The 143,853-nt window shown below is 45.3% G+C and overlaps 6 protein-coding genes across 6 annotated transcripts; 4 read left to right on the plus strand and 2 right to left on the minus strand.

Annotated features, from left to right (window-relative positions):
- Positions 1-19,040: 19,040 nt before the first annotated feature.
- On the minus strand, positions 19,041-30,554 carry arl10 (ADP-ribosylation factor-like 10). The gene is given in 7 exon segments (XM_053441183.1): positions 19,041-19,121; positions 19,123-19,215; positions 20,832-21,007; positions 25,881-25,914; positions 25,916-26,014; positions 26,016-26,069; positions 30,417-30,554. Coding segments are annotated over 7 exon segments (675 nt in total).
- A 3,518-nt stretch (positions 30,555-34,072) lies between these two features.
- wwc1 (WW and C2 domain containing 1) lies at positions 34,073-63,336 on the plus strand. Its single transcript, XM_053441184.1, has 22 exons — positions 34,073-34,501; positions 43,293-43,402; positions 43,528-43,731; positions 44,122-44,198; positions 44,549-44,628; positions 47,857-47,986; positions 49,608-49,754; positions 50,002-50,072; positions 50,151-50,396; positions 51,943-52,032; positions 52,700-53,373; positions 55,580-55,691; positions 55,812-55,982; positions 56,223-56,415; positions 56,654-56,794; positions 57,090-57,139; positions 57,567-57,774; positions 57,923-58,093; positions 58,183-58,275; positions 58,490-58,720; positions 58,812-58,930; positions 59,527-63,336. The coding sequence occupies exons 1-22, from the start codon at positions 34,383-34,385 to the stop codon at positions 59,591-59,593; spliced, it is 3,504 nt and encodes a 1,167-aa protein (XP_053297159.1). The 5' UTR covers positions 34,073-34,382; the 3' UTR covers positions 59,594-63,336.
- A 441-nt stretch (positions 63,337-63,777) lies between these two features.
- Positions 63,778-76,493, plus strand: rars1 (arginyl-tRNA synthetase 1). The gene is made up of 15 exons (XM_053441185.1): positions 63,778-63,975; positions 65,180-65,314; positions 65,432-65,620; positions 65,847-65,955; positions 66,147-66,247; positions 66,430-66,551; positions 67,020-67,140; positions 67,282-67,411; positions 67,525-67,629; positions 68,800-68,978; positions 69,239-69,348; positions 70,890-70,995; positions 74,581-74,753; positions 74,835-75,082; positions 76,196-76,493. The coding sequence occupies exons 1-15, from the start codon at positions 63,931-63,933 to the stop codon at positions 76,303-76,305; spliced, it is 1,983 nt and encodes a 660-aa protein (XP_053297160.1). The 5' UTR covers positions 63,778-63,930; the 3' UTR covers positions 76,306-76,493.
- A 1,666-nt stretch (positions 76,494-78,159) lies between these two features.
- si:dkeyp-23e4.3 (rho GTPase-activating protein 7) lies at positions 78,160-94,580 on the minus strand. Its single transcript, XM_053441187.1, is given in 18 exon segments — positions 78,160-78,853; positions 79,288-79,461; positions 79,551-79,774; positions 79,884-80,063; positions 80,139-80,253; positions 80,416-80,623; positions 81,234-81,432; positions 81,541-81,700; positions 83,202-83,381; positions 83,474-83,826; positions 84,611-85,009; positions 85,531-85,714; positions 85,788-85,979; positions 85,981-86,303; positions 86,840-86,903; positions 87,658-87,739; positions 87,830-87,901; positions 94,369-94,580. Coding segments are annotated over 18 exon segments (3,231 nt in total). The 5' UTR covers positions 94,382-94,580; the 3' UTR covers positions 78,160-78,744.
- A 34,137-nt stretch (positions 94,581-128,717) lies between these two features.
- Positions 128,718-129,814, plus strand: LOC128457306 (uncharacterized). Its single transcript, XM_053441947.1, has 3 exons — positions 128,718-129,071; positions 129,447-129,744; positions 129,791-129,814. The coding sequence occupies exons 1-3, from the start codon at positions 128,788-128,790 to the stop codon at positions 129,812-129,814; spliced, it is 606 nt and encodes a 201-aa protein (XP_053297922.1). The 5' UTR covers positions 128,718-128,787.
- Positions 129,802-131,631, plus strand: LOC128456821 (piggyBac transposable element-derived protein 4-like). The gene is made up of 2 exons (XM_053441188.1): positions 129,802-130,664; positions 130,780-131,631. The coding sequence occupies exons 1-2, from the start codon at positions 129,817-129,819 to the stop codon at positions 131,210-131,212; spliced, it is 1,281 nt and encodes a 426-aa protein (XP_053297163.1). The 5' UTR covers positions 129,802-129,816; the 3' UTR covers positions 131,213-131,631.
- Positions 131,632-143,853: the final 12,222 nt, after the last annotated feature.

Here is a 143,853-nt window from a genome sequence, read left to right on the forward strand (position 1 = left end):
TCTCCTTAATGCATGTATGTTGTACATCTGCCGCGTTGTAAAGGCGGCGGCGTGGATCTCAAATCCAGGAAAGCCCATTAAGTTTGCATTAAAGCTGCCGATGGCCCCGTGTGTGCGGACGCAGCTCGTTCCTGTCGGAGCAGAATGTGTGCGAGGAGAGAGAGAGAAGGTCATCAGCCAACAGAGCAACAACAACAGAGCTCATTACTATTCATTGAAACTGTTGTGTAAATAGAAAAAATAAAACGGGCTTGTGTGACGACGCTGCCGAGAGCTAATGAAGAAGCTGCGAGTGACGAGGAAACAAACAATGGAGCCGCCGCGCTTATGAGTTTTCCATATTCCTGCAGGTGCTGACGTTGACCTATGGCATCAATCTGCCTCCATCAAATCATCTGGTGGAAACTGTGTGGAGCATAAACAGCAACGATTACACGTCTGTGGTCCGTGTTCCTGCTCAGATTAACTGAGGGACGTGTTTGTTATGACCTCTAAATTACACATGGAGTCGTTTCTGGAGACAGTTCACATCAACATAAATTATACTTGGAATTAATTCAGTGAAAAATCCTTTCTGGGAAAACAAAACGTTTAAAGTCCTGACATCATCGTCCTTTAAACATCTGACAGGAAACTGAACATATACATATAAATTAAAAGCTCAAGAATTACATCTTGAAGCAGCCGTCACACGATTAAAGCTTCTGAATAACGTTGTCGTCTCCTTGTTCATATTTGCGGTTCCCGAGGTATTTTGTTTTTTCTTCTCGTTATTAAAGCTACAGTCAGAGATTCTGGAAAATCCAGAGGAGGCAACACTTTGACAATATGCATCACCCACACCCCCCCCCCCAGATCGGCCCTCTCGTCAAATCAACACCTCCGACAATAAGATACAAAAGTGTTTCAGAGGCAAATGATCAGCCCTTACCTAATGAGAATTACACCTCAGTTTATCTAAAGCTGGATTATAAACTGTAAATAGATTTAGCTCCAAAACACATAAACCTCCACATCTGGAGACAAAAGGCTGCAGCTCGGAGCTCACAGCCACTTGCTGCTATTCACAGAGACGACCTGCAGAGCGCACACACATCCTGTCAGACAGGAAGTAGGAAGTGTCCGGTTTTGTTGACTTCCTGGTCCACTTCCAGACCAGTGAACAGTTCACATATCAAAATGGAACACTGACCATCAAACACCAGTTTGTCTCCAATCAGGGCGGAGCCAGGGGGGACAAGGTGAACTGAAATCTGATTGGCCCCTGAAGGACCTGTCAGTGATATTTAAAAAAGATTTACTTATTAAATATAGCAACACAAACACAATGATTAGTAAAGAGATTTTATTTTAATAACGTTCTGGGAGGCTGGGGGGGGGGGCGATCCTGGATGACATTAGGGGAGAGGCAGGGTAACGGCAATGAAGTCCATTCACATTCAAGTCAATATAGAGTCGCTGATTAACCTAACGTGCATGTGTTTGGACTGAGGACATCTTCTCTCTGAGACTCTGAAGCTTCATGTTTGTTCCATGGTTTCATCTGATCTGGTAGTTCTGGTTCCACTTTGTAATTTAGGGACTAAAGAATTTTGTCAGATGTACGTACATCCTGTGGTCATCACCTACGTACTTGACTCTGATTGGTTTGTAGACGGTAGACGATCATCAGCTTCTTCTTCTTCTTCTTCTTCTTCTTCTTTTGTTTAATTCTGTGTCTACTTCCTGTGATTGGTCTAAATTACAAACTCTCCAACAAAGTGTTTTCACTGCAAACCGACAGAACCTGGTTCAGTTTGATCCAGACCCAGAACTCCTCTTCTGCTCTGAGGAACCGTTCACACCTGATGTTCAGGTTCACACTGAACTGAAGAGTCTGAAGCTCTGAACCAAACCAGGTGTGAAACTAAACCAATGAGAAACTATCTGTGAGCAAAAGACTGTTTAGTTATTGGATGAAAAACGTTTCACTTTGTAGTTGTTTTATTTCCTGCTTCTATCTCAGTTTGACAAATGACTTGTGACAGATTCCCTCTGTTTGAATAACTAACATGAGAGAGAGAGAGAGAGAGAGCGCTAGAGAGAGAGAGAGAGAGGGTTAGAGAGAGAGAGAGAGAGAGAGAGAGAGAGAGAGAGAGAGAGAGAGAGAGAGAGAGAGAGAGAGAGAGAGAGAGAGAGAGAGAGAGAGGACAGATGATTCTTGGTCATTGAAATACAAAGGACAGGAAATGATTGAAAAGTTCAAAGCAACTTCTATGATAGAGTGTTAGAGAGAGAGAGAGATCACTGCAGACTCCTATGATCTTTGGAATCCTTTATTTGGAGTGCACTCTCCTATGATCAGGAAATCAACATGTCTACTCCATGTGACGGTTCTGCACTTCATTCACTTGCTAACCATTACAAACAAGAATAAGAACTTCTATTCTCAAGCAAGATGACAACATGGAACAGGCTACCAAGAACCTACCAGGACCATCTGCTCCAAAGCAGAGGTGAGATTTCCATCATTAGGAGTAAGAACTTCCTTGGTGTAGAGATATCACCTCATATTAAAAAGCTTCAGCAGGACCTTCAGCGTATGGAGGCAAAATACGAAGTAGAAAAAGCAGAGAAGGAGATGCTGCAGATAATACTTAAACCGATTACCATCGGCTACAAATATCTTCCCTACATTGAAGAGATGTTGGAGAAATCCCAATTTAAAGAGAAGGCAGAGATTTTACAGCTTGTAGTGTCTCAACAGAGGACCATTATTGACGAGAAGAATCAAACAATTCTGTATCTCAACAAAAAGATCACAGAGTTAGAGGATCGCAACAAACAGCTGAAGCAATCAGCCTCCTTTCCTTCTCCGCCCGCCAAGACCCACCCACTGGACTTTGACCAGGAAAAGGTCTCAGATCATGAGATGGACTCAGAGAGCACTGATTCGTCGGTTGATGACTCTGAATCATTGTACTTTAAACCTGATGTGTTAGGAGAGGAATCAGAGGTCTCTGAGGAGGAACCAGAGGATTCAGGAGAGGATTCAGAGGTCTCAAATGAGGAACCAGAGGATTCAGAGATCTCTGATGAGGAACCAGAGGTCTCAGGAGAGGATTCAGAGGTCTCAAATGAGGAACCAGAGGATTCAGAGGTCTCGGATGAGGAAGTGGAGCTCTCACTTGAGGAATCAGAGGTCTCGGATGAGGAATCAGAGGTCTCAGATGAGGAATCAGAGGATTCAGGAGAGGATTCAGAGGTCTCAGATGAGGATTCAGAGGTCTCAGGAGAGGATTCAGAGGTCTCGGATGAGGAACCAGAGGAATCAGAGGTCTCGGATGAGGAATCAGAGGATTCAGGAGAGGATTCAGAGGTCTCAGATGAGGAACAAGAGGTCTCAGATGAGGAACCAGAGGATTCAGATGAGGAATCTGAGGTCTCAGATGAGGAATCTGACTCAGGAGAGGAATCAGAGGTCTCGGATGAGGAATCTGACTCAGGAGAGGAACAAGAAGTCTCAGTTGAGGTAAAACCTGAGACAAAAAAGAAGAAAAAAGGCTGGAAAAGATTTCTACATCTCCTTCTACAATTCCTCAAACCGTGGAAGTGGATGAAGAGAAAAATTTGAGCTCAAGTCAGAAGAAGCCTTTGAGGGGGATGAGACGAGTTCCATCTTCAAGCATCTCCAGCCGCTTCCACCGCCTCTTGGAGGACCTTGACCTGTCTGACATGATGCCTGCCAGCGGAGGCAAGAGCTGAGGAGCTGTTTGCTTTATTTTTTATTTTTACGAGCAGAGCAAACGATTAATTTTTGCCAGCAGAGGTCGGTTATTGAAAACTGTATTTAAACGAAACAGAAAACATCAGAGAAACTACAGCCAGCGTGTCGACGTGAATCACAAACAGAGACTGAGACACTGAAGATTTGCCTCGTTTCTCAGAACTGAACAACTGTTTGCTTGTTTACACTCGGACTCTGACATGAGACAGATGTTTTACTAGGAGGCTGCAGGAGAAGATCCAGATTCATCTCCTCTGGAACATTTCAGGGAAACGTCCGGGCTCCAGCTCAGGTCTGAAAACAGCTTGAAAGAAGGAGAGTGAAGATGAAACTGGAACATTTTCCTCAGACTGGAAACAGTAAAGACATGAATCTTGTCCCACAGCTTCTGATGTCTAAACGAGGATCATCTAAAGCAGGGGTCTTCAACGTTTTTCAGGCTAAGGACCCCAAACTGGTGGAGAGATGGAGCAGTGACCCCATACTATATATATTCTATAAAATTGTGTTTTATATTAAACTGGGCCTAGTGCCATATATAAACATAGCTATCCTGCTCTTGTGCATTCAATACTAAACTATTCAAATATTACACGGGTTCATATGTTCATGTTTTAATTAAAACATGTGCGAGGTACAGGGTGGCCATGCCACTGCCATTTATAAACATACATTTTGCATACAACACTGAGCTATTAAATTAATTCACAGATTCATGTTTTTATTTTAAACATACATGTAGAAGAGACAGTGAATCCTCAAGCCATCTGTGGACGGCTCACATACTCCCACATTAGTGAGATGTGGGACCCTGATGGGTAGCACCAGTGTTTACGGAGTAACGCGGTACCAAGTAACGCGTTACTGTAATTCCACTACTTTTAGCGGTAACGAGCATGTAACGAAGTATTTTTTAAATCAAGTAACGCAGTTACAATTACTGAAATTTAAATGAGTTCGTTACTCGCGTTACTTTCTTTTGTGAAAAATGAACACTTGCCGTGACTGGTGATGAGTCACGGCTCTTTATTTAAACATCAAATCTAGGCGCCGTAGAAAACACCGTAAAACTAGAAGACAACAAGTAAACAAACATTTACAAAAATACAAATACAACCGTTAAAACACCTTAAAATCAGCTAAACAAACAAAGAACCGCGGTAGGCAAGTTTGACAGGTTAACGTGACAGCGACTCCCGTTCCGCGGTACATGTAGCAAAGGGACTTAAACCAGCTTCGTACCTCATTCCGCTCGGCGAGGGGCGTTAAACGAGGATAAACCGTCTGTAAGGTAGGAAAACCGTACAGCTGACGTCCTGTCGTTTCCTGCTGTTACCGTCATGAAGACGCAGCTGTACGGCAGGTGTTTCTGTCTCAGGTGTTTATGTCTCACGGTCGGAGCGGAAGCGAGAGATTAGGTGTGTCTATTAAATCTGTCCGCTCCGTGAGAGCTCGAATCAATCAATGAGCATTAAACCACATCATGGCCGGTGCGGATAGAATTAGCTTTCTCTCCTGGAAGTATGGACATTACTTTTCGCTCGTCGAGATTAAAGACAAAAATGTAGTGGTGAGTTGTAAATTATGTGCAGGTGGAAATAAGCTATCCACATCTAAGAATAGCAATTCAAATCTTATGAAGCAGCTGTTGAAACAACACGCTTCGACAAAGCTAGTAGCTAAAGACCCCAGCCCTACGGATGCTGAAGGCGCCACTGCATGCAAACAACCAAGGCTAGACTTTACACGGACTGCAGTGCAGCCGATAAGCCAGGCAGAGCTGAATAAATTAATTTCTAGGTATGTTGTCGATGACATGCATCCTCTGTCAACTGTCGAGTCAGTTGCCTTCAGGCAACTAATAAGCAAAATTCCAGTGATAAATGGAGGCTCAGGGTCCAGGCAAATGTGCAGGAAGACGTTTTCCAGCTATTTAGACAGAGAATATGAGAAAATGCAGGTCGAGCTAAAAAAACCATTTGAGGATTTACAACATGTCTCTACCACAGCAGACATCTGGACTGCTTACAATAAAAGCTTCCTAGGTGTAACTGCTAGTGATGGGAAGTTCAGATCTTTTTACCGTGTCGGTTCTTTGAATCTCGTTCAGTAAAATGAACGAATCTCTTTTTGAGTCATTCGTCCGTTTCAAGGGGGGGGGTGCAAACGATCCAAAGACTCGTACCCGGCAGATGAACGAATCGTTCAACTCCCGACCGTGTGTTTGGATCAATGATCGGGTTCATCTGCCCACAGAGTCTTCGGCCGACGTGTCGGCCACACAGAGCGAGCTCATCTCGCCGGTGATCGCGGTGCCTCATCCCGGCACCTCCATACCGCTGCACGTCCACCCGGACATGAACGGGAATCTACGGAGCTGCTGATCCGCACGCTGCCAGCACATCCAGCTGGCTCGCCGCATCCGCGGACACAGAGCTTAATCTGCTGCTGATCCACTGACTATAACAACGCCGCATTCAAATAAAAATGTGGGAAAGAATATTGTACAGTATCTAATATTGTGTTGGTCATATTTAAATCATTCATTATTTTTTTTGGGGGGGGAAAGAGAGGATAAAATAAAAGAATCGCATATTAAATCTTAATCGTTCAGCCCTATTCACAAGTCATAATGACTGGTTTTGTTATTTTCACTTGACATTTACACTTACAGTTTAGTGCAGTGTAATTATTTCACGTGATAATTAAATGCCAGTGTGACAATAAATGACAATTTAAAACCATACAAACTGTCATGTTTTACTGTATATAATAGAGGAGGTTTTCTTAAAAAATATATGATCTGCCACACAAAAGCTGTCAGTCATGGCTGCTTTTTAACAGCGGTCCCGCGATAGGGAATGAGGTAACTGTTTCCTCTTCTGAGCCTATGGAGGTCACGTAGAAAATGATCCAAAGACTCGTACCCGGCAGTTGAACGAATCGTTCACCTCCCGACCGTGTCTTCAGATCAGTGATTCGTTCTTCTGCCAACAGAGTCTTCAGATCAGTGATTCGTTCATCTGCCGGATACGAGTCTTTGGATCCTTTTTCACGTGACCTGCATCAGCCTATGGAACAGTCCCGATGCGCGGCCACGAGAAAATGAACGAATCTCTCTTTGAGAGGACTCGTTACTCCCGAGTCCTTGTAAGGATTCGTTCAAAACGAACGAATCGTTCACGACCGACACATCACTAGTAACTGCACACTGGATTAATCCGAACAACATGCTACGTGGGAAATCAGCCCTGGCATGCCAGAGATTCAAGGGCCGACATACGTATGACATTATTGCAACAGAAATAGACAACATCCACTCATCCTATGGCCTATCTTTCAAAGTGACAGCAACGGCTACTGACAATGACTCTAATTTTGTCAAGGCGTTTCAAATGTACCAGCCACCTGAGTCAGACACTGAAGATCATTTGGAGGAGGATGAGGCCACTTTTACAAACATTGGGGATGTGCTAGATAATGTTGTCGATGTCAATGACGTGGTTTTACCCCCCCGCATCACAGATGCGCATCGCACACATTGAACCTCATCTCATGCACTGATGTCGATAAGTGGCTAATGTCAAAGATGGAAACGAAATCTATCTTCAGAAATGCTATCACAAAATGCGCAGGGCTGTGGAACAAGGCAAGTCGGTCAACGGTGGCTTCGGAGAATGTCAACGATGTTATTGCTAAGAAGCTGCTTGTACCTTGCACCACCAGGTGGAATTCGTTCTATGATGCGGTAGCTCGAATTTCTGATATACCTGTGGCCGAATTGAATTCAATATCCTCCCAACTTCAGATGAAATGCATCAGTGAAAGGGAACATCAGGTCCTTAAAGAGTATTGTGTTGTGATGAAGCCACTCACTCTGGCTCTTGACATTCTGCAAGGAGAGGACAATTGTTTTTACGGAACACTCTTGCCGACTCTGGAGACATTGATGTCTAGGACTCTGGAATTAAAAAAACATCTTGCAATCCTTGATGGCCTACCAGAGGCAATTGTTCAGGTAAGAGCTGCTATTTTATTTTGCATTTATATTTATCCAATCAATGGCTCAGTTGCATTTATTTGTGTCTAGATAATGTGACGTATTTATAAGTGCAGGTCAATGTAATAGTGACTGCTCTGTAGTCAGATTTATGCTATATGCCAAATATGCATATTGTAAAAAACACTTGTTTTTAAGACTTGTTTTGATACTCTTGTTATGTCTTTTGTGTCATGTATTTCAGGCAATCAAAACAAGATTTGCACGTGTTCTTCAGGATAATGATGCTCTACTGGCTGCTGCAACCCTACCCAAGTTCAAGTTACGTTGGCTGCGTGACCAGGAGAGGAAGGACCTGGTAAAAGCAAGTCTAGTAGCAGAATGCAGAAAATATGTCCCAGAGCAGGATGAGCACCCAGGGGAAACCCCAACAACACAGCGCCGGCCATCTACCAAAGAGGATGATTTCTTTAGCTTTGATGAGAGTGAGCAGGATGCCTATGTCTCTGTTAAAAATGAAGTAGCTGATTACTTTTAATCAGTAGCCACAGGGATGGACGCTCTGAACCAGTTTCCCATAATAAAGAAAGTATCACTTAAATATAATGCAGCCACTCCATCCAGTGCCCCGGTGGAAAGACTCTTTAGCCTTGGGAACCTGATTCTCTCTCCTAAGAGGAATAGGCTCTCAGACCAAAAGTTTGAGAAGCTTCTCCTCTTGAGGTACAACAAGTGGTTTGAGAGCTAGCTAACCACTTGTTGTACCTTGTCAGGGTTCCCACGGAACCCTGACATTTTCCAGGTTTGGAAAAGTCATGGAAACTGAGCAAAAGTGAACACTTCCATGGAAATTGAAACAGTTATCCTGGAAGATTGTATTGGATGATGTGTAAAATAGTAATAAAATGAAACTATTGAGCACAGAATTAAGATAAGTTTATAAAAACCCTTTACATGTGAACAGCTCTTACTGTAGATAGAAATGGATGATCCCATGTTGTAGAACATGCTCTTGGCATCCTATCTGGTGTATTGGATGTTGGAATTTGATGAGGCAACCTGGGGATATGGACTTTAAAAGTATAGTTTCGGATTGGTGGACTTCGGGAATAATAACCGAGAAACATTACTCGCGATCTCAATAGAAGGGTCAAATACATGCATTTCCAAGCCAACACGGGAGCCTTGACATCTACAGTGAAACTTCTTATGCAAGTTCATCCTCAAATGTAAGAAGCTGTGTTTCAACTGTGTGATAAACCTGGGTTTATCAACGTTAGTTAGTGACCTGTGCAATCTTGCTAGCTAGCAAGCTGCAACTTGCTGGCTTCAGCTTACACTAGAATTGTTGACGTAATTTTTACCTTGCTTTTAAAATACTAGAACTATGTTCGATCCCCATATGTATTTCACTCACTGACTTTACCTAAAACCGTGTTATTCACCACATTTAGGGGAGTTTGTTTTGAATTTGGATTCATTAATGATGGTTAACAAGCACATGCAGTGCAATCTTGCTAGCCAACATTCAGCTTGCTAACTAACTAGCTAGTGTTGGCTAGCTTGCGTTGCTAGCTAACTACCAATACATTTTCACATTAGGCTGTGACATTACTTCTATGCTAGTTGACATGACCAGTCTAGTCTTGATCAATTTTGTAACATTCATTCTTATATCTACTTTTAGCTATTTTGTGATTTTTACTCCATTTATTATACATTCCCAGGAAACAAGTACACTTCTAACATCCACCACCAGTTGTAAAGCCCAAAAAAACAAGGTTAGCAAATAATACATAAAGTTTCTTTTTCAATATGTAGCAGGATGGGCCTTTAATTAGTGCTGCAGTACCGGCCCATCACGGTTGGTTGCGCTGTCTATAAAGGTGAGTGGTTGTGCACTGGGAGCCCTCTTGCCTTGGAGCTCCAGACTGCCCCGCCTCCTGTTATCACCGCACCTGGCCACCTCACCTGGTCGCCTTTTGTTAGCTGGGTCGTGCAGCTCGCCGTTGTTTGGTATGTAGTAGTTGTTTGCGTCTGTGTACCTTCTAAACTTTGCACAAGTCCTCAACACTGGCTTCCATCCCTCAGACAGTTCCGGGTCTTCCTTCTCCCGTATCGGCCCCAATTGTAGGGCATGCGAGTGTTTTCCTCCTCTGCCGGTTGCAGCGGGGAGCGATCAGCTGATCGATCGAGTTGCACGTAATTGTGCTGCTCGATGCAAGCGATCCCCTTCCTCCCCTTTGATGTTCATTCAACTCCTGACGGTATGTGGATAAGATGACGCTAACTCAAGTTACCACAGTTGTTGTTCAGCTTCTAGAACAAATGTATTTTTCTATGGCAGGGTTGACGTGTGTGTGGGCGGTTTCTGCCAGCACGTTTTCCCCCCCCCTCTTCACGCTGCTGTTGGCCGGCTGCTGTTTTGCCCACTGGCTTATATAGCCAACACATCCATCCTACTCTGCATCTCCTACTGTGCTGTACCTACCATCGAGTATGGTGACTGCTGCCTCATCCTCAGTCTCATCTTAATCTATTCAGTTAACCGACTTCTAACTGATCTTATTGATGATATTATTTGTGTTTTGTGGTTTGCTTTGCATGTTTTTGGTTTAATTCGTTTTCTTAGTTATTTTGGTTTGGCTTAATTGCTTTACCTATTTATTTGGATTTATCAGTTTGGATAAATCTCCATTACTTTTGATTTAATTTCTTTGTTAGTTTTCTTTTGTTTGCATTTATTGAGTTTATTTGCCCTCCCTTATTTGTATTTTGTGTTGTGTGTGTGTGTGTGTTCGCTTTAGTGTGGTTGGGTGAACATATTTTATTGCGAAGTCATGTTTAAAGATTGTATATATTAATTAAAAGGAATTGAAATTGTATGTTGGACCCAGTCTCAAGCTTTCATTAGTAATGAACTTGTGTGCTTTAACTTTAAGGTTAATCTAACTCTCCAGGTGAAATTCCTGGGGTGGCGTTGCTGGCAATTTGTCACTAGTTCAACTAAAACTTCATCGTATTGAAGCCTCGAACGTCGAATGCCACAAATATATGGTTATACACACACCCATGCACACATCCATACAAACTGCAGTTTCTCAAATTAAAGGGCAATATTCAGTTCCCAATCTCTTTTACAGAATATTTCCAGCCATGATGAACAAAACAAATGAAAAAAAATCCTCCCAGGCCTTGAATACAGTCTTTCAACAACTTAAAAAAGTGCTTCGAGCCGAAGGCACTGAAAAAAATAATGTTCAAGTGTTTCAGCTTGATAAAGAGGGTACACCCCTCCCCCAGCTCCGGATCAAGGTGCACTCTGTAACTGTTTGTAGCTTTCGCCCCGTGCACCACCCTCCACTGGAGGTCTGCTGTCCGTCTTTCCATGGGCATCTTGCACCTGGACCTGGTTTTACATCACTGTACAATGCATTTACTTTTAATTAGCCTAATTGGATGAGGTGTAAAGCCTCTCAGACCCAATGTCCAGGCATAAGGCATAAACATGAGTCTTATTTTATTAAAATATCGCATCTTGTGTGATTCGTTCTTGATGGTGCCAGTACAACTTTATCAGCTGCTAAAGAAATGCAGGAAGAAACTGTGTTTTACATGTATCAGCATTCTTTAATTCAGGTGTAACTATACATTTAAAATTGTATTTGTATAGCCCACATTCAACACAATCACAAATTGTTTCATAGATCGTAACAAGATGCAACATCCGTTGTCCTCAACCCTCAACAAAACTACACAAAAATATGCATATAATCATATACATAAGATAAAACGTCTGATACAGATGAAGGGAGCATCAATGACAGATTCATTGTCATTAATGGTAGAATATGTGAGTAGACATATTGTAGGAGAAGCAGTCTGGTTGTGATCATAGTGCACATTAGCTGCAACCATTATACACCAAAAATATTATTAATATTTTAAAAATATATAATAACCAAGATAAGAGTCACTAAATGCAGCTTTAACATTTCCCAGCCTTTCGGCCACAAAGACAGAGGCCGATGAACCTCCTCCAAAATGTCTTCTTCTTCTTCTTCTTCTTCTGAGGCAGCTCTTGGGAGCTGAGCTGTGAAGAGCTCGAGTCCTCCTCCTGCTCTCCTGTGCTCTGCCTGCGCTGCTGCTCTAATAATTCTCTAAGCTGCTGGATTTTTGAGCGCAAGGCAACATTTGACTTGGTCTCTGACCTCAGTTGAGCTTGAGCTTCTGAGAAGCTTTTCTGAAGTGACGCCCGCTCTATCTGAAGACTCAGCAGAGTCTTCTGCATCTCAGAGACCTGGATCATGAGAGTGACCATGTTGGCCTTGTAATCTGCCACCGACTCCTGGAGCAGCTGATTGGCTTCTTCCTGTTTCTGATGCTGATATAACTCTGGAGCGGCTGTTTCACAGTTATCTGACCTGAAAGGGGAATCAGAGGAATGTGTCCTCTCATACTCGGCTTCATCCTGTCTTCTCATTTCATTCATTTTCTCCAGTTCCTCAGTGAGTTCCTCGGTACATGACCAGTCCCTGACCATCTGTGGGGGGTTCTCCTCCTCTGTTATCCTCTCACGCTCTCCAATGAGCTCCGGACTTGGATTTTCCCGATTCAGCTGCGTGATTTCTTCTGTTGCCTGCGAGGCCACGACATGTCGGTCAATCACCTTCATCGTCTCCAGCTCTTCAAGGAGCATCTGGTCTTCATTTTTCAGAAAACTATTCATTTGTTTGATGTCTTCTGCTTCCTTCACTGCCTCCCTGCACTGGTCCTGAGACAGTTTGGACCTCTCCTCCATACATGTCAGTTCTTTACTGGACTTCCCTGCTTCATGCTTGTGTGAGACTTCCTCCTGGTGGCTCTCCGGGGATTCTGTTGGCTCCAGCACCGGTTGCTCTTGGCTTGTAGCCGGCAGACAGACTGGGAAGCAGGCGTCTGAGGTGTCTCTTAGCTTGGACGCATTCCGCTTCAAAATGCATTCACCGTACATTATTAACATCTGTTTAATCTTCTCCAGCTCTTTTCTTAATTTCTCTTCATTCTCTTTCTCCCTCAGTTCATCGATGGTTTGCAGAAGACTTCTCAGCTGCTGGTTCTCACACTTGTCATCGTTCTTGTTTGTCATGATTATCTTTTTTTCCTCAGTCGACTGCACTGTTAAGATATGAGCTTCAGGTGATTGCTCTGAATATGTTTAACTGTTTCTACTTCTTTGCGACACACCACTCGGTAATAAGAACCACTTCAAGGTTCCTATTACCACCACCATTTCTATCACTCATCTGATACAAAGAAGAGGAATTTCTATGATTGTACAGATGCTTTGATGTCAGATTGTCTCTGATGTAATGGCGTCTTTGATGTATTTACTGTAGTGCAGAGGCGGAGCCAGGAACAGGACACAAAGGAAGGCATTTGTCACAAAGGGAAATAAGAGATCCAGCAGGGGGCGGTAGTGCCCCTCGACGTTGGCTGCCACCTGCAAATAAACCAAACTAAGAATAAAATTAGATTAGATTAGATTCAATTTTATTACCATTGCACAGTACAAGTACATATACAGCGAAATGCGGTTTAGCATCTAACCAGCAGAGCAAAAAAAATGGCAGTTAAAGTGCAGAGATGGAATATGTAAATAAATATGAAGTACAGTTAGAAATATACATGGAATATACATGGAAATATAAATGGAATATGAACAGTATTAAGAGGTAAGGTATGATATAAGAATGATGAATACACTAAGAGCAGGATAAATATATAAAAATATGAATACACTATAGGTGGAATAATACAGTAGGAATAAGTTAAGTGCAAATGTACAAATGTTCAGTGGATGTGCAAATTCACCATACGTTATTAACATCTGTTAATAATAAGACAGTGGATGGACATTATGAGACATTCACTTTCAATAAACATCTGATTTGATTTTTGCACATGGTGGCCTGGAGGGAATTACCTGACATTTCACTTGGACTCATTGATGAGCTGATTAGAATTTGAAGTTGTTGTATCTTGGACGTACATCGTCCCAATCTTCTCCGAACTTTACATGTCTGACAAGAGTCCCGGCCTGACAACATCTACACAGACATCTGGTACTACAAACACAGTGCCCCCTGGTGGCGACAGGACATTTCAAATTAAACTTGAATGCACCTCTCCTGGTCTATTGACCACCTCAGTGGGACAGTCTACTCTTCTTCTCACCAGCTTGTCCATTGGCCGTTGACCCTTTCAGCCATCGTAAACCTAGGGGAAGCAGTTTGTGTTGATATGAGATGAAAACTTACTCAATGGCCAAAACTGCTGTTTCCTCTGGCATTTTAAGTTTTCTTTCCTTTAACAATATTATCCGGCACACAGTTTTAAAGTTGAACCTTAAGAGTTTTAACATCCGATGCCGACCAGCAGCGATTGAACTGTACTAGCAAATTCCCTCATTTGGTCTTGACATGCAGCCTTCGATTGAAACACAGCTGTGGAATAAAGATAGGAAAAAATAACATACCACATCCTCTGTGTTTCTCAGGACCCACACCCTTTCCAAATGTTGCTCCACCTTGAGCCTCTAGGGTTTTACTTCAGTCAGACGATGGGATTTCATCTCGGTGTAATAATCCTCTACAGTCGCACTCGCTGTCATCGGCTCGTGATGAACGTAAATCTCATCAACTAGCTCAGCTCTGAGGGAACAAACACAAACAACCACAGAGAAACACATCTTTATTTCCCAGCAGAAGGCTCTCCTGGTTTGTGAGAGGTCGGCACAGGCTTCCTCCAACACCTAGTTGACCGGTCTGGTAGACCTGATGCAGCTGCTCCCTCTCATCTTTATCAGAAGGTCCAGTTTGGTGCAGCCGGCTCATCTGAGGTTGGGTCTTAGGCTGGGTTAGGGTTAGGGCAGACTGCAGTATTTCAGAACTCATAAATGGTGTTAAAACAGTGGTTCTGAAAATCCAGGTGTGATGAAAAAACAGCAGAAAAGTAAACAGGAAAAGAACAGTAGTCATTGAAGGAGAAAACACCACGTGATGACGTCAGTTTAGCATGCTCCTCGTCTTTCTCATGGTTTTTCCCTTCGCATCTTTCCTCAATGTTGTTAAGTGTTTTTTTAAACGGTATCTTTTCCTTTCATCCAACTGTTCAAAGCCCACCTGTCTCTTTAATACAGCCACAGATCTAATTAGTTTGTCAGTGTCCTCAAAATACTCATCTGCTTTAATAGCCCTGCCGTAGGTTTCATCGAGGAAACTGTTTATCTCCTCCAGCGTATAGAGAGAGGTTCTCCTGGCTGGGGTCCCAACAGAAGATACACTCTCTATATCGGACTCATCCTCCATGTCTCCACATGCAGCCTGACTGCCTGACTGACCCTGTCCCTCACTGGTGTTATCAATGCTTTCTGTGGCATCTGAGGGAACTGCCTCCTCAACGTGTTTTACTGTCTGTGACAATTCTGCAGCTGCAGACTGGGAGGATTCTTTTACTTCCTCAGTCACACGTGATTTCTTTGTCGGACCCTGCATCTCAGAAGTCTCACCTCCAGGTTGTGTATCTTCCCCCCCACTCACGGTATCCTCACCACTCAAAACTCTGAGTGGACTGTGCCACTTCAGTGCGAGGAGCGTCCACCGATGTGGTGGGAACGGACTCCTCCGCCTCGGCGCTATGCGCAGCCGCCGTATCGGCGCTGGGCGCTGCCGCCTCTTCGCGAGCGGCAGCGGAAGCCGGTCCGCTGCCGCTGCCGTCACCTGCCGCTTCCTCTGATCGCTGCTTATGCGGGCATGAGGAACGTATGTGCCTGACATCCCCGCATTCAAAGCACTTGATGCTCCCGGAGCTGGCGTACACCATGTAGTGGCCGTCCCCGTGCTTCACTCTGAAGGAGACCTCCAGAGTGTTGGTGGGGGACTCCAGGAACATGAATACCTGCCGCCTCAGGGACTGCACATGTTTCAATTTAATATCCTTACAGCCCAAACTTAACATCCTGAATATTGACATACACCAAACACATAATACATACTCATATTGATACACCACATATATTCCTTAAACCATACTCATAGTCAACACTTTATATCACACATCCCAGCTCCCTGATTCAGTTCGCACAGAGACAGTGAGTAGACCTTGGCCCACAATCTCTCCCAGATAGCACACTAACGCAGCTGCACTGATACAGCAACATTATCACCTCTGGTAACCACGACAACGGAGTGCACGTACGACATCTTCATCACGCGTCATTCCAAGAGGAGGAGGCACTGTCCCGTCTAGATGCAGCGGCCTCCATCTAGTTTTGACCAATCCAAGACGAACCCCAGTCACGCCCAATATAACAATATATAATCTATGTGCGCACTCTGTTTAAGCGTCTTTTTTCCTGTGCAGCCTCCTGCGTAGAACTAGAGACCCATGCATGTTCAATTGCTGGACACCGCGTTTTCCTGACCTGTGACCTCTGAATAAACTTGCTTAATTTCAACTTGAGAACGACGACTCCTCTCCTTTGATTTCCACCCGCAACATGAACCCGCTTGAAAACTTACCGAACCTGCTCAGCTCGGCTCTTAATAAATCATTAGAAATAAAAGGCGGAACTCCGGATACCGTGATCCGTGTTGCGGGGACCGACAGCGGGTTCACCCGCACGAAGCTGTCCCTAATCAACAGGCCACTCTCAATTAATTGGTGCACCTGGCGTTCCTCTTTCAAAAAAACCACCACCGCTCTGCTCATTCTTGAGGCGAAAAGTAAATTATCGTGTCCTACCGCTTCGCCCACAGCCAGCAGGACCTCCTCCACCCTAATGTCCTCTCCCGGCGGGACTATCCGCACTCCCTGCCGGATAGACGGAGGAGGCGTCCCCGGGGACGCCATTCCTCCAGAGACGCCGACACAACCAGCGGTCTCTCGGTAGTAATCAAAAACAATATTAACGAGAAAGGAAAACCTTCTTCTTCATAAAACGGAAGCGATGAGAAAAGTATAAAAAAATACAGAAATACTCATAAACAGGCTAAACACAGTTTGAATCTCCGCGCCACTCACGCGTCCACCACCACCACTCACTCACACCGGAAACGGAAGGAGAGGAGAGGACAGGATGAGATAGGAGAGGAGTGGAAGAGAGAACAAATATCAATCCCAGTGCTCATGTGTCTCAAAGTTCCCGTTCAATAAATTGTTGTTCATCTACAGATTGTTGCATTATTTCATGCATTGATATATCAATAAGACATGATCTCTAAGCATTTACAATGTAGACTTGACTGGCACATCTTTTAAATCAAGTTAGTAGTCAGGTGTCCTAGGGGGTTGTGTTTGTGAGGGGAGGGGGGCGCGGAAAGCTTCAGGGGCCTATAGATCATTACTTAATATGGTACCTGGAAAATCAGGAGGTAGCATGGAATTTTTTTTCAAGGCAAGCGTGGGAACCCTGTCAGAGCAAAGAAAGATGGAGTCAGGATTCCTCATGTGTTCATCTCATTGTGTAACAGGAACACACCACAGCTGACGTGATGACCAGTTTTCTACAGAACTTTATCTTCACTGTCCCGTCGCCTCAGTTGGACCTGAACCTGCTGCAGTGACCCTGTGACCTGTTAATCATCTCCAGCCTCGTTCCACTGAACAGGAAGTTCCTGCTCAGTCGCTGGTTTGACCTGGAAACTTCATCAGGAGAGAATTTAACCACTGAGACGACTGAAGGTTCAGTTTGTGAGGTTACGACTGTTTCTGCTGTTCTAGAATCTTCCACTGGACAAACACACGGAGCCAGGAGACGTTGACTTGAACGTTTTTAATGTGACAGTGTAACGTGAAATCTCAGATTTTAAAAACTAGTCGAAATCGATTTCGAACGTTCCTTCTGATCAATCATCTCAGGTTTATTTTATGACTCCAGATTGTAAATAGCTTGAGGATCAAACTCCATTTACTTTCAACGACTATTTAAAGATGAGTCTCCACTTTCTCTCTTTAAAAAACGAAGCCAAAACATCTCCCAGAAATTCAGTCTGTGATTTCATATCGCTGTGATTAGACAGAAATCATCTTTGACAAATTGTTGTACATAAATTATTTAACGTCTACTTCATTTTAGTTTGTCCCAGCTGCTACCAGGGGGCGATCAAGATGGTCTGGCTTCACTTTTGAGAAGCTGTCATGGCGTCCATCTTTATTTACAGTTCACGTTCTGAACTCATCAGTGAAAAAGAAAACCTCCTGATGCAGAAACTATGCAGATTATTATTGTAAGAAAACACATTGAGACTTAATTTAATGGAAACGGCAGCTTCACATTTAAAAGAGAACAAACATGCATGAATTCATATGCAACAGTTTCCTTTACATAACTGATCCACTGGAAACCCGGCTCCACTTCTGCAACACGACATCAGAAGGAATAAATGTTCATCACAGAGTTTTGATTCACAAACATCTGAAGTGATCTAAGTCCAGTTCATCTGAAGAAGATTTAAAAACCACTGATACATTCAGAGACGTGATGGATTCTACATTCTGCTCTGTGACTGAACCGTGGGCAAACAATTAAAAACTTGTGAAATCCACATTGTGCTGTGAGAACATGTTAAAGTCATGGAAGTGTTGAAAGAAAGAAAATATCAGTTAAATCCCTCAGATCTCAGAAAAGCCTCCGTGTGGAATCAGATGATTCACGGAGCTGCTGCAGCTTCGAGCCCCGGGGACTCGGACCTGGAGACCCGACAGGTTCTGATCTGCTCTGACGTCTCATTCAGAGAAACTGGGAACCAAGAAAAATCTGTTTATTCTGCATCGACCATCTTTTCTATAGAGGCTGAAATAAACCTGTTGACATTAAGACAAACTGAAGATCTGAGTCACTGAAACGTCTCAATCTGCGTCACAGAGCTGAGAATAAACCCTCGTCCTCCTCTTCCTCCTCTTCCTCGCTGACGAGGACGAGTCGGGAGAAAACGAGCTGACGCAGTTTGAGGAGAAGCAGGAGGAGGTTCATCTTCACCTCCTCTGCTTCAGAAACCTTCATCATTACCTCCTTTACCTCAAATATAGAGCTTATATGAGGAGGAGGAGGAAGAGGAGGTTCATCTTCACCTCCTCTGCTTCAGAAACCTTCATCATTACCTCCTCCTTTACCTTAAATATAGAGCTTATATGAGGAAGAGGAGGAGGAAGATGTCCTGAAACCGTCACTTTGCTTTCATCCCTCCATCTCCTCCTCTTCTGCTCTGTGTGTGTGTGTGGGGGGGGGGGGGATTAGACGAGCTGGAGCAGGAGGTCCTGGAAGGTGTCCCGGCTGCAGCAGGAGTTCCTCAGGGCCTCGTCTGAGTCCAGCTGGGGCGGCCAGGAGGACGAGCTTCCTGTCCTCGGTCACGGAGCCCAGAGACAAGGCGTCGTGCAGCTCCGACACATCGATGGCATCGGGCTTATCCTGCGGGGAGCATGAACCAAACTCAGTTTGACAAGAAACAACATTAGACTGTTTTTTATTAAGTATTTATACGTCTGACATTAGTAAAATCCATCTCCTGTACGAGTCTCTACCCAAACTTCTGTTTAACGTACAAGGTTTTGTGTTAAATGTTAACAACTGTTCGTAGAAAGGTTGTTGGTCATTCTGCCTTTAACCAAACTCGTGCTCGATGTTCAAGTGAAGTGAGAACGTCAACATGGACTCAACGTCCAGTAAGTAGAATCCCCCCCCCCCCCCCCCCCCCCCATGCCTCCCTCCTGCTCGCGTCCCCCTCGTGTCCTCGTGTCCTCGTCTCCAGCAGCTTCTCCTGAAACCTCCTCTGTGCTGTTTGAACGAGGCTGAGAACAAAGTGCTGCCGGGGGGGGGGGGGGGGGGGGGGGTTCCCTCCTCCAGCTGGAGACCCTGTCTGCTTCATTCACCTGCGACGTGTGAGCAGCACAACCACGGTTTGGGTTTGAGTTTATTAAAGATATTTGATATTGCAGATCCATGGATTTCCAGACCTTGGCTGTTTACCCAGAGAAACATGAATCAAGGGAAAGACGTCAACCAGAAACAAACTGATGGATTCACGTCATCATCCAGTTTGAAGTTCTGTTCTTCATCGAGTGTTTTTCATTTCAGCTCCTGGGACTTGAGTCTGTTGATTTATTATTTTATACTTAAACCACTCAGGAGAAGACACTCGTCACAAACTAATGAACGAACTGATTCTGGTTCAGCTGCCGTTTGGAACATCGGACGAAAACTAAACTAGATGTTGTATTTAAAGAAACGTTTCAAAGTAGATAATTATCATCTTTAATGACTGTGAACCATGCTCTTACTATATGTTCTTATTATATGTTCATAATACATGTTCTATATGTGGACATTTACATGCAGCTAAATCAATGTTTAGTATTGGTTGAGGTTCAAATAGACCTCACAGTAACATATTTCATTTTGATGTTATGGTTTCTGAACCTGAAAAATAACCAAGGTTTAAAAATGCACACGTGTCTTTCATCTCTGTGGAGCAGCCTGCTCATTATTTCTCCAGATGAAAGAGGAGCAGAGAGTTCACTTGGTGCCTGTGGAGGTGTTTAGATGTTTGAACCAGAGTGAGGTACACAGTGCACCTGTTTCTGCAGCTCCTGTGAACACAAGCTCAAACCTCCTCATTCATCCCTTGTTCTGAAGTGACCCTCAGGTCTGAGATCAGATCTGCAGCATCAGTCAGAGGCTCCTGCTTCCTTCGTAGGTTCATGTTTAATTCTGAGGAAACGATGGATCGTCTCTGCTGAATAAATAAAGAGAGAGAGACTCGTCCCTGCTGTCACTGACGCATCGAGCAGCATGGGTTCTGTTCCCTTTTCTATTTCCCCCGGGTTCATCTCCTCCACGTCCAAACACCTGAACCACAGGATCTTGTAGACGTTCTATTCTATTGTGCAGCTCTTGGTGTTAAAACTGCTTTTCTTTGTTACATCACTGAAACTGACTGATTGGTTCGTTTCCCTGTGACGTTTCAATTCGTCTGAGGTCTGAACAGAAACCAAAGAGAATCTAAAGAAACACATGAAGTCGTTTACCTGCTTGTTTCCCAGGATGACCACGGGCAGCTGAGGCTCCGCCTTCAGGAGGAGGTGCAGTTCAGCCTTCGCCAGTGGGAGGCGCCTCCGGTCGGACGAGTCCACCACATACACCAGAACGTGAGTCTTCCTCAGGTACTCGGACCAGTACCGCCGCAGGTCCTCCCCCCCGCCGACTGCAGCAGAGAACATTGGTCAGTTTGTGATTCACCTCCTTCACTGGTGAATGCAATATTTCAGGAACCAGGAAACTTCGAGTCCAAAGTATGATTTGGCCTCGAGGACGAACTCATTTGAATTGGGAGGTTAAAGGTCAAAGTTTCATTGTGACCCCACACGTGTGTTTTTGGTCATAACTCAGGAATTCTCACATGTTGCTTAATAGAAAACACCTGAAATGTCACAGTGACGTCGTTCTATCTTCTGCTTTTCAATCAAGCTGATATAAATGTAGAACTGTGTTAAATCTCTTTTAATCCAAATGTTCTGATTCCATAAAGTTTGTAGAAAATGAAAGAACTCAAATAATCATGTTATTAAGTGTTATTATGACACTGCACTGGATTTAACTGGGCAGCTCCATAATTGGACGAGGTTCTATTGACAAAGCAGCAAGTGTGTTCAAGGATAAATATATAAGATGGACACAAACAGGTTGAGCACAGACAAACAGACGCTTGTCCTCGACGGATCCAGTCTCTCGGGGACATTCCAGACGTGTCCTTTGTGTCCTTCGGGTTCCAGGAAGAGAAGATGAATTAATGAGCTGCTGCTGTTCCTGCTTCAAACATATTGGCCACAGATTAATTTGTGATGTGCAGCAGAATGAGTTAAATCACTAATCTCCTTTCCACTGGGGGGGGGGGGGGGGGGGGGGGGGGGGGGAATAGGTGAAGCCGGCACTTAGCCAGTATTTATAACCACGTCTCCGCTGGAGGAAATTGGTCTGGTTCATTTTCTCCGTCTTGTTGCCTCCAGATATGAAACTAAATAAAACTGTGAACCATTTTTCTTGGATGTCATTTCTTCTCAGAGGCTTGTGTTTTTATTTTTGGATGAATAGATTTAGTATCCGAGTGTTTTCTCTTATTTTAGATTTTCTTCTCGTTTTCAAACATTTTTCTTTTCTCTTATCAGTTCTTCTTCTCTTGTTGTCAGATGCTTTAGAATCGATGGCGGCTCCCCCTGACGCTCTACTGACGCTCTACTGACGCTCTACTGATCTCTGACTGACGATGACTGATCTCTGACTGACACTTTGACAGGAAGTGAGTTTTGCTTCAGTCTCAACAAACTGTCACATCCACATGACGGATGTGAAACAAGCTTCAGTGGAAAGAAACTTTCACTTCCCACATCCTGCTGTGCAGAGGAGCCGACCTCCAGCTGTGACGCCCGGCGGCCACACGAGGCGCCGCTGAGCAGCCGCTCTGGCTTCAGCACAGACTTAATGGAAAGTGTTGCTAAGTAACTGGGCAGTGATGCAGCAGTGAGCACCGGTTACCGTGATGTGGCACAGGGGGCAGAGCGGTACGAGCAGTCAGATCTCAGCAGGACACTCGTCACACTTATTAAATACACAACAGACACACACACAACAGACACTCAGTCATATGTGTGTGAGTGTTACTACTCTCCTCTAAGTCAGTTGTACTGGTTTCAGAATCACGTCCAGGGTGAAGGAGATGAACTGTTTGTCAGAAGTGAGTGATGCTCTACTGAGTGATGCTCTACTGAGTGATGCTCTACTGAGTGATGCTCTACTGAGTGATGCTCTACAGAGTGATGCTCTACTGAATGATGCTCTACAGAGTGATGCTCTACAGAGTGATGCTCTACTGAGTGATGCTCTACTGAGTGATGCTCTTCTGAGTGATGCTCTACTGAGTGATGCTCTACTGAGTGATGCTCTACTGAGTGATGCTCTACAGAGTGATGCTCTACTGAATGATGCTCTACAGAGTGATGCTCTACAGAGTGATGCTCTACTGAGTGATGCTCTACTGAGTGATGCTCTTCTGAGTGATGCTCTACAGAGTGATGCTCTACTGAGTGATGCTCTACTGAATGATGCTCTACAGAGTGATGCTCTACTGAGTGATGCTCTACTGAGTGATGCTCTTCTGAGTGATGCTCTACAGAGTGATGCTCTACTGAGTGATGCTCTACTGAATGATGCTCTACAGAGTGTTGCTCTACAGAGTGATGCTCTACTGAGTGATGCTCTACTGAGTGATGCTCTACTGAGTGATGCTCTACTGAGTGATGCTCTACTGAGTGATGCTCTACTGAGTGATGCTCTACAGAGTGATGCTCTACTGAATGATGCTCTACAGAGTGATGCTCTACTGAATGATGCTCTACAGAGTAATGCTCTACAGAGTGATGCTCTTCTGAGTGATGCTCTACAGAGTGATGCTCTACTGAGTGATGCTCTACTGAATGATGCTCTACAGAGTAATGCTCTACTGAGTGATGCTCTACAGAGGGATGCCCTACTGAATGATGTTCTACTAAATGATGCTCTACAGAGCAATGCTCTACTGAATGATGCTCTACAGAGTAATGCTCTACTGAGTGATGCTCTACTGAGTGATGCTCTACTGAGTGATGCTCTACAGAGTAATGCTGTACTGAATGATGCTCTACAGAGTGATGCTCTACTGAGTAATGCTCTACTGAATGATGCTCTACAGAGTAATGCTCTACTGAATGATGCTCTACAGAGTGATGCTCTACTGAGTAATGCTCTACTGAATGATGCTCTACAGAGTGATGCTCTACTGAATGATGCTCTACAGAGTAATGCTCTACTGAATGATGCTCTACAGAGTGATGCTCTACTGAATGATGCTCTACAGAGTAATGCTCTACAGAGTGATGCTCTTCTGAGTGATGCTCTACAGAGTAATGCTCTACTGAGTGATGCTCTACTGAGTGATGCTCTACAGAGTGATGCTCTACAGAGGGATGCCCCTACTGAGTGTTGCTCTACAGAGTGATGCTCTACTGAGTGATGCTCTGCTGGATGATGCTCTACAGAGTTGATGCTCTACAGAGTGATGCTCTACAGAGTGATGCTCTACTGAGTGATGCTCTACAGAGTGATGCTCTGCTGGATGATGCTCTACTAAATGATGCTCTACTGAGTGATGCTCTACAGAGTGATGCTCTACTGAGTGATGCTCTACTAAATGATGCTCTACTGAGTGATGCTCTACAGAGTAATGCTCTACGGAATGATGCTCTACAGAGTAATGCTCTACTGAGTGATGCTCTACTGAGTGATGCTCTACAGAGTGATGCTCTACTGAGTGTTGCTCTACAGAGTGATGCTCTACTGAGTGATGCTCTACTGAGTGATGCTCTGCCGTGACGTCCCTGTGGTGCTCAGGCTGTCTTTGGAGGTGTGATTGGTGGACGGGGCGTCACCAGGGACACTGAGGTGGAGCAGGTTCACGTGATGAACAAAATTAGTAACGTGGGGGGGGGGGGGGATTTATAGTTTATTTTAGTCAAATTAAAGCAGCAGCGATCTGACTGTACTGTTTGATCTGAGTAGATTCAGATCTGGTGTCACTGGTGGAACCTTCACACGGACACAGAGACGATCTGGACCCTGAGGCCGAGGCAGTGATGGACGCAGCCTTCAGGGAAGAGACGGAGGAAAACAACTGACAACCACAAGCAGGTTCGAATCACAGACTTCACGTTCATGTTGGCAGCGAGTTTCCGAACTCAAGAGAAGACCCACGTTTAGATTAAATTACCCAAGATGGCTGAACCGGCTCAGTTAATGAAATGTTTATGTGCAAATCAGACGCAGTCAAAACATAAACAAGTGCTGAGGTCATAACGAGCCCGACACCTGATCCCGATTCAGGCCCCTGCACAGCCCAACGTGACTGAACATGAATATCAATCCACATCTTTCCACGCTCTAAATAATTTAAACGACCAAACGGAGAAGATGGATTTTAGAGACCTCACTGAAAGTAGTTGAGCCCAGTTTTGTTTCTCTGTTCAGAAACTATAACTCAGAACCAGGGACGATCTGAACGCTGACTGTCTTTGCACCGTTGTCTCCAGATATTGAATAGTTTCCAGTCGAGCTGGTTTCTGACAGGAATTTTTAAATTTGCAGAACTTTAACCTTCACAAAAAAACTGAAAATAAACCCTCATATGTCTCTATTAAATGGGAGACTCCTCGGTGGGCTGAGGATCATTCTCTTAGTGGTGATGAGGAGTTCACTGTGGATCATCAGCAGATGTTCCCTGAGATGGAAGTGTGTGTGTTCCCTGTTGGAAAGAAACATCAGGAACAAACGTCTCCTGTTCAGGAAACACACAGATTACTGAACACGGCTGCTTTTACAGTACACACAGTACTGTACACACTCTACAGTACACACAGTACTATACACACTCTACTGTACACACTGTACTGTACACTAATGTGTATCTGAAGCTATTCTTACGTCTGCAGTTGACATAGTAAGTTTATTTGATTGGAAAACCTCAGCAGACGAGACTGATTGATTCTGGTTTGGGGTCAGTTGGGAGGAGCGCCGCCTTTCGACCACGTTCTCCCCCCTCAGTGATCGAGTGGTCATAAGTTTATTAATATCACAGTCCAGAATGTACAGTCTGGAGCTATTTACAGGAATTTCCAACAATCTGCATCTTTAAAATTATTCATGCTCTGGTTGTTTAGCATCAGTGTTTATTTCAACAAACGCCCAACTGGGTCATAGATTTAAAAAAAAATTGAATTTACAATCTCACTGCAGTTTGTTCAAGTGTTTCTGATCAATGTGGTTTGAATCAGTTATTTGATGATATGAAAACAGTTTGATACGTCATGATTGACAGCTGAGACGTGTTTGGGCGGAACCTCGATACCACGGCTCAGATTTAGATTTAATCTGTTCTGAACAGAGGCGTAAACCTTCCGTCCGTTTCATCATTTCTTTCTATCTGATAAATCATAAATGTTTGGATTTGGAATCATGCCACTGTTGGATTGTGGGAGATAAAAGGCTCTTACTCTCCAGGAAGTCCAGCTGGCAGGCGGGGGCATTGAAGGCTCATGAAGTTGAAGCCGCGGGTGGGCTCCGGCAGCGCCCCCTCCTGGCCGCCGGGGGGCCCGGGGGTCAGCCCCTGCAGCATGCTGCTCTTCCCCAGCGCCGTCCAGACCGAGCACCAGGACCTGACGCTTCCCGCGCTCCTCCACCTCCTGCAGGAGGAGCACAGATGAAATGTGGAGTTGTGTCAAAAATTAAACACAGAACTTATTTACTTAAAGCAACACGATATGACAGCGCCCCCTGCAGCCACACAGGTTCCTTCAGTTCAGCTTCACTCTTCAGCTGCAGCTGGTTGTGTCTGTGACTCTCAGTCAGTTGTTCTCTCAGGAGATGGAACCCACTCAGCAGAGTCACAGACGCTCAGGGAGAGAAGGAGGAAACTCACACATCAGACTCACTCTCATCAACTGATGATTAAAGGTCAAGACGTTGTTGTGTTTCCTTTCAGACACTGAGTCTCTGCTTCAGACAAAATGAGACGTTTTGAGATTGAACCTTCAGGCTCTGGGACACTGATCAGAAAACGCTTCCATCTATTCTGAGTTAGTGAATAATGAAGATCCTCATTTGTCTCTTCTGTAATTAAGCAAATGAGCCAGAATCAGCTCCTTGTTGTGACGCCTGCAGACTGGCTCCTCCCCATGAGTCACACCGAGGGCGTCGGCCTGCTGGGACTTTGACCCTGAGACTGAGAGACACCTCGTTGTGTTCAGGAATATGAATCAGCGTCTTCAAACCTCTGGAGGAGAAACAACACAGAGCAGCTGAATGATCAGGTCTGCTCTCATCACTGTGGATCTGAGAGAGTCTGCACAGACGTGAGCTCAATGTTCCACTGAGCCGACGAGTGTCTGTGTTAAGACTCGGTTTGAACATGAGAGTGTCAAGAAAAAGAGTCACATCTCAAACACACCGAGGTCGGCCTTCATCACCAAAAGCCCTGGAAGCTCCTCGTCTTCGTCCTGTAGAGAGCACTGACTCAGACATTCGTTCTCTCATCCAGAAGCTCCAGAACATGTGAGGAACATGTGAGGAACATGTGAAGAACATGTGAGGAACATGTCTTCAGGTCTGAAAACAGCCGTCTGTTTGCAGCTGGATACAAACCCTCCAGCTCTTGCTCTTCACCCGTGAGACAGCGGGAGGACAATGTCCTTCTGGGACTCTGCAAATGTCCCAGAGAAGGAGGACGTCCTCAGCTCCAAGTCACAGGAGGTCGGTCCTTATTCATACCGCGTGCAGAGAGACGGGGGGGGGGGGGGGGGGCTTCCTGGAGGTTATTTAGCAATTCATATCAGCCCTTTCAGAGCCCAGACAGATTTAGCTTCCCTATTAATAATCTCTCACTTACCTCTGCTTTGCTGAAACACGATTGAGCCTGAACGACGGGTTTCTCATAATTATTCACAATCATACCTTCAGAATCGACTCTCGTTTGATTCCTCAGGTGAAGCTACAGCTGTGATGGAGGCCAGAGGATGAATGTAAGATGTTTGGGTGATGAACTCAATCTGGTCTGACGTGTTTCTGTCAGTAGTCAGTGACGGGTGTAGCTCAGTTAGCGCAGCAGCAGATCCAGTGAAGGTGGAATCAGAGGACTTCAGGCTGTCTCCACTCGTCTGATTGGAGGTTTCTGACTCCAGGATCCCACCGGAGACGTGACTCTGAATCTGTGTCTCCTCACAGATTCTTCTCTTTAAGTCAAACCCGAGCTCTGGTCTTTCATCAGGATCTTTTCTGTTAGATGTCACTCTGACTCCGGCCCGTTCACACACACATTCCTCTCATGAGGAAACAGGGATGGTGTATTGATTCCATCAGTTTCCTTCCGCTCCACAGGGAGGGAGAGACAAGTCGAGCTCCGCTGCCTCTGCAACCCCCCCCCCGGATCAGGGATTTAACGTCTTGCTCAAGGACACTCCGGCGAGGCAGATGCTCGAGGGTTCACCAAACAGAGGAGTTCAAACCAGCTCCACTGCAGAGATGAAGAAGAGACGTATTTAATTCATGACAAAGAGAAGAGAAGGGAACTCGTGTCCCAGGAGTTCTGTGAGATTCTTTTTCTCTCTTTGCTTCTTCTTCATTTAGTGAATTTATATTCGTTTAAACGACGTTCAGACTGTGAGCAGGTATTTATTGTAATGAAAGTGGGGGTGGAGCTCGATGCAGCGGCTCCACCATCACGACTGCACAGACCCTGACTCCACATGAGGTCATCACCTGAGATGCTTTGGCTTCATCTCAGGAGGAAGTGGAGACACGTCGTCCATCTTGATTCACAGATATGGATTCTGTGGTTTCTTGGTGAAATGAAAGAATAAAGGTCACAGATGTTCAACTGCACATTGGACTCGTGGATGTTCCTCTGGGCCGGTTGAGTTTAAGTTTAAGTTTCCAGGAACCAGGACTCTGAAGCTGAAGGTTCTGTCTCATCAGGTGAATCTTCTGCTGTTTCACTGATTGATTGACAGAACATCACGCTGCACGTCTGCTTCCTGTCGGGATCAAAACATTTACACTCTGACATCATGTCCCTCCACGGACACACTGTGATAAATCCTCCTGAGCCTGTTAGCGCCTGCCGCTGATTCAATCCAGGAAACCAGATTAGAGACGAGCAGAGAGATTTCATTAAAGATGCGTCTGCAGGGATGAAGCATCGTTTTATTTAGTCTCTGGTTCTTTGCTCCTGCCCCCCCCCACCAGCTGATGACAGACTGAAACACTCGTCTGTTCCTTTCAGACGCTCCGTCCTCATCTTTGTCTGATTCATTCATCTGAAGCTCGTGTTATGATGGATTCTCATGATTTCACTAATAAACTGATAAATTAAAAAAGACCAGCAGCAAATCAGACGCACCGGACTACTCAGCATTTTGCTTTTGATTAATTGATCATGAAATTAGTTGCAGCCTCATTTTCCATCAATAGACTGAACATCTAATGAATCCTCTTAGTTCTGTCTGTCTGAAAGGAAGCTGACCTCTGACCCCTGACCCCTGACCTCTGACCTCTGCTGGATTCACTGGACGATTTCTTCTCAACAAGATAAAGTTTCCATCAGAGGTCGACGACATGTGTGAACTCGACCAGGACGCAAACTCAAATCCATAATTTTTTACATCTTCATCCTCGAACTCGTCACCATCCTCCTCATCATCACGTTCACCTTATTCATCATCAACACTATATATATCCGACTGCTAATGATGCATTCTCCTCTTCTTCTTCATCATCTTTATCTTCACAGTCAATTAGGAAGCAATGATTTATTCATCATCATCATCATCATCACACCAATGATAAATGAGTTATTCATCATCAGCAGCAGCAGCAGGCTCCTCTTACTCTTCATCATCCTCATTATTAACATCTCTTTGATCAGTGTTACTCTTCATCATCACATCATTGACACATTAGATATTCATCATTAACAACAGCAGCAGCAGTCGCCTCGTACTCTTCATCTAATGAGTAATCAAAAACCATCTTCATCCAGGAATCATCTTCATCACCTTAATCCTCTTCATCAGCTCAGCTAGTGTTCAGAATCCTAAATTCATTCATTCATTAATCCATTCATTCATTCATTCATTCTTTCACGTGCAGTAACAGACTCTGGAGCAGCTTCCAGCCCAAGTCAGTTCATAAAATAAGACCTAAGTGATGGTTCTGTAGTCAGACTATATAATATAATATAATATAATACAATATTATAATATATAATATATAATATAGTGATGCTGTCTAACCTCAGTGATGGCTGTATAGTCCCTGTGATGACTCCATATCTTCCTCCTGTAGGAGTAGTTGATCATATAATATTATATATTAATATAATATAATATAATATTTAATATAGTGATGTTGTCTAACCTCAGTGATGGCTGTATAGTCCCTGTGATGACTCCATATCTTCCTCCTGTAGAAGTAGTTGATCATATAATAATATATATTAATATAATATAATATAATATTTAATATAGTGAAGATGTCTAACCTCAGTGATGGCTGTATAGTCCCTGTGATGACTCCATATCTTCCTCCTGTAGGAGTAGTTGATCATATAATAATATATATTAATATAATATAATATAATATTTAATATAGTGATGATGTCTAACCTCAGTGATGGCTGTATAGTCCCTGTGATGACTCCATATCTTCCTCCTGTAGAAGTAGTTGATCATATAATAATATATATTAATATAATATAATATAATATTTAATATAGTGATGATGTCTAACCTCAGTGATGGCTGTATAGTCCCTGTGATGACTCCATATCTTCCTCCTGTAGAAGTAGTTGATCATATAATAATATATATTAATATAATATAATATAATATATAATATAGTGATGCTGTCTAACCTCAGTGATGGCTGTATAGTCCCTGTGATGACTCCATATCTTCCTCCTGTAGGAGTAGTTGATCATATAATAATATATATTAATATAATATAATATAATATTTAATATAGTGATGCTGTCTAACCTCAGTGATGGCTGTATAGTCCCTGTGATGACTCCATATCTTCCTCCTGTAGAAGTAGTTGAGCGCGATGAAGAGCGCGGACCCGAGCGCGGCCACGGCGGCGGTGAGGGCGATGGAGATGTTCCGCAGGAGAACCATGTGTGGAGGGGACGGCGCGGAGCAGGTGCCCGGGCAGGGAGCAGGGTTCCGGGCTGCGGAGGGACGGTCTCACCGGCGGTACCTGGGGGGTCGCAGCCGCTTCCTGGTGCCTCCGCTGCGGCTTCACGTGAGACCGAGTCCGCGTGTTGTTGTTCCACCGGAGGGGAGGCGTTCACTGCCGCTCGGAAACTGCAGCACCGCCGAGGAGATGCGGCTCGCTCCCCCTCAGGGTCAACATCTGGGACTGATAATCGATTAACCGGTTGAGAGGAAAATAAGTCAGCGAGTCTTTAGATAATCGATTAATCACATTAGTGTTGTTTTCAACTTCAGTTCTTTCCAGGAAATCAGATGAAAACGTAATCATTTTCTTTTCATAAACATTTTAAATGAAATATAAATATCGATCATCTTGTGCTTTTATTTGGTGTTTTTCACCATATTATTTATATTGTCTATGGACAATAGTCTATAAACAATCAGAAATTCCATCCCATAGTAACAATGTATCAATAGTTACTGTAGTTACCGTGGACACTAACTTGAGACAAAATCATAAGATTCAAAATGGCTGACACAGGAGACACATAATGTTTCAGGTGTATCTGTGAAGACATTTTATTTACAAGTCAAATAATAAACTTGATATTAGTACTGATCAAATTATAAGGAAGACACTTCTATTGCTACTATTGATAATAATATTGATGATAATGAGGGTTTTTTCATGTAAATTAGTTTTTATACCTGAAAAACATCTGACCATGTCTGAAGGACTTGTCGATCTCGTTACAGTAGTACTGTAACGAGACTAATATAATATAACATAAAATAAATTAGTAGTAGTATTAGTATTAGTCATAGAGATGGTGGAGGAGGTAATACTAGTAATACTAGTAATAGCAGTGATGAGTTGTTCATCCATTTCGTCAAGAGAAGATATGAAGGTGAATGGCTCCCTCCAGAGTTCACTCCCTGACATTAATGACTGATACATTATTATTATTATATTATATATCATTGAGCTGTAGATGAACACTGGTGTTTTGAATGTGCACATTAAACAGCTGATAACAGACAGAGACACAGTGTTTGATCAGATCAGAGAGAAACTGCACTGACATGTAATTCAAACTTTGTGTAACGAGTCATTTATTTTGTGATGTCATCATTTGATCACCATGTTTTTCACAGAGTTACAGATTCTTACTATGTCAGAGAATATTTAAATAAACGTGACAAAAAATCATCATTAGAATTCCACCTGTTACAGAACCAGCAAATCGTTAACACATTGACCACAAGAGGCCGCTGTGAGCTTAATGTTTCCATTACAGAAAACTGTGGAGATCTTTGAACTCTACTGTACTCTACTGTAATATAATGTGATATAATGTACTGTACTCTACTCTAGGAGTCAGTATCGCCTCTCAAACATTTCTTTATCTGTGTAATTTAAATGGAAATGATTCTTCATTGCCACACAACTCAGCTAGTTGATCCTCCCTATCTTCCCTTTCCCTCTCCCTCTCCCTCTCCTCTCTCACTCTTCCCTCTCCCTCTCCCTCTCCCTCTCCCTCTCCCTCTTCTCTCTCCCTCTTCCCTCTCCCTCTTCTCTCTCTCTCTCCCTCTCCTCTCTCACTCTTCCCTCTTCCTCTCCCTCTTCTCTCTCCCTCTTCCCTCTTCCCTCTTCCCTCTTCCCTCTTCCCTCTTCCCTCTTCCTCTTCTCTCTCTCTCTCCCTCTCCTCTCTCTCTCTCCCTCTCCTCTCTCACTCTTCCCTCTTCCTCTCCCTCTTCTCTCTCCCTCTTCCCTCTTCCCTCTTCCCTCTTCCCTCTTCCTCTCCCTCTCCCTCTTCTCTCTCTCTCTCCCTCTCCTCTCTCACTCTTCTCTCTCCCTCTCACTCTCCTCTTCCCACTTCCCTCTCCCTCTCCCTCTTCTCTCTCTCTCTCCCTCTCCTCTCTCACTCTCCCTCTCCCTCTCTCTCTCCCTCTCCTCTCTCACTCTTCCCTCTTCCTCTCCCTTTTCTCTCTCCCTCTTCCCTCTTCCCTCTTCCTCTCCCTCTCCCTCTTCTCTCTCTCTCTCCCTCTCCTCTCTCACTCTTCTCTCTCCCTCTCCCTCTCCTTTTCCCTCTTCCCTCTTCCCTCTTCTCTCTCCCTATTCTCTCTCCCTCTTCTCTCTCCATCTCCTCTCTCCCTCTCCTCTTCCCTCTTCCTCTCCCTCTTCTCTCTCCATCTCCTCTCTCCCTCTCCTCTTCCTCTCCCTCTTCTCTCTCCTCTCTCCCTCTTCCCTCTTCCTCTCCCTCTACCTCTTCTCTCTCCCTCTTCTCTCTCCATCTCCTCTCTCCCTCTCCTCTTCCCTCTCCCTCTCCCTCTTCTCTCTCCATCTCCTCTCTCCCTCTCCTCTTCCTCCCCTCTTCTCTCTCCTACTCCTCTTCCCTCTCCTCTTCCCTCTCTTTCACCATTTTTCTCTGTTCATCCCAACAGATGTCATCCACATTGAGTCGGTTTTTTTCTCTCCAGTCTTCAGAGCTTTCTCTATAATGTTAAAGGTCTTGACTATGTAAAAAGAGCCTTGAGATAACAATATTATGATTTGGCGCCTTCAAAATAAAATTGATTTGAATTGAATAAACACATAAGAAGAAAAATAATCAAAACACATGAGGTCACCACTCAATGATTTCTAAATAAAGGTTGTATAATCAAATCAATGTTGATTTCAAAACCATAACAGTCTTAAAATCATATATACTAATAGATTTAGTTGGTATTAGTTATAGAATAATTAAATAACTTTTAAGTATAACATGTATTTATAACTATTACTTACAACATATTGTACAACCCCTGGCCTGGTGCTTATAGTTTTGTATATATTTAAGTTTTGTTTAGCTATTTTTATATATTTTATCATTATTAACATGAATACTTGCAGGAACACAGCACAGTTAAGTCATTGGGATTTTAAACTTGTTTAATTTTGGGTTTTATTCTAACCGGAAGTCCAACTGTGCAGTTGTCAACAAACGTTTAATTGTGAAAAGCCAGCCGGAAGCGTGTCGGGGTGTGAGATGTGATTGACGGTGGACCGGCCGAAGTGATCGGGACCGTGAAGACTTCATCGCCGCTCCGCGTCCCTCCTCCCCGGGTACTTCTGCACGGATCACCGCGCAACTTCTCACACGACTTCCCCGCACACTTTAGCGGTGTTTTACCGGCAGAGGATCGGCCCGGAGCCTCCGTGTGTTCGGCGGGGATCGGCGGTGTTCGTTGCCCCGCGGCTGGAGGCTAGCATCGGTTACCGCTGCTAAACATGGTGGCCTGTAGGCAGGGGGACGGAGGCGCGAGCCCGGGCTGCGAGCTGCTGTAGACGGGGAGCTGTCTGGAAACACACCGGGAGCCGCACCGCACATCCCGCGGGGTTCACACCGGAGCTCCGAGGACTTTTTGAAAAGGACGCGGGGAAGTTTGAGTGCTGAAGCCGACGCGCGGAGCAGCAGCAGCGGCGGCGGCAGCAGCACCGGCCGCGCGCCGTGGACCGTGGATAATCTCCCGCAGAGGAAAAGTTTCCCTCCCGGTTTGGAGACGAGTTCCAGAAACATGCGCCAAGCTGCGGAGCCGGAAACAGCACGAGCGGGTCGGAGGAGCGCGTGAAGAACTTCTCCCCCCTGCGGGACATTCTCCGGAGTACCATGGATCGCGGTTCCTTCCTCACGCAGACCTGGAGCTTCGGGAGGAGGCGCTGATGAAGAGGAGGATGAAGGTGATGGTTTCTCGCGGGTAGGATTCCGAGCACAGAGCGGGTCATTACATGGAGACTCGCCTGACATGCCCAGGAAGGAGTTGCCACTACCTGAGGGTTGGGAGGAGGCCAGAGACTTCGATGGAAAGGTCTACTACATCGACCACATCAACCACTGCACGAGCTGGATCGACCCCAGAGACAGGTAGCGTGACCTTTGACCCCCCGCAGGTCACCTTCAACACACACGTGACCCCTGCACAGCATCACAATGGGTCCTCATCACATCACTCACTGATTTATTTTAATTAATTGTTTTGACTGCTCGTTATCGTAGAGATGTGCTGATATGTTTTTATTACAATTACCAGTTCCTTTACCTGGAGTTAACGTATTGACCGATGCTGAGTAGTGATACCACGTGTGTCTTACCGATACTGGATCTAATAACTTCCCTTTGCTAATTGATCGATAATGAATACCAAGCTTATTTATCCCTTCTCAATATTCTTTACGATATCTGGACTTTGCAAACCCTCCGATACGAGTTCCGATACCATTTTTACTTCATGATACCAATTCCGTTATCTGGAGTATCGTCCGAGACAAGTACCGATACCATTTGTCCCTGTACAGATTCCGATAGCATGACTTTGTGTATCGGCAGACACCGAGCGTCTGTGCTGTATGCTAGCTGTACGAGGTTGTGATCATTAATGTCGTATTTCCTCGCTTACGTCAGTTTTGGAGCCAATCGGCTGTCGTCTGACGAGCTGTCACGTGATTGGTTGATTGGGTTCATGAGTGAGATCTTGATTCCACGGCTTCACAGACTCAAGTGTGTGGGAATTTTGGTTTTTGAACAAGAGGAAGTTGGAAACGAGTTGTTTTTAGTCTTTATTCAGACTCTTTAGTTTGTATCAGAACCCCCCCCCCCCCCCCTCCCCCATTGAAGAGAAGTCTCCAGTTCAGTTTCTCCACTGGTTTTCAGATCCCTGACTCCTGTATATAGTTTTTACTCTAATGATTTTTAACAGGTTGTTCGTCCACTGAGTTAAACAGAGGAGCCGTCTCCTCTTTCAAGGCTAATGAGACATCACTTCTGAGCCGAGCGCTCTGAGAGGGGACGTGTTGTCCGCCCCCCCCCCAGTCCCCACCCACACACACACATCTCAGACATATTCAGTAAATTCACTAAAGGACAAAGACTCGGCTTCAAGGTCAAATAAGAGGAATTTGTGCAGGAGAGTTTTCTGCCTCTGCTCTCAGTGAGGTTTCCTCCCATCACGACGCAGCTCTTCATCACTCTTCATCCCTCTTCATCACTCTTCATCACTCTTCATCACTGAACCTGTGCTTCACGCAGCCAGTCTCACACTCTGCATCGTGACTGAAGAGACCATGTGTCTCGTCCCTGATGAGAAAGCTACAGGTGCCTGAGCTGCATCTGGTTTCTTACATGTAAAGATCTGAAGACTTGAATATCTGTGAGATCTGGAGAATTAGTTTCCTTGTGTAATAACGAGTCAGAGGCAGATTGATTTATCAGCTTATAAAATCGACCATTTCAGTGCCTATGTTTGACGATATGATAACTCGTGTTTCACTTCACCTACGAGGGCTGCGTCTACCTGAACTTGACTCTGATTGGTTAGTAGACGGCGTGTGTGTTGTGTTGAGGTGTTGTCAATTTGGCTGTTGTGTTAACTTACGTTTTTGAACTAAGAGCATGGAAATAATGTGTGTTTTCGTTAGAATATCTGTAATATTAATATATATAGTGTAACGACCAGTAAAGTGAACATCCTCGTGGTTCAGTCTTTATATCGTTGGAGGACTTCTTCTTCTTCTTCTTCTTCTTCTTCTTCCTCCTCCTCTTCTACTGTTTGATTCTGTCTCTACCTCCTGTGATTGGTCCAGAACTCCTCTTCAGGTTGAACTAGATTCTGGTCTGCTGCTCTGGACCATGTCTGAGGAACCTTTTTCAACTCGCTCAAACAAAGATTATAAAATATATAATATTAATTTAAAAATAGTCATTACTCCAGATAGTTTATCTTAAGTTAAAGCAGTTAAAATATCAAATCAAGTCACATATTTTATTTGTATAACTCATATTCACAGTTCAGCTGCAGGCCCGTCCTGCTCATCAGGTCTGGAGGTGTGAGTTACCTCTCTCTTTACACCCCCCCCCCCCCTCTTATAGAAATACATGAGTGTAATAGGCTTAGAGTACCAAGCATGCGGCGCTGCTCAACACAGACCCACTTGTACCAAAACACTGTGTTAATGGGGAGGCCAGATTTTCACAGAGACTCGTTTTTCATCTTCACCAGTTACTTAAGACCCCTCGGACTTTGACACCAAATCCTTTTAATGGCTTATGTCTGGAATTCAGAGGCTCAGGCTGGTTTTCCTCCTGTGAGTCAGTAACGCTCTCTTTTCTCATTCACTTCTCTTTGTCACTGTGTTTTGCATGAAGTTGTACAGACGACGAAGAAGCAGCTTTAATCCGTAATAAAAAGTTTTGTCTTAATTAGTGACAAAGGTCAAATATCTTAACACAAACAAAAAGAATGAATCATCTTTTCTTTAGCTTCGGGTTTATTTTTCAGAGGTTAAGTTTAGGTTAAAGGATTTTGTTTCATGTTTTCAAGTTTTTTATTTTTGCTGAGAGTTTTTATCTTTTTCTCCTTAAATATCGAAAAACCTGCAGTTGTATCCACTTTGTCCAAGTGCTCATTAAATTAAAGAAGAATAGATAAGAAGAGATAAGATTGAAAATTCACAGTGAACGAGTCTGACCCGGAAAATCTCCTGCTGCTTCTTCAGATGTGAAACACAAACTCCAGAAAATGTCTACACATCTCTGCTGATGATATTAAAAATTAACTTTAAAAAGGTTTATCCTTCAGTCATTATCACATTTAATGTATTAAATGTGAGAAAGAAGTAGGAACCACCAAACAATGAGCTTGTAAAGTTTCTCAGAGAATTATCTGAGTTTTAAACTTGATGTAGGTGTTTCAGGTCGTGTGGATTGGATGAGAATTTAGAGGATTTTGTTGATATAAAGCAGATTAAGTCTGCTGTACACTATGATCTTATTATATCACAGGATTTTAACGCTTGTTAATGGACATAGCATTCAAGTGTCAGTTGCTGGTTCTCATCTCTCTCTGTGAAGTGAAGCCACGGTTTGGTTGGATTCCTCGTCTCGGCAGCGTCTCCTTCTCGATGGAGGTTTCCAGCTCCGTCACATCAGTTCTCTGGACTCGTTATGCAACTGTCAGAGTAACTCACTGACATCGATAACAGGAAGTGATAAACATCTGGGATGCAAATGATTTGTAGGGTTTGCATACTTTTTAACTTGTCAATTTCCATACCTAAATATCTTTAGTGACAGTACTTAAGATTTCTGAAGCAGTTAATCTGACTAAATCAGCTCCTCACTGGAATTTTGAGTTCTCTGCCACAGAATGTCCTGTATCACGATTGATCATGTGACCCTCAGCCTGTAATTTGGCTTGTCCGTTTCCACACAGGTCTAAAAGATGGCGAGTGGAATTAAGACCTTCTCCTCTTAGTTAAATTCCTTGTGTTGTTTAACACTCGAAGGGAGAAAACCTTTCCAAACAAACACACAACACATTCCTGAAACACACACGACGTGAAGGACCGAGCGGCGCACACACTCTGCAGCCAAAGGCCCGATTCATCTGAAATCCCTTTCACCGCCTGCCAAGGTGCACGAGGTCGAAGTGCAGCATGAGGCCCTGCAGACTGTTAACCAGCATCTGAGCAGAGGCACAGCTGCAGTGTAGTTTTTAAAATACGTAACCAGCAACGGTAGAAACACTGAGACAGGAACCAGTTCTGAGACCAGCACAGTTTGTAAACCAGCAGTTTTCAGTCCTGAATGAACAAGTGATGCTGAAATTCAAAAGTCTACAGATTGGTTCTTTTAATTTAACCCTTTTGTGTTTTGAATTGTGATTGTTCTAGTAAAGACACAACAATTCAGAGGAAGTGTAGAAGCGAGCGGTGGTTTTCACTTACACCATTTACACCTGGAGTGAAAGGTTCAGGTTCTTTATTTTAATGTTCAGGAAACATCTATCTCTGTCGATCGCTGCAGCTCCTCTCTTCAGCCTCTGTCTCAAACACAACGTTTCAGCTCCTGTCTCTTTAAGACACCCTCCCCCCCCCCACCCCTCTCCTGATGAAGCCCAGTTTGCTCTGATTGGTCGGTTAATCCGCTCTGTTGTGATTGGTCAACTGCTTCCAGAGCGAGTAGGAAATGTTGGTTTCTGGTCTCTGAGGGGGCGTGTCAGAACAGCCACTGGTCATATTGTGCGTGACCACTAGAGGTGTCCATCTTCACTAGCCTCACCATTCCATTCCATAAAGATTCAGAAGTCAACGACTCTCGATGTCTCATATCCACAATTTTCAATATTACTGCACACGGGATCCTTTTTGTTTGAATATCTGTAATATTATATTTAGTGTAACGACCAGTTTAATGAACATCCTCGTTAACCTGATGAATTCATGTTTATGTTCCTGGACAAACAGGAAGTCGCTTTTTCTCGAACAATGAAGTTAAAACACAGCGTTGACTCATAATGTTTTTCTTCTGTCTGTGTGTGTCTGTGTGTGTGTGTGTGTGTGTCTCTGTGTGTGTGTTCCTGCTCATCTCTGTCCCTCCTCAAAAACAAACTGATAATCACACGTATTAGTTATTAATCGATGAAGTCAGATCATGTCTCTGGATCGCTCTGTCCCTTTCACCCTGATGTCCTCCCTCTGCGTCATGTCTCTGTCTTTGCATCGTCCACATCCTGTGCTTCTAAGAATCCAAATCTCTCGTGTCCACGCAGATGAAGAAACCGATTTCTTTCCTTTAAGTTCTTTGCCGATGACGCTTCATCGTTTCCTTTAGTTTCCTCCCGGCTGATATTTCAAGTGATTCCGTTTGTTTGGGATTAACGTGTCAGCAAAATCAATTCCTCCTTGCTAGGCCTAAAAAACCAAACATGCATTTTACTTGTATTGTTCTCTGAGGGTTCGATAAGCGTCTCAGGTTCAGAGCCTCGGACGTTTGGACTCGATTGCGTACGACAGGAAAGTTCCGTGTGAAACAGAAGAAAGAAAAAGATTCATGGAGCCGTCAGCTCTGAATTAACTGCTGCAGTCATGTGAAAAATCTCTCATTATTGTCGGACTGTTCGGAATGAAGAAAGACAGCCAGCCTTATTTTGACACTGATAGCTTTGTGTGTCTGTGTGTGTGTGTGTGTGTGTGTGTACGTTTGTGTGTTCTTTTTCCTGCCCGGGGCCGTCAGAGGAACAGTCGCACGTATCCAATGTTCTGTGTTTGAATAGCTGAAGTACCTGCTGCTGTACAGGACGTCCAGCTTCACTCTGACTTCAGCTCTGCCACTCTATTTCTCTGACAACTTCACAGAAGATAACGACCCTTTCTTTAGATTATCAGGAAGTTTAGATTGTGAATCGTAAACTCACACTTAACCCTGAGAAAACAGATTCCTGCAGCTCGTTATGTGCGATGGAAACCAGTTGATAACGTCTGGTGATGTCAGAGAGCGGAGAGAGAGAGAAATATCTGAAAGTGAAACGAGGTTCAAATAACTTAGAGTTAATAAATACTACGTTTCTAATCCTTTGGTTCAATATGTTTTATGTTTATTTAGAAGAATCTGATGAGAAAACATCAATTTATGACACAACCTCAGTTCTTTACTCATTATGGTTTATTGACGGACAACATTTTGTATTAGATCATAAAGATTGTAGAGAAGAAATGCAAACGTTGAGACTGGAGAAACATTCCTGTTCTCTAATTCCTCCTCTGCTCTAATGAAGCGTTCCTCCAGAGTGACGCTCTGGCTCCAGAGTGACGCTCTGTCTCCAGAGAGAGAAATCCGGCCTCTGGTGAATTCCTCAGTGATATCGTGGCTCCGCCCTCAGCGACGCGTTGACTCATCAGGTGAAAGGAATGTTCTCTGTCAGACTACACACCGTCACCATGACAAAGACGCACAACTGCTGTCGCTTATTCAGATTAATATTCTTCTTTTTAGGTTTATTGATTATTCCTGGAGCACGTGATCGTTCTGCTGTTGGACTTTGAGTCTGAACCCTCGTTACTCCAGTGGAGGAATGTCTGTGCTGCTCTGAGCGAGTGTTGCTCTGACTCAACACTCAGCGATGCAGCTCGACTCCCTGTGTGTGTGTGTTTGCTCTCTGCCGCACACTTTGTCAGTTTGCATTAGAGCAGGAGCTGTTTACCTCCGTGTGTAGAACCTGCGGAGGAGTGCGTGAGTCAGTGTGTGCGTGTGACTGTGTGAGTCTGTGTGTGTTTTCGCACTCTGTTTCGGCTCATGTCCGGGGTGGGGGGGGTTCAAAAGGCTGACGTGAAAACCAGAATTAATATCCCAGAAATCAGTTTTTTGACCACTTTGATGCCAAAACATCAGAAGAATTCAGCGTTTTTTTTTTCCCTGGCAGAGTTTTAGTCTCAGATAAGCTTCTTAAAAACCACGCAGAGCATCATGTGACATTAAACCTCTGGACTGGAGCACAGAACATACCAACCAGCAGCCAGGAGGGATTTGATCATTTCTTTCTTTAGAGAAACTGAAGATTAAACACGTTTTCAATAGATTGATGATAATCATTTAATCAGGTGACGATTCTGTCTGAAGTTAATTATTTTAATCACTTAACTTCTAAACATGAAACATCAAAAAACTACATTGAAAGAAAAGATAAAAGGTTTGGAAGAGATGAGGCTCCTCCTCCATGTTGTCAGATGGGACATGGACCAAACTAAAGAATAGAATTAGACGTTAAGTAAATAAATGCTTCTCAAAGATGGTTTCTGTCATTTTAGTTTGAAGTGTTCGTAACGTTGTTCAAGTTTTAATTTAAAAGTTTCATTTAAACATGAAGTAAATGGTCTAAGATTTAATTTAACCGTGGTTATAAGCAAATATAAATGTTTCCCGATGTGTTAACAGCTACAGTATAACTCCTGTGATTCCCCCCCCCCCAGGCTGATAATGAATGACAACATAGTAAATCCCTAATTCAATTCTCACACAAGGATAATCATATTGGATTCATGTTTAGAACTCGTAGATTTACAGATAAATCCAGAGCGGTTCATCCGTTTGATTCAAAGAAGCCCAGGAGGTTTTCACTTGATGAACCGTTGATTCACTCCTGACACATTGAGCAGCAGTGGAGGAGCAGTGGATGAGGAGGAGGAGCAGTGGAGGAGCAGTGGAGGAGCAGTGGAGGAGCAGTGGAGGAGGAGCAGCAGAGGAGCAGGGAGACTCTCCTCTGCTGCCTCCGGTGTTTCGCGGCTGCAGAGGCACAAACACCGAGCAGCCACTCGCTGCCGAGCTCCTTTTTCAGCTGATGAATAATGAAAGGGGCCCAGAGAAGATCCCCTCCGCTCGGATCTAAATTTAGCTCTGGAGGACGGGGAGCTTTCTGCCAAACGCTGATCCCGGAGGAAAAAAAGGGCCGGCCGTCCGCATCCCATTATTTGATTCCTCTCTCCTCTCACCCGCTAAATCCTGTCCTCTGATCGCCGGGCCGAGGGGAGTCGCTGACCTCAACTCACCGGTTTCCCTCCCAGTGAAGCACCAGCTGGCAGCAGCGGCCCGGCCTCCATTTCACCGTCAGTCGCTCAATGGCCACTTGAGCGTCACGGCCTCAGAGCTCAAAGGGCCTGCGATGGCCGACGGGGCCCCGGCCCTCTGAGAGCAGGGAGCCTGATGCTACAGGTGCTAACGACTAGAACCCAGAACGATACGGATATAAGGGCCTGAAGCTGTTTTCAGACATGAACTGATAACATGTTGTGTAGTTAGTGTTTGTGAAGCAACAACAGGAACATGTGGGGAACATCCAGGCGAGGGGTGGAGCCTGTAGAGGAGCAGGGGCGGAGCCTGTAGAGCAGCAGGAGGCGGGACATGACGTATAAACTCTGCTGAGGAAAGATCAGTGTTTTAGAGACATTTCACCAGGAGGCTGCAGGAGAAGATCCAGAACATGTCCAGAGACACTGACTCACACATTTGTTCTCACACACAGAACCTGGAGAACATGTGAGGAACATGTGAGGAACACGTCAGGAACACGTCTGTGGTTCAGTTCATGTCTGAAAGCAGCATAAAATCAAGTCGCTATCAAGAAAACTGATCATTTCTGCCTTGTTTATTCAATTAAACAAAAGTTTTGATATCTGTAGACATAAAACAGAAACGTATGTGCCTGGCTGACACTGGCCCTCATGTCTGGTTGAACTCGGGTGCATCAGAATGTGAAGGTGGTTGATCTGAGCTGCTGTGAGGTGGAGGGTTGCCCCAGAAACCTCCAGGCGATGTGTCTGTGCTGCCTGTGGAATGCCTCGGGTCTGTTTCCTCCTATTGTGACCGACAAGAGAGACCCCCCCCCCCCCCCCCCCCCTCCTCCGAGGTGAACAGAGGACTCACTGAAACACCAGACGACCCACCCCCAGCCCCGACACACACACACACACACACACACACACTAACACACCCCTCCTCCTCCTCCTGAGACAGCTCTCAGACAACAGTCTGTATAAATCCATCTTTTACTCAATTCACTAACTTGTTACTGAGTGTGGTTTCATGTTTGGCTTCATGAGAAGAAAGAGTCTCTATAATAATAACAAGTTTTGTGTTATAGCTACATGATTATTTAATGTTTCTTTAACTTCTCAAACTAAATATGTGGAGATGTTAATTCATGGTTTTCTCTCATGTGATTGGACGCAGGTTTTCTCTCCTGACCTTCCTTATTAAATCGTCCACATCGTGATCAGGAGCTGTTTGAACCACTTAGTCACAAACTGTGGTGATAACTGACATTCAGCTGTCAATCACGATGGAGAGGAATCTGATTCTGAATCTGTCCCTGGTTCTGTTTCCTCAGGCAGACGAAGCCTCTGACGTTTGCCGACTGTATCGGAGATGAGCTGCCGATCGGCTGGGAGGAGGCGTACGACCCCCAAGTCGGAGCTTACTATGTCGACCACAACTCCAGTGAGTTCACGTCTTTATGAAATCCAAACAACAGCAGAAACTCCCCCTCTTCCTCCTCTTCTTCTTCCTCCTCCTCTTCTTCTTCATCCTCCTCTCATCCTCCTCTCCCCCTCCCGTCCTTCCAGAGAAGACCCAGCTGGAGGACCCGCGGGCCCAGTGGCAGCGGGAGCAGGAGGCCATGCTGCGGGACTACCTGGCCGTGGCCCGGGACGCCCTCAGCGCCCAGAAGGAGATCTACCAGGTGAAGGAGCAGAGGCTGCGGCTGGCGCAGCAGGAGTACCGGCAGCTGAACGACGCCTGGAGGGACAAGACCACGTCTCAGACCAGCTGTGAGTACCAGGCCGAGGGAGGAAGCTCCAGCTCTGACGGCTACAGGAGCAAAGTGTAACCATGAGATCAAACACACACATACAAGTTAATGAGAGCACAGGTTTCAGTAACACACTCGTGAATCCACTCCACGCAAAGATACAGTTCATTTATACATATTCATAATAGAGATGCAGGTTTCTGGATGGAATAAGAATCAGGATTTTAGAAGTGAGATCAAGATTTCCCCTCATGATGTTTTTTTAAATCAACACAAACTCACTTTGACCTTTGAGGAAGTGAAACCATCTCTTCATCCATGATCCTTCTGGAACAGCTGCGTCCGGAGAAGAGAACTTATAACGAATGTGATTTTATAACAGTTTGTTTTCTTCATATTTCCTCTGCAGTGAATTCAAGATCATCGTCTTCCAGCAAGTACGACCCCGACATCCTGAAAGCAGAAATAGCCACATCTAAAAGTCGGGTAAGAGCCTCCTCGTGTGCCTCCTGTTGGCTGATCCCAGATCTGTTAAACACACAGTTACTGTCTGACCTCAGGCCTGAAGATCAGTTTTTATATTCATCAGTGTTGATCTGTATTAACAGCGTCTGACAGTTCTGAACCTGAGAACTTCATCATTTTAATACTTTCTCCTTTCAGACGAATTACAAGATGCAACTTTAGCAAATGTAGGATTTAATCAGCAAGAAGTTTTGTTAATCGCCTCACACACAGTTTTTTCCCGAGGTTTATTAATAATAAAAACATCACCAGCCTTCCTCTTTAAATGGTTCCACGTCCTGACAGTCTCCCTCCTCTTCGTCGTGTCTCAGGTGAACAAGCTGAAGCGGGACCTGGCCTGTATGAAGCAGGAGCTGCAGTTCAAAGAACAAGGCTTCGAGACCCTCAGAGGGTAAGTACACACACACACACACACACACACACACACACACTATCCTGTGGCTGTCTGTGGATCGTAGGTGCAGGCTCCTCCACCTTCAGCTTCCTGCTCAAGGGCGAGTTAACAGATGTAGTCGTGACTCTGAGCGTCCGTCCTCACGCTGAGCTCGACCACCGGCTCTCCTGATGTTCAGAGTCTGACTTGAATAACAAACGTGAGTGTGACCTTCCCTCAGACTTTGGATTCACAAACACCTTCCACTGAAGTTTCCTGCTGAGAAGCTGTGAGGAGAAATTCATCGGCCTCCTCAGGAAGGCTTCTGTCATAAATTAATATTTATTTACTTTAGAATTAGCTTTTTAAATTGGCGGCTCAGAACGTCAGAGAAAGTAATAATTATTATTATTATTATTTATACAAATACTAGCGTGAACAGGGAAGTTCAAAGCAACAAGCCATGAATATTCTAAATGAACACAAATCCTCAAACTGGTTAAATGTGATGGATCTGGCAGCAGGTGATAGAATCCTCAGGAGCGTGAGCCGGCCTCACTGTACGCTGTGTTGGGATTTCACAACCGAGCCTCGGTCACGTGTCCACACAGACCTCACATCCGCAGGAGAGTGAATGATTTATTTTTCAGCTCGAATCACCAGCATGACACATGTTTGAAGGAATCTCTGCCTGCTTCTTATCTCCATTCTTCCTGATCAGTCGCCTGTGACAGGATCACTGAGGCATCGTGGGAATAACTGTTTGGTGGAGATGAAGGAGTTAAGACCTCCTGATGAACGCAGCTCAGAACTTACGTCACTCGTGGATCTGAGCGAGCAGTAAACCGCCGCTTATCGCCGCAGTTGTTGCCGGAGCATTATCACACATTCCATTAGATCATTAAACACTAACACCTCCATAAACGCAGCAGCAGCAGCTCAGGAATGTGGATGTGATAGGAAACACCCAGTCCACCTGACCTCCAGTGGCTCTGCACCTCAGCTGACTGGAGGCCGCTCCGGGCCTCAGGAGGAGGCCGGCGGTGGTTCTGGTTTTGAATTTGTGCCGATGGGCCGACGCAGAGTCGAGCAGGAATGTCCGGTGTGTTTGTCCTCCCTCGCTCGGCCCAGCCAGGGTGTCAGGAGGATTAAAGAGTAGCTGAGGCAGAGCGGTTGGACCACATTCCTCTGCGACTTTCCTCTCCTGTTACAGTCACCAGATGCCGAACGAAAGCCAATCACTGTTTGCAGAAACACGAATCGGCCCCGGCTGGAATGTGTCTGTGCACACGGCTCCTGATAAGATTTCACAAAATACCGGAGCAGAGGAGTGAGATGTTTTCTGATTTCACGGACCAGGAGCAGTGTGCGGCTCGGTCTGGTTTCTATTGTTCAGACCAGAGAACCACTGACGGGGCCCGATGTCGATATCAGGGAGTAGAACAATCCCTGATACTGAAATATCAACTGATTAATATACTTCTTAAAAGTTGTTAATGACTCCTAAGATGATCAAGCTCTTATGATAACACATCAATCTTTTCTTCATTGTTTAATCTGTTATATAGAAGTCAAACATCAAACATAAGTACTGTGAAATACTATCTATCTACTTCGGCTCTTCAATAAATGTCTCAGGCGCTACCTGTGTATCCTACACTTCCCACAATGCAGTGTCCACATACTTCATTCATATGACACTTGAGCAACCCCAGAGGTCAAAGGTCTCCGTGCATCTCCAGATTCAGTCACTAAGTTTGTTTTTGTTTTCTGAAGCAGGAGAATCTGCTGCTGCTTCTCAAGATGAAACATAAACACTGAATCTGCAGTGAATTCACTTTCCTCTGATTCAAAACAAACCGTGTTAAATGTTTATTTCCACTTTCATTCGTCCGACAGGCGTTGATCAGATTCTCTGACGTGTTCAGTGTTTCTCTGATTGTTGTACATCATTATCATACCATTTATTAAAACATTAATAACAAGGTTCATGTTTGAGTCTCGGAGACGATCGCTCCTTCGTCTGATACCGACAAGTCCCTCCCTCCCTCCCTCGCTCGCTTCCTCATTCTCTCTCTCTCTCCCTTGTTTCCTCTCTCTCTGTCCCTCCCCCTCTTCCCTCTCTGAAGAATGTGGAAGGACCTGTTATTCAGACACATGCATGACTTGTCCATGACAGAGTTGACTCAGTCGCTGCTGCCGCTGCCTCTTGTTCTCCCGGCTCGTCCCAGGATCTGATCTTTACCTTCAAGTCACTGAACAAACACCTGGTTGTGTTCTCGACTCATCATGTTCAGCTGAGGCAGCAACACAAAGTCCAACCTGTGTTTTTACACTTTACTCCTTTTACACGGAATCACCTGAGCAACGATTCTATCAAATCCTCTTTTATAGAAATGACCTGTTACAAGAACAGGAGGGAAAATAACATTATTTTCTTCTTCCTGATTCATGATGCATTCATGTGCTCCTCAGATAATCAACCTTACCTGTATCTTAATGTTGTTTTAAGTTGGATTGGAGAAACAACATATAAACACAACTGATCCAGGTCACTCTTCATGAACCTCAAATCATATTACAAATTAGACGCTGGATTTTTTTTTATTAATAGTCAGTATTAATGGTTTGTAACATACATTTTTGTTCGTCATGTTACATTACGTCCAAAAATATTGTTCCAAATTTTTTCCAACTTTTCGAGTAGATGCTCCAACTTGATGTTTACGTGAATTTGCAGCAAATAGTTTTTGTGATTATTTAACTTTAATCAATTGAGTGTTTGATGTTCTTGTAAATTTGTAATTTATTGTCAAATTTGTTGGGATCATTTAATATTTGCATCTGCAAACAGGAATGAAACATGCAGCTTCTGTTGAGTCCCATAAAGTTCAAACCTCCGACACTGTTTCAATACAGATAATCTCATGATTTAATCGTCCTCATTCAAATATTTATTTATAAAATAAGGGAAATAACCCTTCCTGCTGCTCGACAGTTTTCAGTCTGTGACGAACAGTAACTCAGAAAGTTGGAAACTGTTCGTGAGGAGAGACGACGTGTGGTCGTTGACTTCATCAGCAAAAAGCTGCTGTTACAGAGTTTGTGTTTGTTTATCACCAACTGACACTGACACAGCTCCCTGTGTAAACATCGTCTCATTTACACTGCACCGTCATGTGACTTAAACATTTTGATGAGATGCTGTTGTCTCCCCCCCCCCCCCCCCCCCCCCCGTTCCTCCAGGATCGACCAGAAGGTTTCGAACTTCCCGTACGGCTTCAAGCTGCAGGAGGCGCAGGCCATCCTGAGCGAGGTGCGCTCCATCCGAGACGCCATCAGCTCCGGAGAGAAGGAGAAACAGGAACTCATGCAGGTACAATAAGAAGACTCATCCTAAATAAAATATATAAAAGGTTTAGGTTTTATTAAAGTATGGAAGATGTGTCCTGCAGGTTGGTGTGGAGCTTCTCGTCCTGCGCTCGTTTCCTCTTCACTTTTATTAGTCGGGTGAAAAGCGCTGAAACCCGCAGGAGGATAAACGATCTGCTGACTCTGCAGCACTCGACAGTAAAGAGCAGAGAAAAGCAGTGACTCCTCTTCGTGAAGGAGGGAATAAAATAAAGGCTTTATAAGAAGGAGGAGGAGAAGGAGTATAAACAAGTGAAGGAGGCGAAGGCGTCAGACGACTCTCAGGAGAATCTGTTCTCCGGTTAAAACACTTTACATTTTTACTGCCGAGAGGAAAACCAGCCAGACGCTCTGAAGCAGATGTAGTGATGGAGACGAGGCTGCAGGAGGCAGGTGGAGTTTAACTGTCACACCTCAGTCGCCTCTGATGACAGCCTGGGGGGGGGGGGGGGGGGGGGGGGAGAGGAGGAGTTGTCCTGAATGCAAGAATCATGTGGCCGGAGCAGGATCCTTGAAAACATCAGCAGAACACAAGATGCACAGCAGAGCTCTTTTCAACCTGTGAAACAAACAGGTTTAATGTTCTTTATGAAATGAGCTCTTCAACAAAGCTGCAGGATCCAGAAACTCATCGGTTTGATTCTGGAGGAAAAGGAGAATCTGTGTATCTGTTAAAAACACACTGAGATAAAGATGCACACAAAAACCTTGATGAAACAAATAATAAGTATTATCAATCTAATCTGTCCTGATGTGTAAAAGGTGTTTTTCACCTAGTTCTCTCTCCTCCTCGGCCTCTGTCCTCGACTGTGTGTTACTGTGTGTTACTGTGTGTTACTGTGTGTTACTGTGTGTGTCTGTGTGTGACAGTGTTCCTGGGTGAACTCGTCCTCCACGGCTGCACAGGTTATTAAAGATGCATGATGGGACGTGGACGATGAACTTGTCTCTGCAGAGACGAACATGAAATCTGTTCGTTGTTTTGCTTCTGATGCATCAACTGTTGTTTATTGTTTCTGGTTATTTATTAGAACATAATCAAAGTTCTATCTTCTGCATCTGCTCGACATATTAAACAGATAATGTGAAGCATTTAAATACCAGATATATTCATTCATATTCTAATTATATTACACACCAGTCATAAATCCTCTCCCTCATATACAGTAAATCCATAGAGATGTAAATCACCAGATTTATGAGAGAAACCTGCAGATTCTTCTCGTGTCAGTGGAAGGAGAATGTTTTCAATAAAACATAATCTGCTCCGTGCACTCGTCTCCCCCCCCCCCCCTGTACCATGTGCAGCTGACAGCTCAGTGTGTGTCTTCATGTTTGTGTGTATTTATAATGTCAGTGTGTGTTTATGTCACAAATTCTCCTTTTCGTCTCTTATTGGACAGATTCAGTTCTGGTTTCTGTTCAGAACCTGAAAAGTTTGAGTTCAGTTCAGTTGGATCTTTGACCTGAGCAGCTCCCAGTGAGCTCAGATTGATCGACTGGTGTCTGTGGTGTCTGTGGTGTCTGTGGTGTCTCCGCACATCAACTCACTTCCACTGTGTCTCTTCTTCTTTGTGTTCATACAGAAACTGGCGGTGCTGAAGGACGGTTTCCAGCTGGACTCTGGGTCGCAGCCCGACCTGTGGGGCAGCAGTCCCTCGCTCGCCAACTCCTCCCTGTCCATCCCGCGGCTCTACTCGGAGGCCGGCTCTCAGACCGACATCCCTGCAGAGGTGAGTGAGGAGCGTCCGGAAAGAACCCGACTCAGTTTGAACCTTCACAGGGCAGCGGGGACATCACAGCAAAGACAGGAAGGCTGCTGCATTTTAGCTTCTTAATCCTTTTAGCTTCTAATTTGATGTATTGTACATCTTCCCTGTTTATTCAGATTCTGAGAACTCGTTTCCTCTGCAGACTTTTCATTGTAACGTGTCAGTGAGTTTATGTGTTTTAACATTTACCCCGTGTTGTTTGTTTTAGTTCCTCAGCAGCAGCAACAAACTGGCGGAGAAGGTTCGTCTGAGTCTGAAGTACGAGGAGGCCAAGAGAAGGTAGGCGTCACTTTGACAGTGAGGAGTGAGTGTGTCTCCGGGCTTCACGCTCACCAGCCTTCTCCTCGTCTCACACAGGATCGCCACCATCGAGGTGCAGATCGCCAAACTGGACAGCGAGGCGTGGCCGGGGCTGCTGGACCCCGAGCGAGACCGGCTCATCCTCATCAACGAGAAGGAGGAGCTGCTGAAGGAGCTGCAGTACGTCCGGCCCCGCCAGCGGCTGCAGCCCAACGACGCCGAGAAGCTGGAGTCCGAGAAGAAACGCCTGGAGAGAGACCTGCAGGCCGCCAGGGACAACCAGAGCAAGGCCCTGACCGAGAGGTGAGGGGCGGCTGGGCCACAGGATTCATGTACACTGTCCTCGTCTGGTTCTCAGTCCAGGTTTGAGTTCTTCAGTCTCACGCTCCAGAGTCACATCCACGATCGGCCTGAGAGTCATAACCTCTGCTGTTGATAGAAATCAGACCCTCAGCTGATGAGTTAATATCCAGATGAACATAAAGTCAACTCCTGCTAAATGAACTGAAGACCTGCCTCTGTAGAACTGCTTTATTGATTTAAATAGTCATTTTCATATAAAAAATTATAAAATGTTCTCTACTCTCCTAAATCGTTCATCCTCCTTTCTCCTTCCCTAAAAGTCATCAAACCAGAACCAGCCCCCCCCCCCCCTCCTCCTCCTCCTCCTCCTCCCCCCCCCTCCTCCTCCTCCTCCTCCTCCTCCTCCTCTAACAGGACCCTGGTTGTTCTGACTTCAGGTCAGACTTCACCTGAGCTCAGTTGCTCTTTGTCCCGTCTCCTGATCCTGAAACCCGACACGCCCCCGGGCCGGGTCACAAAGAGAAGCCCTGTAGTCCAGTGTTCTCCTGCTGACACCAGAAATATGTGACCACACTGAAAACGTCCTGTTCACGAACCTCGAGTCCGTCTTTTAATTCTTTCCTCACACCCACTCAGATGCTTTCAGGTGTTCTGACCAATCAGAGGCTCCGCTGTGAATAGTGCAAGGTCATGATGAGACTGACGCACGTGGAACTCATGCAACTAAACTAACAAAACACACACACACACACACACACACACACACACACACACATTCCTCAACAGGTGGTTAGATAATTAGGTTTTATGAGCCTTTGAAAGCGTCACAGATTTTTCTTGGAAAATCAGATGTAAAAAGTTTTAGTCGTTCTCATAAACGTGATTTATTCACATTTGGCAGAATGTAATATTCATCGCTTCATGTCAACAATTAATATAAAAAGCTAATTAAGAGGAAAAACAAACAGGATCAAATGAAGTTGGTTCTATTTGACTCAAAGATGAACTGAATATAATTAAATATTTTTTTATTCTGCTCAACATAAATGACCTGGAACTGGACTCGTTGGTGAATCTGTTAAACCATCAAGCAAAAGAATCCAGAGTTAATCAAATGATGAAATGTCACAGAATGAAAAACCTTCTGGACAGTTTGGAATGTTTGTAGAAACTTTGAGCAGATTTCAGTTTCTTCACGTCTTTGTCTCGGGGCTGAGAAGCGTGCACGAGCTTAACAGAGGAATAATTACGTGACAGGAAACACGCACACTCACAAACTCTCACACACACACTTACTTGCACTCTGTGACCTGATCTCCTCTTTGTTCCTCTCAAACCGTGGATCATATTATCAGCTGTTAATGGACCGGTTTCCTCCGAACAAAGCTCCAACAAACCGGTGACACCTGAACGCACCGCGGCGGCTGCTCTCACCTCCACGTTCACAGAGATGAAGAGTTTTTCTCTGAATCTTCCTGAACAGCAGAGCAACGGACTGAAGATGCTCTGTTATCAAATTAAGGTTTTTTACTTTCTGTCGTTTCAGGCTGCGACTTCACTGCAAGAGAAACAAACTGGTCCGGGAGCTGGAGGAGATGGTTCGACTGGCCACGTCACTTCACACTCAGCTGAAAAGGTCTGTTCTTAGGATTCCTCTCTGTTAAAGCTATGTGGTATTAGCTGTTAAATGGCTTCACCTCTTTAAAGTGAAGTGCAGACGTGTCTCCAGGACCTCCTGCTGCTCTGAACCTCTGAATGTTCCCCACATGTTCCTGTTCATCTCCAGAAGAACCCAGAACGTTCATGTGTAGAAGAAACGTCTCAGTGTTAAATGAACTCTTCGTTGATCAGCTCTTTAATTGAACAGACTTCAGTCACACACCCTCAGAGGTTTGACTTCATTCTGTGTGATAACAGATGATGAGAAGAGCTTTGAAGTTGAGGGCAGATTTTAACCTTTAACCTTTAACGACCGACCATTTGTTGAACATGAAACGTGTTTTGTTCTCGTCGACTGGTTCCATCCCTCAGTGAATCTCGTTTCATCTAAATCCTGCTCAGATGATCCTCAGGAGGTTTTATGATATTTTCAGATGATGCAAACCAGCAGTAAGAATCGTGCTCTGCTGGTTTCCAGGTTCAAACTCAAAGACATTATCTCTGTGTGTCTGTAAGAAACCAGCTGCTGAGTCTGATCCACTTCACACTGTGACTCATCCACACACCATCACCTCCTGATGGATGTTGAACTGTGTGTGAAGCTGCTTCAGGTTCTCACTCTGGTGTCTCTCTCTCTCCTCCAGCCTCTCGGCCAGCACCTTGTCCTGTTCCTCCGGCAGCAGTCGAGGATCCTTGACGTCGAGCCGCGGTTCCCTCGCCACCACCTCCAGCCTGGGCTCCACCTCCTCGCTCAGCTTCACCGACATCTACCTGGAGCAGCCCGAGCTGGCCGACCCGGACTTCCAGAACAAGCTGGACAGCCTCCTGCAGGAGGGCGGCCAGGGCGGCTACCGCCCCTCCAGCTCCATCACCACCATCCACGAGCACGAGGTGGTGACGGGCTGCGGGGGCAGGGACGCTGGGACGCCCGAGGACAAAACGGGAGGGGGGGGAGGAGCCACGAGAAGCCCAGCTGGAGGGGGCGCAGGGGGCGGAGGAGCGGAGCCGGGCTCCACCAGGATCCAGGCCCTCAGACTCTCAGAGACTCCTCGCTCCATGAGCTCTTTATCGCCTCGCTCGTCCCTCTCCTCGCTCTCTCCGCCTTGCTCCCCGCTGGTCACAGACACTAGCTTCCTGTCCGGTGAGACGTTTACAGGCCAGACGGGTCCCGGTGGACTAGGCCTGGACCTGGAGCTCCACAGTCGGCTCACGGAGCTGGAGCTCAGCCTGGACGCTCAGGAGCAGCGACAGGACGAGAGCTCGGGGGGGCGGGAGGAGAAGCAGAACGTCACCACCTCGCTCAGCGGGGACGTCAAAGGTGAACAGGAAGTTGTAGACCTGCATCCTGTGTTGTCTTTTCAACCAGTGCCTCACTGTAGAAATAGTCCTCATGGAGAACGTAGATAAAGGTCTCATGCTGCAGCCGGCCACCAGGAGGCGCTCCAGGTGATGGGCTTCACTTTGGGAGCTGTCAGGTCGTCCATCTTTGTTTAACATCTACGGTCCGAGTCAGGACCAAAGCAGCAATTAGGTTTATAAGGTTCAAGTTTCCAAACTTTTTAATGAGCAGATCCAAAGAAAACTCATCACAGTATGATGAAGATAAATTATGACCCATATAAAACTAAATAATACCATAAAATGTGACTCATCATTAAACCAGCAGGCGACTTTCTACTGTCGCAGCTCGACGGCAGTAAAACTATTTTTGCTCAGTAGCTGGGAGGGGGGGGGGGGGGGAGTGAGGAGGGGGTAACGGCTCAGAAGAGGTCTCCAGTTAATAACATGAGAACAATGATGAACTATCTGCAGTTTAATGAGCAGAGAGGAGGGGGGTGTACGAGGTGATGTAACAGCTTCATCTCTCAACGATACAACTTTATTGGAAAGCAGGACACCAGGAATTGTGTGTGTGTGTGTGTGTGTGTGTGTGTGTGTGTGTGTGTGTGTGTGTGTGTGTGTGTGTGTGTGTGTGTGTGTGTGTGTGTGTGTGTGTGTGTGTGTGTGTGTGTGTGTGTGTGAGAGAGTGTGTGTGTGTGTGTGAGAAATTGAATAGGGTGAGTGAAACCTGATGGCAGAGAGGAGGTGAAGGTTCGAGAGGTGTTGGGTTACAGCTGGATCCCCTGTGAGTGTGTGTCTGTGTGTGTTTCTGTCACACACCTGAAAACAGATGTCACATGACAATTCAAGTACCCTGGTCATGTGATGTAAACAGGAAGTAGAGTATCTCCTCTGCAGTTGGTTGATTAGTAACAGAAGAAACTACAAACGAGGAGCAGTGATGGTGACGAAGTGGAAGTGTGAGACTGACAGGAAGTGTCACTGACAGGAAGTGTCACTGACAGGAAGTGTCACTGACAGGAAGTGAGACCGACAGGAAGTGTCACTGACAGGAAGTGTCACTGACAGGAAGTGAGACTGACAGGAAGTGTCACTGACAGGAAGTGAGACTGACAGGAAGTGTCACTGACAGGAAGTGTCACTGACAGGAAGTGTCACTGACAGGAAGTGAGACAGACAGGAAGTGAGACAGACAGGAAGTGTCACTGACAGGAAGTGAGACAGACAGGAAGTGAGACAGACAGGAAGTGAGACAGACAGGAAGTGTCACTGACAGGAAGTGAGACAGACAGGAAGTGTCACTGACAGGAAGTGAGACAGACAGGAAGTGTCACTGACAGGAAGTGTCACTGACAGGAAGAGTCACTGACAGGAAATGAGACTGACAGGAAGTGTTAGCGACGCTTTGTGTTTACCGCTGGCAGTAGTCATGTGACTTATGAGAACCAATCAGGTAGAGAATGTGTCATCGTTTACAGAAGTTTCTGTTCAGACTCAAACACAAACTCAAGAGTTTTAGAAACTGGAACGAGACCAGGTCACACCAGTCTCTGATTCAGAGGCTGGAGAAACGGTGTAACCATGATGCAACAGTGATCTTCTGAAACTGGAATGTGTCAGTGTTATGGATCTGTGTGAGGTTTTATATCATAAGGTAAAGTCATTGTGTGCTTCTGAAGTGTGAGGACTTCCTGTGTCACGGTGAAAACGTTTGTGTGATCAACACGTGGGAAAGATGATGAATCAGCGTTTTCTCAGGCAGCGACAGAGTGAAAATGAAAGTGGTGGTTTGTTGTGACCTGTGTAAGAACTGAGGATGAACCTTGTGGAGGCTCAGGTGAAGTCTGGAGCTGAACGTGACTCCTCCTCGCAGCTGCAGGTGAAAGGAGGAGGAGGAGGAGGAGGTGTCTGGTTTCCAGCTCTCTGCTCTCCACATGTTCCTCCCTCCCTTCACAGACAGGGAGCAGTCACTGTGCACAGTTCAGTGTGTGTCCTGGTCCGGTTCTGACGGGTCCAGACAAAGATCTCATCTGTTTCAGGTCCAGTTTGTTCATGTTGGTCCGGATCTCTGCTACGTTCTCGTGTTTATTAGAAAAATAAAGAGAATCAGCAGATGTGTAGAGAAACTTCTCTTTATTTATCACTCACACGCATCTTAACGGTTGTTTCTGTCTGATTTTCAGACTTGGCTCCTCAGCTGAGGGGGACGGGGCCCAAGATGGTGGGCGTGTCCTCGGCGGTGTCTGACGAGTCGGTGGCCGGTGACAGCGGCGTGTACGAACCGTCAGAGCGCAAGTACGACCACCAACACTCACACAGTTTCCTTTTAGACATAGATTTGATTGAACCTTGTAATAATAATATAATATTCCTGATATACGTGTGTGTGTCTGTGTGTGTGTGTGCTCCCTCCAGGCCGGGCCTCCCTGCCGACCTCCTCCTCGGCTCCTTCGAGGAGCGTTTGGCGCCCGACTGCTCTCAGGTGCAGCTCGGCTTCCGCTACGAGTCCAGGGACCAGCGCTTCACCGTGTCCGTCATGCAGCTGTCCAACTGCAGCGCCCTCTGTCTGCCGGCTGACCAGAAAATGTAAGAACTCTTGTTTGTGTTTACTTTAAATGTGTAGAAGAAAACAAACGTAACAATGTTCTCAGATCAGAAACAAGACGAGACGCAGATGAACTACGCGGCAGCAGAGACCTGCTGGTGTGTCTGAGACGAGCAGAGTTTACTTCTCAGGCTGGTTTGACGGTGACAGTTCACTGAGGTTAACGAACAACAGAACCTCTTCCTGTTGGCGTCACGTGACCACGTGTTTCTCTTCCTCAGGTATGTGCGTGTGGCGGTGCTGCCCTGCGTGGAAACCTCCCGCTGCCTGTTCAGAACCCGCGGCTCCTCGTCCCAGGACGCCGTGGAGATCAATGAGGTGTTCGGCATGCAGATATCCCATGGTGCACTGCGCCAGAAAACCCTGAGGGTGGACGTGTGCACCACCAGCAGGTCGGGCCACGAGGAGTGTCTGGTGAGTAGTGAACAGATCAGCTTCTCTCAAACTATCTAACTAACGTGTAAAGATATCAAATATCAAAGTTCTCGAACGGTTCGAACCAAAGAACACAATGTTCCAGTCGTTGAGCAGATTCTCTTCTTCCTCCCAGTTTGTCTCCAGCCTCTCGACCATCACACAGATAGTCAATGTGTGTTTTCAGCTGCTGGGACTTGTCGTGTCTAACCTCCGTCCTTCTGGCCTCTTCCTCCAGGCCGGCGCTCAGATCAGTTTGGCTGATGTCAGCTGTTCGGATGAGAGACGCACAAAGTGGTACAACCTGCTGAGCCGCGCCTACATGCCCGACATCAACAAGGAGGACGAGGAGAGCCGAGCAGCCGGCGGCTCAGACCGGGTAATGACGGGGGAGGAGAGGCTGCCTCCTGGTGGACACTGGAGCTTTGACTTCATGAGAGACAATTATAATTCAGTACAAGTTTCAAAAAGGATTTTAGAATATTTATAATTGAGGCCAGTTTATCAACTCCCTAAACAAAAGAATGTGTTTAATCTATTGCAAGTATTCTCTGTGTCCTGTGTTGTTTAAAGATAATTAAATAAAAACCTGCTTTTAAAAACATTATGTTGCATTAAACAGGAAGAACATTTTACAAGTTTTTAGACTCAACACAGATTTCAATGTGTTTCAGACGCGTGTTTCCAGCAGCGACACGGTCGGAGCTTCTGAGGACGACGAGTGGTGAGTGTCTGTTCAAGTTCAAGTTTTCACTTCTGTCAGCAGGACGACAGATTCCCACTGAACTTGGCGGAGGATGTTTTTTATAGTTTTTTTAATCATGTGGTGTAAATCCAAATACAAAACCATTTGAGAAGTAGCACCAGAAACCAGTTCTGCCGATGTTGTTGCTGAAAAAACATTTACAGTTTATCTTTTTCATTTAACCACAAAAACTGAAAGAAACACTCAAATGTTAAATATGGTCGAAACACAAGTGATTGCACAATATCGGCCGAAATAAAGTAAAGGAACTGAAACTATAAATAATGGTTTCTTTCAGCTTTTCACAGCTCTTCATACAAACACATTGAATCTGAACAGAAACATGAATCTGTTCTTCATCCTGTCCTCGTCTTCCTCATCTTCTAACTGTGGGTAATATCTTTAGGCACGGTGACACGCTGGAGGCCGACCTGTTCGATGATGAAGAAGGAAATGGTGTGGGGGGAGTTGGGCCTCTGGAGGAGGAAGAGTTATATCCCGACAGCAGCCAATGGGAAGCAGAAGAAGAGGAAGAGGGGGAGGAGGAAGAGGAAGAGGAGGCAACTGAACCTCCTCCTCCTCCTCCTGCGACAGGAGCACGGATCCCAGAGAAGGTAACTGTCTTTTCACTTGATGTGGTTTGTTTTTCCTCGTCTCTTTTGAATCATTGAACTTAAACCTTCAGTTTTAGTCAAATAACGGTGACGTTACTTTACGCTGCTCCTCATCGTCTTCATCACTGCTGTGTTTTTCTTCCTCCAGGTGAACAAGGAGACGAATGTCCACGGTTTGTCCTCGTCCCAGCACTGCTCCGTGGTCCGTCCCAAAGAGCGGCGCCCGGACGTCCACCAGCAGAACCCGTTCATGAGAGGGAACACCATCATCCGCTCCAAGACCTTCTCCCCCGGCCCTCAGAGCCAGTACATCTGCAGGGTGAGGCACCAGCTGAGCGATGAAGACAACGATGAACAGCAGAAGTGAAACATCTCAGTTTTGACTCTGTTTTCTTCTTCTCTTGTCAGATAAACCGCAGTGACAGCGACAGCTCCACGCTCTCCAAGAAGTCGCCGTTTGTCAGAAACGCCTCCGAGAGACGCAGCATGCGCATGAAGAAGGTGGAGACAACTTTTCTATACCTGTCTCCTTCTTCCTCCACTTCCTCCATTTCCTTCTCTTCTTCCTCATATTCCTCTTCCTTCTCTTCTTGCTCCTCTCCTCCTCCTCCTTTTCCTCTTCCTTCTTCTTCTCCTCCTCTTCTTCCAGTGAATGTTTTAGTCACATAATTCTTTGTTATTTTTGTTCACACTTGTTTGTCTTTCCTCTCTGCAGCCTCCAGTGCAGGTCAAAGGTCTGGACGGGCTCCTGCGGACGTCCATGGACCTGGAGTTGGACCTGCAGGTGTCCCGGACGCGACAGGCCCGGCTGGCCCAGGAGCTGCGGGTTCTGCGGGAGCTGAAGACGCAGCTGGAGAAGGCGAGACAGCTGGGCCAGAGAGAGCTGCCGGCCTGGGTCCAAGAAGACGAGCGCTTCCGCATCCTCCTCAAACAGGCGGAGAAACAGGTGAGTGACCGTCCTGCCTGGAATCTGTCCTCAGAAAGTTCTTCCACTTCCTGTGTCTGAGCTGAACGTCTCTGGTCGACTTCCTGTTCAGACTCGAGAGGAGCAGCTGCAGGAGAAGCGAGTGGAGAAGAGGATGCGAGCAGCAGCCAAGGACGTCCACAAGATCCGGGGCCAGAGCCGCAAAGAGGTTCCCGAGGTCCAGACCTTCAGGTGAGAGGCACAACAACTCAGGTCACATGGTCTTCATGTGTGGAAATCAGCTATAGCGCCCCCTGCAGACACAAAGAGCAAGAGGTTCAGTGACCCATCAAACTCATTTTGATCAAACTGCTGTTTTAGGAATCAGAATCAGAATTCTTTTATTTGCCAAATATGTTTGCACATACAGGAAATTGCTTTGTTGTCGTTCATTGGTGCACTCAACATAAAACAACAATATAAAAACAACAATATAGATATATATATAATATAAGTTGCAGTGTTGATTTAAAGGTGTAAGATTTAGCTTTAGCTTCATAGCTTTAGAATTAACAAGAGTTTTCTTAACAATGACATATTGTGACGTTTACTCTTGTTTTGCATCTGGTCCTCTCACTTCAGATGCTAACTAGCTAACAAGCTAACCGGCTAACTAGCTAACCGGCTAACTAGCTAACCGGCTAACTAGCTAACCGGCTAGACCAGTCCGGTCACACAGATCAGAAGGAATCCCCTCGTGCTGCTGCTCAGTAAAAGTTAAGACCTTCTTGTGAACTCTGTTTCTCGGTTCCTTCTCTGACTTCACTTCCTCCTCCGTGTGATTCCAGAGAGAAGATGGCGTTCTTCACACGAGGGCGGAGCAGCATCCCCGACCTGCCGGCCGACAGCGTGTAGAGAAGCATTTCAAAGTACCCCCCCCACCCCCCCCACCACCACCCCCCAGTCTCAACCTGCTGTTCCCACAAATGAAGCAAATGTTTGGCGGTGTTATGAAGAATTAAAAAATATATATATAATATGTTTTGGTAGAAAAACAGACAAAAAAAACGTGAAGAAACAGATTTTTAAAGCGTGTTTCTACTGTGGATAGTGTTCATTTGTAAATTAGTGACGGCACTGCTTTCGTTTTTATTTCACTCTCTTCACGTCTTTGTGTTTCTGTGACTAACAGGATGTTTATAGGCTTTTAAATCATTCCAGCACAAAGTCACTCAGCTACGTACAAAGAGCTTTGTACGGAAACGGCACATTTAAACATAAAGAGCAAACTTTACGTTTATCGGAAGCACAAAATGAAATCAGACGACGGTACTACAGGAAAAAACTTCGGCTGGTGATGAAACTAAAATAAATATCTGCTCTTCAGTGATATTTGATACTTAAAATCATGTGTTTTTTGTACTTTATACTCAGACGTACGAGCACACACTTCGATTTTCCTTTTTTAGAACTTTGTTTGTTTTTATTGTTGTTCCTCACCAGACACTCGTGAACATGGATGTTTCCTTAGAGTTAAATCTTTAATATTGTTTCACGTCAAAACAAATTTTTACACGTTTAACACGACGTCAGTCTGAAGGAAAATCTCCGTTTGTTCGCATCTCGTACTCACGCAGTTGTTCTCGTCTCGTCTTTCCACTTCACTTGGTGTTTACTGCCCCCTGGTGGTCGATACACTTTCTAACCAAATCAACGAGGACTGAAACCTTAAGAATTATAACTTGAATATTTCCAAACCCAACACAGTCATGGGGTCGACCTCCTGACGCTGGTCTGAGGTGCACGGCACCGTGTCGTCAGCCAAACGTCGGATTCTACTCTTTACGTCACGATAACTCGGAGAAGGAAACTTTGTAAAACCATCTGGATCTGACGTGAAAAGTGTCACGATGGTCTCACGCACACACACAGACACACACACACCCACTCATGGAGGTGTAGAAACCGCACTAACACTCAGGTAGTTGATCGGATAGTCTGCACTTTAACACAAAATGTACTGGAATGATTGTTGTTGTTGTGGAAACACACAGGAAGTGAAGATCCAATGTATTTTTGATGACTGTGAACTTCTTATTGATTCTTTGATTGTTTGACTGGAAGTGACTAAACCCCGCCCCCTTCACAAGAGCTCACCAGCAGCCAATAGGAAGACAGACGTTCTCCTGAGCTTCACTCTGAATGGCTGGATAAAATATTGTCTGCCCTGATGAAAACTGTTTTATGAGGTTTATATAATTTTGATGTTTTCCCTGTGAAACTGGATATTTTAGAAACGTATCTGCGTCTCTGAGAACTGGACGTTAACACGGTGCCCAGCTAAACTATCGATATTATGGATTTAGATCATAATTCTATTGTTCACACTCAAACTACTGGAGCTGCTGAAGATCATGATATCTGCTTCAGGAGTAGGATAATGAAATGTTTAATTAAAAATCTTTTCTGATAAATAAATATGTCCATCTTGCTTTTACAGCTTGTTCAGATGCCCCCAAGTGGCCAACATTTAAATAACAGGAAATTTTAATTTGTACTTTTGTTGTTTCATGACAATTAATTAAAGGTATTTATAAAGGGTAATAACAGGGACATACAGTACAAATAAATATATAAATCTAAATAAAAAACATGTAGAAAAGAAACAAAACAGTTCATCTCGATGATGCAGTTCCCAAAATATACAAAAATGTTCGAGGGAAAGATTTAGAGAAAAGTTTACAAATTTAAGAATTCCTCAAGTAACTTTCTCCGGTGAACAAACTCCTCGTTTATCAAATTATTACCCGACTGTTTCAAAAGAGTTTCCATTCGTTATATTTGAGGCCATGACACTTCTGCTCCGCCCACGTGGTCCCGATGTGAACTCGACTGTTGCTGACAGGAATCCAGATGCTGCTGTCCTCCTCATTCCAGATGTGTCTTATTTTGACTGTTTGTAGAAACGCAGCAGCTTTGAAAAACAGAGAATAAGAATTTAAAGATCTCAGAATCATGTTAATCTTCTGTTGACTTCTATTTTAAAAGACCAACGGAGGAGGTTTTGATTTTGACCTTTAAAATAGTCTCTACTTCCTGTTTCCTTCTTTTTACGTCCCACTCAAAAACAGACTTGATTTTACGATTAAATAAATACTGAAAAAAAGGAAAATTGATTGTTTCACCACATTCAGGTAGAAGTAGGAATATTTTTGCACAAACGTCTATGAAAATATTACGCATCCTACACGTTCATGATAATCACACAACACTATCAAATGATTCACGTGTAACTGAATGAAACGCTGAGAGGACGATAACGACCGGGCTGCGTTCACATCGCAGGAAATAAACGTAATCAGGATATCGACGCGTGATCAGTCTGAACAGTCGATCAGTATCAGATCGATACCAAAGATTTAACAGCTTGTGTTCACGCTGAAACAACAGGCTCCTGGTGTCGTGGTCGTCTGACGCTCACGATTCTCGTGTGTTTTCCAAACTGGTCGGGAGCGACAGATGTTTCTCAGCAACAATGTGGAAGTGTTAGCATTTAGCGAAAAATCTTCAGCTTCCACTGAAGTAATAATCAGACGAAACATCGGAACAAAAGGGCAATTTAAGAGTTACGTAAATTTAGATCCGACTGTTCAGACAGAGATCACGTCAAAGTGTTGGAGTCACATGAGTGCCCCCTGCTGGTGAACGCTGCCCCCTGCTGGTGAACGCTGCCCCCTGCTGGTGAACGCTGCCCCCTGCTGGTGAACGCTGCCTTGTGCAAGTTATTAGTGAAACACTGTGAAATGAATGAAAGTCTACGGAGTCGTGAAGGTGCCTTCAGAGACTACGGAAGATGATCAGGGCCGTATTAAATGTATTTTTTAAATCTTTCAGAATTGTATTTTCCGTAGCCCTCTTCATCTTCCGTAGGGAGCAACAACTCAAATGTTATTGTTCCTTTTTTATTTCCTGTTTTCTTCTTTTATTTCATCTCGTGCCCAAACAACCTTCTGACGCAGAGCAGCCGAACCTGTGGATAAACGTTTGTGTTCATTTTCTTAATGTACGGTTTATTTTGTATTTTCCTCCACGTGTAGACGGACTAGATTTGAGTTATAGAACTTTTTGTCGCCGTCTATGTCGTTAAAATCCACTTTGTCTTGATCGAATGTTTTTTAACCTCTAAAACAATAAAAGACTTGTTTATCAGAAACGTCTGGATGAAGGAATGTAGGTTTTTATTTTGACAAATCATGATCATTGAGAAAATAAAACAAACGCTGTTCGTCACATGATTATTTTTTCATCGTGTAGGTTGTGATTTAATTTCCTTTTGAAGTTTAAGTGTATTTTTTCCTTGTTTAATGATTTTTTTTGTATTCTAATGAATCTGTTTGTGTTGCGACTGGTGACGAAGCTGGAGGCGGCTCGAGGAACATGCAGCATGTATTTATTGCACTTTTGTGATTTGGGTGTGCTTTTCCTGTTTGTGTTTTTTCTTTTCATCGAGAGAGTTCTGAAAAGCTGTGAATTTTATTCTCGGACACTGTTCTGTCGACCAGAGTTGTAAATATTTCACCAGCACAAAAAAAAAAAAAACGACGATATGTTTTGTAGTTTCACAACAAATAAAAAAAAAGGAAAGTTCTTCTCTTCTATTTGAACGTGTGTGTTTTTTATTGTATCCTCTCAAAAATGTTTAATATGAAATGTTGAACCTTTATAACAAATGAAATAGCAAAACAAAGGTAACCAATGTGGAGTTTGACACAAGATGGAGGATGTAGGACACAGCAGGAGCTTTTTGGCCCCTGAGGGTCTGTGGCACTTTTAAATATGTTTTTATCTTAGTAATTTAATTTTTGACAGTTTGGTTCATGAGGATAAAGGCTTAAACTCGATAGTACTCTATTATATTATATTCACTACAATTTACTTCAATTCTATACTTTTCTGTTCTACTGTATTCTATCAAATTCTACTCTATTCTATTCTGTCCTATGAAGTCAGGTCGCCACCAGCCTCCTACACCAGGTGGCGCTGGTCTCATTGTAGACGTGTTTAACTGAAGCTATTTGACTCCACGAAGAAGAAGTAGACCCGGAAGACTATACCAACTTTGAACTTCTTCCTCTCGCCTGAGTTTCATCAGCCACGAGACTCTTCCTCTTGCTGTTCTTCCTCCTCTTCCTCCTCTTCCTCCTCTCCCTCCTCCACCAGTAGCGGACCAGTCTCTCCCCGGTGCGTGGACCATGTCAGACCCAGTGAGCAGCTGCACCGCCCGGCTCCAGCTCCAGGTACCGGCCGCTCCCCGTGGTTCAGTTTGATTTATGAATGAATCTTGGTTATTATTATTATTGTTTCACTTGTTGTTTCTGTGTCGAACTTTCTAAAAGACGTTAGTGATGTTATTGAGTGTAGAAGTTCTGTGACTGCACTGGTTCCGGATCAGTTCTTATTTAATGTTTACATTTATCAGTGTCTGATTTCTTTAGAATCTTTATAAAGTAAATCAATCACTGACTAAATTTGTATTATTCTTTATGATAACTTGACTAATCTCTTCTCATAATTCATAACTGAAGACCTTTGAAATCAGAGAATATTACACATTTGATGCTTTTTCACTTTTTCAAATGTGACAAATTCCTGTTTTTCTTTGTTATTACATTTTTGTAAGAAGTTAAATATTCAAGTGTTTGATTAAACATGTTTGGAGAATCTCAGAACCCTTATTGACGTCACTGGGCTCCTGTTGTTTATGAAGGAAATATTAATTTGAGATGAACACTAACGTGATAATCTCCCTTTAACTGTAAACTTTGTCAAACTTCAGTATAAATAAATTAAAATCATTAGTTATACGATGGAAAATAGATTTTAAAGTTCACTTCAAAGTGTCTTCATTTCTTCATGAAGTGACGATGAGACTTTTGGTTTCATTTTGATTCACTCAGATTCCCAGAAACGTTTAATGGACAAATTCGTTATCAGAGTATTTCCTCTTCACAGATAAGCCTGTGGATGATTAACACATATTTCATTTCTCTTTACACAGATTTTTAAACTCTAAATGTTAATGATCACAAAATAACTGTAGAAAGTGGGGCTGTGTTTCATATTTCTTATTGAGTTAGTTATGACGGTTCGGTTTTCATTGTTCCACTGATGTAAAGACAAATGTCCCAGGATAACGTTGATCCTGGCAAAGCTTTAATAATAAGACTCTTCTGAGTGAAGCTCTGAGGTTGTGATCAGACCTTTATAGATGTTTATAGATGGAATGTGTCAGATGATGCAATCCTCTGAAAGTAAAACTCATGTTTTTCATCACATGGTCGGATCTCACTTAGCTGAGTTTCACTTTGACGAGAGTTAGATCATAACAACCTCTTTGCTTCCTGTTGTTCTCACGACACTGATATAAATATACCTGAGTTGTTAAACTGAATCTGAATCTTGTTTCTTCTTCTCTATTCATGTATTTATTGTTGTTTTCAGGAGCAGGAGATCCGAACCCTCTCTGCAGAGATCGAGAGTCTGAAGAATCCTCAGAGCCTGAGTCCGTCTCCACATCTGGAACAGCTGCGGGACGAAAACACCAAACTGAAATACCGACTCAACATCCTGAAGAGGGTGAGACAGGAGAGGAGTGGGTTATCAGATTATCAGAGATGTAATAATCGTCTTCTGTCCTGTTTGTCTGAGCTGTTCCATGTCGGCTGACCTCAGTGAACCTTGTTGTTGTTTCAGAACCTTCAGGCCGAGCGGAGTCACTGCAGCAAACACATGATGAACGTGAACCTGCTGCTGCAGGACGTCTTCGGAGACGCCATCAGAGCTTCCTGTCCCGAGCTGGACGACCCGCCGCTGGTCGTCACGCCCAACCAGCAGGCCAAGTTCGGAGACTACCAGTGTAACAGCGCCATGGCCATGGCTCAGGTTAGAATGTGCTGTCTGAACTGGTTCACTATCTGAACTGGTTTACTCTCTGAACTGGTTTACTATCTGACATCTGAGGAAATCACTCAAAATCACTAAATAAACAAAAAAAAAATCTTAAATTCTTAAAAAAAACTGTTTTAAGTTTAAAAAAACATATTTGAATTGTTTCTCTCTGGACATTAAATGAATTAGTTTTGTTAAAAGTCATTTTTCTGTGGTTCAGATGTTGAAGGCGAAGGGAATCAAAATCAGCCCGAGGGAAATCGCAGAGAAGATCATCCAGAACCTTCCAGAAAACGACCTCATCCAGAAAACCGAAATCGCAGGACCAGGTAATAATAATGATATAATAATATTCTCCCCCCCTCCTCCTCGTCCTTCTCCTCATCCTCCTCCTCGTCCTCCTCGTCCTTCTCCTCATCCTCCTCCTCCTCCTCGTCCCCCCCCCCCCCCCTCCTCCTCCTCCTCCTCCTCCTCCTCATCCTCCTCCTCGTTCTCCCTCTGACGTGTCCCGTGTCTCCAGGTTTCATCAACGTCCACCTGAAGAGGACGTTTGTGTCCAAGCTGCTGAGCAACCTGCTGCTGAACGGAGTCCAGCCGCCGCCGCTCGCCTCCAAGAAGAAGGTTGGTCACATGATCCATTCGACTGCATCACAAATCAGATCTTTTTCATTCTTCAAACATTTTAGTTTTAAACCAAATACTACAAAACTAAGATTCTTAGTAAATTCTTCTCTGTTATTATTGCTGCTGTTGTTGTTGTTGTTGTTGTTGTTCTTAGTGGAATCCTTTGTGTTGTTGTTCAGGTGGTGGTGGACTTCTCGTCTCCTAACATCGCCAAAGAGATGCACGTGGGTCACCTGCGCTCCACCATCATCGGGGACAGCATGTGTCGAATGTTCGAGTTCCTCGGCTACGACGTCCTCAGGTCAGTTCACTGTGATGTCACAGTGCTAAGCTAGGCTAGGCTAAGCTAGGCTAGGCTAGGCTAAGCTAAGCTAACACTTCATCCTCTGTTAGCAGATGGGACATGAACCAAACAAAAAAAATCAAAGTAGACGTTAAATAAATGATTGTTGAGGATGAATTCTGTTAAAGTTTGGTTTTAATAAATTATTTTATGATATAAAAAAAACGGGCTGAGAGACCCTGATTGACAGCTGAGGCTGACTCCTGATTGGTTGAGCATGGATCTGGACCTGGATTGAAGCCAAAGGAAAAGTCCTGCATGACCAACATCTCAGGAGTTCAGATCCCAGCAGGACGTCTGGTCTTCAGTTGAGGACCAGTTTGTTCAGGCTCCAGTTTGTTCAGGCTCCAGTTTGATGCACAGAGGACCAGTTACGTCTCATTTCTTAAAACCTGAAGCTCAGATGTGAAAGTCTTTAACTTGCAGGTTGAACCACGTGGGCGACTGGGGGACTCAGTTCGGGATGTTGATCGCTCACCTGCAGGACAAGTTCCCAGACTACCTGACCTCCTCCCCGCCCATCAGTGACCTGCAGGCCTTCTACAAGGTCTGTCTCTGTCTCTGTCTCTGTCTCTGTCTCTGTCTCTAACACAAACAATCTGCTGGTTGCTCATTTATTGTTCTCTGTCCCCCTCTCTCTTCCTCCTCCTCCTGCTCCCCCTCCTCCTCCTCCTCCTCCGGTCCTCAGGAGTCAAAGAAGCGTTTTGACGAGGAGGAGGACTTTAAGAAACGAGCGTATCAGTGCGTCGTCCGGCTGCAGAGCAAAGAGCCGGAATTCATCAAAGGCTGGAACCTCATCTGTGACGTCTCCAGGAAAGGTTAAAGACATATACACACATGTTATACCATATAATGTGTTCATATTTGATATTTAATAATTTAAAAGTCTCAGAACAGCGTCTGAAGTGTTTCTTCTTGCCGTGTGTTTCAGAGTTTCAGAGAGTTTACAACTGCCTGGACATCCAGATCATCGAGAGAGGGGAGTCCTTCTACCAGGACATGATGACCAAGGTGGTGAAGGAGTTTGAGGGGAAAGGTCAGTGGGCAAGAGGTCAAAGGTCACACGGGAGGGAGGGGGGGCATATTTTGAATCAATTTGTATCCATGTTTAATTAAAAAAAAATCCTTTTCATGGCTCTAATCAAATAAAACATGGAGACTAAAAACTTTCGTTCGACAGATTAGAGATTTTTTTTCTCTGTGATATTAACATTTGTCTTTTTTGTTTTTAAGATAATTTAAAAATGTTGTTTGAATCATTTTTGTATGAATGATACTTTGAGCTCACCTGGTTAGACCACTAGGGGGCAGACTTGTATCACAAATCCCTCCTCTCTCTTCCTCTCTATCCATCCGGGTTCTTCTCCTCTTTTGTGTTTTTTCCTCTTTTCCTTTCAATTCCCTTGTTTTCGTCTCTTTCTTCTTTCATTATCTCTTCTTCTTCTTCTTCTTCTTCTTCTTCTTCCTCCTCCTCCCAACACACATCCACCTCTTCCTCTTCTTTCTTCTTTCAGTATCTCTTCTTCTTCTTCTTCTTCTTCCTCCTCCCAACACTCATCCACCTCTTCCTCTTCTTTCTTCTTTCATTATCTCTTCTTCTTCTTCTTCCTCCTCCCAACACTCATCCACCTCTTCCTCTTCTTTCTTCTTTCATTATTTCTACTTCTTCTTCTTCTTCTTCTTCTTCTTCCTCCTCCCAACACTCATCCACCTCTTCCTCTTCTTTCTTCTTTCATTATCTCTTCTTCTTCTTCTTCTTCTTCTTCTTCCTGCTCCTCCAATCAAGCACTCATCCACCTCTTCCTCATCTTTCTTCTTTCATTATCTCGTCTTCTTCTTCTTCTTCTTCTTATTCTTCTTCTTCTTCTTCCTCCTCCAATCAAGCACTCATCCACCTCTTCCTCATCTTTCTTCTTTCATTATCTCGTCTTCTTCTTCTTCTTCTTCTTCTTCTTCTTCTTCTTCTTCTTCTTCTTCTTCTTCTTCTTCTTCTTCTTCCTCCTCCAATCAAACACTCATCCACCTCTTCCCCTTCTTTCTTCTTTCATTATCTCTTCTTCTTCTTCTTCTTCCTCCTCCAATCGAGCACTCATCCACCTCTTCCTCTTCTTTCTTCTTTCATTATCTCTTCTTCTTCTTCTTCTTCTTCTTCTTCCTCCTCCAATCAAACACTCATCCACCTCTTCCTCTTCTTTCTCGACCTCAGGCCTGTCCCAGTTGGACGAGGGTCGTAGGATCGTCTTCGCCCCGGGACAGTCCGTCCCCCTCACCATCGTGAAGTCGGACGGCGGCTTCACGTACGACACGTCCGACCTCGCCGCGCTCCGCCAGCGGCTCTTTGACGAGAAGGCCGACATCATCATCTACGTCACGGACAGCGGGCAGGTGGGTGGCCAGAGGGGGAGGAGCTTCAAACACAATGAAACTAGAACGTCTCAGATGCAAACGTCCATTTTGTGCCTTGTGGACTTCTATGGAAACAATCAGGGGAGTCGCCCCCTGCTGGTCATCACACAGAATACAGGTGTCATGGACTTTGTGTTGGCTTCACGCTCTGGACCTGGTGGCCACGTCCATGTTTATAGAAAGACTCTGATGTCTTTGTGTGTGTGTGTGTGTGTGTGTGTGTGTTCTTCCTCTTCCAGGCCACACACTTCCAGTTGGTGTTTGCTGCGGCGCAGATGATTGGCTGGTACGACCCTCAGGTGACCCGAGTGGAGCACGCAGGCTTCGGAGTGGTGCTGGGAGAGGACAAGTGAGTTCACACACACACACACACAGTAACACACAGACACACACAGACACACACACACGACCCTTTACGTTTGTTCACGTTCTTTAAACGTCCTCTGGGAGTCGAACCCTCGTCCTCCGACCGAGGACGTGAACGATGAGAACAAACGTTTGAAGCGTTTCAGATCCAGACTCACTTTCTCTCTCTCGTCTCAGATTCACTCGTCTGAGCTGATTTGATTTGACAGCTTCATCCAAACGTGTCATTTTCAGAACATCCGTCATGTTTCTGCCTTTTAACAACAACTCTGATGAAAATAGAGAATTTAAAATCAACTGGTTCTGGAAACACGAGCTCTGTCGTCGTCTTTCCAGAGATTTGAAATAACAAACGCTTCATGTGTTTGTTCCTTCTTTTAAATTGATTTGTTTTTATGTTTATTTCTCTGGCTAAGAAAGTAACATGACATATTTCCTTGTCGTCTTTGAGTCTGTGTTTTGGACCCTGAAGACCATGAACCATGTTAATCCATGAATCCAGCAGTTCAGAGGATGAGGCTCTGTCAGCTGTTCACACTGGAGGCTGATGGAGTTCAGACTAATGTTAGTTAAACTAGAGACGTATTCAGTTTCTACTAATTCCACAAACATCTGTACAGCTGCTGTCAGACGGGGGTCGGGTGTGAAAACGTCTCACGTTGGACTCGTGTCTCTCAAACTTTTCCTCAGCTTCACACTCGTCGATGGTAAATCAGCAGAAGTGTGTTTACTCTTCCTCGTGCCCTTGTCCTCCTCCTTCATCTCATCCTCATCAGTTTTTAATGTTGCTGTCATAAAAGCAGTGGTTTCCCTCCTCGCTGAGTTTGTCCTCGCTGTTAGTTTTTATTTTCATAATCAGTTCTGACTGTGTGGCCGGTGGCTGCACAGACTCTTTGAGGTTTTCTGTCTCGCTGAGGAGGAGGAGGAGGAGGAGGAGGAAGAGGAAGAGGAGGAGGAGGAGGAGGAGGAGGAGGAGAGTCCGTGCAGAGGGAGGAAGAGGAGGAGGAGGAAGAGGAGGAAGGTTGGACGTTAAGCGAGCAGAGGCCAGAACTAAGTGCTGCTAAACGCTGCACACTAACCTGAGGGGGCGTCAATTGGCCCCACAACGTTTGCTCTCCTCTAAACTCCATTAGAAATGTATCATGCTGTTTTCATAATCACTCAACCAGACAATAAGAGCTTAACACAGCCACGGGGGGGGGGGTGCTTAGAGCGACGAGTAAACATGGGGGGGGGGGGGGGTTATTAAATTTGTGTCTCATGTTCTGCTCGTGAGATTCACTCGTAAAACGTTTCAACCCCGAGGCGTCGACAGACATAATCTAATATTTAGTCTTTGTGTTAATTGTTGTGGACAGAAAGTCATGGAAACTTGTCTTCAGGGACGTGGACGTCGTCCCTCAGGACAAACGTCCCCGAGCGCAGAGCGTGTCCTCTGAGATCAGGTGTCCAGCTCCTCCGGGGGGGGGTGAGGTGAACCGATTGTTTGACCCGTCCTGATTTGTCTCGTTTCCTCGGGGACAGGAAGAAGTTCAAGACGCGGTCAGGAGACACGGTGCGGCTGATGGACCTGCTGGACGAGGGACTGAAGAGGTCCATGGACAAACTGAAGGACAAAGAGAGAGACAAGGTGAGAGGACATCTCTTAGTGGTTTGATCTCCTCTCTGATGAACCAGGGGACGCTTTGTGGTTGTTGTCGTCTTTCAGGGACAAAACACACACTTCAGGTTTCAATATGAAGTGTTCACCATGAGGAGGTTTCACACTTTGATTCAATGTTCTTACTCTTCAGACCAAGTTAAAAAACCTTCACTCAGGAGCAGAACTCAGCCTTTAACTCATATTAAATAATAATGAAACATTTATCCTGATAATCATATTTTGTTTCCATGTATAAATGAATATTAACAATAATTTAACAATGATTTATCTAAAAATCTCAGGCTGTTAGAAAAGTTTTTACCTGGAGAACGAGCACGAGCCAAACTAACTTTAAAAGTGTGAAGACTTTAGGAAAGAAAAGAGAAACTAACTTTTCTTAAGAGATTTTTGGGCCGACAGAGAAAAATACAGACGTTCATGTTCCCCAGGGGATGAACCTGACTGACTCTTCATCATGTGTCATGAAACACGATGAACAGGACGAGAATAAAAGAGAATAAAAGTTTTTTCAGTTCATCACTGACCCAACAGATCAACCTGAAGAGATTTAAACTGGTAGAAATGAACTTGTTTTCTTTGGAGAATGAGTCGAAGGGTAAAACAGTGAAGAAACATGGAGGCCGGCCGCAGCTCCTCCATGTTTCTGCTGCTAAACGTTTTCATACTTCACGTGTCCTGACTGAATATTTCACTTTAAATGAAAACGCTGTGTTTTTATTAGTTAATGCTTCAGACTGTGGGAACGTGCTTCATTCCTCTGTCTGCTCCTCTGGAACCTTCGGGCAGAACCGCTCCTCAGCGACTCCACTGGAATCGTCTCTGGCAGAATATCAAACATTATTTCAGCTCATATTAGAATCATGTCACATCAATACTTCCTGTGAAATGTTTAATGTTTGATAAGCAGCCGTTTAGTCCAGAGAGCCGCTCATTACTTCAGCTTTGGACTCGGCCTGACGAGGATTCTTCTCCAGTAACGACGTCTCCCTCTGCAGCCGCCACTGCTCCTCTGCTCCTCTGCTCCTCCTCTCCACTGCTCCTCCTCTGCTCCTCCTCTCCTCTGCTCCTCCTCTCCACTGCTCCTCTGCTCCTCCTCTCCTCTGCTCCTCCTCTCCACTGCTCCTCTGCTCCTCTGCTCCTCCTCTGCTCCTCCTCTGCTCCTCCTCTCCACTGCTCCTCCTCTGCTCCTCTGCTCCTCTGCTCCTCCTCTCCACTGCTCCTCCTCTGCTCCTCCTCTCCACTGCTCATCCTCTCCACTGCTCCTCCTCTGCTCCTCTGCTCCTCTGCTCCTCCTCTCCACTGCTCCTCCTCTGCTCCTCCTCTCCACTGCTCCTCCTCTCCACTGCTCCTCCTCTGCTCCTCTGCTCCTCTGCTCCTCCTCTCCACTGCTCCTCCTCTGCTCCTCCTCTCCACTGCTCATCCTCTCCACTGCTCCTCCTCTGCTGCTCCTCTGCTCCTCCTCTCCTCTGCTCCTCCTCTGCTCCTCCTCTCCTCTGCTCCTCCTCTCCACTGCTCCTCCTCTGCTCCTCCTCTCCTCTGCTCCTCCTCTGCTCCTCCTCTGCTCCTCCTCTCCACTGCTCCTCCTCTCCACTGCTCCTCCTCTGCTCCTCCTCTCCTCTGCTCCTCCTCTCCACTGCTCCTCCTCTGCTCCCTTTCTGACCTGAAACTTGTTTTCTTACTGGAGACACAGCTTCTCTTGACTTCCTCCTCTGAGACGGATCCAGTTCTGTCTGTCCCCGATGTGTCCAGGTGCTCACATACTGGTAACCCTGTTTGCTGTGGTTCCCACTGATGAGAACGAAGCAGGTCGGAGACAAACCGTGAACTGTGTTGACCTTTGTGACCTTGAGTGTCTGCACCTGCTGAACTAGAGATGAAAAGACATAAAGACACGTTTACAGCTTTAGGTGAAAATGTCCTTTGTGGCCCTTTGGCCTTTTCTTAGAGTCGGTGAAGGACGGGGGCGTCGCCAGGAGTCCAACGGGGTCTTCAGACATGTCCACGTCTTTTTACAGCTTCTAACAATAAACTCTGTCTGTTTGAAAACAGCTGCATGGCTCAGGAACATCTGTCCAGATGTTGGTAAAGTGCTGAGACATCGAGCTGCAACCACATGTCTGAGGATCGTGGGAAATTCTTTTCTTTTTTTTTGATGATTGAATATTTGGTATTTTGATAATTAACTGTTCAGTCGACAATAACACGACAATAAGACACAATAATGTGTGAGAAATGTTCGTCTCACACATTATAAAAGAACCTCGACACTGGAAACTCCACAGACAAGAACGTTTTATTATTTTAATAAGATTCCACCTTCTTCATCCTGGAGCTTCTTAGCAGAACACAACGTCTCCATCACCAGCTCCTGGTCCAACTGGTTCCAGTTGGTTTGGTCTCCAGCTCTTCTCCTCCGTCCCAGCACCTGATCTTCTGTTGTGTCCTCACACGTCTCTCAGCTTCTTGTGTCTCCAGCCTGTGAGTGGAGCTGTGTCTCTGGAACCTGCAGGTGGATCTCTGACCTGGTTAAGTTCTGTGTGGAGCACAGTCACTGACTTCCAGTTGAACTGTGAGGATTTGAAGCTGAGACGCTCGTGAGGAGCCGGTTCCAGCAGCTTCCCTGTGGAGCCTCTGGCTCTTTGCTCTCTGTCTGGGTCGGTGCCCACGTCTACCATCTGCTAACCCCCCCGCCTCATTAAAACAAACCTCCATGAACTGGCGCTGCTCCGGTGACTCGGCTGCTGTGAACACTTGTTTTCTACTATTCTGTTGTTTTCAGATCTGTTCTCTCTCTTTACTCTTTGGTCCGTCAGACTTTTATTTATTCTGCTTTTTAGAATTAATCTGTTTCAGTGTCATGTTGTGTCCCTGCCTGACCTGTTTGATCCCTGTGACCTCTGTCCGTGACCTCTGTCCGTGACCTCTGTCCGTGACCTCTGTCCGTGACCTCTGACACTTGGCATCGCAACATTTCTGAATTTGACTTATTAAATGTTTGCCACTGCATAAATAATATAAAAGGAAACTTAAGTGCAACAACCTTGTTATCAGGTAAACAAGCATTTGATATTATATAACCTTTCTATATAACTCGAGTTTTATTCAACAGCTCTAACTTCTGTGATTCGTCCTCACGAGTTCAAGAGTGACACTTCAAACAATGACGTCGTCCAACATCTTTCATTTCCTGTCGTGTCTCCTCGTCTCCTTGTCTCCTCGTCTCCTCGTCTCCTTGTCTCCTCATCTTCGTCTTCTCTGGAGTTGTTTTGTTTTCTGATCAGATCCCGTCATTTAATCTTCATCACAACCCTCATCTTCCTCTGTTCACTTCCTGTGAGATAGAACACATCACGAATTCAAGTCAGGTCGAGTCTTAATAAGTTCATTTGATCTGATTCATAGTTTGTATTCAACTCTCTGCTGATAGGAGCCGGAGCTGCTTCCACTAATGGAAGCCTCAGTTATCAGATGGTTTTAATGCAGTGAAGAGGTTTCATGTTCAGGTCGTGAACCTTGAACCTTCTATCAAACGGAGCCCGACTGTGTTCACAGGTCCTGACTCCAGAGGAGCTGCTCAAGGCCCAGAGGTCCGTGGCGTTCGGATGCATCAAATACGCCGACTTGTCCCACAACCGCATCAACGACTACGTCTTCTCCTTCGACAAGATGCTGGACGACCGGGGCAACACGGCGGCCTACCTGCTCTACGCCCTCACCCGCATCAGGTGAGCTTCACCGCCTGCTCCACCCGATAACTGCTCCTCACCTCGATCCACAACCTTCACACTGTGTCTGTCCCCCCACAGGTCCATCACTCGTCTCGCCAACATCGACGAGGCCATGCTGAGGAAAGCAGCCGAGACCACCGAGGTGCTCCTGGACCACGAGAAGGAGTGGAAGCTGGGGAAGTGCATCCTGCGCTTCCCTGAGATCCTCCAGAAGGTCCTGGACGACCTGCTGCTGCACACGCTCTGCGACTTCCTGTACGAGCTGGCCACCACCTTCACCGAGTTCTACGACAGCTGCTACTGCGTGGAGAAGGACCGGCAGACAGGTACCACCGCGTCTCCACTGAGGGGTCAAAGGTCTTCCACGGCCCGAGGGAGATTCCACCTGCAGAGAGAATCTCCTTCCTCCTGTTCAGATCGATGAGAGGATGAACAGCAGGGAGTCAGAGTCAGGGAATCGAACCTTCACCTTCTGGTCATGTTTAAAAACAAGTCAAACTAATCCAGAATCATCAGATCGGTTTTCTCAGAACGTTTAATTGGAAATGAAAACGTCCAACGTGCTTCAGCTAATTAATGATCCACCTGAAGATGGTGATGAACGGTTCAGCTTCACTGTCCAGAGCAGATCTGAGATCAGCCACCGACTCAGGAGCTGCTTCACCTGCTGTTTAATGTTTTGTGAATATCTCACTCTTAACTTTAAATTCATCTCAGAGCTTCAGGACGTCTCAGGATCTAATTTGTAAATAAATAAAAGTGAAATTATAACGTCTGAGTATCAGTTAACATCCGGAGACTTTAGAGGAAACTCATCAAACTAATGAGACTTTAAAACTGAGACGTGAGTTTGTTCTCATCAGAGCCTCTGCCCCCCCCCCCCCCCCCCCCCCCCCTCTCGTTCACGCCCCTTTAACGACCCTCGTGCAGCTTTCCGGCTCGTTGGTTTCTGTTCGATGCCGTCGTTGTGTTAAATGACGGGAGCAGAGTTTTAATGTGCCCCCCCGACCTTTGGCTGTTTGTTGACTTCGTTCTGTTCTTCACCTCCGACTGTTTTCTTCTGTCTCTTTCTTTCAGTCTGTCTCTCTCTTCTTTTCCGTCTTCACCTTTGTCTCATCATTTAGTCTCCTGCTGTTTTTCATATCTGTTCATTCTTGCTTTTTTTCCAATCCCTCTATTGCCCTGATTATATTTCTTATGCTCTTTGACTTTAAAATCCTTTAATTTATTCTGAATGTTATCTTCAACAGCTGCTGATGAATTGTAAAATGTGTTGCACTTTAGTTTAAGAGCTTAAAGTCTTTTAGTTTATCACCTTTTGATTTAGTTTATTCCGTCCGTACAGAATTTGCCTCGAGTGGTTTCATGAATTATTGATAAACCTGCTGAGAACCAATGAGAAGATGAATAACGTGTGAATGTGTGGTGTGTGTTTCCAGGGGAGGTGATCAAGGTGAACATGTGGAGGATGCTGCTCTGTGAAGCTACGGCCACCATCATGGCTAAAGGCTTCGAGATCCTGGGCATCAACCCCGTCCACAGGATGTGATGTCACAGCGAGACCACACCCACTCCCCCACCGCCTCCACCTCCGTCGGTCCACGTTCACCAGAACATGAGAACTGGACTGAATCGACCGGACGTTCTTCACAGAATCTCCTGTTTCCATCACACAAGCTGATTCATTCAACCTCCTGTTAAAGATCTTTTTTATTAAAGAGCTGAGATGAAACCAAACATCTGATCTTCTCTGTTTGTGAATCTCAGTTTCTCAGTGACCTTCAAACCTTCGTGATACTTTCCTCCTGATTCTTCTTCTCTTTGTGTAAGAGAAGAAATTAAAATGCATCCGACCGACGTTCAAGCTCCTTCACAGGACAAAAGGTCAAGAAGCTGTTAATCTGTGTGGAATAGATAAATCTGTAATGTTGTTTACAAACTGTGAGGTTATACAAACAAACAACTTTTCCACCAAAGGTCTCAAGTAGAGCGGCTCGTTGAATTTCAGATCAGGAAAACTCACTTTGCACTCTCCCTGTGATTCCTTCAGAGTGGAGGTCGTGTTCCATCCTCGTCTCCAGACCTTTGTGGTTCTTCACTGTCGGGAACAGAGTCTGAATCAAGATGGACGACATGACGGTGAAGCCAAAACATCTCCTCCATGTTAGCAGCCGGGACATGGAACAAACTATAAACAACAAAGTAGAGGTTAAACAAAAGATTTCTGTCGATTCAGATCGTTCTGAGTTTCAACAAGATGAAATATAATAACCTGCAGAGACTTAATGATTGACAGATGAGTCTGACTCATGATTGGTTACTTTCGTACAGTGTGAGGAAGTGGGGACGCGTCGTCCATCTTTACTTTCAGTCTACGATCGTTCTATTCTGAAAACGTGTGCCTGATCCATTTCTGACGGTTGAAACATGAACATCTTCTCCTCTGTGGTCGTCTCTCCTCGTCTCAGCACTTTAAGCTGATCTCAGAACCTTCTGTGAGGGAATAAATCCCACAGCAGCTTCATGAAACATTCATCGGGTCTTTTTTGACTGCCGCTGAACATCGGTGTTGAAGGTGTTTTGACAGAGGAGGGAGGTCGCCTCAGCGGGGGGGGGGGGGCATCAGATCTCCTCCCGGCTGGTGTTTACTCCGTCTCCCTCGTGTCCCGGAGGAGAGTCGTGGTGGAGGCGCTGGATTTGATCGAGGCCTGTGGTTTAGAGAAGCTGACTGCAGAGGCTGAAGGGGCGGAGCTCTGGTGCCTCCTGCTGGTTTTCCACCTAGTTTTGGTTCATTTAGTTATTTTTATCATCTCAGGTTTAAGTCTCATCTCATTGTTCTTTCAGGAGTTTTATGGAAGTGAAGAGTTGGCGGTGGAGAGCGATGGCCAGCAGGGGGCAGCAGAGTGACGCAGCTGTTGTTACAGTTGATGAACAAACAGCGACACGATGATCGACTCTAAAAGTAAAAACACAAAAGAGGCTAAAAAGCTCCAGTGTTTATGTTGCTGTGAATTCAGCAGCTCAGACCTTCACATGTTTCAAACACACGATCCACAAACTTCACACAAACCCTCATGTTCTGACTTTAACCTTTGACCTGGAGTTCACCCCGGCTCCAGTCACGGTGTTAAAGCTCCGTGTGGAGCAGGCAGACGAGTTATTAAAGACGCCTGCCGGCACTTTAATGCTCCTGTTGTTTCTCATTTGCATAAATTATTCCTCTTCTTTTTTTAAAACGAGTGTTTTATCATCGTTTCCAAGATCTGATCTCAGAGATGAATCTGTGAGATATGTAAATAAGCTTCATGCACATTAGACATGTTAAGAGAAGGAGACGCCTCCTTCACATCGTTAGGGGCGTTAAACGCTCCCCCCCCCCTGTGAGAGAGACACAGGAAACAGGTCGAGAGAGAAACAAACAGTTTAATAAGGATTTCACACTCAAACATGAAAAGATTTTCAGAAAGTTGAGACTTAAATAAACATGTCAGGATATAAGAAATGTGTGTTTAGATTTACATTAAGTTAAATAATCTGAAAGACGAAGGATTAAACCTTTTTCTTTGTCGTTCAAGAGTTTAAACATGAAATAAAACTCTAAGTGCTGCGAGAAATAAGACAAATGTACATATATGGAGACGAGGGGGGGGGGGATTCTCCAAGAATAAATATCAATGTTTAAAACAGTCGGGGGAAGTTGTGTAGTCCTGAGAGGTAGATGTTGCTCGTCTGTGACGAACGGTTGTCGCTCGAAGTCCGAGGAACCAAAACACAAAGTCGTCTCTGTGGCTTCACTCTGGTTCATGGTTCAATCGTCTGTGAACGTCCAGTGAGTCTGTGGTCCTGCTCGTGGGTTTGATTCCATCGTCTGGTCACTAGCCGTCTCTGAGGTCACCTTCACTGCAGTTCAACCAGAACACCTACAGAGGGCGCAGTGACCCAGGTAAGTGCAAAAATCCTTAAAATGCTACCACGTCCACGTCCTGACTCAAATCTTTGTTTCCCTGAAGTGTCCTCGGAACGAGTCTCTGATGGCGAGGAGCTCCGCGGCCACGAGGTGTCCACTCACTCGGCTGTGCCACTCGTTAGAGCGCCCCCTGGAGGACGAAACAAGACAAACACACAAGGTTAGAGGAAGAGGTGCGATGAAGATGATCTAATGCTTGAAGTAGACGTGAGGGTGAAGGTTGTATATAAGATATAAAAAAATATTGCTTATTGCTTAATAGTGCTTAAATACAGTTTGAGGTAAACTTCATCTTCATGTCTCTGTTTTTAAAACGCTGCAGTGAGAGAAGTAGAAACTTTGATGTTCTAAGTGGGCGGAGCTCCGACATTTGTTTTTCTCGTGCTACGACACTTTGTTTACACATATTGGACTCGATCTTCTGATCTGACTCTGAACAAGAAGGATCCTGAAGGAGTTGAGTTCTGATCTGAAGCTTCATGAGCTTCTTCTCTGTTTCATCTGATCTGCTTGGTTCTGGTTTCACATTGTGATTTAGGGAGCGCTCCATTCGTCCACCCTCACCTGGTGTCGGTCCGACAGAGGTGCGTCAGCCGGGTCTTTGTGGCTCCTGTCGGCTCCAGCAGGTAGAGGCAGGAGTGGACATGAGCTCGGATCCCCTGCAGCTGCACCTCCGGGTGCTCGGTGGACACAGAGGACAGGTACAGAGGCCCGGAGGACGGGTCGGCCTGCCACGTCCTGAGGAGGAAGACACAGATGATGAAGATATAGGGCTTGTAGAGCTCAGCCGGTTCAGACCCTGTGGATCCTGGTTCACGTCTCGTTACCTGAGCAGCAGATGCTCCTGAGGCGGCCGGGAGACCAGGTCCTGACCCTGGAGGACGTAGTGGTAGACTTCAGTGTCTTTGGACATCGAGTGGACGACAGAGGACTGACGCAGGTTTCCCTCCCACAGCTCCTGCTCCCTCAGCAGGCGCTGGAGCAGCTCCTTCTGAGGAGCCTCCACCTCCACGGAGCCTCGCCACATCCACAGAGGACAGCCGTCGTCCACCTGAGGAGGACACAAAGAGACAAGAGGCCATTTTAAAACTAAAACGTTTCTTCAACATCACAAGCTTGTCTGGATTCATATCTACTGAAACATCTCCCTCCTTCTTTACCTTCTTGAAGCAGAGCTCCACCTGCTCCGGAGCTGCGTGGCTCTCCCAGCCTCGGCTCCTCTCCCTGGCCTCCTCCAGGAGGTGCTGGGTGATGTGCTGCAGCTGGTTGCTCCTCTCCTCCTCGGACAGGACGTCCTCTGTGGCAGCACTTTGACACCGACTGGGCCAAAACTCTGGAATCTGCAGAAGGTCCAAGTTATTTATTGAGTCTCTGGATGAATCAGGGGTTTCAAAGCAGGTTGTCAGTGTTTGGACCTGGAAGAGTCTCTGGGCCTCGGTGATCATGTCGGCCAGGGCCTGCGTGGCCGCCAGGTTCTCGCTCAGGTCTCGCTGGTCAGGGCGACCGAGGCTGAACTTCCTGTGACTCGACCTGCGGAGACAACAAACAGCTGATCGGACGACAGGAAGAAAAACAGGCAGAGAGACGAAGGTCGTTTTCTATAGAGACTCATCAAGTCTTCAGAGGACTCATCACGTCTTCAGAGGACTCATCACGTCTTCAGAGGACTCATCACGTCTTCAGAGGACTCACCTGGCTGCGTCTCTGCTCACGGTGTTCAGGTGGAAGAGCGACGGCGCCAGGCAGACGGCGATGTTGGTCGGGGTCATCTGGTTCTCGTCCACGCTCGCCACCACGTCCCGCAGGAAGAGGAGCAGCGTCATCAGCGCCTCCCTGTTCTCGTCAGGAAGCAGCAACATGGCCGCCTGCGCCGCCAGCAGCTGCTGGTCCTTCGGGAAATCTGCAGGAAGCGTGGAAACGACTTTAACCCCTTGTTGACGAATGTCGCGAATTTGCCTCAAACCCCATTCCGGTCTTAATGCACCGAGGTGACGATTGTGCCTGATGGTGCAAATACTACACATACCAAGGAAGGTATTGGAAGCACTCTGCCGCCATCTAGTGGTCGGAGTGGAAAATACATACTAGCCCCTTGGGACTGTGCAGCAAAGTTATTTTGAGGTATTAAGCTGTATTTGAAATACTGTGATGATGGAACAGCAATGATTGTACAGAAACATATGTTGTTATTTAATTTCAAGCAAAAGTAGCATCAATATAATAATCTACATACCAGAGACTGGAAAATGTGTTAAATTAAGGTTATGCCCCGTTATGCCTAATGTCGCTAATTTGCCTCATACCTTAATTTGATATCTACTGTATATGCTATATTGAAATTAACAATCTCCACTCCATTTAGCATCTGTATGACAGCCAAAAACACAAATAATAATTTCTTTATATAATTGGATATTAATTCAGACAATAAGGGGTTAAGTCAAATTAATGTTTGAATCAAACTCGTCGTTTCACGATGTTAGAAGTTGAGAGTTGTCTCCTCAGCTCACATTGGTAGATGTGGAGGAAGGACTCGCACAGCTTGCTGGTGAAGATCGGTTCCGGCAGGTCTCGGAAATACTGCTTCACCATGTCGGCCACGTCGAAGGCGGACTGACCATCGTAGGAGACGCCGTCAGGGTTCGATTCCACCAGCTCGCGGAGGAACTGGATACGAGACTTCACCCCCGACTTCCGGAACAGACCGACCTGAGGGAATCAGGGTGATGATCAGCTGTAGTTTTGTGTATCTGAATGTTTGTGTATTTATCTCCAGTCCAACATCTTGATTCTGCCGCGTCCTGTGAGAGCTGCTACCTGGTCCAGACACTTGCTCCTCAGGTGGACCAGCGCTCTGAGGATACTGGGAGGAAGCGTCTGCCCAGTCTGCTGCACGCTGAGGAGCAGAGGAACCCCGAACACCCGCCGACCTTTCACCTCCAACGCCTTGGTCTTCCTCTGCGGTTTGGGAACGGTCCTGCAGGGGGCGACAGAGACGTTAGGACCCAGAAGGTCTGAAATGATGAATCCTCACAAACGACTTGCAGACATTTAATAATCTGTGTTGTGTAATAAAAACACTTGGCAGCTGCTGGAGCCGTTTCCTTTTGAAAGAAGCCAAATACAGATTCTTTGGAACAGGCCTGATTATATTAATAAATCCCAGATGATGTCTGAACATTCAAATCTGCTCAGCAGCAAAAACACAGAGAAACTCTGGACGTAGAACAAAGAGATTGAAGAAGTGAAATCAGAACTTCTGATCTCCTGATTCACGGTTCTGCACGTTGTCTTTCTTTGTGTTGTTGACTTCCTGTTTGAGACGTGTCCCTTTTACTTTGATTAGATTTATTCTGATGAACAAACTGAACGTGTGGAAACGTGATGAAGTGAAAGTCTCAGTAAATTAAATATCAAATAAAAACATGAACCTCGTTGCAGCAGCTGATTTCAAACCTCAGACTTTATTAAACTGTTCTGTGCAACAAACGTCAACTTTTCTCAGATTGTGTCACAGATTGTGTTTCCACCTGCAGAGATCGACTGAGACACTTTCAGCTTCATCTCAACACAAATCAAATTAGTTTTCTACCGGAGCATAAAACAAGCAGCTTGTTTCCTCGGAGCAAAACTAAAACTTAAACCAAAACTTAAACTTAAACTAAAACTAAAACAAACGTTCTACAGAATATTTTCATGTTTTATTTTTCTCAGAGATAATTTTGGTCGATGGTGCAGGAGATTTATTCTGAAAACTCTGATCTCATTTTATGCCATTTGAATTATATTTTTATTAGTTACATTTAATTACATTTGTGGTAAATTTTTATGACTTTTTTTTGATAATTTTCGTATAAAATTGTTACGATACCTTTATGACCGTTAAATTATATAATTGTGTTTTTTTTAAACCAGGCAGGTGTGAACGAGCTCCTGCTCCAGTTTCCAGTTGGTCAGAGACAAATACAATTTGATTGACTGACTGACTGACTGACTGATTGATTGATTGATTGATTGATTGATTGATTGCTTGACTCACTGACTGACTGACTGACTGACTAATTGATGGATTGATGGACTGATTGATTGATTGATGGATTGATTGATTGATTGATTGATTGATTGATTGATTGTTAGTCACGATTCGGTTTGAGGTGAAGAGTTCAGTCTGTGAGAAGAAAGCACCTGGACTCAGCTCTAAGTTTATTTCTCCTTATGCTTGTTGCTGTTGCTGTGTTTTTAAAACTGAGGAAACCTTGCACCTGATGAATCATTTATGAATTTTCTTAATATTTCCCCCCCGCCCACCTGCCCTCCCTAACCACTGTCGTTTAGTTTCTCCTGGAACCAAAGAGTGGTTTCCACCGAGGCCGGTTTCTCTTCACGCCTCAGTTGAACTCTGACCTAACCCCCCCCCCCCCCCCCCCCCCCCCCTCCCCACCACCACCTCCTCTCAGAACACTCTGGTCTCGTCTCACCAGTTCCAGCCCTGTTTGCTGGACGGGGAGTATTTGTCCATCAGAGCGGTGAGTTTGAGCAGCGAGTGCTTCTGCAGCTGGAGGAACTGGGAGACGGACTGGTTCTCCACCCCCGGGCTGGAGGTCAGCGAGGGCATCAGACTCTGCTCGCTGGACCAGTGCAGCCGCCGACTCACTCTGCTGGACACAAACACACAAACACACAAACACACACATGAAGCTGTTGACTTCCTTCCTCTTTTAACTTCTTTATTCCATCTGAGGTTCCTCACCTGCTCCTCGGTGGTGAGGATCTCATCTCTGGTTCTTCTCCGTTCACCAGAACCTCCTCCTCCTCTGGATGCTTCACCTCCAGGTGGATGTGGCTCCGGGAGGACGGGAAGGGGGAGGCGGCTGAGGAGGAGTGGACAGGTGAGTCCTGGGTGTGAGAAGAGGAAGACGACGAAGAAGAGGAGGAGGATGAGGAGGAAGAAGAGGAGGACGAGGAGGAGGAGGAGCCTCTCTGAAAGTCGTCCTCTGACAGATCTTCCGACCACGAGGAGACTAGTTGTTGGAGGTCGTTGATTCGCTCTAAAACGCTGTCCAGAGCCGAGAAGACGTCTTCGCCCGCCAACAGACGACTCACCTGAGAGACGAGGAGGAAGAAGAGGATGAAGAGGATGAAGAGGATGAAGTGACTTAAAATAACATCTCTCATTAAAACCTGAAGAAACTTTTCATTGCTCTGGTGTATTTTTTAAATAAACACAAGTTCTCACACGTCCCAAACAAAATGTCACAAAAACACAAATTATCAACCTGAACAGAGAAAATGTCTCCTTCAAAAAACACAGTCTCCCTAATAATTTAATAATAATAACAAAGAGATTTTAAGAACAGGACAAATTTGCCCTTCAGGCCCCCCCCCGACGAGCAGACGACCTTCAGCAGAGGTCGACGGCAAAACACTTAGAAGATGAATTTCAGATTCTCTGTGATTTTATATGAAACATCACAAACACATGAACGACTCCTGTTCGTCCTTTTTATCCTCTTCATCGATTATGACAAAGAAAAGGAATACAGGTTTTAAACTTTACAGTTTAACCATAAATGACCATAAATAAAAAGAAAACATTAGTAATTATATAGAACCTGAAGAAGGAAAATAAAAAACTGTTTTTCGTGATATTTAAAGTATTTTTCTGCTCTGATTTATTCTGTAAAATAAAAGTTTATATCTCAGCAAACGTTTAATCGACAATGTGATAAATCGTTCAGGCGCCAACATTTTACTGAAAAATAAACCCATTCTCTATGCAAAACATTAAATATGAAAAATAAACCCATTCTCTATGCAAAACATTAAATATGGAAAATAAACCTTTTTGTATAGTAAAGATTAAGTTAGAAATAGTATCAGTGCTCACGTCCGACTCTTCGCTCCGTTCTACGTCCCTGTTGCTTCCCCCCCCCGGCGCCACCTGCTGGACGTCGGGCACGTTGTCGTAGACGCTCAGCCGGTGGTCCAGCATGGCGAGCGGGCTGGGGGCCCCGGGGGCCCCGGGGGCAGAGGAGGGGTCCCGGGGGCCGCTGGCCAGCGAGGACGTTCCGTGGCGGCTGATGTTTCGCGGCCGGAAGCCGTGGAAGCTGCCGGTCCTCCAGTTGACGGAGGTGTGGTCGATGAGGGGGGGGGAGGAGGAGGAGGAGGAGGAGGAGGCGTGTCTGTGTGCGAGGGAGGTGGGGAAGGTCCCGGGTTTGTGTCCGTCAGGGATGTGGAAGATCAGACTGTCATGGCCGCCGCCGGTGTTCCTCTGGTTCCTGAAGCTCTGACAGAGGAAGGAAGGTTTGACTTAATATCTGTAATATTAAGAATATTACAGTCAAAGTAATAAAAGATCTTTTCGAGTCACACGAGTCAAATGTGGTTTAATTAACACTCGTCAGCTGCAGTGACCTTTAACAAGTGACCTTGTCTGAAATTCTCCTTTTCTTTAGTTTGAGCTTTTACAGAATCTTGTTCAAAGATTTATTTATGATTTACTGTCGTGAGCTCATCTGATCCTCTCTGTGGGATTCTGAGGAGAGACACTACAGAGAGAAGAGTTTCCATCTTTTTCAACTTAAAGGAGACACATGAAGTTTCCTCTGGTTTGTGTTTAATGTGAAAGTTTAAAAGTCTAAAACTTTAGTCGCTAACGATTGATTCTTCACAGAACCAGTTTTTATTCATCAAATCAAACTGAATCCTGTAAAAAATCTTCATTTAAAACTTTTAGTATTTTGTCTTTGACCTTTGACCCTGTGGACCTTGTTGACCCTGTTGACCTTGTTGACCTTCTGTACTGACCTCTGTCCCCGTGAGGTTCTGGTCGTTCCAGGTGGTGCCGGCGCCGCTGTTGGAGCGTTTGCAGTTGCTCCGGACCCGGGTGACGGGGCTGGGGGTGCTGACGGTGCTGCTGCTCTCTGATTGGCTGCTGCTGCTGGTGTGAGGAGACGAGGACGACGCCCGGCTGTCGGTTCGAATCTGCAGCCTGAGACCAACGAGGACAAGTTAAGTTAGAGGACGAGTGAATATCGTTATTTAGTTAAAGGTCCCGTCCTCACCTGGTGCAGTGAAGCCCCTCCCCCCTCGGCCCCTCCCCCCTCTTCTGGTCTAGGATTGGTCCGCTGATAACGACTCCTGTGGTCCCGCCCCTCGGCCTCAGCTTCTCCATCTTCCTCAGCAGACTGGTGCTCGTCTTCCTCGGCGGTTTGTCTGAGCGGCCGGCGTCCGTCTCCAGACTCACGCTGGACGATCCCCCCGCTCGGGGACGGGGGTCCACTGAACGACGTGTCCAGGGACGGCGTCTTGTTGGTGGAGGAGCAGGGGGAGGAGCTCCTGCTGGTCTCCTGGTTGTCCGATGTGCCGGGTCGTCTCTTGTGGTGGGCGTCGCTGTCGGTGCTGCTCGAGCTGTGGACGGAGCAGAGGTCGCTCAGGGACACGTCTCGGGGTCGAGTCGGGGCGTCGGTCAAACGGAGGACGTCCTCAGACGAGTGGAGACGTCTCCAGCTGCGAGTCCGTCTGTCGTACGTCCAGTTCGGGCTGATGGCGCAAAAATCCTCCTCCTCAGGGTCGACGCCCTGGAAGAAGAAGAAGAAGAAGAACAAGAAGAAGAAGAAGAAGAAGAAGAAGAAGAAGAACAAGAAGAAGAAGAAGAAGAAGAAGAAGAAGAAGAAGAAGAAGAAGAACAAGAAGAACAAGAAGAAGAAGAAGAGAGAGACGAGGGCGGGGATTTCAGAAAAGTGTTTACAAAATTACAATTTAATATTTTCATAAAACCTAGATTTTTTATTTCTTGGAACAGAAAGATATAAAATTTCATGAATCAAACTGAATTATTTCATTACATTTGGTTTAGCTCCAAATGCTTTATTTTATATGTAATATTAATATCTAGTCATTTTGTGTTTCTTGAGCAATATAAATTTAATTAATAGATAAAAAATAATCTAATTAATATTTCAATGACGTTAATCTCAAAGCTTTTATGTGTCTCAAAGATAATTTCATCTTTAAACGATATCAGTGGAAATCAGCTGAGCTGTTTCACGGCGTGCCCCCCCGCTCTGACAGCTTCCTGCTGTGATCCACTTCCTGTTCCTGTCTGAACACTCACCCTGTGTTTTGATCTGCGCGGCTCCAGCCTCATCTCCACGCACTTGTTTAAAGTGTTTAGTCTCCTGAAGAGGAAGAGGAAGAGGAAGAGGAGGAGGAGACGTGACGAAGGTGAACGAGAGTGAAACAGTTTATACATCATCTGACTCTTCATCATTTAAAGCTAACGTGCAAATCAAGAGTTCAAAGTACAAAAATGTGATTCAGGATGATTTGAAACTTTTATGATTTCTGGACCAGCATCACTTCCCTGTCAAACCTGATCACTGCCATGAGGCCCTCGAGCAAGGCAGTAGTTTGAAGTTGAGCAGGATGTTCATGTAAAGAACTGAAACTAATCTGGTTATTTTATTACCATTATATATTTTCACACAACTTTTAACAGCATTTCCAAGTGTGACATTTTGTTGTGTTATAAAATTATATTTTTTCACTTGAGATAATCGTGGTGAGAGCTTCGACCACCAGGGGGCGCAAGAACTCGATGTTCAGCACTTTTCAGTTACTAGAGATGGACGACATGACGCCTCCCGAAAGTGAAGTCAGATCCTCTTGATCGCCCCCTGGTTGCTGGACGCAGTAAAGGTTATAAACCTAAAGTCGTTAAGTCGTGCGGACTCGTCTTTCCTGCTCTGGCTCATGCTGCAACGCCCCCTGCTGGACATCTGCTGCAGATACAACTCTATTCTATAACCACGCACATTGGTACTTATATTATATACGTACTCACTCTAATGTGATTCAATACAACAACAGGACAAACAGTAGAATCTCAACATTAGCCTTCCCCCTCCGTGTTGTGGAGGCGGAGCTTGTTACCTGCAGAGCGAATCCAGAGCGTCCTGGTCCAGGAAGCGGTGATCCCTCCTCGCCCACTCCGTGTCGACGGGGAACCTTCCGTCTGACACACAAACACACGACACAATAAGTCGCAGCCTGACACGTTGTGTGGTTTGAATCTGCATCTTCACATCGACCGCCTCGTGTTTACCTTTGAATAATTGCACATACTGAGGGAAGCCGGCCGCTCGCAGCCAATCACAGGCCTCCCTGGCTTCGATCTCTGCAAACAGCGAGGAGGGAAACAGCGTTAGATTCCAACACAATCATTTCATGCTCCGCCCGCTTCAAGAGGCAAATATTTACACTCATCAGGCGTCTGTTTGTGAAGTTAAATTACATTTGCATCTGGGCACAGAAGGAAAACAGCGAGGAATAAAATCCAGAGGCACAAACAGGTTATTAATTATCTGAGCCTCTTGGAGGAGGCCGTTTTAATTAGTGCTAATTGGCTGAGAGCGAGGAAGAGGAGGTGTTTCCCTCCTCTTCATCTCCTCTGCATTCCTTCACTCTCTGAGGTCGTTGCAGTAGAAACTAGTGATTCAGGTTTAATGTTCAGATCTGAGTTGATGGAGACAAAGAGAAAATAAACTGATTCAGATTCAGTTCAGAGAAAATCAGGTCGTCTAAATAAGTTTAAACAGTAAATCCTTGTTGTCTGCTGACCTATGTGTCCTTGAGTCCTTGAGTCCTTGTGTCCTTGTCTGAGTCTCCTTCTAGTTCCTTGATGATAAGTTCATATGTTGTAATTTTGGTCAAACAGTTTGTCTTTGTAATTTTAAAATACACAGAGCCGAGAAAACACTTCATTCATGTTCTTCTCACTCAAACGTCTCAGATCTTTAAAATGTAAAGTTTGTGGATTCTGGGATTTCTGCACGATGATGATGATGAAGATGAAGATGAAGATGAAGATGATGAAGATGGGATCTTGTATTTGTGTCTCTGCTGCAGCTCTAAGATGCAAACATCCTCTCGTACGGATCCAGAGCAGCTTGATGATTCCTGTGACTCCTCTGGTTTGAACTCTTTTTAGAAAGTGCAGCTGTAATCACAGCCGCCCTGAAGTGATGCAGCTCAACTCACAGATCCCCCCCCCCCCCCCCCGCCAGATAACTCTTTTATTAATATTCTTCTGTTTCCCTGCGGAGTTCACGACATTAACCTCAAACATTTTCAACAGAAGCTCGGAGCCGCTGGATATTAAACTTATTTAAAGTGGAAAAGTCGTTTAGGTGACGGCAGCTCTTTAACTCAGCCCTGGAGGTCGGGGGGTGGGGGGGGGGGGGGGGGGGCATGTTGTGATGTCAGTGGAGAAGCAGGCTTTGACTCGAGGAGATCCACACGTCCACGGATTTACACAACCTCTCCCGCACAAGTGTGACCGCCGCTCGGAAATCACACTTGATCCTTCTTCTATCTCAAATGTCACATCGGCAGCATGACGCCGGGGAACCGGCTGAGCGTCCGGAGGTCGAACCTGAAGGTCGAACCTGAAGGTCGTTTGAAGGCTCAGGATCTTCACTCTTATGATATTTCACTGTTCAGCCTGAAATCTCTTTACTCTTCCTCAGTTCCTCTTTATTTCTTTCCCTTCTGTCATTTTGAAGTTTGTTATATTCTCAGAATCTCAGTGTTTATGTATCTGGTTCCTCTGCCTTGTGTCACGCTGCTCCCCTGAACCCCCCCCCCCCCCCCCCCCCGAGGCTTCTGAGGAGATCATTTGAGGCAAACTTAATAAAAAATAGATTTGACTTCTTTTAACTCATTTTTGGCCGATTGAAGAAAGTGGCAGTAAAAACACAAACCACCAAACGAGAAGTGATGGAAACTCACCACTATCTCACTAATTCCTAAACACTGAACCATTATTATTGATTATTATTAACATGAGTGAGGACCCATCATGCTCTATTGATAAACATAAACTATGATCACAGCTATTGGACCAATCAAATGGCAGAACACTGCTACAACCACAGAGGGAAACTGGATGAGATGAAGGAAGAAGATCCTGCTCCAGTTTGAAACGCAGCTTCCAGGTCAGTGACTGGTTTCTCTGTGACGGGTTCGAGGAGCCGCGACCACATAACCACACGTGTTCTGCTCTCTGAGAAACCAGAGGAAGGAACGTGGGGAACGAACCAAACACCATCCTCCTCGTTACCTCACGAGTCACGAGTCCAGTGAGGAACGAGACGCTCGGAGCAGAAACAACAATGAACCCGACGCTCCAGCTGGATGTTTGCTCTCTGACGTCCAGCTCCACTCCCAGGGGCTCGGTGTGGAGCGATGGTATCAGCTCGACTCCCGGCTCCGAGCTGCTTCCCCTTCCACACGACTGCGTCCCGGAGGAAGTTGTGACTGGTTCCCTCCGGGCGCCGATAAGAGATCTGGACGCCTGATTGAGCCGCTCCACCCTGATGTCGGCAGGAAGCCTGGACAGAGTGAACCTGAGACTAACCAGGGATTGTGAGGTTACGTGCTCGCTGGACCGTTGTGTGTTTGTGTGTTTGTGTGTTTGTGTTTGTCTGAGCTCTGAGCTGGAGAATCCCTGCTCATCTGGAATTAGGATCTTCTAGTATTAAAGATTCCTTTGAGGGATTCACATGAAATTACTTAAAAACAAATGTCTGGACATGTCTTGAAAATATTCTATTCCTCTTGAGTTGATGTTAAGAGTTTGGAATCATCATGATCAGTTATTTACCTGAAGGCTCGTGGGCAGATGTGAATATTGGTAATAAGTTATAAGTGAAGTGTTGTGAAGAGTGACTCTTCTCTCATAACTGCAGAACTGCTCATCCATTCAAATCACAGGCTCGGATCTGAAAAGCATCTTTCCTGGGAAACGGCAGCTTTTCTGAAGTTACAGGGAAATTAGACGTCGCTCTTCCTGTTTCATCACAAAGGAAACTTCTTCCACTCACTGCGTACGGTCCTGATTATCTGATCCAGGGTCAGTTCAACAGCAGAACGGTCCCTGTGGGCTAGAGAGCGTCAGACTGAGTGAGGGAGTGTGATCCTGAGAGGAAGCTCTTCACTCACACACATGTTTTATCCGTGTGATGTGTTTTATCCGTGTGTTTGAGTTCCAGTCTGACCCTGTGAACCGTCTCCGTCTCACCTAATCTGCCAAAGCCGCTCACACTCACTCAGACATATTTCTGAGAAGCCTTATTCCTACACTTTCCAATATTTAACTTATGTCTTCAGGCTTTTCACGCCCGGTCACGCCTCACTGAACTGCTGTGTCGCTGATGAGGGGGAAAGAGCAGCCGCCGCTCTGCTCGCTGCTCTCCCAGAGGTGAGGCTGAAGATCAGAGGGACGTCAGCTGTCAGCCCGGAGAGCGACGTCTCCCTCCTCCCGTCTCACTGCTTCTCTGGAAGACCTCCTCCGTCAGCCCAGTCGGGGGGGAGTTAAGATGTCTGCGGTCAGGAAGGGCCAGAGGGAGGGGAGCTCTGATGTGAAGCTGAACGTGTGGGAGTTAAACTAATTCCCCTCTGTCTATGAAAAGCTCAGAGACGGATCCTAAAAGTCGAATCAGAGCCCCGACAGGGAAGTGACATCACTCGTCTCTCCATCTTCACAGTCACTGAGCGATTCCTCAAGGTCATCTCACCACACATCTCAAGGTCATACAACCATCACAAACTGTCAGGGGTGTTTACAAGGTTTCTGATGATATCCAGTATAATATATAATAATAATATAGGAATCTTCTATACATATAATCTCCCTTAATAAACTCATACAAAAAACAAATGAAAGCTCAGATTATCTCGATGTCTGGTAGAAGCCGGGGCAGGAGAACGTGTTCGGGCAAATTCAGATGTGAACTTCCTCCACCCTTTATTACTCAGTCAAGAGGAAAAGTAATTACATTATTAATCTTAACAGAGAAAACCTGTATTAAGCTCCTGGTGCCTCGACAACAAGCTGCTCTGATACAGCCACCGAACAATATGAAGTGAGAACGGGGTCGAGAAGCAACGGCAGCCACAAGGAAGAGGCTAAACGTCATAATGGAAATAACATGATTAACAGCTGTAAAGACACTAAGGCTGCATTTCAAAATGAACAGAGACTTTCTTAAAACCACATGAAGACTCAAGTGGCAGCGACAGCATCTGGAAATCAATCACACAAAATCATAATCATTAAGATGATTCTCTGAGAAATCAGCCCTTTACTGCCGTGTTACAGAAACAGATTCCTGGATCTGCCCCTTTCTACTGATTCCTGCCAAATTTGCCAACAGTTCTTTCTTGGTTCAAGTCCCATCGTTGCACAAAGTTTTCGTTGGAAGCTGTCGGGTAGTTTATAAAAACAAACGGACTGGGAATAAAACCTCCTTAATACAAATAATCCCAAAAGTCCAGTTTGAGCTCATGGTCGTGACGTCTGAGATCTGATCCCAGAAATGAATGAAATCACAAAGTCTTCAGTAGAATGGTTCCAGTCTCTCTGGAGCTCACGTGTCCCCGAGTACAGTCTGGAGTTCAGCTCCCACACATCCCAGTAACAGAACGTGCTGCCGGGCAGAGAACCAGCTGTCACCGGGCCAAGTCCAACTGAATCACACCCAGAGAAGTTTCTCTCTTTTACTTTCATCCAAAGTGAAGTTCACACGTCACCTGTCAACAGCTACTGAGAACTTCACCAGAACCTGTTCAATCCAGATTCAACCAGTGAGAGAACTTTCAGAGAAGAACCTGATCTGGTCCTGAGATCGATGCTTGATCCAAGTTCCACACCTGGTTTGGTTCAGAGCTTCAGACTCTTCAGTTCAGTGTGAACCTGAACATCAGGTGTGAACGGTTCCTCAGAGCAGAAGAGGAGTTCTGGGTCTGGATCAAACTGAACCAGGTTCTGTTGGTTTGAAAACACTTTGTTGGAGAGTTTGGACTTTTGCATCAATCACAGGAAGTGGAGACAGAATTAAACAGTAGAAGAAGAAGAAGAAGAAGAAGAAGAAGAAGAAGAAGCAGCTACAGTCTTCACCTCCGATGATATAATGTTTGAACCACATGCATTTGTACAAGTGTGGAGTACTGTAGAGTACTGTGGAGCACTGTAGTACTGTGGAGTGCTATAATAATGTGGAGTACTGTAGTACTGTAGAGTACTGTTGAGTTCTGCGCCTGAAGGTCCTGATGCTGCCAGTGATACCATCATGATGTCACCATTGCAACCAGGCTTCATTCATGTTCTCCATTCAAACAGAGAGACTACTACCCCCCCCCCCCCCCCCCCGACAACACGCCCATGTCAGACGCAGTATACAAACCAATCAGAGTCAAGTATAGGTAGACTCCGCCCACGTAGGTGATGACCACAGGTCAGATAAGATTCTTTCGCCCCTAAATTAGACATTTTCTTAATATTTGATTTAAACTCCGACTCATAAACTTTCCCGAACATTCAAACTCTCAAAGTAACTTCAGTGAACGAACCCGGTGAGATTCTTCATTTTATTCTTCACATTTTAATTATTCAGGAAACGTTTTCTCACCTGAAGAAAGAATCTGAATCTGTGTTTCAACTTTTCAGAGCAAATAATGAGCCACTTGTGAGTTTAGATAGAAACAACAGCAGCTCATTAACTGAGAAACAAACAACGAGCGTGTCACACTTAAAAATACACAGAAGTATTCTTATTATTTATGAGATGTCACGTATGAGAGTCTTTACCCGTTTGTCTGGTTCCTACAAATATCTGGTAAAATGAAGATGAAGTGAAACACTTTAAACTTTCAAACACTGACCTCACGTCAGGTTCTCATGTCACAACCAACGAGTGAAAAAGCTTTTCACAGTAGAGGAAGCCCGGAGCCCCACGGCTGCATGAGCTGAGCAGGAAATGGACCACAATGCATTGCAGTTAAGGCGTGAATTCTCCATTTAGTGTCTCCAGGGGGGAAACCCACTGTTCTGAAGGTTTTCAAAAGACGTCCGGGAAAATACTCAAAATCTGTTAATTTATGAAGAAGAACAAAACACAAGTAGTTATCATAAAATAACTTTTTTAAATAATGAAATCCCAAAGTTTGACTGCAACCAGCCAACTATTAAGTATGTTATACTGTTCTGCTGTGAACTGATTTACATCTGAGTAAAGTTTTCAGTATATAACCGTGTTTTACTTCACGTGCAGACGAGCACTTTGATGTTTTAGGCTCAAATATGTAAAAACTGAAGCATTTGCAGTTTTCTAAGCGTCTGATGGTTTTCTCCATTCGATCACATTTGAAAAGTCGCCCACACACATTCACAGTGAAACCTACGCTTCCTGCCACAGAGGAGCTTTTATTCAGAAGTGTTCTCGTGATGTTTTCAGGCCCACGGCCCTCGAACCATAAAGAACTCTCAGTGCTCGCTGATCAGGAACATGTTTCACTCTGATCTGCTGATTCATATCTACACAAACATACAATGTTTAATATCTCATCATGTGAAGAGTCAGAACCACCAGAGGAGGCTTCTCGATGGAGACCAGGACACAGATTCTTTCTCATCAGCTCTCAATCAGCTCCTCATTAATTAGAGCTCATTAAGCTAATTAACCAATCATCTCTGAGATGAATGTCATCAAAAAGCAAACAGGCAGAAATAGAAAGATCAGATTCTCATTATCTGAGTGTCGATCAGCGTCAGAAGCCGACAGAGGAGAATCTGTGAACACTCACTTTTGATCAACATGTTCCTGAAGAGTCCGTCCCAGAGGAAACTTTAACGAGGTCCCATGATCCAGAGTTTGAGGTCTGAGGTTTGTAAAGATCCAGAAGGAAACCTCAGATATCCAGTGAGCTGGTGGAGCAGCCGAGTCCAGTTGTGCTGCTCACGCTGAGCATCGCGTTAATGGAGTCATTGTTGAAAATTTCCCCTTCAGCCGCCACTCCCCTTCCTCTGGCCCCGGCCGCTCCATCTGGGAGGGGGGGGGGTCCTAAAAATAACCCCAGGGAAACACTTCAGACACTCGAGCTGGACGAGGGAGAAATAACTGGATCACTTCTGTGACGCGGTGAAAGTTCAGGACAGACCCGTGATATTTATGTGATGTTTGTCCAAACGGGCTGAAGGTCACTGACCGTCCCTGAGAGGACAAGATGGATCCCGGAGAGAACGGCTCCTCACGAGGAACCGGACTGACCACACAGCTCCACAGGCCATGACATGTATGAACAGTGTCTGTGTTCAGAGAGTCACAAGCTCCACGTGGCCTGGAGGAACCTTCAGGGTGAGAGTCGTGATTCAAATCAAAGTTCTCCTGCAGCACATCTCCGTCTCTGTGCTTCTCTGTTTCCTCCTGAAGCTCAGTTCATGCTCCACACTCCGGTCCTTGTGCACAGAGCCACGCTCCGGAGAGGAAGTCATTTCCTCTGGTGGTGGAGGCCAGAGTTCTGCAAACAGGTTCATCTGTGTGACCTCGAGGAAAGAGCCCAGAGACTCTCAGAGGCTGGAAACTAGGAGAGAATCACTGTGACTGGTTTGTCGAGGCAGAAGCTCCGGTTCCTCCTGGAGGAAACCAACCGCTGCAGAAACTGTTCTGCTGGTTTCTGCTTCTCCTTTTTCCAATAGTGTGGTTTTATTTTTCTGAGATGTTGTTGAAATGGTGCGACTGGTTTGTCAGGACAAAGAAGCTCAAAGCTGCAGGACGCTGGAGACAGATCTGTTCTGTCCGTCTTCTTCTGGGCAGTTCTCTGGTTGTGTGGTGATGTTTCCCTCAGCAGTGACACCTATCTGTGAGGAGAGAACTGCACTGAACCAATGACCAGTCATCCATCCATCGTCTTCTGCTCAGCTGGGCTGTGGAGGGAGCCGGTCAAGCATGGGCATCTCAAACCCACTCGGGTTTTCCGGCTCTTCTCACTTGAGGCCTGATGGGATATGTAGTCCTCCTCAGCTGTCTCCTCTGGAAGGAGCAGCAGTTCTGATCCAGGCTCCCTCCGGAGGTCTGTGCTCCTCACCCTGTCTCTGATGTGGAACCCAGACCCCCGACCAAGCACAACCACGACTTCAGTATAATAAAGTGTGTCTCACATATCTGACCCGTGTCCCCTCCTTCCTCTCAGCCGGGTGGGGACGTGTCCCGGAGACTCTTCAGAGTCACAGGGTCCGTTTAGCCTGGAGCCAGGTTCGTGGTCAGATCGATATTCTTCACTCGGGCCTTTTGCATCTCGGAGTCAGAGGCGCAGGAAATTAACAAGATGAACCTCTCTCCTTTCTGAGTGATGGCTTCCCTCCAGCTCCGACCTCTGACCTCCTCGTGCCTGTTTGTTGTCGGTGGCGAGAGGCTTTGAGAAAGAGCCACTTCAGATTCAATTAGAGACACATCGGAGAGCATGACTCAGCTGGAGGAGGATGAGTCCTCGTCGTGCTCCGGTGGCCCGTGGGCTCCTCTCAGCTCAGGAGGAGGTAAACCATTAGCATTAATGACCTTCAATTGAAGGCGTAGGTGTTTGATTACGTGCTTTTAAATGTGAGTAACTCCCTCGGAGGAGAGGAGAGCGGTCGCTGCATTAATTCACAGGTGGAGGAGAGAGTGGGAACGTGTAAACAGCTAATGGAGGATTGAAGAGTCACAGATCAAGAGGAGGACGAGGAGAGAGAGAGAAAAGAGGTGAAGACGTGGTTTCTTCTCTTTCTTCTCTTTCTGAGACTGATTGAAGTCGACAGGAGACGACAGGAGACGACACGACCTGCAGAAAACCATCAGGAGGCTCCACTTCACCAACACAGGATCAACAAGAGTCATGAGTAATGGATTCAAAACCACCTCGTGACCCATCGGTGACATAAAGATATTGTTTAACGAAGCTTTATTAATAAATATCTGTGACCTCTCCCATGAACTGACTTCAAGCCAACGACATTTGCTTCCAGCCCGTTCTGATCTGATTCTTTCCTCTGCTGACATGTCGACTGCAGGATCAGGACCAGGATCTGGATCAGGACCAGGATCAGGATCAGGACCAGGATCAGGACCAGGATCAGGACCAGGAGCAGGACCAGGATCAGGATTCGAGCTCCGGGCCCGAGAGCTCCGGCTCACTCACACAGAGACGCTCTGCCTCTTCTGCGACTGACGGTTACACAACTCTGCGTTTCCTCTTCCCGAGCAAGAGCCTCACAGGCGTCAGAGGAGGAAGAGTCCAACAATACTGCCAGCGGATGGGAGGCTTCGTGTGTGTGTGTGTGTGTGTGTGTGTGTGTGTGTCTGAGGGAGTCACACAGAGTATGTGTTGAGATGTGATGTGTTGTGTTTACTCTCACAAAATTCAACCCACTGCATATTTGCTGCCACTTGCGTGTGTGTTCGGGGGTGTGTACGTTATTGTGTTTACTTTGTGTGTGTGTGTGTGTATGTGTGTGTGTGTGTGTGTGTGTGTGTGTGTGTGTGTGTGTATGTGTGTGTGTGTGTGTGTGTGTGTGGTCTAATCTGAGGCTCTGGGTCTGGTATTTCCGATGCAGCAGGACAGGAAGTGGCCGCTCTCTTGAACTATGTCCTCTGAACACGGTCCCTTCATGTGTTGGTGTGTTTGCTCACAAACTGAATCTCTTCTGCTTTGTTAACGTCTTCATAAACATTGTTTCATTGTAAATCATCTTAAATCTAAAAACGAAAACATCAAAAACACAACACTATGTTATAAATCTCAAGCCACTTTTTTCGACCAATCACGTCACAGCGGTCTGTCCCAATTCAAAGATGTGTCCAAAATGTGTCCTCGTCCTGTCAAGGACTCGCTACTGCCCCCATCTATGATGTGGGTATTGCATCTTGAGCACGTGGATGTGCGCAGCCTATGTAGAGAAACAGACGCAGGATATTATATTATAATATATTATATTATATTATATTACTTCATAACAATGTCCCTCCAGTTTTATTCTAGCTGCCGTGTCTGGGAGGAAAGTTTCTGATATCTCTGAGCGATCGTTAGTGAAATATCTCAAACCTCTGCGCTGCGTCTTCCTGGGAAACAAACGTGTTTATTCTGATTCACAATCGTCTAAAAGGGCGAAACACAAACATCCTCCACGTTTCATTCGACTGTAAAACAAACCAGTTCTATTTGCTCGTCAGTGAAGAAGCTTCGAGTTCAACTCAGGGACGAGAAATGAGAAAATCCAAACGGGTCCAGATCTGTTCTCAGGTCCGTGAAATGGGAAGGTGAACAGATTTTCTCGGTGTCAGTTAAATCTGTTTTCCTTTCAGAAACAGGAAGAACAAACCAGTTAAATGTTCTTCTCTCCATCAGCTGGTTTTTTAAACAGCTCTCTCGGCTTTTAGTCTTTGTTTCCTGAGCGGGGCTGCGAGCGGAGGGGCCACTTTACCCAAACACCGCCGACATCGTGTCAGCCACATTTTAAAGAAAAACACGAGGAACATTTCACCATCACGAGAACATCGTGGAGCTGCTTCCAGAGGTCGTGGGTTCAGACGTGTGAAGCTTTTAAACACGTCATTAAATGTGTGAATAAAAACCTGCCTGTGCAAAGTGAGCCAAACAGCATGAGGGGAAATAAGACACTTTTCATTTATCAATAAAAACAAGATTGTGTCAAGAAACATTAACATTTAAGCAGAATTTATATCAGTCAGTTGTTATTGTCATAAATTGCTTTTTGACTTATTACAGATATCTTCAATTAATTTGTCACATGTCACAAGGTTTATATATTATATCACATATATATATATATAATATTCTGCTTTAGGAGCTGTAATGTCGTCGACGCTGAATGTTTGTGGCTCTAATGTTTGATTTTAATTAAATCATTATTATTTTGCTCATTAAAACATAATCTTCCGTTAATTATCTGAGGAAGTTTCCAAACTGAGGCAGATCTTCACGTCCGCTCGGTTCTCAGTGCAGCCGGCGATCCATCAGAAAGAAAGATGGCTGACAGTATGGTAATGTCTGGGGTTAAGAATGGAAATGAGGATGAACTCCAGAAGAAGATAACAAGACGCAGGACGACAGCGATCCATCAAGCAAATCCCCAAACAGCCGCTTGTGCTCGTTATCAACACCAGAGCAGAGGAGGCTGAACGTTTGGTAACAAACTGAAAACCAGTCTGTGTCTTAGTTTCGCCTTTTTCTGACAATTTGGAAAACTTCATTTGACTTGGACGTAATTCTCTGAGGCTGCCGGTGCCCCCCCGCGCCCCCCCCGCGCCTCAAACAGAGCGGTTCACGTTTAATATGTAGAGATATTTAGTTTTTCATGCATGAACCAAAAACTGTGCAGGTGGACAGAAGGTAACTGAGGAGCTCCCCCCCCCTGCAGCCTGGATGAGTCAGGTATCAACCACAGACATCTGTCAATCATCCATCAATTTAAATAAAACTAAAGAGAAGAATCAAACACTCTCACTTCCACCGGAGCGTCTTGCTGCTGAGTCACAGCGACGCCTCTTCCCTCTGTACTTGTTGACGCGGCTCTATAAATAACGTGTTCTCTGTTGTTCTGCTCTGGGCGCTGGATGGAAACCCGGGGACGCTGCCAAGGGTCAGCCCCCCCCCCCCTCAGAGACGCTATTACCGGATTTCACAGTGATTATTGTTCCGATGCTCCTCTGAACACTGAGCCTGAGCGGCGCTGATGTCCGACATCCTCGTCTGACAGACGCCCAAGAGGAGAGAGACGCTGATCCTGGATCTGCTGCGGCTCAGAAACACCAAACTGACCTGGAAGGTGTGAAATGGTGCGATGAGGAAATTAAATGATTTACTGTTGCAGAGGAGCAACAAAGCTAATTATCAACTGTACCTTTAAAAATTCATAGATATATTTACAAGGTGAATTTAGGAGAAATTTAGATACAGGCACTTTTCTAGAAAACACAATATGTCTATAACTAAACCCTGTTCACACAAATGTACGACAAGGTTGAACACAACGTTGTGACGTAATCTAGGTGACATCATCTCTTTGGTGTTTTTCTGCAGAGCCTGTGAAGGTGAGAGGACGAGATGTGAGCTGAGCTGCTGCTCTGAGAATAACCAGTTGTTGTTGTTCAGGTCGGAGCCAGGAATAGAAACCTGAAGGTCACACTGGTCCCAGTCAGAGTCCCAGTGCTCCCGTCAGGAAATCCCCCCCAGCACCAGCTTCAGCTTCTCCGTCAACTGGAACACTGTGTCCAACGCTAACCCCAAATGACCCTGAACGACCCAGAAGGCCCCCGAACGACCCTGAGTGACCCTGAGCGCCTGCGAACGACCCTGAACGACCCTGAACGACCCCAAACGACCCTGAACGACCCTGAACGACCCTGAACGACCCTGAACGATCCTGAACGACCCTGAACGACCCTGAACGACCCTGAACGACCCCAAACGACCCTGAACGACCCTGAACGACCCTGAGCGCCTGCGAACGACCCTGAATGACCCTGAACGACCCTGAACGATCCTGAACGACCCTGAACGACCCTGCAGCTGTGGTCATCCTCAGGTTCACAGGAAACGTTGAGCTTTCACATTTTCTCTCCTTATTTAGATTATTTACACGTTATTATTCTATGATGAATCTTCATGCATGCAGATGTTTCTATAATAAGTCAAGTAAACTGACTGGAATTGAGCTGGTTACTGTTGTCATGCAGGAAAAACCCACATGGCGCCAAGATGGCCGACCTCTGGGATTTCCACTGTGGCTGTTTGTACAGGCATGTGTGTGTGTGTGTGTGTGTGTGTGTGTGTGTGTGTGTGTGTGTGTGTGTGTGTGTGTGTGTGTGTGTGTGATTCATTCTTCAAGTCATTATCTCAAAATAGAAATCACCATCAAGTCTTTGTGGTGATTGAATTTCTATTTACGTTTCCTTCAGAATGTGGTGAGAGTTAATGTGAAAAAGCTCAATGACTCATTGAGATGAAACCAGAACAGACTCTATGGAACCATGACTCACCTTTTCTTTTATTGATATATAAAGTCATTATTATTATGCAGCGTTAGAGTCACTGTGTTATTTTAAACTCTGGTATTCTGTGATTTCCTCTTTCCTCAACTTGTCTGTGGCTGAGTTTAAATCACGTTCCTCTGAGCTGCAGGAGGAGAACGTGACGTGGTGAAGAACCAGAGGAACACTGAGGCCTCGTGTGGCCACGCCTGCTTCCACAGCTCTGAGTCCTCCTCAGTGTAGCGTGACTGGAGGAAGTCTCCGCCCAGAGCGCCGCGCTCCACAGGGCGACACCACCTTCTATAGACACGTCGCTCTGACCGCTCCATCCTGCCTCAGGAAATCCCTCCGTGATTAACCTTCCCTTCCTGTTCGTCTCTGGGGGACGCGACCGGCTGCTCTCCTGTCTGAACCGATCGGATCACCTGACCGGCCCCGGCCTTCCTGCTGCTCACTTCATTAAGTCCACCCCCCCTCTGCTTTGCTTTGAAGGAGCCGTAAGGGAGAGTCCGGGGCCGAGCAGCAGGAAGTCCAGGTCTGCAGAGCGTTGATAGAGTTCACAGATCGATACCAGGGACTGAGCTGCTCCTGCTTCACCTCTGGGATCTGTGGCACTGGAAACTCTACGTGCACGACTGAATCCCTCCAGAGAAGCTTCTGGACTCTGGAGGAAAACTCTGGTGTTCCTCTGGATTCGAACGTTACATCAGTGGTTTAATTAAGATCAAATATAACTGTGGATATTTAATGGAGCTGTGTTTCTTCACGACCTCAAGTAATCTGATTACAAGCTGTACTTTTCACACACATACACACACACACATATACACACACACATCTATCTTATTCGTTGAAATAATCTTCACGTCATCTGTGGATTGAGCTTCTGCTGGTTTGTAAACCTCAGACCTCAGGAAGGCGTCTGGAAGAATCTCAGTAGCCTCGGCCATGTTAACGAAGTCAGAGCTGCTCTGAGGTCAGTTAGTCTCCTGAGGTCAGGGAAAAGATTGTCCTTCCTGAGGAGAAACAAATCAAACAGATCGTTTCTCTTTAAACAAACCATCCATCCCTCCGTTCATCTCTCCCTCTCTCCCTCCCTCCTTCATTTATTCATCCCTCTCTATCTTTTTCTGTCTCTAAAACTTAATTCCGGTTCTAATTCAACTTCCAATTACTGTGGCGGGGCCGCCGTCTCCTCCCAGGACCGATAACCTCTCGATGGGAACAATGACTGATAACTCTGGAACAAGATGAAATTAGTCCTTCCTATCATCGCTGATTCATAATCCGCCTGGAGGTGATAACGTGGAGCCGAACTCAAGCTGCTGGTGTTTAATATACACTTTCTTCAGTTGCACTAAATCTCCTGCAGTTTGGTGCTCGGGGCGCTAATGGAAGGAGTGTGGGGGGAGGGGGGGGGCAGGTCCGACTTGGCCGTGGGCCCAGGACCAGACTCTGCTTCTGGGCTTTGTGAGCACTTTGAGGTGACCTGGATATGAAAGTGGTGGAAAGCTCCATCGCCCTGAATCTGTCTCTTCATCTCTTCGGTTTCTCCTTGAGTTTCACTTTTCTCTCTCTTTCGATCGTTCTGTTTTGCTCAGTGCCACCGTCCCGTCTGTCCGCCTCTATTCTCCATCTTCATGGTTTCATCTCCGTCTTTGACTTTGAAACAGCAGAATCCAGCTTCTGGGAAGAACTGAATCAAAAGTCCCTCAGGTTCAGGAAACTTGAGACAAAGTCGTCCTGTTGTCTGACAACAAGAGGGAGGAGCTGAACCTGATGCTGCAACACCTTGGACAACCTCTGGAGAAATCATACAATGTTGAAACATGGTTATATACTCTGGAGTCTGTATCATCTGGATCTTCCTGTTTACTGTAAACAGGCTGGTTCCCAGTCTGCCGCTCTGTGACTGAACCCGTCCCTCATGTGTTCCAGAGGTGCACGGTGGAGTGTTGCCTCAGACGTCTCTGCTCTCACACCTCTGGATCTTTGTTCTGAGGACCGAGCTCAGAGTTCCTCTCTCGCACACTGAGCTGTGAAACGTCTCTCTGCACGGTGCTCGATCTGGAATATGAATCACAGTGAACATGATGAGCTGCAGTGGGACCAATGGGAGCAGGAGAACTGGAGGTCCGGCTCACAGGAGCAGTAAAAGCACGTTCATTTTGATCTTAATGCCACGGTGCGTCAGTAGCTGAGCTCCACGGCTCTAATCCCTCTGACATTTGCCCTCAACGCCAGACTTAATAACACGGAGCCTCGCAGGCTGCTGATGGATCAATGCAGTTTATCAGACCTTCAGAAGTTCAGGTTTCTCAAAGGGACGGGGTAACAGCTGGAGAAGAAACATCACTCAGTGATAGAGCATCATTTGATTCACGACCTCTTCGTCTGTTCAGAGTGATCGATAACGTGAGCTGCTCCGTCACAGCTTGAGAGAGAACAGACTGAAAGACTTCAGGTCTGTTCAGACACGGGAAGGTCATCACCAGAAACAACACGTTACCATGTAGGTTTAAATCTACAGCCACAGGTCGTGTACTTCAGGAGTATTGGACCAAGGAGGGAGGTCCAACTGATCCTGAATCAGGATGAAAGCTCGGATTTCTGTCACATGAACCTTGGAACTACTCAGTCATACAGGATGGAGCTGAAATTTGATTATTTTTGGTTTTTATCTGCAGGTCGATAGTGGAGTGGATCCATGGTATCAAGGCTCCGCCCATACACGCTCTCGACCAGTCACGATTCAGTCTCAGCTGTCAATCATAAAGTCTCAGCCAGTTTCATATCATCTCATCAGAAACATGAACAGTTGAACGTCAGTGTGATAAGAACGTCTACTTGATTTTCTCAGTTTGGTCCGTGTCCCATTTGCTAACATGGAGGAGGCAGGGTTCATGACCTATACTGCAGCCAGCCACCAGGGGGAGATTGAGACATTTTGGTTCACTTGTGAAAGCCGCTGTTTTAAAATGATGGTTATTGATACAAATTCAAAACGTCAAAGTCTCCGTCAGGACAGTTGAGATGAAAATGATCAGGTGACTTTCATCAAACATTTCGTAAACACTTCACATCGAAACCAGCTTCCACAGAACCCCGCCCCCTCGGATCAGGGCGGTTCTGGAAGGAGGCTTCCACCAAAAGGTCAGGTCACCTTTCACTATAGAAAATCATTGGGAGCTAAAGATCATGACATTAACGGTACGAGCACAGAGGCCACGAGAGGAAAGACAGAGGACAAAGAAGGACGAGAGAGAGAGAGAGAGAGATACTGACATTAATAATAAACAGAAAATACGATGCAATCGATGTTGGAGCAAGAATTCAGACGTTAAAGATCTTCATATGAAAAACATTTAAGTTTCAAACAAACATAATTAATACGAATATTGATCCTAGAAGTCCCTGCATCAACCTGTAAACAGTGTTTTAAAGCAACACAGTGTAACTTTTACTGAGCAACAGCGCCCTCTGCAGACTCTATTCTCATAATATTTAGATTCATTTTTCTCATTTAATTATTGTTTATTATCTGTATTCTTGTTCTATTAAAAACCTTAATTTGGAAATCTAATACTCGACATTTACTTTCTCGGCTTCTTACACAAACAACTTGTTCTGGCTGCAGGAAATAAACAACATGTCAGCTGTAAAAGATATACAACCTGTGTATTTGTGTTTTATGGGAGTAGATATACAACATGTTTATTTGTGTTTTATTGGAGTAGATATACAACCTGTGTGTATTTGTGTGTGTTTTATTGGAGTAAATATACAACATCTGTCTCCTTCATGTGTTTTTCCATAAAACAGATTTTGGGAGTCACAGTGAAATGAGGCCAACGTGCTGACAGCTGTAGAATTAGACACAGTGTATGTAGGCTAACGCTACGCTAACAGAGACTCAGTGGAACCGAATGATTAGAGCAGCAGACACAGAGTGTGTGTGTGTGTGTGTGTGTGTGTGGGTGGGTGGGTGTGATAAAAGCTCTCACATGTCGTCTTAGAAGTACTTTGGTGTGTAGTTGTGTCAGTGTGTTGTATACGTTCCTATAGATGTAGAGTACATACACAATGAAAGGGACTTATCCACCAACAGATTCTTCTTCTGGAGAGAAGGTGGAAGTGGGTCAACATCCAACTGCAGCTCAGTGGGACTGTTACACACAATCAGGATTACACCTGATTATAGATCTGATTCTTATTGTCTTAATGTTAATTATCCTAATGAACCTTCTCAGAGTGTTTCTTATATTAACTTTACACTGTTTATGTCAGTGAGTGGGTTTAATGCATCATTTGAAAACAACGTCAACCTCTGATCCCCGGAAAGAGACGACTCCGAGTGTTTCCATCAATAAACCAACTGACCGAATGTTTCCTGATGGAACACGAGACGAGGAGCAACAGACACGACTGTCAAGTGGAGCCACAGACACGACCAATAAAGAGGAGCCACAGACACGACCAATAAAGAGGAGCCACAGACACGACCAATCAAAAGGAGCCACAGACACAATCAATCAAGAGGAGCCACAGACACGACCAATCAAAAGGAGCCACAGACACAATCAATCAAAAGGAGCCACAGACACAATCAATCAAGAGGAGCCACAGACACGATCAATCAAGAGGAGCCACAGACACGATCAATCAAGAGGAGCCACAGACACGATCAATCAAGAGGAGCCACAGACACGATCAATCAAGAGGAGCCACAGACACAACCAATAAAGAGGAGCCACAGACACGATCAATCAAGAGGAGCCACAGACACAATCAATCAAGAGGAGCCACAGACACGACCAATCAAAAGGAGCCACAGACACAATCAATCAAGAGGAGCCACAGACACAACCAATAAAGAGGAGCCACAGACACGATCAATCAAGAGGAGCCACAGACACAATCAATCAAGAGGAGCCACAGACACGACCAATCAAAAGGAGCCACAGACACAATCAATCAAGAGGAGCCACAGACACAACCAATAAAGAGGAGCCACAGACACGATCAATCAAGAGGAGCCACAGACACGACTGTCAAGTGGAGCCACAGACACGATCAATCAAGAGGAGCCACAGACACAATCAATCAAGAGGAGCCACAGACACAACCAATAAAGAGGAGCCACAGACACGATCAATCAAGAGGAGCCACAGACACGACCAATCAAGATCCTGCACTGAAGGTTTCTACTGACAGTCAGTGATTCTTTAAACCTCTTTGACGCCTCGTCGTGAATCACTGAGGCTCATTTATGCTCAACTTCTAATTTATTCATAAATGTATGAATGACTGGTTTGTACATTTTCCACATTTTCCCTCCATGATGTCATGTGATGTGAAACTCCTCCCACCAAATTCTTCTGCTCTGGAATTTGAGTCCGACGTCTTTATGCATTTTCGCCTGAAAGTCACTTGTCAAAGAGACATTTTCATTTGATTCAGTTGTTTGACGTCATCGTAACACAAACTGTGAATTTCAGTTGTCTTGTTAAAAAAAGTGATTTAATACATCACAGTTAAATAATGATGATATTAATCTGAATACAGATTTGATTCTAGATCATTTTGAGGAGTAGATACGAGCAGATTGTTGTATTTACAGCAGCAGGTTTGTATGTAAATATAAGAAATACAACTTATAAATATGAAGCTTTTACTTCACAAACAGTTTATATTAAATATCGTGTTTGTAATATTTCCTCTGAGCTTCTATTTCCCTCATCCTCTCTCTATTTGACTCTAACACGACCCCTGGTGGCAGGAAACCTACACCACAGCATGATGTGTATATTAAGTTCTTCATGAACGGGTGTTTGAAAAGTCAAAAGTTATATATATAAAGTTTGTTACGATTATATTTCCCCCAAAATTTTAAATCGTTATTTTCCAAATAAAGTTCAATGTCAAGGCCACATGTCTATATATATATAAATATATATGTGGAGTAAGTTTTATTCAAAACAATAATCCGCTGCTCCCTATAGCAGGATTGATTTTTCATCTATTTCCTTCACAAACGGTCGAGTGAGAGAAACTTTTCTAAAGTGTCAGAAAGTATCTTGGATTTCGAACATTCATCGAGTGAATGTTTTTAGACACTGACATAAATCAAAATGAATGAAGTCATTTGTTGATTCATCTGAAGCTCGATGTTGGACCGAGAGCTTTTCGTCTCGGTCCGAACAATCAGGACGTTTGACATCAGACACTTTCCAACAGAGAGAAAGAAGCGAGAGCAGCGATAAAGAGTCTGCTGAGCTTGTTCTCTAGAGGAGGAGATGATTGACACCTGTCCTGTCGTCCCTGTGGAGCGTTTCCAGAGACGGACAGAAGAGATCTGTTCTGACAGAAGAGACGAGGACAACATGACAGGAAGGAGACCGGGAATCAGATGAAAGTGTCCGTCAAAGTAGACAAGTGATGTTTTATGATGTTGTCAAATAAACATTTCCTGTAGTTAGTGTTTGTGAAGCAGCAGCAGCAGGTTGTCGTGTCCGACTCGTTCACACAGGAACATGTGGGAACATCCAGGTGAGGGGCGGAGCCTGTAGAGCAGCAGGGGCGGGGCCTGTAGAGCAGAAGGGGCGGGGCCTGTAGAGCAGCAGGGGGCGGGACCTGTGGTATAAACTCTGCTGTGGAAAGATCAGTGTTGTTGTTTACAGCTCGTCCACACCGGAGTCGGCCCTCATCACCAGAAGATCTGGAATCTCCTCGTGTTTCCAAGTGGACGTCTTCATCTTCTACGTGTCCGGCTCCTCTTCTTCATCCTGAGATGTTTGTGTTCTTCAGGTTTCACGTCACGTGTTAGAAACCTCGTCCACACGTCCACTCGCTCATCGTGAAGCTTCCACACATTGTCCTGCTGGTTCCTCACAGGGTCTCACTCCACGGAGACGTTTCCACCTGTCAGCTGTTTTCTAATCTCAGGTCGTTTTAAAGGACTTGAGATGAACAGTTGGTGAAAGTCCGAGAGCGACGAAGAGCTTTGACCCCGACGCTCTGTTTAACAGCACCACACACAAACACACACACACACAAACACACACACACACACACACACACACACACACACACACACACACACACACACACACACAGCTCTGAGTTGTTCTGCAGGTCTTCTGGAACATCACACTCCACTGACTCTGAAATCTGATCAGAGCTGCAGGGACCTCAAATGACAGAGAGTGTGTTTGTGTGTTTGTGTGTGTGTGTGTAAGAGAAGTGCAGTGAAGCGTGCAGTGTAAAGTCTTTGTGGTGCCTGTTTGTGCGTTTGTGTGTCAAAACGTGTCATTAGAGGATGTCTGTCAACGGACTGTGAGTTTGTTAGTGTGTGTGTGTGTGTGTGTCTGTGTGTGTGTAGTGCCACCTGAAGACTTAAAATTTGAGCAGAGTGAAGATATATTTAGTAAATAATGACAAATCTGAAAAGTAGGAACATAATTGCTGAATTATTTTTAGGAATTTCTGAACATTCTAGGAAAGTTGAGACGATTTATTAAATTGGGACATTTTTACAATGTGATGAGAATTTGGAAGATGAGATAAACGACCACATTGTCAACATTAAGTGTTTGAGCAGAGCGAGACAGTGTGTGTGTGTGTGTGTGTGTGTGTGTGTGTGTGTGTGTGTGTGTGTGTGTGTGTGTGTGTGTGTGTGTATTAACAAGGTGTCTGACAGGAAGCTGGGAGCAGGTGCTTCAAACAGAATGAACTGAAGCTCATTTCGTTTTTCCACCTGTGGCCTCTTCTTCTCTTCTTATACACAAACAAAACACACACACACACACACACACACACACACACACACACACACACACACACAAACAGACACACACACACACACACACAGCTCAGTGGAAAGATGAGTAAAGGCCTTGTGACACCAGGAAGTGAAACCTCTTCCCCCGGCTCCACACTGTCGCCTTATCCGAGCCGTCCAAGCTCTTAATCCTCCTCTTCCTCGCTCCTTCACTGTTTACTCCCCCTCTCTTATCTCTCCCCCCCCCCATCTCCTCCCCCCCCCCAGCGACCCTGAGCGAGGGACCACCCGAGTGTCTTTTCCATCCCTCGCTCCACGTGACCAGGCGCCCAGGTGTCATGATGGATTTCAGTCGGGCTGAGGACAGTTTGCTCCGAGGCCGCGGCGGCTGAGGATTGTGTCGGATCAGCAGGTCGGACGCGGCTGGCGTGCACGAAGAGAAAACAGCTGACAAGACGCAAGAGAAGAAGAAGCTCGGCCGCCCGGAGATCAATGTGTCTCCTCTGCAGAGCAGGCGGAGGAGAATGAGCCGTTTCCATGAGAGAAGCTGTGAGGAGGAGAGAGGAGAGAGGAGGAGAGAGAAGAGAGGAGGAGAGAGGAGGAGAGAGGAGGAGGTGGCGACTAAATCAGAGTCACTTCATCAGACAGGTATGATGAATGTGCAGGAATAAGCCTCGGAGGCACCGGGGCAGAGAAGCTGGCACCTCACAGCGTCCCCCGGCTCCAGAGGGAGACGGACACCTGGACGAGCCACAGACGGACTCACAGGTTCACAGCTGAGAGGAATCGAACCGGTGAACTGCAGGAGAGACGCAGGGGACCAGAGACATGAGACGTCAGCCGGAGAGACTCACACACCGATCTGTTTTCACTTCTGTCTCATAGCTGTAATTCAACATCGTCTCTATTGCCCCCTAGTGGCCGGCTGCAGTATACATCAGAAAGCCAGCCTCCTCCATGAGAGTGGATAGGACATGGACAAAATGAACATGAAGACTGAGACATTTGGTTTTTACAAAGACGACAAACAGCTTTAGCTTTAGAACCCAAAATACGTCCCCAGTCCACGACTCTTCGGTGTCGGGATCGTCTGCAGTGGACAACTTTTTTTTACTTAGCCTTTTCCATTTTTCGCAGCAAAACAACGACCTTCACTGATCAATCAATCAATCAATCAATCAATCAATCAATCAATCAATCAAATTTTATTTGTATAGCCCATAATCACAAATCACAATTCGTCTCATAGGGCTTCAACATGATTTGACATCCTCTGTCCTTAACCCTCAACAACAGTCAGGAAAAACTACTAAAAACCTTTTAACAGGTAAAAATACGTAGAAACCTCAGAGAGACACATGTGAGGATCCCTCTCCCAGGACGGACAGACGTGCAATAGATGTCAAGTCCGACTAAAAGACCAACTATGAAGTCAGCTCCCAAAAGGGAAGACAAAGTATTCTGATCGCCCCCTGGTGGCTGGCTGCAGTATAGGTCATAAGCTTCCATCAAAGACGACGTTAAAGAAATGTTTGTCAAAGAAGTTTCTGTCATTTCCGGTCATTCTTATCTCACTGATATTTGTTCAAGTGTTTCTGATCAGATAATGAGCCCAAAGTTTATATTATATATATTTTATATAGTTACTCGATCACTACATATAAAGAGCGCTTGTTTTAGATAAGTCCAGAGGTGGCGTCGTAACACAAGTCAAACTTTACTCTGCTCAACATCCTCACTTTCCCCTCAGACACAAAAACAACCGCAGGCGACAAACTGTCCACTCACATCTGAAATAATGTGAAGTTTATTTCCGGACTGTGAAGCTGATCCAGGCCGAGCGGCTGCCAGAGAGCTCAGGTGTCAGGAAGAGAAAGAACCAACGACTCGCCTCCTGTCACCTTCAGACTGAATCCAGCAACACACACAAAGTCTCCCACTGGAAACAAACTCAGAAACATCTGATGGATATAAGATATTTCGATATAGAAATATGAATCTTAAAACCCTATAAACAGGAAGAAGATCAGAAAACACAAAACATTTAGGTTTTAAAAATCATCAACAAATTAAATCCTGTTGTTGGAATCAGTGATGATGAAGCAGCTGCACATCTGGATGCTCCTCCTGATCTACAGCTGACTTAGCTACGTTAGCTTGTGATGCTAACGTTAGATACACCTTGGTCCCGATCTCTCTGACTTCAGCTCAGATCATAAAACACTGATAACTCCTCTGATGACTCTCGTGAACCTTCGGCCTCGTCAGGAAATCAAATCCTGTTTCGTCTGAAGAGTCTTTTGCTTGTTTTTTATTTACTACTTATTTCTTCGGCCGGTGAACAACACGATTTCCTCTGTCTCCGGTGAAGTCGGAATTTCCCATCGGTAAACAAGATAACATCATCAGCGTCAGAGTAAATATTCAGCGGCTGTGTTGATTAAAGATTTATGAAGAAAAAGATTCAGACTATTAAGAAATGTAACAGCTCGTTAATAATTCATTAACCGTTCCTCCATTTTCAGCCTCTGTGTTTTTTCGGCCCTTTTGTCTTTTCAAGGCTGTTATTTGTTTTCAGTTCTTTATCATAAATCTCGGTGTTGAGCGTCCGAGCAGCAGCTGAACATCCTCCTCCTGCAGCCGGGGAACCTCTGATTCATTCATGGCTGGGAGGCGTTCGCTGTCAGAACTCCAGAGCGGCTACTTCCGTCTCCCTGACACAAGAACTCCTGCGGCGCTCGCCGACTCCGACTCTGCAAACTTCTGCACTGCGGAGAAACAATAAAATTATTGCTTTATCCTTCAACTTCTCAACTGTTTCATCCTGGGACCCAAAGAGATGTGTTGTTGTTGTATTACTCCAGGACTAAACAGACTTCAATCATATTCTAACTTCCCTCTGAAGGGTTCCCTGAAGTAGCCGCGCGAGCTGCTCTGGGTTCTGGGGATGAAGCAGCCGTCAGTCCAACACTCAGAACTTTCTCCTCCGATGTAATTTATTCAAAACGATGTTCTCACACAGCACCCACATGACTCCGCAGCATTAAATAATAATATCTACAACACTGAACGTTTCCCAGTGACTTCCATCCAAAGACTATCAATCAGAAGTGAAGGGTCGTTGATCTTCATCTTCATCAGTCGATCTTTCACTTCATCATTTTGGTTTGGACACATCTGCTGAACGTTGTCAGTCCAGAGAGTGGAAATGAAAAAATGGACGTAAACGGTCAGAAACCTCTAGTTTCAAGTCTTCTTCAGTTCAGATGATGTTCATTCAGTGAATTATGATCATCTAGAGTCAAACAGACCATAAAGCACTGGATGTGTTGGGGGGGTGGATACCACAGTGTGATTGACAGCTCGTACTGTCCAATGGGTGAAGGTGTAGAGGGGTGAGTAGTTCCCCCCCCCCCCCTTCTCCTCCAACCTTTGTTTCTTCTGTTAACTGAAACTCAAAAACCAGGATGGTGCTGGAGAAAAGGTCAAACTCAAGACTATGAGACTCAAATCACAGCTCACGAGCCAATAGGTGATGTAACGCTGTGTTTTGTCGACTCTCCTGTAAATTAAACATTAATTATCTTAGTTCTCACTCTGTCTAATCGAGGGGAACGATTAATGTTCACGGAGCGGTTACATCAGAACTGTAAACGTCTCCAAACACAAATCCTTGTAGACTTCCACCAAAGCAAAAAAGAGCTTTTAGTGATGAATCTAAATTGTGGGTGTAAACCATAATGTGCAGGAAGCAGCTCGTTCCCTCCTCCTCACATCACAGCCTCTGACAGGGAGGAGCTCGTAAAGGAGGCGAAGCAGCATCACACATCAGCGGTCAGGAGTTTCCAGGCCTCGTGACATTTATCAGATCCGCCTGCACCGGAGGATTCTGGAGATAATCAGCGACCCCTGAACTTTCTGTTCCTCATCAACGGCAGAAAGCCCGAGGCGGCGAGGAGCCTGAACTCTGCAGCTCCAGAGTCCACGGACTCAGATTAACTGTGTCTCCTGCTTTTATTAATGCACTCGGTTCTTTTACTCACTCTGTCGGAGAGAAACAACTCCGGCTCCGTCTACAGCGCAGGATCCACACATCCCATAATCCTAATTATCTCCTTTCACTCACCTCCAGCTTCCTCTCTTGAATTTACCTTGTTGCTGATAAAGTGCTGTAATATTATTCAGTTTGTATCTTGTATGTTTGTATATGAATGTAAAATGTTTGTTTGCATATTGCAATCTGACACTGTTCACTGTCTTGCATCTTGCATTTCACTTTTTACTTCACTTTTTATATCTTTTATCTATTATATATACTTTATTTAGATATTTTTATGTATAAATAAATGTTACTTTGTATAAATATTAGAGTAAATTAATATAAGGGAGTAAATTAAAAGTAAATAGTGAGTAAATATATAGTGTTTCTTTTTATTGCTTTTCTTTATTGTGTTTTTATGTTTCTATGTTTCTATGTTCATTGTATGCACCACTAGGTGTAAACCTACTTGGCAATAAATACTTTCTGATTCTGATTCTGATTCTGATATAGTGTGTAGTGTAGTAACAATATGATCCGAGCTCTACCAATCACAGACGTCCGTTCTACACCAGGGGATTGTGGGTAGTGTAGTACCTCTGCTCAATATTGTGAATAAAACTCATTATCGGAATATTGAGTTGATATCAAACTTCTACAGGAGAATATTGTGTAATTTCTAAATAACAGTTTAACAAAAGTTCATTGAAAAGTAAGAAAACTCCTCCAGCAACAGAAACCAGCTGAGAACTCGGAGGTTGAAGAACCGACTCGTACTTCAGGAACCAGCAGGACTTTAAATCTGATCCTGAGACAGTGACTCCCTCCGAGCACCGAGCCCGACAGTTTGTTTGTCGGTCTCCTGCGTGGTCTCCCCCCCCCCCCCCCCCCCGTGCCCCCTGCGGTGACCACGGAGCCTCTGAGACGCCACATCACGATGTAATGAGAAGCAGGACTCAGCTCGGAGTTCCCTGTCGGCCTCAGTTGAAGGAAAATACTGCTCAGTGTCAGAATACGTGTTTGTTTTATTCACCAGGTCCAGAGCAGGAGGAACCACTGATGTCAGGAACCAGACACCCGGGAGGTCACGAGTCTGATGCCGCGTCGCGCCGTGGGGTCACATCACATGTTGTGGATACTTGTCTTCACAGAAAGGAGATGTGACCCCCTGCAGGCAGCGTCGCACACTGCGCTGGACCAGCAGCTCTGTGTGTTTTCTGTCCTGACGTGAACTCGGCGTGACGACACTCTGACAGATCCAGAGTCAGCGTCAGGTCAGACCGATACCGACACCGGAACAATATCAAGAAACAACCGAGGACTGATAACTGAGGACACGAGTCCAAGTGTCTGTTTGTCCTCCATCACGAGGACTGTTGTGTTAGAGACAAACTCCTGAAGCTGAAGGACGACATCCTTCAGGGAACGATATCATGACACATGAACACAACTATGTGGACACACAACACAGGTCCAGACCAAACGTGTGTGGACCAGGACTCTGTGGAGGTACTGACATCAAAACATCAAGTGTTTGTATTCAATGTTGAAGGTTATCAAGTATTAGTACTTAAACAATATTAGTTTGAGGAATATTTTTAAGTTTTTATATTTACTCCTGTTGTATTTTCTGTCATATTAACTGAGGACGAGTTGAGAAACTGCATCAAATCAGATGTGGATTTATTATAAAAACCTGTTAATGCTGAGCAGAGACCAGCTCTGTTCCATTACTCACTGATGAGGATTATTATTATGATGATGATGATTAATCAGGACTTTGGCTCTAACAGCTACATTCAGAGTCATTTTATTTTGAAATTCACCATCACTTGTTGGATCCTCTGAACGGTGACGTTCACACAAACCTCTGAGAGCAGAGATGTGAACAGCTGCTCTGTGATGACATGAGATTGTTCAAGGATCAATTTGTCAGAAGCAGCGTCGCATTTATTATTATTGTCAACGTCTCAATTTTGGAACAAAACTATAAAGTAATTTCCCCCCCGAGTGAAAAGATGAGTCACTGAACCGGATCCAAGAGGCTGAACTCACAAGTTATTTATAATCACAAATACACTGCACGTTGTATTATCTCACACACGCCTACAAACACACAACAAACCAACAACAACAAAACGAAACCCAGGTAATGAGAACTACACATTTTTCCTTCATCCCTGAAGTTACCTTTATGTCGACTAATCTTTAGAATCCACAACAAATTAAACTGATCATTGATTCATCAAGAAAAGATCAAATCCATATTTATCACCTCAACCAAAGACGTTATGTTTTCATCTGCAGTGGTTTATTAACCAGGTGCCACGAAATCTAACCAACCGATAGGAATCACATTCTGTGGAACCATGGAAGAACTTTTGGTTGGTTCTTGATCAGGGGGCAGATCCAGGAATTGTTCTCCAACATTGTGAGATCTGGACGGATGTAATTCTGGATCCAGCAGATATAGATGTGTGTTTACAAGGGGCCTGTTGGGCCTGGTGGATTATTATGAGCTTTAGGTCATGGATAACTTTGACTATGATGATTTTCTGATAAATAACAGAGACTCAGTTCTCATTGATCATCAGAGGAATCCTGATAAATGATTCATTGACGATGTTCACATCAACAGACTCAACATGACGTCGTCAACACAATGTTCGAGCGCCGCGTCACAACACTTCACAACCTGCAGGAGGAAAAAACTAAACTCATGAGAAACTTTGAACCGAACTTGCCACCAGAAGGTTCTGGCTCCACCAGGGAAAAGACTCGGTAATGAGGCTCCGGCTCGACTTCACTTTGCTCCTCACGTCCCCGGAGCCTCACATCTGCTCAGCTAACTGCTAATGGAAAACGGGCTAACTGCAAATTGAATGTCGCCTGACGGAGGAGTAGCAGGTTAAACCCCCCCCCCCCCATCCATCTCCTCTTAAAGTCCATGATATGAGAATAATATGTGTGTGTGTGTGTGTGTGTGTGTGTGTGTGTGTTCGTCAGATTTTAAATAACACCAGAGTGACACATCTTGATTTTCCTTTTTCCTTGTGGCTCAGATGGTTCATTAGAGGTGAGTCTGCAACAAAGCACTGCAACACTTTGTGTGTGTGTGTGTGTGTGTGTGTGTGTGTGTGTGTGTGTTTGGCTGCAGTGCGTTGTGTGTGTCCATCCCCTCTCCTGGCAGACATGGAGCCTCTTGGCTGGATTCTCTCTCTTCTTCTCTCCTCACATCTCAATCCCCTGCAGGCCTGTTGTAGCAAACCACAACACACACACACACACACACACACACACACACACAAAACAAACCCATAAAACAACATCAGATCATTACCGCACACGCAACACACATACACACACACTCTGCCGTCAACTTAACAAAACTACAGATCTATGGAACCTCCCAGGGGTGCAGGTGGGATGGCTGGGGATCCTCCAGGGGCCCCCCAGGGGGCCCACCTCCACAGGAGAAGTTACTCAGGAGGGAACGTTGTCGTCACCGTGATGTTCTGGACACGAGAGCTTGTGTTACTGGTGTCATCCAGAATCAGGTGTGAGGTCCTGGAGTGATGAGTGATGGAGGGGTGAAGGAACAGAGGGGGATGTGGGTGATAAAAACGAGCGCTCCATCGACTCTGCAGCACCACCGGCTCTGCATCCAAACCCCCCCCCCCCCCCAGTGCGCCCACTCTTTCCTCCCCCCCTGCTGAGAGGAGCGGCGCTGCCTCCTGCTTTATCAGCAGCGACCACATTCATGCTGCAGTGAGATGACTGGGTGGAGGGATGAATCGGCGGGGGGGGGGCAGACACCCTGACGAGCGGCGGCCGCCAGCAGCGCAGCAGGAGACGAGTGATCCAGAGCCTCCAGTGTCGGGACAGAGCAGCCACACCGGATTAATGTGGGGGCCAGATTCTCCAGTTTACAGACACAGTCGTTAAACACCATCTTCTTTCTCTGTGGCTCCGCTCTCAACACAAACACAAACACCAACAACAACAACAACTTCTTCTCTTTCATCCGTCACCAGCGACAGGAAGTGATGTCGTTTGAGCGACAACACGAGGATTAACAAACCGACACGAGAGCAGAGACGATGTTCTGCTGAGGATTATGTTCCATGGATGGAATGTTAGAGAGTGAAGATACAACACAACACAACACAATCACAATGCATCACCATACGATATAATACAATATCCAGTGTGATAGATATCAAGGGAATAAGTATAAATCGCATGTTGTGCAACTTTAAGGAATATTCCATGTAATAAAACGAGTGATTTTGCAGTAGAAAGATGAAAGTAGTTTTTTCCCTTTTACCCAAAAGGCAGAAATACTTCCGCCCCCCCGACCTCCTGTCATGTGCTCGCTCTAAGCTGGTGTGTTCACAGGTGCTAGTGGGGAAACTCATTACTTACTGGGAAGCTAAGTGAGAGTGAACGTGAGCTGTGTGTGTGTTTGTGTTTGGTCAGTAACACAAAGACTCAGTTTCCACCTTCACCTCCTTCCTCACGTTGAAGCGACCGACAGCAGCAGAGCAGTCGATTCACAATCACAACACAAATGATTGTGATGGTCTGTATTGATATTTACACTCAGCTCACAGGAGAGCGGCCTGTTGCCGTGTGGAGGAATCGCTCCGACGCCGCGGGGCTCAGGCGGGTGGACCACGCCGTCCTCCAGGTAAACGACAACCTCACAACCCCCCCCCCCCCACAGCAGCTCTGACCAATCGGCTGCCGGCATCAGAGTAAACTCGTTACCGGAGACGGACGATCTGGGCAGTCCGGAGCTACCGAGCAGCGTGTTAGCGATCGGGATTGAACTGCGATGTACTGGAGGAAGCGGCCGTCTGTCTTCCTGAACATTAAGGAGGGAACATATACAGAGGAGACAGGTTTAATCAGGACGCGCTGGGACAGAGCTGCTACTGAGATTTATAAAGCAATCTGCATAATGTCTTTTTAAAGGACCATACCGCTGCTTTCTGCTCGATTTAGCTAAATAACTTCTCATAACTGAAAACCATCTTTAAGACACTTTCTGGACACATTTTACAGCTTTCAGGTCGACGCCCATTTCCATCATATTCAGAGCAACCTCTTCAGCCCTGATTCCACGACGCTGGAGACGCCCACGTATCTGCTCAGCAGGTGGAAGATTAAAAACAATATGGATCTGAGCAACGTGCACGAGTTGAAGTGATTCAAGAGTCAAAGATGTTTATCGCCATCATACGTTAGTGGAGAGGAGACGGGCGTCGACCCCACGACCTCCTTCATGCTCCACGAGCACTGGGAGCTGATTCATCTCAGAAGCAGCAACTAACACGTTTCCTCATGAATTCATATTACACAGTAAAGAAGCATTAGACTGTCAGAAGTAGTTTGTCTCATCATCCAGCAGAGGGCGCTCACTGAAGTCCGAGTCCAGGTCCCCCCCCCCCCCCCCATCGACCAATCACGAGTCAGTCTCAGCTCGTTTTCATCATCAAATAACTCATTAAAAACAAATCTATTAGAAAAATGTACTGAACGTCTGCTTTGATTTTTTTGTTTGCCATGTTTCCAATTTGCTAACATGGAGGAGGAGGGTTTATGAGCTGATCTGTCAGAATCACCTCTGTGGTGAATTAAGGCTAAAATATTCTGTTTCTCATAGTTTAATAAATTATTTGTTTCTGAGAATCACCTCACGACCCCTGCTTGGTGTCATGTGACCCTCTCAGGGGTCACGACCCCTCGTTTGGAACACACTGCTCGAAGTGAAAAGTGAGAAACAATTGCCTCACGTTACTTTTCTCCCACAAGATCCTGAAATCTAGTTTCTTGAGACGCCTTTGTTATAACATCTCTGTAGAAACTCACACCAGGAGCGACGCCGGGTAAAGCTTTTATTTTGAAGGTGCCAGGTTCAGGAGGAGATTCTCATCCAGACACAAACAGGACGAGTCCTTTTAGGGACAGAAGGCTTCGGGCTCTTTGACGTGAGCGGCTCGGCTCGAGAAATTCCTCAACAACAGAGCTGCTCGTCAGCCAATCCCATCGTAGTTACACACACTCACTCACCAACACACAAACACACACACACACACACACACACCAACACACTCTCAGACGCTCACTCACTGCTTCTCAGAACCATTTAGCAGCTGCTCCTCAGTGAGCGGTTTGTGAGCGAGGCCATAAAAGCCGACTGGATTCTGTGGAGTGATGCTGGGACGGACGAGACTCAGGGACGAGCTTCTGTCCCCGTGAGGACGAGCTTCAAGGACGAGCTTCTGTCCCCGTGAGGACGAGACTCAGGGACGAGCTTCTGTCCCCGTGAGGACGAGACTCAGGGACGAGCTTCTGTCCCCGTGAGGACGAGACCCCAGAGGCTGAAGCTCCAACAGTTACTGTTCAAACAAGAGGAAACTACAGGAGAGTGGAGTCGAACCCTGGTTGACTCTACAGCAGGAACGGTTCATAGTGGAACATGGAACTAGAAAAAGTGTTTTCATCCAATCAGATTGTAAATAGTTGTTTATGTTAAGCAGCTTTTGAATGTGTTCAGTGGATGACAAACAAACAAACAAACAAACAAACAACAACCAGACAAACATCAGCTCAAGGATTCCTTTATCTAAACCTTATGACAAAGAACCTGAGGTGTGATATTTTAAAGTTTAACCATAAACTTTATAATAAATAGAAAGAAAACACTTGAGTACTTGTACCTCTGCAAATATATCTGAAGTATTTTACTCATATTATAACTTCGATACGACTGGAAACGAGGTCGATGGTGAGAGTGAAAAACCAGTGAGCTGAACGGCTCTGGAACTCTTCATCACCTCAGTTTCTCCCCGGAGTCATCGGATGGTTTCAGTCTTCATCAGTCGACTCGATGCTCCTCCTCCTCCTCCTCCTCCTCCTCCTCCTCCTCCTGCTCCTCCTCCTCCTCCTCCTCTTCCTCCTCCTCCTCCTCCTCCTCCTCCTGCAGAGTCTGTGATTCTCTCTTCGTTAACAGCTCAGCGTTCTGGGTCTTATACATATTTCATGTCTGCCGGCGGCCGCTCTGATTGGCTGCTGCAGAACAACAACACAAACGTGGATAAACTGCAAATGAAAACGTCTCATTACTCACCGAGCTGCACGACACTGAGATTATGGGTATTTTGGGACCTGATTGTTCACCGGGCGTCAGTGATGTGTTTCCGGAGCCGAGCCTGACCTCGTTTTGCTGCTGCACTCAGCACCGGTGTGTTTGGGAAACAGCCTCAGCATCGTGCTTGAGACATAAAAATGCAAATGACATTTCTCTCAGTGCATCTCCGGTGCGGGCTGGGAGGGTTCTGAGCCGCTCTGGGATTTGCTTTTCTGCTCATTATGTGAGTCAGGAATCGATTCCTGCCGAGGGAGGACCGCCGCTCGTCCACCGTTTCAGAAAGTTCCCTTCCCACGTCGGCACCGGGGGGGGAAACAAGCCAGCGTGAGGTTCATACATGTATTCATGTGTTGTAAATGTGCAGTGAAGTGCGGGTGTTTATCTCTGCGGTGGTTCACTGATACACCCCCCCCCCACCCCCCCCGCCGCTGCAGGATTAACTTGTTTACACGGCGCTCGTCTGTCAGGTGTTACTCAGGATTATTAGATCAGACGTGGATTTACACGTGTGTGAACAGGACGGGCATCAAACATGTATAATGTTCAGCATCAATAATGTAGAGGAGACATGGAACTGGAGCCACACCGGGTTTGTGTGGACGCTACTCGTTGCTGTGAGGTTAATCATCACACTGTGAGGTGACATCTGGGCTCCACAGCTGATCTCCACCATCAGCCTCTGGTGTTTGTGCTTCAGACTGGGAGGTCTGGGATCTCCTCACTGGCATCACCTCCCACGGAGCCATGATGCAAACAGGCCTCTCAGGAAAAAACACATTCGAATGCACCAGATACAGGATTAGTCTCAGGAGGTTGGAGGTAGTGAAGTTCCTGGATCTGTCCCTTTGATAGGATCAAGACCCAAATGTATTGCTTGTCACATTGTTCCATCAAGTTTCATGGATCCATTCTGTAGTTTTTGCTTCTGACATATCGAGGGGTGTGAGGGCTTTACAAACTAGTGTTCTACAGAAACCTGCTTTAGCCAATGAGGACGTTGCTTAAGTGTAGAGCTGGGACTAAAAACAACAACACATTTCAAACTCCCCTCCACCTCAATGCAAAGTGTAAAAGTCAGTTCTTCTCAGCCATTATTTCATCCCTAGATTTTCCTTTTGTGTTTTTCTGCAGAACCTCGTCGTCCTCCTCCATGTTTGTTTTTCTCCTGAAGTCCAGTTCCATCCTGTGTGTTCCACCATCCAGTTCAGAAGGTGGTGTGACTGTGGTCTGACGTTCTGGGCAAATCATCTAGTGAGGGCATTCTGACGATCTTAAGATTCTAAATTAAATCTGAAACTACCATGAAGGACATGTTTCAATATCAAACTCTGTTAAAGCCTCATGTACTACGACAACTTCTGGAGCTTCAGTCGTTTGAAACTTCTTCTCTGTTCACTTCTGAACTTTTCCTCTTCCTGGAAAACCCTTTTCTCCAGCTGATCCATTAAAGAGCGTGGGACTCTTTCTGTGAGTGGACAGCTGGGAGGAGACGATGATCCTCAGTCTGCTGCGCTCGGATAAGAAGGATGAGAGAATCTGAGATCAGGAGCACTTGATGAGATTTTGGTCACAATCGATTCTGGAAAGAGACGAAGGTGAAAATCCTCAGTTTGGACTTTTTCTGATGAAATTCTTCTCGGTCACTTGGACCTCAGTCAGAGTCAGACTGAGGGTTTGAGCAGGAAACAGGTGGGAAGCAGGAGTCGCCTTCAATCGAACACTGAGCAGCTTCTTCACCTGAAAGCAGCAGCTGGATGAAGTGAGTCTGATGTGTGAGTGTGAACAAGAGAACGTTTCCTCCTTCTCTCCCTGAGCGTCTGTTCTCTGTGACTCTGCTGAGTGGGTTCCATCTCCTGAGAGAACAACTGACTGAGAGTCACAGACACAACCAGCTGAAGAGTGAAGCTGAACTCAGATCAGTTCCAAACACTCTGAAGTTATTAAAAACCAGAGTTTATCTCCAGTGTTCAGCAGGAAACTGTGATTCATGAAGAATTCTGAACAGTTTGGTGGATTAGTTACAGCTGCAGCTCTTCAGGGTCAGGAAGCAGAGGATCATGGGTAATATCCAGCGTTCAGTTGTGTGTGTCTCTGAGGTTTCTACGTTTTTCCCTGTTAAAGGTTTTATTGGAGGTTTCACTCCTGTTGAGGGTTAAGAACAAACAACGTCACCTTGTTAAGATCTATGAGACAAATTGGGATTTGTGAATATGGGCTAAACAAATCAAATTTGATTGATTGATTGGGATGAAAGAGTGGATGGGAAACACGTTATTAACGGCCAATTATCTCCCTTCAAAGAAACATTTTACAGGATTCACTTTAAACGTATCTATTAGATCTTGGATTATTCGACGCTGAGCGAGACGACGCTGCCGTCTCACATTGTCCCAAACTGTTGTTTTCATGTGTCGTCCTACCAGATGGAAAAGAAGCAAGAAAGGAGCAACCAGCCACTTCTCCTTGTTCCTGAGTAAATGTACAGGAAAGTTATTCAGCTGCAGAAACACAGATGATCATCAAGGGGAGTTCTCACAGATTAGAAGATGAACACACACGTGCTGGAGGAAGCAGCTGTTTGTCAAACACTGAGCAGGAAGCTGCTTTTCACTTTGAAAGTTCTGCAAACACGAGAACACCAATGATGAGGAGGTTCGGTTTCTACAGGGACGTCCCCGAAAGGAAGAGAATAGATAAAACACCAGGAGACGTTTCCCAGTTAAAATGTGTCTGAATACTCTGAGAGAAAAGATCCTCCATGTCTTCTGTTTCTGTGTGTGTACATGTCTGTGTGTGTGTGTGTGTGTGTGTGTGTGTGTGTGTGTGTGTGTGTGTGTGTGTGTGTGTGTGTGTGTGTGTTGGCTGTTTACTTTGGGCGCTGCAGAGTAAACACCGGCTTCACACCGATTCTCTCCGACACATTTGGCTCCGAGCCTCGTTCTCATCTTCACTTCTAATCTTCTGGATCTCGTTGTGTTTGAAGCTGATTAACTAAAATAACTCTAAGTGTGTTTATGAGAATGAACAGAAGTTTCTGCTTTTCAACACAAAAACACTCCGACAGGAAGTGAAGCTCTCTGTGTTCAGCTCTCCAGTTTACGTCTGTGGGATTTCTGTTGATTCACGTGAAATATTAAAATGAGTATCTCCTTCCAGAGTTGTTGAACACATACAATTAAAATTAAAAGCTTAACAACCTTGTAAAAATGTAAAAAGCCAGATAAGTAGAAGTGAAAATATTTCATGTTTCTGTCCTGAAATCTGTAAAAGTTCTGGATTTTATGTTTTCCATTAATTTCACAACATTTCACGATCTTATTTCATATTCAACAAAAAACTATGAAAGTCAAAACAAGTAGAAATAAAAACATGCTAATTAATGAAACAAACTTATAAAACAAATAGTTTGAAAATATATATTTGTGACAGAAGAGTTGAAAGAGTTCATCCAAAGGTCATTTTTAAGTTGTTCAGCATCATCTGCCCTCGACACACCTGATAAATCCATGTTCATGTATCGTTTCCATCTTTGGCTCAAACCCGATCTGCCTCTGACGTCTGAGTTTCAGCCGGACGTCACGGTTTGGTATCGATGACGAGCGTCCAGAGGTGAGGACAGACTCAGGGACAGTTTACAGAGTGCGTCCAGAGGTGAGGACAGACTCAGGGACAGTTTACAGAGTGCGTCCAGAGGTGAGGACAGACTCAGGGACAGTTTACAGAGTGCGTCTGGCCGAGCGTGTGTTTGGACCAGGCCTGGACGGACGACCATATTTGGGCTGTGAGTTATGACAACTTTTTAGCCGCGGTGTAAATATTAGGACGTGCTAATGAGGACGGGAGGGAGAGGAGAGGGTCCCGTGGTGGAGACAGAAGCGTGGAGGACAATGTGCGAGGTAGAAGAGCAGCGACGGTGAGGAGGAAGATGACGATCACGTAAACAAACATCCCCATGATGCTGTTCCTAGATGTTTCTAGATGTTTCCCACCGTCCCTCAACATGTACACCTGAGATGTGCATTCGGCCTCAGGAGGTGGAGGTGAGAGTCACCTGGACATCTTCTCCACCAGGTCAGTGAATCAACCTTCAGGTCACACGCTCACAAACACAGATCTACAACTTCAGGAAAACACACCAGCTTCTGTCCGTTTTCTCACCACAGCTCTGAGCTCCCGGGCGAATCTGTGAAAACATTCCTGGTGTTAATGGTGATGAGAACCTGCCAGACGCCTGCTGAGGAGGTGCAGCACCGTGAAGCTCTGGGACCTTCTGACCTCTCAGATGGAGGAAAGTTCTCAGTGTGGGGAACGAGAAGGAATCTCTGGAAATCTAAAACCTTTTAGTCAATGTGCAAGTCCCCCTCAGCGCTGGGAACCAGTCCCAGCTAGCAGCTCACATGCTACTGGTTTTCAGACGTGCTGAATGTACAGAGCAGGTCTTAAGGTGGTTTGGTTCTTGTCCAATTTGACAACATGGAGGAGGCAGAGCTCATGACCTGCAGGCAGCAGCACACCTGGTTATCCACCTACTCATTCCACAAAGGTCTGTGTGTGTGTGTGTGTGGAACTTTTCATCGATTCAGCTTCATACTTCACACGTGCTTTATACATTTCCAGAGAAAGTGCTGTGCTGAGTTAATGGATTTGGAGCAGTCAGTGTGTGTGTTTGTGTGTGTGTGTGTGTGTGTGGGGGGGGGGGGGGGGTGTCCTTGGGTAAACCACAGCAGCAGCCGGCAACTGAGTCAAACCGTGCTTCCAGGCCACAAGGATCATTTTACAATTTCACCATACTGCATATTGGACTAAGACACATTCACAGAATCACTTTAGCAAGTTTTCTCCAAATTAAAAGCTCAACTTTCCTTATTGCTGTAATGCTTCATATTGAACTAACTTACAGAGCTTTTAATTTGAAAAGTTGTGAACTTGTTTCTGAAGATTGTGTCGGTTGGTTAACAGACTCTGAAACAGTCGACATGTGATGTTTGACAAAATATCATTAAATCAGTCAAACTTATTTATAAACCACACACGTGAAAACAGCTGTTCAGTGCAGAGGAACCAGGCAGGATGAACACACTGTTCTCCAACTTCTCTCTGCACAACAGACTGTTTATCAAAAGTTCTGCACACAAACTATAAGAAGTGATTGTGGAAGAGTTTGAGGACGACTCACTACTGATGTATCATCAACACAGGACAAGAGAACACAACATCACAATCTGAACTAATTTAACCTATAAGCAGTTTCTCAACTCCTCTTCCAGAAAGACTCACAATATCAGGACATGTTACAAATACAAATATTAAAACCATTAATCTCTCTTCCCGAATAACAACTTTTTAAATCCTACTGAGCTGCAGAGGTTTCCTCCAGAGATGCTGCTGTGACAAAGTGAAGATCTGAAGCTCGGGACTCACCCCCCAGCCGCCGCTCCCTCACGCTCCTCCAGAAGCCGTCCCACGCCTGGTTGGTGGAGTCCTTCACGTGCTCGCTGATCGACCTCCTCAGAGGAGCTCTCAGCGCCATATTCCACACGCTCAACACATCTTCTCAAACCTGCCTCTCTGCAGAGCTTCCAGCCCGTGTGGGCAGCAAGCCTCTGTGATGGTTCACACTGAGGAGGGAGGAGGAGGAGGAGGGAGGAGGAGGAGGAGGAGGAGGAGGAGGAAGAGGAGGAGGAGGAGGAAGAGGCAGGACGGCTGATGGGTGTCCCCTCCCTCCTCAGGAAGTCTGCACGTGTGTGAACTCTGGAAACTTGAGTCCGAACTTTCTGTAAAGTTGTTTATATTTGACTCTGGATGTTTTAAATTCAAGGATTAAAACGTATTTGTTGAGGATTTATAACGTAATAAGTTTTATAAAAGTGTTGAAGTGTTTCTGATCAGTTTGGTTCAAAACAGGCTGAACTCTAAACCTCACGTGAAGCTTGAAAAAAGTAGAAGTAAATCTCTGGAATCACACGAGCGCTGCTTGGAGCCTGAGACCTTCTCTGCCTGAAGGATCTGTCAGGATGAAAGTCGACATTTCATCTCACTCCAGCATCTGCAGATTTAAAAAATACCAAAGAGACGTCCTCTTCATTCTCCTGCTTCCTCGAGCGTTCCAGAACAAAACTCTTTAAACAGCAGCACAACCTTTTTGATTCAATGCAAAAAACCTTTTAACGTCACCGTGACCTGAGATCCCCGACCACAGCCTCTTCTAAGGTTTCCAACAGGAAGCAGCTCCTCCTCCTCTGCAGCGAGACGTCTTCTGGAGCGGAGACGTCCTCTGGAGCGGAGACGTCTTCTGGAGCGGAGGAGAAACACCAGGCGGCCGACCAACAGAACCACAGAGCAGCTTGTGATGAAGCCTTTTCAAGAATCTGACTGATGCACACGTTGGACTCACCTGGAGGAGATCAGCTCAGGGACGGATCCACAGGTTCGGCAGCTGCAGGACTCGACTGATCGATGATGATCTGTCAAAGCAAAGAGACACAGTCCCTCTAGAGAAGACATGTCAAAACCCTCGTCTTGTCTTATTCACAACCTCGAACATCTCAACTCTTCTGAAAGATCAGAGTTCATACGTGTAAATGTATTGTTCTGTGTCTGGAGTTTTTCGTCTGTAAAGATGTGACTGATAAGCTGCATCCAAAATGTGCTGGAGAGGAAGTGGTATCGTGTCACATGATCAGGTGAAATTCCTTTTTAACCCTAACCCTAAGCTCAGTATCAGTTCTGGATCCAGTCATTTCACTGGAGACCTTATACTGGATTTTAACGTTATATCTATTTTTTTATGTTTTATTTTATTGCTTAAGCTGGTGTCTTATTAAAATATACAGTTCTGTCTGATCAACTTGTGTTTGTTTTCTATTTACTGTTGTGAAAAATCCAATATGAATTAAGTCTTCTATTTCTTCTTATTATTCTTTTGACCCTGTCTTTTGGACCATCCTCTGGAGACCATGATTGTTTGTTATGTTTCTGTGTTTGTTTCCCACAGGGAGAACAATTACAACTGATGAGAATTCAAGCTGAACGCCTCCATTTCAGTTTTCTTCAATTCATTTTCTTTAAGATATCGGAGCTTCTACAATAAGCTCCTGCATCAGGCTTCATGAGATAACGCAAACAGCCGGAAGAGAAGCTGGCGTCAGACGCAAGATATTAAAAGATTTGACGTGATCAGAACCGACTGCAGAATGAAAAACAGGAAGAAAATAACAACAAAGAGCTTTAAAAATAAAGTGTATTAAACCAGAGGCTCCGGGGGAAACAGAGTGGGAATGAAAAATAATGACACCAGGCAGTGAGTTTGACCTTAATCTGTGGATGTGGTGCGATAGAGCCGATGTGCTCCTGCAGGCGAGCCGAGGCCTCACGCTGCATAATGCAAAACACCTTCAGCCATTGTTTTCTATCAGCCACACATCGGCTGCCGGGCTTCACAGTAATACACTTCTTACAGTTTGATGCAGCTCTACCTGGAGAGACCCGGAGATCACATGGTGTGACCTTCAAATCGTGATCCCGTGAAGAAAACACCTGTAAGTGGAGCCGGAGCCCTCCAGACATCGACTCAACGTTTGATCTGAATCTCTTTCATCACATGACCTCAGAACCCCAGATCAAAGCCACCTGCGGCCGTGTGTATCAACCAATCAGCGCCCGTGTCCATCAGATACCTGGGAACCCGCCGCTCGACTTTTCAGCAGCTGTGTGAATCTTCTCGGATCCGTTTAAACGTGGAAAACGTCGACAAAACTATGAAAAGCTCAAACAGCCTGTGGGGGTCAAAGACACACTGGTGTTAACGGTGTGTGCGCTGCTCGACAGAAAGTTTCACACACTTCTTAACAACACACAAACACACACACCTGTCAATGCTCAGACGTGATCAAAGCCTCGAGATCTTATCAATCCGATCAGGATTTTCTGCTGCAACAAAAATAATCACATTTCAAAGAGGGGTAAAAAATAGAAACTCAGATATGTGATAAAGAAAATTAACGTCATGCAGGGCTGTTGCAACAGGGAAGGCTGGGCAGGTATTTACCTGGGGCCCCGAGCTGAGGGACGGGCCCCTGAGCCCAGCTGACTCTGTTCAATTCTACGATCAGATGCACAAGAGACTCCAACGACACTGTGGTGGAGCGTCCTCCAGAGAGGCTCAAAGTCTGGGACCCCAGAGAACCTTAAGAAACTTCCCTGACTAGTGAAGAAAGTTTGAAACCGCTCTGGCAGAACAAGCCGCTCATCTGCTGCTGATCAATAATCAATAAAGTCATTAAATACCATTCAAATCTGGTAAATGAAATGTGTACGTCATCAGGAATTGATATTTTTTGTTGTTTTTGTAGGAGATACTGCTGATCTGTGGGAGGTGTGTGCGGGTGTGTGTGTGTGTGTGGATGTCCCTTTGTTTCAGTGTGTGTGTGTGTCTGTGTCCCTTTGTTTCACTGTGTGTATGTGTCTTGAGGTGTTACTGCTGGGGGAGGTGTATGTGTGTGCCTCCCCCCCTCTTCTGTGTTGTTATTTTGGTACTTGTACTTTTACTTTTAATACTTAATAACATTTATTATGAGCTACTTAAATACTTTGACTCAAATCATTTTCTTACAGTTGGCTGTTAATTGAACTGAAGTCACTTTCAGGTGAGATATCTGTACTTTATCCACCAGGGGGCAGATCTTTGGAAAGATTGGATCACCACAGCAGGCTCGATCCTCTGTCCGACCAACAAAACAATAAACAACATCAAAACCCTACGAAGCCTCATCGTGATCCACAGTTGTTACATTGACAAAGTCTAGACGATCCAATCCAGATCCAGATCCAGATCCAGATCCAGATCCAGATCCAGTCTAATATTTCGTCCAAATCACATTATGACATCAGTAAACTCCCACAGGCTGTTTCGTCATATCAATCTCCCGTTTGCATGTAAACATGGAGGCGGAACTCTGAGCTTTAGATTGACAGCTCACTCGACCCAATAGGAGCTGGCCCGACCTGTCCCCGTCGAAGGCCCGCCCCTCCTCTGTCGTGTGACGACTAAGCCAATCGCAGCCGATGGCTCTGATGACGGGCGCCTCGTGTAGCCAATGGGATCTCGACATCCTGCTTCACGAGGTAAATTCGAAGCCACAACAAGGAAGTGGCTTCGTGCGTCCGCGCGTGAGAGACAAGAAGCGTGTTCCTGAGAAGATCGTGAGACTGAAGAAGAGACAAGATGGAGAAGAACCTGAGGAGAACAACACGGAGCCGAGGAGCCATGGAGCTGCGTGTCCGGCTCGACACACGAGAAGCTCGTTCCCGGGAAGAACCTGAGACTGAAGAAGACACGAAGAAGAAGAACGTGAGGAGATCAACAAGGAACCGAGGAGCCGTGGAGCTGCGTGACCGGTGTGAGAGCGACAACTCCGGGGACGAGATCTCAGACTCCGACAGCGGACTGTCCTTCGACTCTGGTCCGGAGGACATGTTCCTGGACGGGAGACACATCACACTGGACGAGTAAGATAGTGTGTTTGTGTGTGTGTGGGGTGCGTGTGCGCTTCTTTTCTCTACTTGTATGTGTGTGCGCGCTCTTTTGCTTCACTTGTGTGTGTGTGTGTGTCTTTGCTTCACTTGTGTGCGTTGTGTGTGTGCCTTTGCGTCACTTGTGTGTGTGTGTCTTTGCTTCACTTGTGTGTGTGTGTCTTTGCTTCACTTGTGTGTGTGTGTGTGCGCCTTTGCTTCACTTGTGTGTGTGCGCCTTTGCTTCACTTGTGTGTGCCCCCCCTCCCCCCTCTTTGTCTCATTGTGAGGCAGCGAGCTGTAAAAAAGTAGAAATGCAGAAAAGTTTGATCTAGTTTTGTAAATGACGGTTATTTCTTTATCTTCTCAAAGGATGGAACCATCTGATGTGACCTGGGAGCCAGAGTCTTCACAGCCAACCAGCAAGCGTCCACGTGGAGAGGAGGAGCAGGACAGCAGGACAAGACCGAGAGGCCGAGGACGGGGGAGCAGCAGCAGCAGAGCCGGGTTGTCCACCAGCACATCTGGAGAGAGGTGGAATGATGTGGACGTTCCAGACATCACACCACCACAGCCCACCTTCTGCCCCGCCCGGTCACCAGGACCCCAGCTGGGACGCTCAGCTACCTACACGGCCCTGCAGCTGTTTCAACGCTACTTCACCAGCTCTGTTTTACAGACAATAATTCAAAACACTAATGAGTTTGGCTCGACAGCCACCAAGCCGTGGACTGATGTGACAATGGAGGACATGTTTTCATACATGTCCTTGGTTATTTACATGGGTGTGGTGAGATGCTCTGCACATGTGGATTATTGGCGACAGGATGAACTGTACAGCTTGCCGTTCCCCAGACAGGTGATGAGCTGCAGGAAGTTCCTCAGGATCACCAGAGCACTTCACCTCAGCAGCTTGTCGGCAGACGCTGCTAACGAGAAGAAGAGAGGCACAGCAGCCTACGACCGACTCGGCAAAATAAAACCTCTCTACGAGGAGATGAGGGAAGCCTGCAAAAGGAACTACCAGCCGAGGCAAGACATTGGCATCGATGAGCGAATGGTTTCCTCCAAAGCCAGCACTGGACTCCCAGTGAAGAAGGGCTACAGGCTGTTCGTCCTGGTGGACTCAACGAGCGGTTACACGTGGGACTTCTTTGTCTACGAGGGAAAGCTGCAGGGAAATAGTGGCAATGGGGTCACTTACGATACTGTGATGGAGCTCCTCCACCCACGGCTGCGGGGCTCGGGCTACAAGCTCTTTGTGGACAATTTTTATACCAGTCCCGCGCTTTTCCTTGACCTCCTTGAGATGAAGGTCTGGGCGTGTGGAACCATCCGCAGGAACAGACTTGGAGTCCCAGAAACCGACGTCAATGCTCTGGACTCAAAATCTCCCCTTGGCAGTATTCGCTGGATCCGGAGGGACTCTGTCCTCTTTGTCCAGTGGCGAGACACAAAGGACTTCTTCATGTGCTCGACCATCCACACGGCCCATTCGGAGGAGACAGTGCAGAGGAGAGTCCAAGGTGCTGATGGGCGGCGGGCAGTGAAGGACGTCCCAGTCCCACCAGCGGTGAACGAGTACAACGGGTACGTAATATATATTCAATTATGTTTATGCCCTTTGAAATGTAATAATTTGTGTGTGTGATATATTTATGCTTTGGTATATTTTTCTCACTGTTGTGTGTTTCTGTCCATCCAGGTGCATGGGTAGAGTGCACTTCTCTGATGCCCTGATTGGATACTACAAGGTCCTCCACAAGACCACCAAGTGGTACATGAAGTTCTTCTACTATTTCATGGACATGGGGATAGTGAATGCCTTCCTCCTCCACAAAGACCTGGCAAAGAGCCGAGGAGACGAACCTCTGAGCCAGAAGGTCTTCAGAGAGACCCTCATCGAGGAGCTGGCAGAGGCCGGGTCTCCCTCCACATCCAGAACCCTACCACCTCCGGCTCCAGTCTCAGTACATCACAAGCCAGTGTATATCACTGGGCACAGCACCAATGGTCGGCTGGCTTGCAGGAAGTGCCACGCAAAGACACCACTGAAGTGCTCCTCCTGCGACGTGCCGTTGTGTTTCCTCCCCAGTCGTGACTGCTACAACGACTGGCACGTTGCCAAAAACCTGTAACATGTTTATTTGTGTAAATGTAAATAGTTTGCCGTGCTTTCAATTTACTGTGGGTTTGCCTTGGCGACGAAACACTAATGTTCCAGATCGATAGTAAACCCGTTCTGTCGTCTGAATCCCATCAGCAGGAAGTCAAAGTGCTGAACAGGGAGGACGGGGAACTTTCTATTGGTCTTAACTTTGTCTTTGTCAGGATGGATTTTAAACCACTGAGGGGAACTCGGGTCATCTGACGGACTAGGAGAACTTTATATTCATTTAGTGTAAATAAGTGTTATGAGAGAAAATGTGATGCTGCACGAACCTTAGTCACATGTATGTGGCTACACAGTCTATGAGCCAATGAGGGAAAAGGATTTCAAATGTTCATTTGACTGGTTTATTCAAATCATGAAACCAAACAGATTCTTCACATTTAGAATTGAGATGGATCTTGTTGATTCTTTTTTGTATCGTTTTCCTGTTTCAGTTTAAAATGACTAAAAAACATTTAAACTTTTCCCAGAATCATTCTCATTATTTTCTTTTGTTTCATTTAGTCTTTTATTGTCACACTCACATACGCACATCCACACTCACACACACACACAACCCTCGAGGACGGTCTCCAGGTATGGGACTGGTTTGCTCCTGAGAGGGCCTGTTTTATTTTTCCTCCTTCACTCTCCACTCCGGCCCAGCAGGGGTCGACCTGCCGGAGCTCCACAGGAAGCTGGATATGTCTATGAAGGGATTTCACCTACAAAAACTCTCATTAGCAAAATGCTCCTGAGGATATTCTCTCCGACCACAGACACAGGTAGAGACGTTTGAAGAAGAAGGATCTTCGCATGCGAGTAACTCCCAGACAGACAAAGTGGGTCAGGAGATAAACTCAGAGTCTGGACAGGGAGAGAAAGAGAAAGTAGAACTCAGGCCACATCCATTGAGAGAGATCATCTCTAACACACCAACAAAACAAAGCTTGTGTCCTCATGTCCTTTAGATCAGAGGTCTTCAACAGGGGGTCTCCGACCCCTAGGGGGTCTGCGGAGGTACTGCAGGGGGTCGCAACATTTTTGGTTGAGAAATGTTTTATATTTTGTATAATTTTTCCAACCAATTTCCCCCCCACAAATTTAAATGACTTTAAATTGCATCCAACATATTGTGAGGCTGATATGACAACCTCTATCTGTCCAAGGTTAGATAAGTTGTGTGCTACCCAGTGTTGGGCAAGCTACTGAAAATGAATACTTAGTTATAGTTACTTCTTTTAAAAGTAATTGAGTTACTTCACCAGTTACTGTTCATCAAAAGTAATTAGTTACTAGGGAAAGTAACTTTTAAGTTACTTTTATGTCAAACACAATAAACCTATTTTTTAGACCTATTTATTGTAAACAACAGGGTAACAGGCCTTCAAATCAAGAAGTAATACAAAAGTCCAGTTTTAAAACTTAACTTAATACAAAATAACTGTCTCAGTCTTTTAACAGTGTTTTTTTTTTATCACATTAGGCCCAATGAAATAAAAGTGATCGGCCTACAGTAATAACACTTATTAAAAGAGAAAACAAAGGTGCCTTGAGGTGCTGCATATAATTGAATATATGATTTAACAAGAGGTTAACAAAATGGTTGAACAAACATGCCTCATAAGGCAAAGCTAAATAGAGATAAGAGACCAGATACTCAACAAACGTTAAAATGGGCTAAAGTCTCATCTCTCACCTCTGACCAGTAGCCACAAGCAGGGTTCCCACGCTTGCCTTGAAAAAAAATTCCATGCTACCTCCTGATTTTCCAGGTACCATATTAAGTAATGATCTATAGGCCCCTGAAGCTTTCCGCGCCCCCCTCCCCTCACAAACACAACCCCCTAGGACACCTGACTACTAACTTGATTTAAAAGATGTGCCAGTCAAGTCTACATTGTAAATGCTTAGAGATTATGTCTTATTGATATATCAATGCATGAAATAATGCAACAATCTGTAGATGAACAACAATTTATTGAACGGGAACTTTGAGACACATGAGCACTGGGATTGATATTTGTTCTCTCTTCCACTCCTCTCCTATCTCATCCTGTCCTCTTCTCTCCACACCTCCCCTCTCGTATCCGCTCCTGTCTTCTCTTCCTACTCTTCTCAACTCCTCTCCACTCTTCTCTCTTTTCCTCTGTCATCCTCTACTCTTGTATCCTCCTCTTTCATCTTCTCCCCTCTTCTCTTCCTCATCCTGAATCTACAGCGTGTCATTGTCACTCACTCCTGTAATGCATCACACATTTGAGATTATGAGTCTTACGTAGAAGAGGTAATATGCCTACCCTTACTCTGTAAAAGCTTTTGTAAATCAAACTAATGAACCTAAAAGGAAAAACATAAGGCTGGTTCCCCTGTGGTTCCTCAGTACAGCAACCTCAAAAATGTCTCACCCCAAATGTTCCTATTTAGTAGTATCATTTTTTTAAAGAAAAAACGAAAAATCACAAAATAGCTAAAAGTAGATACAAGAATGAATGTTACAAAATTTATCAAGACTAGACTGGTCATGTCAACTAGTATAGAAGTAATGTCACAGCCTAATGTGAAAATGTATTGGTAGTTAGCTAGCAACGCAAGCTAGCCAACACTAGCTAGTTAGTTAGCAAGCTGAATGTTGGCTAGCAAGATTGCACTGCATGTGCTTGCTAACCATCATTAATGAATCCAAATTCAAAACAAACTCCCCTAAATGTGGTGAATAACACGGTTTTAGGAAAAGTCAATGAGTGAAATACATATGGGGATCGAACATAGTTCTAGTATTTTAAAAGCAAGGTAAAAATTATGTCAACAATTCTAGTGTAAGCTGAAGCTAGCAAGTTGCAGCTTGCTAGCTAGCAAGATTGCACAGGTCACTAACTAACGTTGATAAACCCAGGTTTATCGCACAGTTGAAACACAGCTTCTTACATTTGAGGATAAACTTGCATAAGAAGTTTCACTGTAGATGTCAAGGCTCCCGTGTTGGCTTGGAAATGCATGTATTTGACCCTTCTATTGAGATCACGAGTAATGTTTCTCGGTTATTATTCCCGAAGTCCACCAATCCGAAACTATACTTTTAAAGTCCATATCACCAGGTTGCCTCATCAAATTCCAACATCCAATACACCAGATAGGATGCCAAGAGCATGTTCTACAACATGGGATCATCCATTTCTATCTACAGTAAGAGCTGTTCACATGTAAAGGGTTTTTATAAACTTATCTTAATTCTGTGCTCAATAGTTTCATTTTATTACTATTTTACACATCATCCAATACAATCTTCCAGGATAACTGTTTCAATTTCCATGGAAGTGTTCACTTTTGCTCAGTTTCCATGACTTTTCCAAACCTGGAAAATGAAAAAATAAATTCCATGTTTTCCATGGTTTCCAGGTACCGTGGGAACCCTGACAAGGTACAACAAGTGGTTAGCTAGCTCTCAAACCACTTGTTGTACCTCAAGAGGAGAAGCTTCTCAAACTTTTGGTCTGAGAGCCTATTCCTCTTAGGAGAGAGAATCAGGTTCCCAAGGCTAAAGAGTCTTTCCACCGGGGCACTGGATGGAGTGGCTGCATTATATTTAAGTGATACTTTCTTTATTATGGGAAACTGATTCAGAGCGTCCATCCCTGTGGCTACTGATTTAAAGTAATCAGCTACTTCATTTTCAACAGAGACATAGGCATCCTGCTCACTCTCATCAAAGCTAAAGAAATCATCCTCTTTGGTAGATGGCCGGCGCTGTGTTGTTGGGGTTTCCCCTGGGTGCTCATCCTGCTCTGGGACATATTTTCTGCATTCTGCTACTAGACTTGCTTTTACCAGGTCCTTCCTCTCCTGGTCACGCAGCCAACATAACTTGAACTTGGGTAGGGTTGCAGCAGCCAGTAGAGCATCATTATCCTCAAGAACACGTGCAAATCTTGTTTTGATTGCCTGAAATACATGACACAAAAGACATAACAAGAGTATCAAAACAAGTCTTAAAAACAAGTGTTTTTTACAATATGCATATTTGGCATATAGCATAAATCTGACTACAGAGCAGTCACTATTACATTGACCTGCACTTATAAATACGTCACATTATCTAGACACAAATAAATGCAACTGAGCCATTGATTGGATAAATATAAATGCAAAATAAAATAGCAGCTCTTACCTGAACAATTGCCTCTGGTAGGCCATCAAGGATTGCAAGATGTTTTTTTAATTCCAGAGTCCTAGACATCAATGTCTCCAGAGTCGGCAAGAGTGCTCCGTAAAAACAATTGTCCTCTCCTTGCAGAATGTCAAGAGCCAGAGTGAGTGGCTTCATCACAACACAATACTCTTTAAGGACCCGATGTTCCCTTTCACTGATGCATTTCATCTGAAGTTGGGAGGATATTGAATTCAATTCGGCCACAGGTATATCAGAAATTCGAGCTAGCGCATCATAGAACGAATTCCACCTGGTGGTGCAAGGTACAAGCAGCTTCTTAGCAATAACATCGTTGACAATCTCCGAAGCCACCGTTGACCGACTTGCCTTGTTCCACAGCCCTGCGCATTTTGTAATAGCATTTCTGAAGATAGATTTCGTTTCCATCTTTGACATTAGCCACTTATCGACATCAGTGCATGAGATGAGGTTCAATGTGTGCGATACGCATCTGTGATGCGGGGGTAAAACCACGTCATTGACATCGACAACATTATCTAGCACATCCCCAATGTTTGTAAAAGTGGCCTCATCCTCCTCCAAATGATCTTCAGTGTCTGACTCAGGTGGCTGGTACATTTGAAACGCCTTGACAAAATTAGTCAGTAGCCGTTGCTGTCACTTTGAAAGATAGGCCATAGGATGAGTGGATGTTGTCTATTTCGGTTGCAATAATGTCATACGTATGTCGGCCCTTGAATCTCTGGCATGCCAGGGCTGATTTCCCACGTAGCATGTTGTTCGGATTAATCCAGTGTGCAGTTACACCTAGGAAGCTTTTATTGTAAGCAGTCCAGATGTCTGCTGTGGTAGAGACATGTTGTAAATCCTCAAATGTTTTTTTTAGCTCGACCTGCATTTTCTCATATTCTCTGTCTAAATAGCTGGAAAACGTCTTCCTGCACATTTGCCTGGTCCCTGAGCCTCCATTTATCACTGGAATTTTGCTTATTAGTTGCCTGAAGGCAACTGACTCGACAGTTGACAGAGGATGCATGTCATCGACAACATACCTAGAAATTAATTTATTCAGCTCTGCCTGGCTTATCGGCTGCACTGCAGTCCGTGTAAAGTCTAGCCTTGGTTGTTTGCATGCAGTGGAGCCTTCAGCATCCGTAGGGCTGGGGTCTTTAGCTACTAGCTTTGTCGAAGCGTGTTGTTTCAACAGCTGCTTCATAAGATTTGAATTGCTATTCTTAGATGTGGATAGCTTATTTCCACCTGCACATAATTTACAACTCACCACTACATTTTTGTCTTTAATCTCGACGAGCGAAAAGTAATGTCCATACTTCCAGGAGAGAAAGCTAATTCTATCCGCACCGGCCATGATGTGGTTTAATGCTCATTGATTGATTCGAGCTCTCACGGAGCGGACAGATTTAATAGACAAACCTAATCTCTCGCTTCCGCTCCGACCGTGAGACAGAAACACCTGAGACATAAACACCTGCCGTACAGCTGCGTCTTCATGACGGTAACAGCAGGAAACAACAGGACGTCAGCTGTACGGTTTTCCTACCTTACAGACGGTTTATCCTCGTTTAACGCCCCTCGCCGAGCGGAATGAGGTACGAAGCTGGTTTAAGTCCCTTTGCTACATGTACCGCGGAACGGGAGTCGCTGTCACGTTAACCTGTCAAACTTGCCTACCGCGGTTCTTTGTTTGTTTAGCTGATTTTAAGGTGTTTTAACGGTTGTATTTGTATTTTTGTAAATGTTTGTTTACTTTTTGTCTTCTAGTTTTACGGTGTTTTCTACGGCGCTTCGATTTGATGTTTAAATAAAGAGCCGTGACTCATCACCAGTCACGGCAAGTGTTCATTTTTCACAAAAGAAAGTAACGCGAGTAACGAACTCATTTAAATTTCAGTAATTGTAACTGCGTTACTTGATTTAAAAAATACTTCGTTACATGCTCGTTACCGCTAAAAGTAGTGGAATTACAGTAACGCGTTACTTGGTACCGCGTTACTCCGTAAACACTGGTGCTGCCCATCAGGGTCCCACATCTCACTAATGTGGGAGTATGTGTGCCGTCCACAGATTGCTTGAGGATTCACTGTCTCTTCTACATGTATGTTTAAAATAAAAACATGAATCTGTGAATTACTTTAATAGCTCAGTGTTGTATGCAAGATGTATGTTTATAAATGGCAGTGGCATGGCCACCCTGTACCTTGCACATGTTTTAATTAAAACATGAACATTTGAACCCGTGTAATATTTGAATAGTTTAGTATTGAATGCACAAGAGCAGGATAGCTATGTTTATATATGGCACTAGGCCCAGTTTAATATAAAACACAATTTTATAGAATATATACAGTATGGGGTCCCTGCTCCATCTCTCCACCAGTTTGGGGTCCTTAGCCTGAAAAACGTTGAAGACCCCTGCTTTAGATGATCCTCGTTTAGACATCAGAAGCTGTGGGACAAGATTCATGTCTTTACTGTTTCCAGTCTGAGGAAAATGTTCCAGTTTCATCTTCACTCTCCTTCTTTCAAGCTGTTTTCAGACCTGAGCTGGAGCCCGGACGTTTCCCTGAAATGTTCCAGAGGAGCTGAATCTGGATCTTCTCCTGCAGCCTCCTAGTAAAACATCTGTCTCATGTCAGAGTCCGAGGGTAAACAAGCAAACAGTTGTTCAGTTCTGAGAAACGAGGCAGATCTTCAGTGTCTCAGTCTCTGTTTGTGATTCACGTTGACACGCTGGCTGTAGTTTCTCTGGTGTTTTCTGTTTCGTTTAAATACAGTTTTTAATAACCGACCTCTGCTGGCAAAAATGTATCGTTTGCTCTGCTCGTAAAAATAAAAAATAAAGCAAACAGCTCCTCAGCTCTTGCCTCCGCTGGCAGGCATCATGTCAGACAGGTCAAGGTCCTCCAAGAGGCGGTGGAAGCAGCTGGAGATGCTTGAAGATGAAACTCGTCTCATCCCCCTCAAAGGCGTCTTCTGACTTATGCCCAAATTTTTCTCTTCATCCACTTCCACGGTTTGAGGAATTGTAGAAGGAGATGTAGAAATCTTTTCCAGCCTTTTTTCTTCTTTTTTGTCTCAGGTTTTACCTCAACTGAGACCTCTGGTTCCTCTCCTGAGTCAGATTCCTCATCTGAGACCTCAGATTCCTCTCCTGAGTCAGATTCCTCATCTGAATCCTCTGGTTCCTCATCTGAGACCTCTGATTCCTCCTCTGAATCCTCTGGTTCCTCATCTGAGACCTCTTGTTCCTCATCCGAGACCTCTGATTCCTCCTCTGAGACCTCTGATTCCTCTCCTAAATCTTCTGGTTCCTCATCCGAGACCTCTGAATCCTCTTCTGAATCCTCTGGTTCCTCGTCTGAGACCTCTTGTTCCTCATCCGAGACCTCTGATTCCTCATCAGAGATCTCTGAATCCTCTGGTTCCTCATTTGAGACCTCTGAATCCTCTCCTGAGACCTCTGAATCCTCTCCTGAATCCTCTGGTTCCTCATCAGAGACCTCTGATTCCTCTCCTAACACATCAGGTTTAAAGCACAATGATTCAGAGTCATCAACCGACGAATCAGTGCTCTCTGAGTCCATCTCATGATCTGAGACCTTTTCCTGGTCAAAGTCCAGTGGGTGGGTCTTGGCGGGCGGAGAAGGAAAGGAGGCTGATTGCTTCAGCTGTTTGTTGCGATCCTCTAACTCTGTGATCTTTTTGTTGAGACACAGAATTGTTTGATTCTTCTCGTCAATGATGGTCCTCTGTTGAGACACTACAAGCTGTAAAATCTCTGCCTTCTCTTTAAATTGGGATTTCTCCAACATCTCTTCAATGTAGGGAAGATATTTGTAGCCGATGGTAATCGGTTTAAGTATTATCTGCAGCATCTCCTTCTCTGCTTTTTCTACTTCGTATTTTGCCTCCATACGCTGAAGGTCCTGCTGAAGCTTTTTAATATGAGGTGATATCTCTACACCAAGGAAGTTCTTACTCCTAATGATGGAAATCTCACCTCTGCTTTGGAGCAGATGGTCCTGGTAGGTTCTTGGTAGCCTGTTCCATGTTGTCATCTTGCTTGAGAATAGAAGTTCTTATTCTTGTTTGTAATGGTTAGCAAGTGAATGAAGTGCAGAACCGTCACATGGAGTAGACATGTTGATTTCCTGATCATAGGAGAGTGCACTCCAAATAAAGGATTCCAAAGATCATAGGAGTCTGCAGTGATCTCTCTCTCTCTCTAACACTCTATCATAGAAGTTGCTTTGAACTTTTCAATCATTTCCTGTCCTTTGTATTTCAATGACCAAGAATCATCTGTCCCTCTCTCTCTCTCTCTCTCCCTCTCTCTCTCTCTCTCTCTCGTCTCTCCCCTCTCTCTCTCTCTCTCTCTCTCTCTCTCTCTCTCTCTCTCTCTCTCTCTCTCTCTCATGTTAGTTATTCAAACAGAGGGAATCTATCACAAGTCATTTGTCAAACTGAGATAGAAGCAGGAAATAAAACAACTACAAAGTGAAACGTTTTTCATCCAATAACTAAACAGTCTTTTGCTCACAGATAGTTTCTCATTGGTTTAGTTTCACACCTGGTTTGGTTCAGAGCTTCAGACTCTTCAGTTCAGTGTGAACCTGAACATCAGGTGTGAACGGTTCCTCAGAGCAGAAGAGGAGTTCTGGGTCTGGATCAAACTGAACCAGGTTCTGTCGGTTTGCAGTGAAAACACTTTGTTGGAGAGTTTGTAATTTAGACCAATCACAGGAAGTAGATACAGAATTAAACAAAAGAAGAAGAAGAAGAAGCTGATGATCGTCTACCGTCTACAAACCAATCAGAGTCAAGTACGTAGGTGATGACCACAGGACGTACGTACATCTGACAAAATTCTTTAGTCCCTAAATTACAAAGTGGAACCAGAACTACCAGATCAGATGAAACCATGGAACAAACATGAAGCTTCAGAGTCTCAGAGAGAAGATGTCCTCAGTCCAAACACGTGCACGTTAGGTTAATCAGCGACTCTATATTGACTTGAATGTGAATGGACTTCATTGCCGTTACCCTGCCTCTCGCCCAATGTCATCCAGGATCGGCCCCCCCCCCAGCCTCCCAGAACGTTATTAAAATAAAATCTCTTTACTAATCATTGTGTTTGTGTTGCTATATTTAATAAGTAAATCTTTTTTAAATATCACTGACAGGTCCTTCAGGGGCCAATCAGATTTCAGTTCACCTTGTCCCCCCTGGCTCCGCCCTGATTGGAGACAAACTGGTGTTTGATGGTCAGTGTTCCATTTTGATATGTGAACTGTTCACTGGTCTGGAAGTGGACCAGGAAGTCAACAGAACGGGCCGTTTCCTACTTCCTGTCTGACAGGATGTGTGTGCGCTCTGCAGGTCGTCTCTGTGAATAGCAGCAAGTGGCTGTGAGCTCCGAGCTGCAGCCTTTTGTCTCCAGATGTGGAGGTTTATGTGTTTTGGAACTAAATCTATTTACAGTTTATAATCCAGCTTTAGATAAACTGAGGTGTAATTCTCACTAGGTAAGGGCTGATCATTTGCCTCTGAAACACTTTTGTATCTTATTGTCGGAGGTGTTGATTTGACGAGAGGGCCGATCTGGGGGGGGGGGGGGGGGGGGGGGGGGTGATGCATATTGTCAAAGTGTTGCCTCCTCTGGATTTTCCAGAATCTCTGACTGTAGCTTTAATAACGAGAAGAAAAAACAAAATACCTCGGGAACCGCAAATATGGACAAGGAGACGACAACGTTATTCAGAAGCTTTAATCGTGTGACGGCTGCTTCAAGATGTAATTCTTGAGCTTTTAATTTATATGTATATGTTCAGTTTCCTGTCAGATGTTTAAAGGACGATGATGTCAGGACTTTAAACGTTTTGTTTTCCCAGAAAGGATTTTTCACTGAATTAATTCCAAGTATAATTTATGTTGATGTGAACTGTCTCCAGAAACGACTCCATGTGTAATTTAGAGGTCATAACAAACACGTCCCTCAGTTAATCTGAGCAGGAACACGGACCACAGACGTGTAATCGCTGCTGTTTATGCTCCACACAGTTTCCACCAGATGATTTGATGGAGGCAGATTGATGCCATAGGTCAACGTCAGCACCTGCAGGAATATGGAAAACTCATAAGCGCGGCGGCTCCATTGTTTGTTTCCTCGTCACTCGCAGCTTCTTCATTAGCTCTCGGCAGCGTCGTCACACAAGCCCGTTTTATTTTTTCTATTTACACAACAGTTTCAATGAATAGTAATGAGCTCTGTTGTTGTTGCTCTGTTGGCTGATGACCTTCTCTCTCTCTCCTCGCACACATTCTGCTCCGACAGGAACGAGCTGCGTCCGCACACACGGGGCCATCGGCAGCTTTAATGCAAACTTAATGGGCTTTCCTGGATTTGAGATCCACGCCGCCGCCTTTACAACGCGGCAGATGGACAACATACAGTGCCTTGCATAAGTATTCACCCCCTTTGGACTTTTCTACATTTTGTCATGGTATAACCACAGATTAAAATTTATTTCATCGTGAGTTTATGTAATGGACCAACACAAAATAGTGCATCATTTGGAAGTGGGGGGAAATATTACATGGATTTCACAATTATTTACAAATAAAAATCTGAAAAGTGTTGAGTGCATATGTATTCACCCCCTTTACTGTGAAACCCCTAACAAAGATCTGGTGCGACCAATTGCATTCACAAGTCACATTTGCAAGTCACATAATTAGTAAATAGGGTCCACCTGTCTGCAATTTAATCTCAGTATAAATACACCTGTTCTGTGACGGACTCAGAGTTTGTTGGAGATCATTACTGAACAAACAGCATCATGAAGACCAAGGAGCTCACCAAACAGGTCAGGGAGAAAGTTGTGGAGAAATATGAAGCAGGGTTAGGTTATAAAAAAATATCCAGAGCTTTGAACATCTCTCTGAGCACCATAAAATCCATCATAAGAAAATGGAAAGAATATGGCACAACCGCAAACCTACCAAGAGGAGGCCGTCCACCCAAACTGAAGAGTCGGACAAGGAGAAAATTAATCAGAGAAGCAACCAGGAGGCCCATGGTTACTCTGGAGGAGTTGCAGAGATCCACAGCTGAGGTGGGAGAATCTGTCCACAGGACAACTATTAGTCGTCTACTCCACAAATCTGGCCTTTATGGAAGAGTGGCAAGAAGAAAGCCATTGTTGAAAGGGATCCATAAAAAATCCCGTTTGGAGTTTGCCAGAAGCCATGTGGGAGACACAGCAAACATGTGGAAGAAGGTGCTCTGGTCAGATGAGACCAAAATTGAACTTTTTGGCCTCAATGCAAAACGCTATGTGTGGCGAAAACCCAACACTGCCCATCACCCTGAGCACACCATCCCAACAGTGAAACATGGTGGTGGTAGCATCATGCTGTGGGGATGCTTCTCTTCAGCAGGTACAGGGAAACTGGTCAGAATAGAGGGAAAGATGGATGGAGCCAAATACAGGGAAATCCTTGAAGAAAATCTGATGCAGTCTGCAAAAGACTTGAGACTGGGGCGGAGGTTCATCTTCCAGCAGGACAATGACCATAAACATACAGCCAGAGCTACAAAGGAATGGTTTGGATTAAAGAATGTTAATGTCTTCAAATGGCCCAGTCAAAGCCCAGACCTCAATCCAATAGAGAATCTATGGCAAGACTTGAAGATTGCGGTTCACAGACGGTCTCCATCCAATCTGACTGAGCTTCATCTTTTTTGCCAAGAAGAATGGACAAACCTTTCCATCTCTATATGTGCAAAGCTGGTAGAGACATACCCCAAAAGACTTGCAGCTGTAATTGCAGCGAAAGGGGGCTCTACCAAGTATTGACACAGGGGGGTGAATACTTATGCACCCAACAGATGTCAACTTTTTTGTTCTCATTATTGTTTGTGTCACAATAACATTTATTTTGCACCTCCAAAGTACTATGCATGTTTTGTTGATCAAACGAGAAAAAGTTTATTTGAATTCCAGTTAGTAACAGTACATAATGGGAAAAAGTCCAAGGGGGGTGAATACTTATGCAAGGCACTGTACATGCATTAAGGAGACGAGAGCCGTTTGTGGAGCGCGCACAGCGACACACTCCTACACTCAATGTGACACTCGTGCACACACACAAAGAGACGACACTAACACATCCCTGAAATCCTGAGGAGAGACGGAGATGATGGTTCATGGAGACACTTCAACGGGAACGCTGCTCGTTCACTGGAGCAAATCCTGGTTGAGAAAGAGCGAGAGGAGGAAGACCACCAGTTTGACCTCACACCCTGATGTCCACACCTACAGGTCATCTCCTGCAGACGACCTGCATCGAGCTGGAGAAAAGTGGCGCAAGAGTCGCCTCCGTGGGCAGAGCGCGTCCTCTGAAGAACTCAGCCCCTGAACAGAGACACTGCT

This window comes from Pleuronectes platessa, chromosome 15 (genome assembly GCF_947347685.1).
Source record: "Pleuronectes platessa chromosome 15, fPlePla1.1, whole genome shotgun sequence".
Taxonomy (NCBI): Eukaryota; Metazoa; Chordata; class Actinopteri; order Pleuronectiformes; family Pleuronectidae; genus Pleuronectes; species Pleuronectes platessa.

Bases quoted from the DNA above. Each gene is read 5' to 3' on its own strand.
- rars1 (XM_053441185.1), top strand. From the start codon at position 63,931: ATGTCAGACCCAGTGAGCAGCTGCACCGCCCGGCTCCAGCTCCAG. The intron at 65,621-65,846 runs GTTAGAATGTGC...TCTGTGGTTCAG, and splicing joins GCGCCATGGCCATGGCTCAG to ATGTTGAAGGCGAAGGGAAT. The intron at 65,956-66,146 runs GTAATAATAATG...CCGTGTCTCCAG, and splicing joins AACCGAAATCGCAGGACCAG to GTTTCATCAACGTCCACCTG.
- wwc1 (XM_053441184.1), top strand. From the start codon at position 34,383: ATGCCCAGGAAGGAGTTGCCACTACCTGAGGGTTGGGAGGAGGCCAGA. The intron at 43,403-43,527 runs GTGAGTTCACGT...CCGTCCTTCCAG, and splicing joins CTATGTCGACCACAACTCCA to AGAAGACCCAGCTGGAGGAC. The intron at 55,692-55,811 runs GTACGACCACCA...TGCTCCCTCCAG, and splicing joins TACGAACCGTCAGAGCGCAA to GCCGGGCCTCCCTGCCGACC.
- LOC128457306 (XM_053441947.1), top strand. From the start codon at position 128,788: ATGGAGAAGAACCTGAGGAGAACAACACGGAGCCGAGGAGCCATGGAG. The intron at 129,072-129,446 runs GTAAGATAGTGT...ATCTTCTCAAAG, and splicing joins AGACACATCACACTGGACGA to GATGGAACCATCTGATGTGA. The intron at 129,745-129,790 runs GTTTTACAGACA...TTGGCTCGACAG, and splicing joins AACGCTACTTCACCAGCTCT to CCACCAAGCCGTGGACTGAT.
- LOC128456821 (XM_053441188.1), top strand. From the start codon at position 129,817: ATGGAGGACATGTTTTCATACATGTCCTTGGTTATTTACATGGGTGTG. The intron at 130,665-130,779 runs GTACGTAATATA...CTGTCCATCCAG, and splicing joins GCGGTGAACGAGTACAACGG to GTGCATGGGTAGAGTGCACT.